Source organism: Pinus tabuliformis, chromosome 7, assembly GCF_031772625.1.
Source record: "Pinus tabuliformis cultivar Carrire ecotype Pingquan chromosome 7, CPIR1, whole genome shotgun sequence".
Taxonomy (NCBI): domain Eukaryota; kingdom Viridiplantae; phylum Streptophyta; class Pinopsida; order Pinales; family Pinaceae; genus Pinus; species Pinus tabuliformis.
This window is the reverse complement of record NC_142293.1, coordinates 1740209011-1740353189: the sequence shown is the minus strand read 5'-3', so window position 1 is coordinate 1740353189 and position 144179 is coordinate 1740209011.

Sequence of the window (144179 nt, the reverse complement as noted above, 5' to 3'; positions counted from 1 at the left end):
AGAATGAACCTCAAGGCTGAGAAGAGGAAATTCTGAGGTAACCACAGACCAAGGTTTTGACCTGGCATCTAGCCCTGCCATACTAGAGAGGGCTCTCTCTTTTCCAACTGAGGGTGGCTGAAATAAATGAATCTTAGGCTAGCTATGAAGAACGAGGATTTGGTTGAAAATTGTAGGTCAAAAACAACAAGAGAAGGGACCATTGGGCTACGGAATCGAGGCTAGTTTCTATTGGAAAACTTGGGGCAAAGTAAGTGCAATGTTCAGCCAGATAAAAGATGTAAATGAGAGAAGGAAAGAGGAGAAAGCTTGTTGCCCTACAAGCATCAACCAAGGGACGGATCTACAGTGGAAACTTTAGAAGAAAAAAAGCACAGGGTTACTCAACAGAGCATCTAACAGAGGATGGATTCTGAAAAGATAACCACTACATTAAACAACATAATCATTGTGAAAGGAGCATCATGAGTGGATGGATTCCTAACAATTCTCTTAGAGAATTCTATAACGAAATTAGTAGGAAAAACAAAGCATGGAAATGAATTTACAAGAAAAACATGTTGCACATTAAACACCATGATGGATCCCAAATCTAAAGGGCTAAAACTGCTCCATTTAAAATAATATTTAGAACAAGCTTTACACAGTCCAAAGAAGCTTTCCTCTGCTGAAACATTCAAACCTTTTACACTACGAAATTCACAAAATATATACAATAATCTCATCCCTGTATTAAGGGAGTTGAGCTCAACCATCTCCCTCAAGATAGAATCAGTTACATTAAATTTCGACCAAATTTCTGAAAATAGGTGTCAAAGATGAACTCCTATCTCTTGAACCATAACACCTGTTACAAAACTGAAAGAAGTTTTTGTAGATAAGATCATTTTGAGAAAAACATCTCTCAAATTTTGGAAATTCGTTTCCAGTTGCTCGAAATTTGTGCCACAAAATAATCTCTAAAACAAGAAATCATTAAATATTTAAATCTGTAAAAATAGGCTGTAAAGATCTAGTCAAATATTCTAATTCACGACACCCGTGAATAAACTGAAAGACGTTTTTTGTTATATGGCTTGTGTTTGACAAAAACCTCCTTGTGTTTCTCAAAATTACTTTCCATCTGTTGTAAAATGGCGCCACACTAAAATGACTAAAACAATAAAACAAGTGCAAAATTCGTTTTGTTTTAATTTAGGCTTCAAATATCACTGTATATATCCTACATAGTAAAACCTGTGCATAAACTGAAGCAGGTTTTTGTTATTTAGTATGTGATTGACAAAAACCTCTTTCATATTTTTAAATTTCATGTCCATTACTTCAGAAGCGTATTTTTTAGTAAACTTGTTCCTTTGTGTAGCAAATGACCTCAAAACATGCATAACCAAGAACCAATCATTCATTTCGATCATATCTTCTGATCCGGGAGCTGGTTTTGGGAGTGTGATATACCGTTGGAAAGATTTTTTTGAGTTTCTTATGATGAACATGCTTAGGATATGGTTTTCACTCAATATCATGTGCAAAAAATCTCTAAAAACCAAACATTGTAAGAGCCCATTTTGATCCCTGGTGACAGGCTGAGAAGACTGGAACTAACACACCTCTACCACCTCGACCTCTTCTATTACATCCTCTACCAATTACTCCACCAATCCTTGGTCTTTCCTCTCTATTGTGTACTTATCCTTCTCCTACCATTTCATATTCTTCAAAGCTAATATAAGGCTCAACAATAGGGTTTCCTTCTTTTCTTCTTTTCGTTCTTCTACTAATGGTATTTCATAAAAATTTTCCTCTTAAACTTCTTCCTCTTCACTATGTACTTCTAATTCCTATCCCCAGAGTTGTTCACCTATTCAAGAAAGAAATATGACTCCTTCAATAAGGGATGTAGTTTCTTCAACTATAACTTCTATAGATGAGGTTGGTGAATTCCTAGGCTGAATTTCAGACCTATGCACTTTAGGGAGTCTATGTCTACCTACTGTGGATGGAATGTGAGTGTTTGTGGATGTTGTGGCACTACGTAGTCCGATATGGCTGGCTGGTGATCTGGGTGTTGAACTACATCCTTTTCCTCTACTTACAAATCCACCCCTAGAATCTCGTTCTCTATACATGCATCCTAAACGATTTTAATATGATCTTAACTATGCATATAGAGAATGAATGAATTTATTATTAAATGTAAATTTATATAAAAACAATGTCTTATATACACTTCCCTGGGAATGGAGCCAAAAATGTTAGGTAATTCAATAAAAGAAGCATTGGCAGTATAAGTATGAAAAACATAAGGTGAAAATTGAAATTTAAAAAGGCGAGGAAAAGGAGTAAGAGGGAATTGACATACTCTTACAAGAAGCACAAATGGAAGCATCTACATCAGTAGGCAGAGGAAAAAGGTCCAAGAGGACCAGGCAAGCATGAGGGCATGCTTCTAGATCAGCGAGGGGGAGTGTTAGCTATCGATTTTGACTTTTTTTGGCACACCTATTATATCACTTATGTCGTCCTTATCATCCATTTAATATCATTTTTATTATGTTTTATACATCCTAATGCATACCAAGGTAGCTAAACTATGTCTTTTCATTATTAAATGTTTAAGTGAAAATTGAGCATTAAAATAAAATTTAGATAAAATCAGAAAAGTTCGTAATGACTCATTTAAAGTCATGTTTGCAAGACACCTGGGTGCAAATGGAAGATATATTTAGAAACTATAAGGACCAAGGATGGTGGAATACTTATTGGCCCACTCCAAATCAATTAAAATAGGCCCAGTCAATGTTGGTCAAACTTTTGCAATCATTCAAGAAATCACCTGATTTAAGGGTAGATTTAGGATTTTTTGGGATTTATCCATATTTTATGCAACTAAATCTTTCTTGCATAATAACATTATTAATTGCTTTTTGTAATTAATAAAATATTTATTAAATAATGTTTATTTTATCATCAATTTAAATTAAATTAAATTAATTTACTTTTATGATTTTTAGTTTTATTGTTGTTTAATAAAAGCTTTCATTGTGTGAAAGTAGCTTCCAACGCATACAGTGAAACAAGTTTTTATATATACCACTAGTTACTTAAATACTTACTTGCATTAAGAAAACAAATTGTACACATTTATAACTAGATTACTTACAAAGACTCATTTACAATTGGCTGTTACAACTTTTATGATTTTTAGGTATATAGTTGTTTAATAAAAGCTTTGATTGCGTGGAAGTAGCTTCGTGCACACAATATAAGCTTTAATATGAGCTTGGTACAAGAAACGCTCTACACAATAAAAAATGTTTTTATATCTAGCACGACTTATTTAAATACTTAATTTATTTAGGAAAAAAAATTGTATAAGTCTAAAACTAAATTACTTACAAACGTTGATTTATAATTGACTATTTCCAAACAAAATATAGAGCTTTTTCGCAATGCTTCGAAAAAATAGAACCCATAGTTTAATGTATTATTATTATTATTATTATGCGAAGATTTTACTCTCGACAAGAAGCCTATTCTGCACAATGAAAATTTTCATTCTTAGCCCACTTAATGGAAACTCCATACAATGAAACACTGATGTGTGCAATTATCACTTTTGTACATGCATTCAAAAATAAATAAAGTTGGGATAAAATGGTCAGTATTTCTGGTTGAGCATCCTTCAACAATAATCAACGTAGTTATAACAACTATAATTGTATTAAGAATCAAATTCTAGTCACAAAAAATGCAATAGATATCTAACAAATAAATCTTTTGCCAAGTGTTCATTTACATTGTAAACGAAATTGGAACAGACTAATAAGCATTTGTGCTTCATAAGCCTTGAACAATAATGAAACACAGTTATAGCAACAACAATTGTATTCAGATTCAAATACTAATCACTGTAGCTATCATTAAAATAAACATCACAAATGCAATAGATATCTCTGAACCAAAACTCCTGCTAAACATTCATTTTCGTTGTCATCAATTTCACACCATTTCATAGAATATAAAAGCTCAAAAGAATAGTCCCATCAACTTATGCTCAATTAATGATATTGAGGAATGCTAAAGAATCCAGAGTAATACATGCTCACATGTAAAATAATATCTAAGAATTATTGATAAAACTAGTACAAATTAGCTAATATATAAAATCTCAAAGCAAACACTCAAAAACATTTGTTCAATTAGTTTTTTATGTGCAATTTTCGAGAACTTCGGTATATACAACATACCATGTGAAACATTATCTCTTTATTGTTTACATAATTGGTAAATACACTGAGAAATAGAAAAGACAGTAATCAAAATTCAAACAAGTTATGATTATAGAGCCATGGTCTAGAAAAGAACCTTTGTTGCATAAGTCATTTATGAAAATGCTAATACTTCAGTTGTAAATCTAAATGAATTCATCCCAATGGGGAATGTGATTTGGATCCTATCGACCGTAATCTCTAAAAGTCAATCTACAACAAATAACATGGAACTTCATTTAATAATTAGGCTATTCCATCATGATGCACAAAAAAAAATTCAATACTTAAATGCTTTGAAAATAAAAATAAAATGTTTCAATGTATTAAAACACTTACAATATGAAAAAACACAACTCGATATTATTTACCTCTCAACTATCTATTGGAATCAAGTTTTTTGCAACAAATTCCTTCACTCTAGGTTGAATGAGTTCTTTCATCGGAGCAATAGTAATGTATTGTTTAGCACATTCATTGAATATATTCTCTTCAATTTCTCTAGCTTATTCTTGCAATTGCAAATCCAAACAAGAGTACTCTTCATTAGGGCTGACAAAAGTAATTAGCCATTTTCTAATTTCCTCTATAGTAAAATCAGTTATATCATTGAACTTTATTTCTTATGATTATATCAGCTTCTCCAAATCAGTCATCAGCTTGTCTTTCACGATTAATCAATATGCATATGTAATGAATGGACCATTTAAATCCCAAACAATCACTACCATATTGAGATATGCATATGCTATTCGATTTTCTATGCCTTCACACCCAAAAATAATGTCCTCCAATTTTATGATTTTGTCAAACCATGCAACGTTGATCTGCCTCATTCAATCATCATCTGGCAACCCTTGTTTATATTTTTCTAACTTGGATAGTAATTGAAGTTTCTAACTAAAAGTTAATAGGTCATTGTCTACAAATTCCATTTCTCCCTTCAGCTAACTTTTGACTAACTCAATAAAAGACTTTGGTATTTACTTTAAATGTTGTAGATCGAAAGAAAATTTCCATGTACATTCAATAATTCATAATATTTCAAATATATTAGTAATGATATATGATTTCACTGCATTAAGAAGATTGATAGTTTCTCAAATTTATGAGATTCATTAGGACTAGAAATTGCCAATGGCAGTCTGCATATTACTATTGGAGCCCTCAACAAAGGACTTGGGCTCAAAATATCTTCTAGCTCTTTTATTTTTTCCTTCAACTTCATATTGTCTACTTCTCATCAACTAGCATAATTCGTAAGTTATTCACGACTAGCTTGACGCAATTTCATTAGCTATGCAGTTGCAACCTGAGATTGTTGGCTTGAGGGGGCCTGACCAAGGTTCAGCATTAATTAGCCAAACAAATCCCTACACTACTGGCCCTTTCGGTATCAGCCCACAGAGCGCGGACTGAAGTCTCACCCGAAGCAGTATGGGGGGATGTTGGAACCAAGTTTTCGCACCCTGAGATGGTTGTGATGTCGTTTGATTCCCTCTATCCTTGCCTTCGTGCAGGTCACTTCGCTCTAGGGCTTGCAAGACGAGCCCTTTATTCTGTCCTTTAATACCTCCACGAAAGGGTATGATCGACCTTCATGCAGCCCTAGCCTATTGCTCAAGTACTTTCGCACTGTTGTGGCAATGTGTCGTGTAGATTCCCCAATTAATCTAAGTGACCTGCTTATCTTATCAAACAATTATAGTTAACACCACGTAAACAAATATTCATAACTCCATTCAATTATTCAATATAATTGCATTCATTCATGCATCACATAAGCATAATAAGGGAAATTCATACATAACATATCAAGACGCATCAATAGAACAAAGACACAGGAATTGCCAAATATTACTCTTTATTGATATATTCCAAGCAACTAGAGACTCTATCCACCCTGCACAAATAGTTGCAGGGGTTCATGCACTCAGTTGCGGACTTCTACCCTAGGCTTGTGCACATTTAGCTGCAGAGCCTCTACTTATGCTACAACCCAAGACTTAGACTTCTTACTTCAGAGCTGCGACTCTCTTACATTGTGTGTCTCTAACTACTTAGAGCTTAGCTCTTTTTATACAATCTCATGGTCTACGGACCATGGGTAGATATCTTATAGCTGACTTTACTTTACAAAACTAAGGACGGACTACCCTTTATGACACATGACACCTTCGGACTCCATGGCCACAAAATGCAGAGAATTTACAATTTTATTACAAAATTTTGCACAAAAATGGGCTTTTAGCCCCAAAACTACCCTTGGGGTATCTCGCTCCCAAAGATTCCCCAAAACAAACATCGTGACTCACCCTCGAGTCACTTGGTAGGCATGAAGATCTTTGCACGAAGCTGGTCCAGCTTGACCCATATGACCACAACCTCAGCCGTGCATTGAGTTGCTGCCTGCTTCATGTCTTCCACTGTCTACTCAATCACTGTCTTGCACTGTCAACATGACATTTTTGTTGCGTCATTTGTAACGTTGCAATATTGCCTTCAATATTTCCTGTGACTGTGTAAGCTTCCTCCAGCCAAGGCTTTAGTCTTGCCTTCAGCACTGCTTGCTTTTGTAGCATTGCATCCACCTATTCCTTCAATTTCTTGGCCTCTTGCAGCTTGGCCAGCCTCTACGTCAACCCAACGGTTCACGCTATGCCCTTAACCTCATCGTATCGCTACTATAGCTCGCGTGCTTCCATCTCTAGCCTTTGTATATTGGGGTCCTCCTGCAAGCTTGTTAGGACCTCAAATGATTTCTCAAACAACTGCGTGTAGTCTGCTACTGCACTATCCACCACCATTACTGCTTCTGTGATAATGGTTGCCCACTGTTCCTTTACTTCTAGCGGTGTTGAAGGTTGGGCCCTCAACTGTAGCTCGGTAATTTGTAGGTTCAACTCCAACTGAACCCGCGACATCTCAATCTCAGTGTCACACTCCCATATGGGAAACATGTAGATGCGTACCTCGACTGGCTCCTCCTTAGGAATGGCCAATTCTATGACCATTCGGCATGCCTCCTCAATGACCTGCATAATCCTCTTGTGCTGATTGGTTGCCTCGGTCTCAGCAGTGATGGCAGCATTTCTCTATAGGTCCATCAGCTCGTTTTTGATCCTCTGTTCACTGATTATCTGGAGGGTGTGGTGCTCATGAGCCCTTAGCTTTGTAATTATTCCATCCTGCAAGTGTTGGAGTGCTTCGTGCAAAATTGCTACCAGGTTCAACCCAATCCCTTGAGGTCGCTGACAATGGACCTGTCAGCCTCATTTTTGGTGATCAATGCTTCATCCAGCAACATTATCGCTCTGGAAGCCTTCATGCATAGTGTATCGACATTCTCTAATGTGTTGATAGCCAAGCTAGTAGACACCGTACCAGCTTGTGACGCGCGGGTCTGCAACTCCTACAACCTGGTCTTGACAGCCCCTAGGATGATCTTCTACTGTTGTTGAAATTGTTGCAAGGCCTCTGCGGTGACATCCTTGACTGTGTCATCGATATCATGTAAGTCGCCCTCTGTCAATGTGATATGGTCCAAATAGGTCTGGGTCACCTTTGATCTCTTCCTGGACCCTCCCTTCTCTAGCTTTCTTGGGACAAAATCCATGGTATGACAGAACAAGTGCACCCATTCAAGTTAAGGCTTTTCTCCATAAGCCTGGGCCCATTTGGCCAAATGTGCACACGGATAATCCTGCCCATCATACTTGTCTATCATTCACATCTTAGGCTTTCCAAATCATGTTCTCATCATCCTCTTACATTCACACCAATCATCAAATCTTCCCTTATGCGTACCCCACCATCTTGCGGGCGTAGCACGTAGTGCCCAGTCCAACGCCTGGAAGTGCTGCTTTTATGGTACCTCCCTTTCAAATGCATCCAAAAAGATATCTACCTCATTCAGGCCATCATAAGTAGGCATATTTCTTACCTCTGAGGACACACAGTGTAGCGATCAAGTCATCATGTTGCAATTTAGCGTAGTCACTTCATGTAACCGATTCTTCCAGCGTTCTAACTCTTCATCGGAGTTCAAAGTGCAGGAACTCGCATGATCCCAGGTAATCTGCCCATCCACTGTGGGATTCACCTAATCCTAATCTCACATCGTTATCTTATAGATACAGTCCAGATTGTCATCACTCTCGTAATCTCGGACTGATTCATTATAGTTTGATCCCTCAGGAAGATCTAGGGGTACTATTATGCGTAGCGATTTCTTCTCAAAGATCATCTTCCGCTTCTTTATATTGATTACCTAGTTCATATCAGTAGCCCAATCAATTCTGAGGAGCACAAGATAGGGATTGTTGTCATCCACTAACTCTATTACTTTAAGGTCACCGAGCGCTCTCGCACCTCAATATCCAAAGTCACCCCCTGCATCCGCCCCATGGGGATGATCTTCTATTGATTGGCCATCCTTAGCTGAATTGGAGACCACTACAGCATGGGTATCCCAATTCATTCCCAAGTATGATTTGGTAGGACGTTCGCATTTGACCCCAGGTTGAAAATAACCTGATCCATTTCATACTCTCCTATCTGCGCAGTCAATCTCATCTCCCATCCCGTTCTTGTTTTATGCTTGCCAATCTTTTGTACTATGCACGACTCACCCGACGTGGTTCTAGTGCATCTATTGATGAGCTCTTGTTAGCCTTTCACAGCCTTAATATCACACAATAACTTCATATAGGTCTCCAAGAAATTTGTGAGCATAGAGGGTTCCATCTCATGCTCAGGTTTATCCTTGCTTCCTGAGGTGGAGGCCTCAGCAAAGCTCTTCTCATCTTCCATGAAGGTTTCACGTGCGTGCTCCAAATCGAATTGAGCCTCCTTCATCGGAGCTTTGTGGACCCATGTACTATCTTTTATCTGATTCCCCTTTTCATCTCCTGTCACGATTCCACTCTTGAGCACAATATTTATGTTTAGATCCTCATCGCACGGCTCAGACCTCATCATCTGCAGGTTCTAATTCAGTGGAGGTGGTAGCACCCCTTTGTCATGTATCCTAGCTATCAGCATAGGACAATCTTCCGTTTCATGATCAAACAACGTGCAATACTTGCATGACAGACGTGTTGGGTTAGTGAAATCGTGGGCATAGTGTCCTAGTCCTCCACAATTGTAGCAGATCAACTATCCTCAACCTCTGCTAGGTCCTCCTCCACCTCGGCCTCGTCCATGCCCCTGAAATCTTGTCCGTGCCATCCCTGCACTCTGGCCAGGGGGTCGCGTTTCTACCTGAACCCTATAGAAGGGATTTCTATCCATCATCAACTCATAACTCCTACAATTATGCTCATCATGCCCTACCGAACTACAAAAGTTGCAGAACAGCTGTTGCGGTGTCTATACAAACTTCTACAGCAAATGACAGTTATCAGTGGCATGTTTTCTTGCTACTTGATAGATAGGTCCTTCTTAAGTTTCTGGCCTTAAACGCATCGGTACTCCTCCTACAATATAGTTCACAACGACTAGGAAATGGTCCTTTTCATGCCCCTAACTCTTGCATTTCAAGCACCATACCTCCTCACGCACCTCTGGTTGAACCGTTTTGTCCTTCTTCAGACTTTGCATCCCAAGCCATAGGTTCTTCAGCTACGCATCGATCTGTTGAACCCCCAGGTTTGGATCTTGCATCAGAGTTTCATGTAGTCTCATGGCAATCTCCAAGGCCTCCGTCTGAGTGGTTATCTTTTGTTGCAACAGCGCAACCCTTAAGTGCGACAGTAGCAAAGCCACAAATGACTCACGATGTTGTCTGTCTGTCAAATTCATGTTGGCTTCGTGGATTGTACACTTCAACCTCTGATCTAGTTCCCAAGGCATCTCGCCTAGTTGCATTACGATTTTTTTGAATCCCACAGTTGAGTATGCCTCAGATTTATGCCTACTGAACTTTGTATTCAATGTTTTCTAGATGTTTACCACTCCAGCATTCGGGTTGTCATTAGAGTAGTTGATATACCGGGTTAGTGCATGGTCTTGCAAAGCACTAACCAATGTCACCTTCTTTATATGATCATTTGTAACAACTTGAGCTTCCCATACAGCTTTCACAACGAACCATAATTGGTCCGGGTCCTAATTTCCCAAGCCTTTGAACAAAGGAAGCTTCACTGAATTTGCCATATTAAACTGCGATGGAGATGGAGGTGGTACGGGTGAAGCCATAGGTGATGATGGTGAAGTTGGAGGTGGTGTGCGCGGAGGTGGTATTTGTGGGAATCCTTGTCTTATTAACTGAATAACACTTTGTGGAGAAACCTTCGCTATCCCTTCCTCGTCACCTCGTAGAGGTTAAATCAATGGACTATACTCCAGACCATTTTTTCCTTCGTTCCTGTAAGCTTTTCTGCTTCGCGTAGTTCCGAACATCAAGGTAGCTACATAACCCGTTTTTCGCACAATAGCATTTTAATCGAGGTATTCAAAGATTTCACGTACTTACCTCGCAATCCTTTGAAAAAGCATCGCTCCACCTCGTTGTAGCTGACTAAGGTGTCAATCGCGAAGTCAATCACAAACCCTCCTATGACGCAACTGAGCCAATGATCGACATCGCGGGCGATCTTGTCCTCATATGCTTCCAATTTCTATACTAGCTTCGGGGTTCAAACAATAGGACCATCAAGTTTCCACCTTCCTTGGTTGTCTGCTAGCTTCGTGATCCACTCATATAGCTCAATTGGGAAGGAGCAGAAAAGGATCTTGTGGATATCTGTATACAGGTATCTATCCAACCACTATTCCTTTGTCAATCATGGGTTTCTATTCTCCTGCGCTGCGAATTCGTGGATCTTCCTATCCAACCAGTCTCTGATCTCCTTCTTAGTTGGATTCTAGCGATACGACATCACACATCTCTTATGCAGATTCTAGTCCTGGCAATGGAACCATTTGTTGGCTTGAGCGGGCCTAACCAAGCTTCAATGTTAATTAGCCAAATAAATCCCTACACTACAGGCCCTTTTGGCATCAGCCCATGGAGTGCAGACCGAAGTCTCACCCGAAGCAGTATGGGGGGATACTGGAACCAAGTTTCCGCACCCTAAGATGGTTGTGATGTCGTTTGATTCCCTCTATCCCTTCCTTCACGCAGGTCACTTTGCTCTAGGGCTTGCAAGATGAGCCCTTTATTTGTGCTTCAATACCTCCACGAAAGGGTATAATCGACCTTCGTGCATCCCTAGCCTGCTACTCAGGTACTTTCGCGCTGCTATGGTAGTGTGTCGTGCAGATTCCCCAATTAATCTAAGTGACTTGCTTACCTTATCAGGCAATTGTAGTTAACACCGCATAAACATATTTTTCGTAACTGCGTTCAATTATTCAATGTAATTGCATTCATTCACGCATCACATAAGCATAATAAATGAAATTCATACATAACATATCAAGATGCATCAATAGAACAAAGATACAGGAATTGCTGAATATTTCTCTTTATTGATATCTTCCAAGTGATTAAGACTCTATCCACCCTACACACGTAGTTGCAGGGGTCGGCGCACTCAGTTGTGGACTTCTACCCTAGGCCTTTATGCACTCAGCTGTAGAGCCTCTACCTACGCTAGAACCTAAGACTTAAACTTCTTACATCAGAGCTATGACTCTCTTACATTGTGTGTCTCTAACTACTTAGAGCTTAGCTCAGCTTAGCTCTTTTTATATAATCCCATGGTCCGCAAACCATGGGTAGATCTCTTACAGTGGACTTTACTTTACAAAACTAAGGACGAACTACCCTTCATGACACATGACACCTTCGCGCTCTGCAACCACAAAATGTAGAGAATTTACAATTTTATTACAAAATTTGACTCAAACATAGGCTTTTAGCCCCAAAACTACTCTTGGGGAATCCCGCTCCCAATAGAGATAGATCAACATTCATTAATTCCCAATCAACATACTTTTTGTTAGAAAGTTGTACCCTTTCAATATTAAATCTCTTACTTCCCTTGTCATAATTTTGATCCTACAATGTGATAGAACAGTCATCGAAAGTAATGTCCTCTTCGATAGTTTCCTCCATTATTTTATGATTGCCTTGCAAACAAGTACTAACCCAATCAAGTAGTATAATGCTATCATTTTTCATGTCCATGGCCTCTTCAATTCTCCTTGTTTCATGCACACTCTTATATCTAGCTAATTCAACCATGTGCACTCTTTGTCAAGTTACCTAGTGAGGAAGCTCTTCGTCATCCCTGCCACTTGATAGCCTATCAACAACCATTTTCTCCCTTGCAGTAGTTCTTTTCCTTTTGTCACTTGCAGATAAAGTTGCATCAGTACTACATGTGTAAGACTGAGATTGTCCTGTAAGGTTTTTGATAGCTTCCTCTTCCTAATGATCTCTTCGACATCTACTTGTGTTTTTCGATATTTTGTTGATACATTGTGACTTTCTTTGATCTATTTTATAGTTCTTGGAAACAAATTCCCATACCTCATAGACTCTAGGTGTTCCATAAAAATTCTCCCTCTATCAAAGCCTTCAATAGCTTTGGCTTCACCTAAACTAAAAGCACTTAAAGAATTTGCAAGAACGTTAGAGTGACTCATATTCTTCATAGTGATTTTTCCAACAGTAAATGGAAAAGAAATAAATTATTTTCTCTTTTACTATTCAAATCTAGCTAGCCAGTGATGATATTTCCTATAGACTTCAGCAACAAATTACTTATCTAGAAAAAATTTGGAAACTACAATGGCTTATGTTCAAAACCATAAGTTCGTATAACCATATTGCTTTCTCTTTCCTCATGTTCACCTTCGCTAAATAGGAAAATCTTAGCCTCTATAATATTAAAGGAGGCTCTTGTCTACTTACCATGCAATACACTTTCCTTACAAACACATCTTTAATTAAACACAAATTTACAAAAAATCCTTGCTTCCACGATATAGGATACTAGAAATGCATTAGTTCCTCGCGAAAACTGAATTTAGGATTACATGGTAAATTGTCAAACACATGCCTGGACATGAGAGTTACTATCAAATATGCCATCATAAAGAATCAATTATTCTTAGATAATTTATGTACGAAATGACATTGGCCCAATAAAAAATATAGTTATTTTTATATGTCTCGTAAAGCACATAGAAAATGCATTTTAGAACATTTGTTGTACTTTCTTGCCCTACTACATGGGAAAAGAGCCAAAAAATATTTCTAAACAGTTTCCTGAAAAAATAAATATCTACAAGAGAAATATCAAAAGGAACGTCAAAAGTTGGAGAAATGAATTCTCACACAATGTCAATCCTGCCTCCTTCTGGCTTCAGGAAACTATTTGCAACAAAAAATTATAAATTCTTCTCCAGATCCAGTAACTTGAGTAACAATATGAACGCATTAGGATTTAGAGGAACCTTTATCGCTCCTAGATTAATTGTCCTCGTTATTTAATCAAAGTCATTTTTGCAAAGATAAACAATTTCTCTGAAATTAAAGACCTCCATAACACATCCAACATTCGCTAATATGGTACTCCAAATCTTGTTGCTTGTTTTCTCTTCAAATCATAGATTCAAATATCACTCATAAATTGTTAACAAGTCAAATCTATAGTCGATATCAGTAACTGATTTAATCGTATCACTGCAAATAGCCTCTTTCCTTGACCTGCTACCAATTTTTTCTTGGTAGAAAAAAATACTCTGACAATAAATAACGTATTCAAAACCCATTTCACTTTACAATTCTTCACTTTCTTCATAAACATTGGTTGTTACTATTACTCGTGTGAAAACCCTTACACACGGTACTCTAAATAAATTGCAACTAAAGATACCAAAGCCAACTTTTACGAAAAGTAATAGGAAAAAATTTAGAAATTCCAAAATCATGTTGTTCATTTACTTCACATTTTTCTTTTCCTTCAAGATCATTGATATACATGTCATAGGAAACATAAAATTACGATATACAATAATAGACGTTGTCTATCGAGGCAACAAATTTTCCCACATGGCAAAAAATCACTACAATCTAATATTTTCTATCTTTTCAATAAAAAAATTGGCAGGACGAGTGTTTGAATCATGATTTTGTAGGAATTGATAGGGTAAGTTCCCCAGACAGAACACCAAAGGACACCACTCACAAACAGATCACAAATCAATACATCAGTATTGTTGATGTGGTTAAAATCTTCAAAGAGGGAAACAGTCCACGGCTTGAGCCAACGCGACCACTTCAGGAAATTTATTAATAAAAGAATGAAAATTTACATAAGCTTCTCTCATGAACAGTTACACTACAAATGACCCTCCATGCTCTTTAAATAGAGATCATGGACCAATCGAGTGTTAAGCCATCGATCAAGTGTCGGTAATACCGAGGAGAGAATGAACCGTCGGATCACTACATATCGCGACTGTCGGATTGTAAGTTACAAAAGTACATAGTAAAGAAGCACACTTTACCTAACTCTACACTAGACTAAGTTATACTTAAATATTTCCTATGTGTCAGAATATCCTAACTAGGAGTGTGATTTATTATGTAATTTGCGCAGTTAATTGCTTCTGCCCAAAAATTAAGACTAAGTCCTTTAGATTGAAGAATAAAATTAGCCATTTCCTTTAAGGTGCAATTCTTCATTTAAGCTACACCATTTTGTTGTGGAGTATATGGAACAATATGTTGCATTTTAATTCCATTCTCAGTGCAAAAGTTGATGAATTTTTTGTTAACATATTCTCCGCCATTATCAAATCTTAGCTTAAGAATTTGATGTCCAGATTGTTTTTCAACAAAGACCTTAAAGGCCAAAAACATGTTAAATACTTCACTCTTGAGTTTTAAGAAGTATAACCAAGTGTGTCTGGAGAAATCATCAATGAAAGTTAAGAAATACTTGTAGCCAAAGAATGAAACAACTGGAAGTGGACCACATAAATCACTATGCACAAGCTGTAAAGGGGCTGAGGCATTCCAAGAGGAACATTTTTCATAACTATCTCGATGATGCTTTCCGTGTACACATCCGGAACAAACACCATCTCTGCAAGATACCATTGGAAGACCTGTGACCATATTTTCTTTACATAGATTCTGAAGGGAGCGATAGTTTAAGTGACCAAATCGCTCATGCCAAAGTTTGCTCACTTCATCATTATGAGCAAAAAATACCGAGGGAAGATTTAATGACCCAAAGTTGTTAAACTTATACAACCTTGTAGAATCATCAGCAATGCCAGTGGCTAAAATCTGTCTAGGATCTCTTACATCCTTAATTACAACATCGTGAGGTGAAAATTCAACGATTTTACCTTCACCTGAATGAATTATCTGATATACAGATAGAAGGTTGCAAGATAAGGTTGGAACACATAATACATCATTAAATTGACCATTGTCTATATGAACAGTTCCAGTTCCTACAACACTGAGAGATCTATCATCACCAAGATATATATTTTTGGTGTTACAATCATTTAAAGTAGAAAACATGGCTTTGTTTTTGGCCATGTAATAAGAAGCTCCAGAATCAATGAGCCACTCATGAGAATTCGAAGAAGAATATAGATTTAATGCATATCCAGACCGAGATGTTTGACAACCACATGCAAAAAGTGTTATTCCTAAAGATGAAGTTGAAGTTGAAGAGTGCTCCAAATGGATGTTATGCTTCTTCATTGCTACTTCCAAGGCTTCCATCTTCTTAAAGCATTTGGATTCTAAGTGGCAATGTCTATCAGTCTTCTTCCCTTTGTTTTTATTTGCCTTATCATTTTTTTGAAATGATTTTTCATTTTGAGGTTGAAATTTCTTAGGACCCTTGTTTGGTTTAGGACCATTCTTTTTAGGATACGACTTCTTAGGATTCTTTAAATTTGGTTGCTGCTGGGTGGCTAAGGCTTTCTTATAAGAGTTTCCAAGATTAAGAAGACCAAGGTGTAAGAGTTTTTCTTGTTCTCTTATTAAAGAATCACAAAAGGAATCAAAGGAAAGGGACTTGTAGGCTTGTCCTTGAGAAATGAAGGCTTCTCTTGTAGAATGGAAGGTGGAAACAAACACAAAGTAGGCTAGTCCTAAATTAGTAAGAATGGAATAGATAAGGTTACCATCTTCTTTCTTAACCTTAACACCTTCCAAGAGAAGTCTAAGGGTTTTGAACTTGGACAGAAAATCTTCAATAGAAGAAAAATTATTGGGGTCCAATGTAAGCAACTCATTTTTGAGTTGATGGGCTCTAAGTTAATTTTTAATTCCAAAAAATTTAGTGATCTGTTTCATTACTTCATCAGGAGTATCAAGTTTTGTGATATGGAATCTAAGGTCTGGAGAAATAGACATCCCTATCAACCCACGTGCTTGATCTTGCCTATTTTCCCATTTGGCTGCCTTATCTTCATCCTTCGGTTTGGTTTCTTGGCCTGAGGCTATTCGGTAAAGACCTTTACTTCTAAGTAAATCCACATTGTAGGACCACCATTGGAAGTAGTTGGTGCTATCAAGAACAACTTGGCATGGACTTTCCATTTTTAATAGAAATTGAAGCTGTATATGCTGAAAATAAGTATTCCAATGGAAAGATCTCGAAAAAATAGGCTGATTAAAAAAAAATGGCTCTAAAAATGGTTTCCGGATGAAGAAGTTATGGCTTTTTGAAGAAAAGTTGTTGAAGATGCCGACAAAGTGCGGGAATGTGTGGGAATGAATGATAATGTTATATTAAAAAAAAATCACCCCCTTTCCAAACTTAATCTAATAAAGTGGCTTTGGACCAAGAAAGACTTGAACTCAAGACCTCTATTCTCATAAAGTAGCTTTGGACCAAGTGAGCTAGATTAAAAGGTTAGTAATTTTTTGAAAAGAGGAAGGGTTTTTTTTTTTTTTCTTCAGTCACTGAAGCTTTGGGTTGCGTGCTTACTTGACAAACCTCTTTTTTTCCCTATAAAACAAAAAACACAAAACCAAACATGGACATACAAAAAAAAACAATCCTTACGGCTTGAAGTTAGCTTTAGCCGGAAACTATATATTTTCCTCAATGTTTCTGATTTTCCAAGATCACACTAAGGCAAAGTGGAAAAGAGCATAAGCATGAGAAAAAGCCTTCCTCTTTGTTTCTAATTTTCCCAGATCACATAGAGTCATGAGGCAAAGAGCATACACAGAAATGAAATGTATAGATCCAGTAATAAAAAACAAAGAGCTAAATAAACCGAAATAAACAAAGAGAAAATAACTAGAAACTGCAAATAAACACTGCATACCTCTAGATCTTAAAAATGACGTAGCTAGGCCTACCAGAAACCTTTTCACGTGAAATGAAAGGGGTTCCTCACTGGAACAGATGCTCCTAACACAATAGAGAAGTCCTCTCGGCCCGAAAGCAGTCAGAAATAGTGGATCTAGGAAACGGCAGTCGGATGCAGTTCTACCGGCTTAAGATTTGGATCACCAATGGATGCGGCCCTGAAGTAGCTCTGATACCATGTAGGAATTGACAGGGTAAGTTCCTCAAATAAAACACCAAAGGACACTTCTCACAAACAGATCACAGATCAATACACCAGTATTGTTAACGTGGTTAAAACCCTCAAAGAGGGAAACAACCCACGACCTGAGCCAACGTGGCCACTTCAGGCAATTTATTAATAAAAGAATGAAAATTTACAAAAGCTTCTCTCATGAACGGTTACACTACAAATGACCCTCCATGCTCTTTAAATAGAGATCATGGACTAATCGGGTGTTAGGCCATGGATCAAGTTTCAGTAATACCAAGGAGAGAATGAACCGTCAGATCACTACATATCATGACCGTCGGATTGTAAGTTACAAAAGTACATAGTAAAGAAACACACTTTACCTAAATCTACACTAGACCAAGTTATACTTAACTATTTCCTATGTGTCGGAATATCCTAACAGATTTTTGATAGTGGAAATGGATTCAGCATCATCAAAAATCCCTTTAGCAATTTTTCCCACATAGATAAAATCACCTTAATCTGGTATTTTTTGTTTTTTCAATACAAATCCAGTTGAATGATTTTTTGAATCATGTCCTTTTATAGTGGAAATGTATTCAACATCATCAAAAACCTTATCAACACCTAAGATCATGAGAGTTGACAATTTTAACCCTGAGTTACAAAAAAAATTGCCATATTTTATTAGGAGCGTGCTAGAATTTCCATTATTTTTCTAGTCAAATTTCAAGTCTCATAAAACTATCTATAATATCTATAAATAGTAAAGTGCACAAGGAAATTCACAAATAAATATAATGTCAACACATATTCAGCTACCTTCTACAATGAATCAAATTCACAGCTAGTCCCCACTACTATGTAAAACTGAACCAAATTTCATTTATGAATGACTTGACACACCTAATTCTCACAAAACTTGACACACAGTTTTGATGCATTGCGAAATTTTTTCCACACAAACGGATTAAATTTTAAACTCTTTGATTTTTGAGGATGTGAAAATAATTAAATTACTAAAAAACTAAAATTTACTTTGTAATGTAACAGTGACAATTGCAAAAGAATTTTGTAAACTAGAAATAACGAATATTTTTTCGACTAAATACTTATTACGATTATGCATATTATATTAAGTGTCTTTTTAAAATATGCCAACAAGTACTTCTTTGTGGGAGAACGTATGTGCAAAAAACAAATGGTAAATGTTGATACCTGGTGTGTAAGGGTATATTGAATAAAGACATGCACATGTACCTAGTCAGTAAATTGAATATTGAAATCACTAAGATTTACCCGTACTAGTGTTTTATGTTAATAAGAGAACAAACATCGGAACAATAAAAAAACTTGATGATAGATTTATCTTCGATAATAATAAAAATATTTTGTAGCATGCTTCAAAAGAAAAACAATAACACGTAGTGATTTTTAGACAAATGAGAAAACAAACATTTGAAATAACTAATATAGTAACGAAAAATTCCATTTAACATTAAGATCCATTTGAAAATAAAAGCCAACGACTTCGAGTCAATTGCACAAGTGAAGGAATGAAACCTAACACTATGATATATTCCTTGCTTTTCACATTGATTCTCCCGCAACTATTACTATTATCGGTATCAAAACTGCTACACGCAACAAACTCAATAATTAAGAATCGAACATACCAAAACTAATCAAAATCATGTGCATTTACTCCACACTTTTCCACTAATTTAATATCATGGTTATGCGTGCCATAAGAATCATAAATTTAACATACAAAATAAGTTTGAACTAATTGTGATCATGATAATTAGCTATGAAAGTACCAAATGCAAATAAGAAACTGAGAAAGATGAATTGGTCTAAAAGCTTGCAGTATTGTAGAGCTTCTATATTTTCACAATACTGCTATCATCCAAGATTTAATAGAAACACCATTGAGATTCCATTGAAGTTGCAATCTCATATTCGAAGATAACAAATTACGTAAGGCAGCAAAAGCTAAGGCAATACCCCAAGCTCTTTAATGAAATTTTCAAAGAGAAAACGTGACCTCATCTGCTATTCGCAATATGTAAGTGATTATAAAAGGCTCCTATCAATATCAAAAACAAAAAAAATTCCTTCCTCCACCAATGATTTCAAAATGCTTGTATACTCATTTCCCTATAAATCACAACCTCTTACATTTTTGCATATGAAATATGTCAAAAAATATTTATATCATAGATAAAGCTAACATCTAAATCTCTCTATCGTTCCAATGTATGTCCCGTCATTATTACTATTGTTATTATTATTATTTCATAAGTGTAACAATTGAAATGAAGTTAGCTATTTTTTGTATAACTACAAATAACAATTTCCCCTAACTATACTAGCTATTTTAAATGCTTGTAGACTCATTTCCCTAGAAATCGCCACCTACTACTATTTTAGGTCTAAAACGTTCTAGAAAGATAAAGTCACCATCTATATTTTCTTATCATCCCGATGTATGTCCTCTGATTAATAGACAACACCACTACATGTAAATACCAGTCCTCTCAACATTTGATTCACCAAATATAAACCTACCCATGTATTAGGGAAATGTACCCATGCATAGGCAAAACAAGAAAATCACAAAAGCATTAAAACATGAAAGCTAGAGACATGATTTTCAAAGCATTAAAATATTGATTATAACGTATACTTTCAACATAGCACAAATGCACATGTGCAAGACTTCAAAGAAAATACATTATGTGGAAAATTTTCTGAAGCTTTGATTATACAAACCTCCACACTTCGCACAATCTATTAATATTAAAATAACCATTGGTCTTGTACTAGAGCATGAGTGAGGTTCTCAAGGTATCAAATATAGAAACATGATTCTCAAAGAATTAAAATATTAATACTAATGTATACTTTCAAAATAACATGAATGCATATGTTCTCTAAAGCTTTCATTATGTGAACGTATGCACTCCAAAAAATGTATTAATAATAAAATAACCAATTTTCTTACGCTAGAGTGTGAACAAAGCTTTCAAGTTTTCATTTTGAACATATACATGCTCCACACAATCTACTAATATCAAATTTCACGTGCACTAACTCCAAAAGAGTTGAAAACACATTACAGTTAAAAGATCCCTCCACACTTCCCTCATTATGCACAAATTCAACACATCCATCATTCCATACATTCATCTATTCTCTGTATTATCTCCACACACGCACAACCACCTTCGCATAAATTCATCTACACAACTACTTTCATACTCAATAATGCCCTTCGGTCAGCCATTGACATTTAAAGTTATTTTTAGTCGACGCGGGTCGTAAATATCATGGGGAGGAAGGATTCGTTATCAAATATGTTCCTAAATAAGAATTAAAAAAATGATTTGTATATCTCTCATTTTAAAAAACTTTGCACAAAGTTTTCATCATAGTGAAAGATATGTGCACATGCATTTGTTCTCAGCACATGCTTCCTTTGAATAGCAAGATCCACACAACCACCTCCGCACACTGATAGATTTGTCTATTTATTATTTTAATAAAACTTCCACAAAGAATTTAGTGCATTTAGGGAACCGAAAACTCAACTAACTCTAAGGAACTTTCATATCGGGGGCGGGCATATTTATTGGTGATATTGTAGAACATGTACCAACCCCTTTCAATGGAAATATTGAATTCAATGAGAATTATGTTTATCCCACTGAGCCACTTCATTTTACTACACACTTCTTCCTCACAAGGATTGAAAACATAGTTTATTTGATATTGCATAATAAGAGTAACTTTTACTGTCCAAATTTTAGGATAATTGTTACAAAAATGACATAAAATCCAACATGCCTACATATAATCCATCAAAAAATTATAATGCATCTAAGGCAAGAATTAACATATAAGATCTGAAATCAATCTGTCTTCCAAACAATGCACATACTTTGTATCCTCTGTATAGTAAAAGTTATGCACATGGAAAGCACTTGCAACCACATCAATTCTGGCATGATTAAGCAGAGCAACAACAAAAGGACCCTCGTTATCCTACACATACTTTGTCCTCTGTATAGAAAAATCTCCACACAAGTAAACAATATTAATTAGAAATTTGTTCAACCCCCACACCCCCAAATCCCATGCAAAGAATCTACAAACCCATCAATTTTCGCATCATTGACCAGAGGAGTGTCAGTGTTAGAGATCCCCCATTTATGCAAAGTACCCCTATTTCTCCCCTACATACTCCATCCTCTGCATAGTAAAAGCTCACACAAGGAAACACAATTATATTAATTGGAGGTTTGTTCAATCTCCACCCCCCTGGGCGTATACAAACAACTAGAAATGACATCAATTCTCGTATCATTGATTAAATTAGTCTAAGTGTCACAACGGTCACTATGCAAAGGACCCCCATTCTCTTGTATATACTCCATCCTTTACACAACAAAAAATACTCACATGGAAACGTAATAATATTAATTGGAGATTTGTTCATCCCTCCCCCCTTAGGGCTTGAACGACATCAATTATCACATCATTGAGCAAAGCACTAACATAACAGTGTCCTATAATCGCATCTTTCTTGCATCATTGAGTGGAGCACTAACATAACAATGTCAATGTCACATCACTCACCAATGCAATGGGCACTCACAAAATTAATTTTATTCTAATTTTAAAATGAATCGTCGAGTGCTAAAAAATCCTGAAAATAAAATGCCCTGCACCAAGGGTATTATGTCCCATCTGAGAGCTTCCTCATCCAATCAAAACTTAGAAACAACAGTCCCTGAAAATTTGAAAATTGTTTTTGAATTTATGCAAAATTAGAAATATTAAGAATTTTGTCGAAACTTAGGTTAAAATTTCAAAAACAAAGCCAAATAATGCACAATAAATGCAACTTGATTGCGATGTGAATGTTATAGTCCCTGGTGAGACAAAGACTAAAAATTTATGCAAAGATCAAACAACAGAACTTTGTGGCTACCCATAAGGTACTTGTTATCTTTAAAAAAAAATGGTGTTAAACAAGCTCAAGAAGTTTAAGAATGAAAACACCATATATGTAAAAACGCCATAATTCACTCTTAGATGAGGGACGAGCAAATAAAGTATCAAATCCATTTGACCATTTTTATATGTGATAATTTATATAAATATTCAATAACCTAAATGTTTTCAAACACTCTTGATACTAATCTCAATTCAATTTACGATGATGAGAAACATAGAGGTGTATCTTGTGATCAAGAAAATATTTCATTTTGCATGTTAAAAAAAGTTTAATCTTTATAAATAATTAAAATTTATATTTATATATTTGGATTTATTTATTTTAAGTTATATTGTAGTTATTTTTTAGTTATATTTTAAAGTACCCTTACTACGATTATATATTTGTTTCGTTTGAAAATTGAAAGAGTTGTGTAAGTTATTCATATTTTTAGATATGTTTTAGAAATTTTGTCTTACTCATAGATAAGGAAATATAACATCACATGAACCTCTTCTTCAATTTCTCTTCTCTTCTTTTATTAAATAAACATATTTTCTCCTCTAAAGTTTGCATTTTTTGTTTCATAAAATTCATCAATATATGATGAGAACATAGCTTGATGACAAGGAGTGAGGGTTTTTGTTGGGCCACTAATTTGTCATTATTATTATCACTTTTTAATGTCTACTTCATCCATTTCTACCATTCTTTATTACGTCATTTATCATAATTTATCATATAATTCCATTTTATAATTATTTATGCTCTTATGGATAAATACTATTTTTCTCCTTTATTTTTAATATATTGAAGATTATTATGCATTATTTTTCCAATGATAGTTTATTAATGAATTTGTTATAATATCACTCACTATTTTAGCTTCCAATATCTCTTCTAGATTGCAAATTTGATTTCCAGCTTATAATCAAATATTCCAACTCAGAAATTTGCTGGGATAAGAAGCGACAGTTTTGCGTTGGATGTCTCATGCAAATGAAGGCGAATCTTGAAAATTTGAGACATGGGTTTTGTGTAGAACAGAAGAACATAGTTTTGTGTTGAGCAGTTTTCCAAAATTCAGCTTGGATTGAGAGAAACATAAGGTTCTCTGAAGGTAATTTTCTTAGATTTGTTGTTGTGGCTGTTTTCCAAATTCTTTCAATTGCAATACCAGATTCGACTTGTTCCTGGTGAATGATGATGGGAAGATCTTTCAAACCTGATCTTGTTTATTGGGATTATGTAATCAATCCAAAATCGTAATGGAAATCATTTTGTAATCAACTTTGTTGTAACTTCCCTTTGCTCTCTGTGTATTTAAATGAAAAAAGAGATCAAAGAACAGATGGATAATTAGGAGATAGGAGATGGACAATTATTAGATAGGATGTAGAAGAAGAGATAAGAGATGAGAGATGGGAGATGAACAATTGTTGAATTTGAGGAAAGCTAAGAACTTCATTATGTTGTAACTATTTCTCTCATATATTTTAATGAATGAAGTTATCCATTGAGTTCTACATTTGTTACTTGTAATCTCATCTGAATTATTTCTCAAGGCAGAACTAAGTCTTGGGCAGTTGGGTCCACCACCTTGGATGAGGTATTGTCTTCAACATGTAAATTAGTGTAGTTATGTGTTTGTTTATTTGAATTTCAATTGTCATTCCTTAAAGTATATTTCCTTTCTTTTAACTAATTTGTTGTTTGCTGCATTTTCCAAATTTGTTATTTCATCGAATTTCTATTTTTCATTTAATTTATTGCTCTAGATTAGCATTTGAATTATGTTGGGTGAAATATATTAAATTTCCAATTCAGCAATGTGTGGTTTAATTTAGAAATGATTCCAGTTGTGTGATTAGCATAATTGTTTTTATTGCCATTTACTTTCTTCTTTTTAATTTTAGTTTTATTATTCAAGTCTTACATTTTATTTCTTGTTGAATGAGCTTGATAGTATAGAACACAATCATATAGAATGAGTGTTAGCTGTTGGTATTTGTTATGCATATATTTTGGTGATTGCCTTGAAATAAAAAGACGCTCCTCGGGTTCATAATTATTGTGCAAGTGATTAGTTGTTTTTATGAAGCAATTAATTTTCCCCAACATTGTCCTCAAGTCACATGATGCCCATGGAAGAAAGAGACCCCAAATTATCCCACTAGCATAAAATATGATTCGTAAACTGCCATGGATATTCCATTGGACAATTCATCACAACAAATCTAAAGATTTTATTTAAATCTCAAATTTCTACACTTACAGTTTTTATTTCTTTTTATATTTTTGGATCTATAAAATATTGTTAATAATGCATACATGTGAATTAAATTATGTAGAAAATAGAGAACAATGAAAACAAAATCTCACACACATTTGACACCAAATAATACCTAAGAAACCCTTTCAAGAGAAAAACCCTATTGGAAGGTGAGCTCGCTCTTCTCTCTTTCTCTGAATGGAAATATGGTTGTGACTACAAAGAAGCATGGCTTGTGGATTGTGGGATACTATAGTGCACAAATACCCTTTGTCTTCTCTCTCCTATCCCTCTCAACTATTGTTGCTTAGGTATGGAACAAATGCACTTGAAAGAATGGAACCCCTTTGTTGAAAAATGTAACTAGGTTTGGTCTTCATAATTATCTTTGTACTTGTATCAATATGTATTGCATGTAAAAGATAAAAGAATAAAAACAAATTCATTATTGTTGCTTTATTTACTAGTCAAAACATTTTCTTCATGCTTGTAGGGTTATTTGAGTCAAAAAAAAAAAATATCATGAGTCAAAAAATATTATTTTGTCCAAGTCCCATTTGGACTATTTTTAATAAAAGAAGATATTTTATTTTGAGCTAAAAGAGTTAATTTTTCACCCACAAGACCAAGTCAGCCCTACCTGGACAAGTCGGCCAAAAAAGGCACCTATTTGACCTCCTGGGTGTGTATATATAGAAAGAAATTCGACCTCATTAGAGCACTCACATGCAACTTCGATTTTTGTGCAAGAGAGAGAAGAAAAACATGTGAGAGTCTAAGGAAGAAGAAGTCAAAGGAGAGAAAGAGAAGGACATAGGATAGAAAAACTTGTGATTTATACCCTAGAATCTACCACTCGTGTAAAATTTAAGACTATTGCAAGGGATGAAAATTCAAAATTTGATCAAATTTGAAGGGAAATACCCAACTTTGACTTTGTTGGATTTGACTTTCTTGAGGGAGGATTAAATAAGGATTGAATTTGGTCTGATGGGAAGTCTTGGTATTGGTTTTTTGGTCTTGGATTTCTTACTTTGATTGAATTCTATAAGAAGAGGAGTTGTTGGGGTTTTTCCCTAGCTTGGAGCCTACATATTTGTGTTGTTTTCCTTTTTTGATATTCATGTCTTATGTTTTGGTAATTATTTGATGAAGATAACATAATTAAAAGAAAAGGAAGCCAACAACTATTCACAAGCAATTATCAAGTAAGAGAAATCAACCATAATTTGCTAGCCTATTGGTTTCTCAACATGGTATTAGAGCTAAAATGAGGAGAAGTCGGCTTGAAGGTCACTTTTTTTGGGTCATTTGAAGGCATATTTATAATAATCATCTTATAAATTTACATCATCCACTTAGGAGGACATAATTTGCAAAGGGCATAAGGAAGAAGACTAAAAACCATCATTCACTCTTAAAGAATATTACTATAGCAATTATATCTCTCTCTCTCTCACACACACATTGAAGGCTCTTTTCCACTCATCATTCATCATTGAAGCAATAATCATAGAAACATAAAGATATTTTTGTACCATCCATCCTAGAAGACCTCTCTACTGTAGCCATCATTCAAGGACAGCTCTGAAGACCCTTGGATGCATCAAAATTCTTGGAAACATCATCATCATTTAAGCACTCCACTACTTTGACAAGAATTTTACTATACTTCATGTCTCAACCTTCAAATCAAATGCCATATTTTTGTAAGGCAACAAATTTGATTGGTCATAAAACTTCAAATCTTGGAAGAAGTGAATTGATTTCATTCTCATAGAAAATGAAGTCATGGATATCATTCTGGATCCAGACAAGGACATGACTAAAGAAGTGGCTAAGTACAATAATGGAGAAATTAGGGCTCAAATAATTCTAATGGATTCCATCAGGGATCATCTTATCCCCTTTGTTTCATATTCTGTCACATCAAAAGAATTATATGAAAAATTGGTAAAATTATATTATGTCAATACTACGCGACATAAAATATCCTTAAGGAATCAACTATACAAAAAGCGGTTGTCAAAAGATAAATACTTAGCCTTATACATTGTGAAAATATCAAAATTGAAATATCAACTTCAAGGGCTTGGAGAAGTCATATCTGATTCCAAATTAACTACTTGCATACTCAATGCTTTACCTCTAGATTGGAGTAGTTTTGTGAACAACATTTATCCAAGAAAATATACTCCAAAATTCAATGAACTATGGGCTTTATGTATTCTAAAAGAAACAACATTGAAAGCAAAGGATGACACCGAACCCAAAAATGAATAGTCTTAAGATTTTGCTACTAGATCAAATTAAAACTTTGGAAGATTTCGAAGAATTGAACCTTGTCAAAAATACAACAATAATAATCAACTACATGGAGAAAGAGATATGTCCAAAGTGCAATGTTTGGTTGCAATGAATATGGACATTATAAAAATATTTTTCCCAAGGATCCTAAGAACAAGAAGAACAATAAGAGGAAAGAAAGAAGTGGAACTCACATTGTAGAAGAAGATGAAGAACCTGAGAACAAATTGAAGACTATAGATCATAAGGACCTTTATTATTGAAGGATTTTACTATTACCATATTTATAAGTATTTTATTTTTCTATTTTATTAGAATATGGCAGTTAGAGTAGCCAATGCAGTTACATTTATAAGAATATTCTTGGGATTTACAAATTATGGAATTATGGAAAGAAGCATAAATAATTGGAAGAATTAAATTCTATATAGTCAGTTCCATATTATCACAAAAGGTTGGAAAGAGTCATCTAATCATCTAGCAAGAAATAATAGAAGGATTTGGACCATTAAGAATTACAATTTTATCATGATGATCTAGAAGCAGTTACTTAGCAGAAAAGGGACTACATGAGTCTACAATAGAAGAAACACCATTAGAAAAATCAAGGTCATTATGCAACATTATAGGATTTTCTACATCGTGATATTTTGCATCAAATCTATGAATTAAAGCAACATCACAAAAGTGAATTCTACTAGTAAAGCTTGGAAGCATATTTAAAGCAATCTAGAAGCATGAAGGTATGGAGATAGTTTAGAAGCAACATTAAAGCAGAATTGAAGCATTTCTCATCATATGGAAGGAACATAATAATTCATGAGCATCATCTTCAAAGAAGGTTAAAGTAGTAGTTCGTTCAAAAAGGAGTCAACTAAATGACATCATGAAAGGTAGAAGTATTATTATCTTAGAAAATGCTCTTCATTAGATATAACAAGATTCATATATTTAGAGAGTATTGAAGGACGAGTAGGATGCATAAATATACTTGGGAGCATAAGCATGGTATTTCTTGGTAAGATAAGAAATTCAAGACTCTTCCATATGGTTGTTTGATACATAGTAACATAATATATGGGCAGAATAAATGTTAATATTAATCATCATCCAATATGGTCTCTTGAAGAATGTCAGGAAGGAAGTTATGTCAAATTCAGAGAGAGATAGAAGCACAAATTGACTTGAAGGATATTATAGCTTGACATTTGGTGTCACAACACTTGTTTTGGCATCTTTGATAATGGGGAATGGTATACTAAAATTTGGGATATAGTATGACTTCGAGGAAGAATATAAAGGTAATAAGTCAAGAGACAGTTTGTTGATCAATTGATGATATGATGGGTTTGATATTGATATAGAAGAAGTTCACTTTCTTGATATGGGAAGAGGGATCTATAATTGGCTCTACATTTATTGGTTTTATGGGTACTATTGTCGATAGAGATATTAATAATGATTAGTGCAAAATGATACAATTTATTGAAAAGGGATCAAGGCAAAACATTGTCACAAAGAAAGAATATGTAAAGGCTTATGTGATCAACGTTGAAATATTTTTGCTCCATAAGTTGTTTAACAAACTACTTGATGACATGTTAGAGCTATGTGAAGTATGGACAAAGATCCAGGAAGGTCAAATATCGATATGATTTGATGCAATATAGGATCCCTACAACTAAAACTAGATCTCCACGAAATAAAAAGTATTTGATGAATGATACAATCTAAGGCTTGTGGTTATGTCCCCCTAGTTGAAAAGGAGTAAGGAACGCCTCCTTGATTGAGAGGGAGTGATGGTGGACATTGTATTCTCCATGTGTCATGCATTATGGCCAGAACGTATAGTCGTAAGCCTATTGAAGGCACTGGTAGGGAGAATAGAGGATTGGATAAGCATCTTGGATTGATACTCCTTGAGGAATGGTATCCAAGATAGGAGTATTCATGAGGACCAATAATCTTTGAGGATTGGGAATCTGTGATAAAAGTAGTCTTAAGGATTGATATACTTTGAGGATGGGGTGATTTCCAAGATAAGAATCCTATAAGGACATACCTAGTGACCATACAGATGGGGTATGTGCCTTGAGAGGTGGTGGTGGTACCCAAATGTATGCCTCCTATCATTATGCTCTAATATGGTGGAGAGTTAGAGCTTGTTAGTCAAGCCCTTGCCATTTTGAAATTGAAAATGGTAGTTATGATGATTCTTACCGATTTGAGCTTGTCTTATGAGAATATTTCAATTTGAAAGTATCCTTGTATCCTATTGTGTAATTATGAATACATCCCTAGTTAAGAGGGAGAGTTGAAAAATGTAAATAGGTTCGGTCTTCATAATTATCTTTTCACTTGTATGAATATGTATTTCATGTAAAAGAAAAAAGAAGAAAAATAAATTTATTATTATTACTTTATTTTCTTGTCAAAGCATGTTATTCATGTTTGTATAGTTATTTGAGTCAAAAGAAAAAGAAAATCATTAATCAAAGAAAGATTATTAAGTCAAAGTCCCATTTGGACTATATGTAAGAAAAGAATATATTTTATTTTGAGTTAAAAGAGCCAATTTCTCACTCACAAGACCAAGTCGACCCTACTTGGGAAAGTAAACCTAGAAAGGTTCCTATTAGACCGACTAGATGTGTATACAAAGAGGGCAGTTCGACCTCCTTGGAGCACTTACACATAACTTTGATTTCTATACAAGATAGAGAAGAAATACCAACGGAAGTCTAAGGAAGAAGAGCAAAATTCAAAGGAGATAGAGCGAAGGTCAAAGCATAGAGAAACTTGTGATTTCTGCAATAGAATCTTCCACGAGTGAAAATTTTCATACTATTTTTGAGGCCAAAATTTTTAGATCTATTGCAGGGGTTGAAAATTCAGAATTTGAACAAATTTGAAGGGCATTGACTAGCTCTGATTTTGTTGGATTTGACTTTCTTGAGGAAGAATTGAAAGAGGGTTGACTAGGGTATTGTGGGAAGTCTTGGTATTGGCTTTTGGTTCTTGTATTTCTCACCTTGATCTGATTCTATAAGAAGAGGAGTTGTTTAGGTTTCCCCCCTTGTGGGGCTTTGCCCTAGCTTCGAGCCCAGATCTTCGTGTTCTTTGTATTTTGTCATATTCATGTTTTATGATTTTCTAATTGTTTGATGAAGAGAACATAATTTTAGAAAAAATAAGAATCCAACAAATATTCACAAGAAATTATCTAGTAAGAGAAATTACCCTAATTTGCTTGTGTATTGGTTCTCAACACCCTTTTCCTCCTAACTGCCCAGTTATAAAACAACCTAGTAGCCTACTAATGGTTAGGTTTGAATACCTCAAATCGTAACCAAAGTTACAATATAGACTCTTCTAGAGTCCTATACATCATCAACACATTTCTAGAACATTTTCCATGAATAATGGGGGCTAACATGGCATCCTCTCAAATTATGGTGGTGAAAACAGGAAAGTGAACTTATGAGTGGCATAACTTTCATATATGGAATCTGATAGGAAAAATAGGTATTGTGCTAAAGAAGAAAAGTTTTAGCCCCAAAAAATGTCACTTCATGCCTCAAAATGCTCCTAGAAGATTTTGGACCCCAATTTTCTAAATTGTGTGCCGCTAGTGAAAATGGTCTTAAAACTCTAGAAACATTAAGATGGATGAAAAACAATATAATTATCCAATTTGTATCATGCATCCCCATTTTGGGAGGATTTTGGCATGGGGGATTCACTCAATGAACCTCCGACAGATTAAGTGTGTTTGTGGTATGCTAAACAATACCCCTAATTTGACTACATTTTGGAAAATACCTTTAAAAATAACATTATTTAAGCCCTTAACAATACAACCCAATACACCTTCCTAACTTAAAAAGCCTCTACTATCACTAGATATTGTAGGTGTCCATTTCTTCATTAACATTTTTTATACCCCTTTATATTTTTCATTAACTTTTAGCTCCACATTTTATACCTGCTAATATAAAAACCCTTTGCCCCGTAATATATGGTCAAAATATTATGTAATTTTTTCATGAATATATATCCCTCAATATGAACTAACGTGGTATGGTATTTGTCAGGCCTCAATTTTGTCTCGTTTATATCACTTTTTGCTCTGAAATATGATCTGAAATTGATTAAGGATCTATAAAAAGCCTAAAAGTCAAAGTTACTGGATTCGAGTGCAAGTAGCGCCATTGTGTAGAGCTTGTAGAAATGATCCCAACGCAACTTGAATGGGCTCATTTTTCCTCTGGATGAATGAGAAACTACTTGTTGAAGTTTGTAACGAACCGGTGCATGTGGTGTTTTTACTGCTCGACACATGGCATTCATAGTCAGTAGGTCCAAAGCTCAGTTTCAGTTACAGGTGCAACATCTCCAGTTTGGTTGCAAGGTGAAATATTGGGTTGAATGGGTTAAAAGATGATTTTTTTATATACATGGTGATGGCTTATATATTAAAATTTCATAGTATTATTAAACACAAAATCCATATATGGCGCATTTTATTATTAAAAACAAAATACATATAAGGGGCATTTGATTTATTGTTTATAAAACCTATGTAAAAACTATGTAGAGGAATGGCGCAAATGTGATATGGGTTATAAACCTATGTTTAAACTATGGCAACAAAATATATTACAAACCATATATTACAAACTATGGCGGAGGTTAATATTACAAAATGTTAAACCATTTGCACAGATGGTTAGTGATACCCCCACGAAGTTGGTATACAGGTCACCGCCACCGAAAACATTGAGAGTTGCTTGATCACATGGTAACACCTCATGCCATGAAAACTGTCGGAGTTAACACTACTTCCATGGAACCGCTACTCCAACACAATACATGTGACTAATCATCACAGTCAGAGTTAGTTTGTTATGCCACGGTTAATTTTTTGGCCGTTGGTCCAATGATATGTTTTGGATATATTAAAACTATATGTTATTATGCACCATATATAGTTATATGGTTATAACAAATACATATGCAATTAAATCCATTGCTATGTTTTCCATTAGGGTTTAGTCACCAACATAATATATATATATATATATATATATATATATATATATATATATATATATATATATATATATATATATATATATATATATATATATATATATATATATATCTATGTGTGTGTAATGTTATGTGATGGGGAGAAGGAGAGGTGAGCTTGGCTCCTTGAGAGGAATTGTAACATTATATGCAGCAGAAGAGTTTTGGCGCCACATTGAAGACTTGGAGGTGAAACTTTGCAGGCTTATTCCAGGAATTGTAGGAGGTATTTTTCTGAGCCGTTAGTTGCATTGGAATTCTGAGGCCGAGCATAACATAGCTAGACCAGTGAGAGATCCTTTTGATGTAAATTTTATGTAATTTTATGGCTTTGAATATTTTATATAAAGGCCTCTTCGTTGAAGACCAGGGCCCGGAGATGTAGGCTTGAAGATAGTTGAACTCCATTAACAATTCTTGTGTCACTTTTCTTTACATGTGTTTCCTATTCTATTTTGTTGCAAAATCTCTATTACTTCTTCATGCTTGTGTGCTTAATGGTGTTTTTAATAATTCATGCATTTACTCTTTCTAAGGTTAAGCAATTCACATTTCAATAAACGATCAGATTTGGGATCATTTGGTACCAGTGCCAGTTATTGATAATTGTGATTTGTAAGTGTGCATGATCACCAAGAGAAAATCAAAGCTTGTTGAAGGAGATCTAGAAGTTGGCTCGAGAAGAAGGACAACTCGAGGAGAAGAGATGGTTGATGAAGGAAGTGGTGATCATATGTTTGGAACTAAGGCAAGCTTTGTGGATGCCTTCATGACTTTGCGAGCCATGGTCGAACAAATGTACCATTAGTTCAAGAAATAAAAATGGGAAGATAAACCTAAAGACAAAGAGGGACACTCATCACAATCTGAAAATTAAGGTGAATGAAATCAGAAAGACCCTATCACTTCTCTCTTGAATCCATCTGAAACTTCAAAACTATTGTTGAATCTTGATGTTAAGTTTGAATTACCCATGTACAATGGAGAATTTGATGCTGATAAGCTTGAAAACTGGGTCAAGAAAATGGAGGTGCATTGTAGCATGAAACAGATCACTGAAGTTGAAGTCAAAATCAGACTAGCATCACTTTGTTTAGAAGGCACAAAATTGATCTGGTGGAAGAGTAAGCTACAAAAATGTACTCAGCGTATCAATAAGATTTTTCCATCATGGTCTAATTTTATTACTGCACTTAGAAAGCAATTCTACCCATTGGCATATAAAGAGAAAGCTTTAATACAATGGCAAGGATTAAAAGTTAGGAAAGGTCATTCAGTGCAGGAATATACAAATGAGTTTCGTAAGAAGGCGTTGATGCTAGATATTCCTTTGTATACTCAAGAAACTCTAATGAAGTTCATAGGAGTATTACCTGAGTATATTCGTAATATTGTATTCATGTTCAGTCCTACTAACCTCAATGAAGTGGCAGTACAAGAAACTTACATTGAAGCAAGTAAGTTAGGAGTTGGGGTATCATCAGAATCGACAGCCAGAATAGAGAACAAGGGAAAAGGGAAAGCGATGAAAGAAAACTTCAGCAAGAGGGGGGTTGAAAATCTCTCTTGTAAACATTGCAAGAAAGAGGGCCATGATGAAGACCACCATTGGCAATTGCATCCTAAAATGAAACCAAAGTGGATCAGAAAAGGGAAGCAAAAGGTTGTGGCAGCAATGAAACCGATGGACCTAGGGTCAGATTCAGGCAACGAGGCACAAATCACATCATTGACTACGACTGGTAAATCTAATGAAGGCAATGATTCTAATATTTTCAGGTGTAAGTTATTTCATATAAGGGTTGTTATGAAACATACAAAGATCGTCACATTACTAGATAGTGGATCTCAAGCTAACATAATTTCATAAAAAGTGGTTATGCAATTGGGATTGAAAACCATACAGAATTGTAAACCTTATACTTTAATTTGGATGAGAGGAAACCAAAAATTGTGAGTGACTAAGCAATGTATGTTACCATTTGCAATAACTTTTCAATTTAAGGATAAGATGATGTGTTACGTGGTAAAACTAGATACATGTGGGATGGTTTTGGGTAGCCTATATTTATATGACAGGAAAGTGATACTTTATAGGGAAAAAAATCAATATCACTTGTTCAAAAAAGGAATTGAATATGTTGTACATTCTCATCACATAAAAGTAGACAAATATCTATTTATAGTTGAAGCAGATTATGCCAGAAAAGTTGTTGTTGTACAATCTAAAGAACCTAAGTAAGAGATCATTAAAATTAATCACAAATAGAAAGACATGCTTAAGGGATCTAAAATTGTACATCAACAAGAATTGCAACATGATAAGTTGAGTTTTGTTTCAGCTATGAAGGGAAAGCAGGGTATGGTTTCAACTATGTCAATACTTTCAATGTTGTTAATGGGTTTATTACTATTTAGGGGTGCCTGGATATTAGCATCAAATATGAATGTAGATGCGGGTGAAAAAGGACTTCACATATTTTGCAGTTTGTGTGTTTTGTTGATGATTGCATGGATGAGTAAAGTGTATAGGTTTAGAACAGGGTGGACAAATACCGACCAAGTGGGAAAATGGAACCCACATTTGTTTTATGGAACTTAAGCCTTTTGCTAGTCCAAAAGGTCTCAATAGGGAGGAAATGATCTGAAATTGATTAAGGATCTATAAAAAACCTAAAATTCAAAGTTACTTGATTCGATTGGAAGCTGTGCCATTGTGTAGAGCTCGGATAAATGATCCCAACGCAACTTAAATGGGCGCATTTTGCCTCCAAATGAATGAGAAACTGCTTTTTGAAGTTTGTAATGAACCGATGCATGTGGCGTTTTTACTACTTGACACATGAAATTCACAATCAACAGGTCCAAATCTTAGTTTCAATTATAGGTGCAACATCTCCAATTTGGCTACAAGGTGAAATATTGGGTTGAATGTGTTAAAAGGTGATTTTATATATATATGGTGATGGATTATATATTAAAATTTCATAGTATTATTAAACACAAAATCCGTATATGGTGCATTTTATTATTAAAAACAGAATCCATATAAGACGCATTTGATTTATTATTTATAAAGCCTACGCAAAAACTATGTAGCGGAATGGCACAAATGTGATATGGGTTATAAAGCTATGTTTAAACCATGGAAACAAAATATATTACAAACCATATGCTACAAACTAAGACAGAGGTTAATATTACAAAGTGTTAAACCATTTGCACAGATGGTTAGCGAAATCACCACGAAGTTGGTATACAGGTCACTGCCACTGAAAAAGTTGAGAGTTGTTTGGTCACATGGTATCATCTCATGACACAAAAATCATCCAAGTTAATGTTATTGCCACAGAACTACCACTCCAACACAATACATGTGACCAATCATCACCACTGGAGTTAGTTTGTTATGCCACCGTTAGTTTGTTAGCCGTTGGTCCAATGCTATGTTTTGGCTATATTAAAACTATATGTTATAATGAACCATATATAGTTATATGGTTATAACAAATACATATGCAATTAAATCCATTGTTATGGTTTCCATTAGGGTTTAGTCACCAACATATATATATATATATGTGTGTGTAATGTTATGCAATGGGAAGAAGGAGAGGTCAACTTGGCTCCTTGAGAGGAATTGTAACATTCTATGTAGCAGAAGAGTTTTGGAGTAGCTTTGAAGACTTGGAGGTGAAACTTTGCAGGCTTATTACGGAAATTGTAGGAGGTATTTTTCTAAGCCATTAGTTTCCTTGGAGTTTTGAGTTCGAGCAAAACACAGTTGAACCATTCAGAGATCCTTTTCATGTAATTTTGATTTAATTTTATGGATTTTAATATTTAATATAAAAGCCTCTTCATTGAAGACTAGGGCCTGGAGATGTAGGCTTGAAGATAGCCAAACTCTGTTAACAATTCTTGTGTCGCTTTTCTTTACATGTGTTTTCTATTCTATTTTGCTGCAAAATATCTATCATTTCTTCATGCTTGTGTGATTAGTGGTGTTTTTAACAATTCATGCATTTACTCTTTCTAACGTTAAGCACTTCACATTTCAATAAATGATCAAATTTACTTAGTTCCTAGGGTTATTGTTGCCATTTTGTGCATTATAAAGTAAATATTCACCATTTAGCACATTTCCCTTTTTTATAAAATATTTAACATTAAAATTGTTATTGATGATCATTTTTGTGCATGAAGGTCTAAAAATGTATGTTCCAACAGTGATTGCTAAGTGCATGGCAGCTGGCCTTGATCCTACACTCATATTCTTGTACCAAGTATGCGAACCACTTCATCATCCAAGATTTCCATGAAGGAAAATGTTAGCTGGAAGTAGAAGCATCTATTCAAGACTATTTTGGAGTGAGTTTATAGTTAAAGGTGCACTTATCATTCACCGATATGATCTTGCACCATGTCATGCAATCAAAAGAAGAGGTCATACACGTGATTAATGGGTATAAAAATCACCATGTGGACTTTTTTATTGGATTAATTGCACACAATCATGTTAGGTCAATTGATCTCAACAACATTGCAACTAGTTCAATTCCTACACAAACTTCTATTTCTAGCCTGTGCCTGCACCAGACTTGTGTGCTTGCACCAATTTGGGGCTTTGATAGATTGCCACACTTTTAGGGAAAACTGAAGATGGTTTTTGTCCAAAATGATTTTTTAACATCTCCAAATGAGTTAGAATTCATCCAGGTGGTAAATATCAATTTTTAGAAAATACTTAATAATTCAGCCCTAAATTAGCACATTTTTCAATCTGCCAACTTTGTCCTCGATTTGTGTGTAGATAAAGAAGAATCTAGGAATTATAAAACATATTTTTTGTTTAAAATATGTCATATTAGGCTTCCTTTGAACCGATTTCCAAAATGTGCCATGGTATGAGAGATACGCAGGGTTCTTCGGGGTCAATTTGTTAAAAATAGCAATGTTTCCGGATTTCAAAAGTAGTACCGGATTTGTAAATAAATGCAAAACCATGCATCAAATTTGTATCTCCTCGGTTAGTTAATGGTTGTAATAGACTTACATCAATGGAAAATTTTTGGGATCTTCATCCATCCTATTTTGTCTTCAATTTGTATTGAAAATACTTATATAAAGAAAGTTATGGCTCTAAGCAAAGCAAAGTGATTCTGATGTAAATTTACATTGTTGTAATCGATCTTGAGATCACTCCCCACGGCTTGATAGATTATGATCTCTCTACATTATGTAAATATTTGATATTGATTAATAAAAATCTTGTGCCACGTTCTAATTTCTATGGTTCTCTTTTATCGTTCATTACTTTGTGATCTGAATCTTTCTTAAGAGGCACGAGTTGGTTGGTTGGGCCCACCAACAAATCGCGATGCCTCTTTCTCCTTTTATTTTATTTTATAGGTTTAGATCTAATTTCATCAATTGGTTTGGTGTTATAATCTTTAATATTGTTCTCAAATCTGAAGTATTGAGGAGCAAAGTATGTTGAATTGGTTTATTTCATGTGCATTTTAGACCTACTATGTTTATATGCCTGTGTAGAATGTATTTAGATCTAGAATTGGCACAATAGATCCCTATCTTAGTCATTTAATGTATGAATGATACATTATTTCAAGCAAATAATCAATTTGTTTAACTTCCAAGATTTCAATCCTTGGTTAAAAGTCGAGAGTGATTTGATTTATTTGAACATGAGTTGTGCATATGCTCCTACATTTACTCTTTCTTGCACATTGGAATAGATCCAATATACATATTTTTTATTAGAGTATTCATATTGGTGATATTTTAATTGCGCTTATTTAAGTTTGTGGATTTGCGCTTGTCAAACATGAATTGGAGTTTAATGTTGTCACATGAAGGGAATAACATGTAGCTTCTTTCAGTAAATCATTAAAGAAATTGTTTATGCTACATGATGTGCTTCTAACTTATTTTCTCATGTCACTTCGTATGAATGGTAACAACATATCATTTCTAGGACTTATAAAGTGAACTTGCTTGCTTGTAAAGGTGTGGACCTTGTGTGAGTGGATTTGGTTGCAGGTTTAAAAAAATATTGGGTATCAAATTCAAATAAGGACCTTGTTGTGATGTTGCATTAAAAATTATCTTCCAAGGTTGAATTTGGAATATATACCTAAGATTTGAATAGAGCATTTCATGTTTTTTTAGATTTATATATGTTGCCTTATCTTATTTTTTTTTCTAAATAAGACTAAATCTGTTAAAGAGACAAAAAATAATGATACATGGAGGCACTGGCCTTTGCAGAACTTGTCTCAGAGTTTACCAAGTATTACCAAACAATAACTGAAAAAGAGACTGCCCTCAAGGGGAAACCGGTCCAAAAATCAAAGTGTGAGCTGCCCATGCAGGGGAACCAGCCTGTAATTCCCATGCATAAGAGTTTTTTGAGCAAAATGAGAAACAAAATTGACCCCAAAAAACAACAATTACAACAAAACTACAAATAAGACCCCTAAGATGGTGACCGGGTGTCTAAAAACCTGAATAAAAAACCGCAGCCTACTAGGTGTCAGCATGTGGCAGAGGCTCGTCCACGATGAGACACCCATAGGCATACACATCTTCGACGTCTTGCTGTTTTCCATTTGTCATGGCTTTTGTGTGCGTCTTGCCACCTAGAATGCACACCGTGGCTTCCATCTTCATATCACTACCTGGAGTGTTGTCCGTCTGGTTCAGAGTGAGCAACGTTTGTCCGGTTCAGAGTGTCACCAGGAGATCTGTGAGTTCTTGAGCTGCTACCGTGAGTGTTCCATTTGCTAGTGCCAGTCTTGTCCTAAATGATGTGAGCCAGGTTGACAGTGCTCTGTGGCTCCCCTCTAAAGGCGACAGAAATGGTGGCGATTATACAAGGGTGCTCCAAAGTTCATCTAAGCTGGAATTGGGTTGAATGACAGGGATTCATCATCGGCACAGAGTCATCAAGGGGGTGTTGGGCTTCTGCCTCACGCCTAAAACCAGTCTGTTGAGTGTGCTGACTGCGGGTGTTTGGATACTGACCCGTGCAGTGAGCATCAGTCGAGGGCGAGGAGGAATCCGCAAGAATTGGGTCAGACAGGAACAACGAGGGAGGGTGGGTTGCTCTGCCTCGACTACTACCTCTTCGGCTTCTCATTCTGTGCCTCAAATGGGGCATATTTTCTTGGTGAATTTCAGTACGCCGAGTGTTTGGAGGAGCAGGAGAAAGGATTGAATTGCTCGTGGAGGTGGGAGAGTAAGGAATTCGGTTACCAGAGGTGGAATTCAGGTCCGGAGCGGCAACTCTATAGCAGCAAAGCAGGTTGTGCGAGTAGAGGGCACCTTCGTTCATCTCAATGCAGTAGAGGATTTGGCACCTTCTCCCAATGGTTGTTTGAGAGCTCGGCTCCGCAACAGCGGGGAGGTAGTTACAGACTAGAGGAGGCAGAACAGGGGGAAGGAAATCCACATTCTCCATCTTAAGGATCAGAATTAGGTAGCCTCAACCCTCACCCATCATTAATGTTTTTCGGCTTTCAGACATCATTAAAATGCCATAAATTATGGTGGTGGGCATCTTGGTTGCAGCATGGATTGCCATGTGGCCAAGCCACTTGCCCACCTGGAAGAGCCGCGCTGTACCAGCACCATTAATCACCCGCATTCGGGAATTCTGCATCTCTCTGCACCAGATTGATGCATTCTTGTAAATGAGAGTTGTCATTTAGAATGTCAACAAGCCAACATTTAGAACTCGATCACTATTCACCCATAGATTTGCCAAGAGATCTACCACTTTATTGCCTTCCCTTTTGGTGTGTTGGAAAGTGATTGCTCTATTGGTTAAGAGCCATTTTTCAATGAGCTTTAAACGTGCCGCTAATCTCCAACTGCTGGCTACCTTATGGGCATGTGTACCTTGGAGAACGCATTTGACTATGGTGATAAGGATTTGTGAGTCTCCTTCAATTATTATAGGAAAAAACCCATGCTTCTGAGCTAAGCATAGTCCCTACCATAGTCCTTCTAATTCCCCTGGGTTGTTTGTATCCCATCCTATTGATCCATAGAAAATCAGGAGAGGTGTGCCTTCATGATTCCTGAAGATTCCACCATATCCTGCCTTACCTGGGTTGCCTTTAGAGATTCCATCAAAATTTAATTGTACCATTCCTTGGGAAGGTGGTGGCCAATGACTTGGAGCGTTGGAATTTTGAGCAATGTTGCTAGAGTGCTTGTGGGTCTGGGAAATACAAAGATACCAATTCTCCCATATGTTCTTCTCCTAAGTAAGGGTAGGTAAGTCCTCTTCATGCCAATTTTGAAGAGTCAAGGTTTCCTGTATATTGTTACAAAAGTTATTCCATAGGATATCCAGAGGAGTATATTGATTCTTAAAAATTTGTCTGTTTCTTTCTTTCCATAAAGTCCATACAAGTAGGCCTGGAATAATTTTCCATAGTGAGTTTAGCAGCCTGCTCTTGTAAGGATCAATTGTCCAGTTTATAATGGTGTTTGTGATATTCTCTACTATTCTACCCCTTTTCTGACATCTGAATTCAATTTTTCCCATAGTTTATTGGCAAGATGGCATGTGTCCATAAGATATTGGATTGTCTCTTCCTACTGGCTACAATTGGGGCATCGAGAGGGCCCATGGAAGCTTTTCTTTCTTAGATTGTCCCAAGTGAGAATCCTTTTTTGACATAGCAGCCATAGAAATGTTGAGATCTTGGGCCAATTAACCAGAGACTGGATTTTCTCTCATATTGGGTCATTTTCATCCTGATAGCCAGTTAAGAGATTGTACGCCTCTTTTGTAGTGAAAGTCCCATGTGGTGCATATCCCTATCGCAGGATATCCTTCTTGTCTTAGAATCAGATTTTCCTATTCATGAGTTCTGTGTCCAGCTCATTATAAATTTTCTCTGTTCCTTGTCAGATTATTTGTGCTGCATTTAACCATTGCCTATATCCTTGATTGATGAGTCCAATGTTGATTGAATTTTTCCTCCTGTTGCGTTTCCCAGTCCTCCGTATGTGGAGGTTGAAATACATTGTTGAGCCAAGGTCTTTGATTCCAAGAGTCCATCCAGAATCGAGTCTTACTGCCATCTCTGATTTCCCAGAAACTGTGTTGTTGTATCATGTTGCTATGTTGTTTTGCTGCATTCCAGATTAGGGATCCCTTTTCAGTGGGAAGAAGTCTGATTAATTCGTCTGGTGGCCTGTTATTTGCATATTTGGTAGTCCATAGTGTTCCCCAAGGTGTGTGTGGCACTGATAGCCATTTCCACCATATCCTTGCTCCCATAACATAATTGCTATGTTGAGGGTCCCGGAGGCCTGCTCCTCCATACTTTTTAGGAAGGCAGACTATCGTCCATTTAACCAATGCCCATTTTCTATTTTGGCCTGAGGATCCCCATAGAAAGTTACGTTGCAAGTTTTTGATTCTTTTAAGAACCCATTTTGGTTCTGCTAACATAAAGAAAAGATAAAGAGGCATCAATTATAAAACGACCTTAACCAGCACCATACGGTTGGCCATATTAAGGACTTTATAAGTCCAAGAAGAAAGGTGGGCTTCTAGCTTTTCGAGGAGCAAATGCCATGAGGCATGTTTAATAGCTGAATCAGTCAATGGGGCACCTAAATACTTGGAAGGAAGAGAGGCTTTAGAGAAACCAAAGATGTGAGAAATAGAGGATTGAGTGGAAGGGGGGGTGTGAAAAAAGAAAATTTGGGATTTTGCTATGTTGATGCTGGCTCCAAAAGCTTCCGAGAATTCATCAAGCAGAGATTTGAATTTAAGAGGTTCTTGGACTGAAGGGTGCCTATATAGCATGTTTTCATCCACAAACTGTTGATGGGTGATGGCTGGGGATTCATGGATAGAGATGCCCTTGATCTGCTGAGAATGAAGAGCATTCTTCAGCCATTAACACAAAAAGAAAGGGAGACAGAGGATCTCCTTGTCGAATGCCTCTTGATGGGTGGAAAGGACAAGAGGGAATACCATTTACTAAAATGGAGAAAAAAGATGAAGATATCATATTCATTACCCATCTGACCCAGGTAGGAGAGAAACCAAAGGTAGTAAGCATTCTTTGCATGTATATCCGGCTTAATTTGTCAAAAGATTTTGAGAGATCAATTTTGAGAAGCATGCCTGTTTTTTGTTGTTCTTTAAAAAATGGATTATCTCATGTGTGAGGATGATGCTGTCAATAATTTGCATCCTTCCACGTATCCCGATTGTTCTGGCGATATTAACAGGGGGAGAAGTGGTTTTAGGCGGGAGGCTATGACTTTGGATATGACTTTGTAGATAACATTGCAAAGATCTATTGGCCTAAATTTTTCCAGATTCATAGAATGCTCTTCTTTGGGTATGAGTGCAATGAAGGTGGCATTTAAAGATGGTAGCATCCAATGCAAAGCTCTAGATTCTTCCACAACCTACCAAACATCCACTTTGATTAGTTCCCAGAATTTGTGAAAGAAGTTGGAGGTAAATCCATCTGGACCAGGAGCTTTCCCCTCTTTGAGTTGATTAATTGTTGTTTCAACTTCCGAAAGAGTAACTGGTCTAAGGAGTAGTTGATTATGTTCTTCCGTGATAATTTTAGGGATATGCTGGAGGATCCTTTCAATTGTTGGATGTCTGTTGATTTGTGGTTCCTGATGAACGCTTTTGAAATGTTGGAGGATTTCTCTTTCAATATACTCATGTTGTTCCATCCTTTCTCCCTACTAATTCTGGATTTGAGAGATGTTGTTGTGCATTCTTCTTTGAATGGTGGTTCGGTGAAAGAATTTTGTGTTCCACTCTCCCTCTTTTAACCACTTTACTCTGGATTTCTACTTCTAGAGGATTTCTTCTTGCTTTCTTCTTTCATCCAGTTGCTTTTATAGGTTTTGTTCTTTTTCGATTAAAGTTTCTGTTCTTCCATTAGTTATAATAGTTTTCCGTATTTCCATCATTTCTTGTGCCAGAGCTCTTTGGGCTTGGAAGATATTTCCAAAGATCATTTGATTCCATTGCTTGATATGTGCTTTGAGATGTTTGATACGTTGTCGAAATTGATACATTTTTTATCCTTCTGGGGGTTTGAAACTTTTCCAAACAGAGGTGATCATATTACTGAAATCCGGGTGGGTAAGCCAAAATGCTTCAAAGCGGAAAGGTCTCCTACTGGAGTTGCCAGGTCTTTGCCATTGCAGAAATATGGGCCAGTGATCTGATCTTGAGGGCGGAAAGATTGAGGCAGTAAAGTCTCCCCCTACATGAATTGCATTGTCAGATAACAAAAAGTGATCAAACCTCGAGGAAATTTGCTACGAGCCTGATCTTTTATTGTTCCAGGTATAAATTATGTTGTTAAAAGGCAAATCGATGAGCCAGTTATTTTGTATAAAGTCCTTGAAGTGGCTGCTTTCCGTATCTAGTCTGACTTGACCTCCACTCTTTTCTTCCAGCTTAGTGATCATATTAAAGTCACCCCCTGCAATCCAGAGAGGATGGACTCTAGTGGAATTGATCCTTGCAATTGTGCTCAACAATGCCAGTTTGTTCGCAGCATCCTGAGGGAAGTAGACATTGGTGAGATGTCCATAAATATTGGTCTCGATAATATGAAAAGTTGCTTGAATAAGATTATGGTTCGCATGAAAGTCAGTGAGCGAAATAGCTTGAGTATCCCATGCTATTGCCAGTCCCCCTGAAGCTCCTGAAGCATCCACTGCCACTGACTGGCTTCTTGGCCAGGCTTTTTCTAGAATGGTGCCTATGGTATTACTATTACATTTTGTTTCTTGCATGAAGAATATTTGATGTTTCTCCTGCTGTATCATGTTTTTATCATTTTATACTTCACAGCGTTGTTTAAACCTCTTAAAGTCCCTAGATGTGAGCTTCATGATTCAAGATTGGGTAACGGCCTGTAGTACTTTGTTAACTTGGAGTATCTTCCTGACTCCACCAACATTTCCCCAATGATGACGGTTCTTTGCAAGTTTGTCTCTCTTCCTCGTTTCTTGGTATCTTTGTGGAGGTTTTTCCTATCCCATTGACTGCCTTGCTGAATCCCTAGAGTTTGTTGTTGATGTGCTCTAGAAAGGATTACCTCCAAACTTTGTAGTTGTTTATCTGGGATTTTATCAAACTCTTTCCTTCTACAAGCTTGCTCAAGACTGAATATGCCCAGATCCCCAATGTCAATACTTTTAGGTTCCTCTTCCATATGTTTGGGCTCGCTGCTTCCCGCTATCAAGTCATTTGAATGAATTGGTTCTTGGTGAGAGGTAACCATTTCCATTCCATTGTACCTCGATTCGGATTCCTTGGTGGGTTTGGATGTTGGGCTTGTCATGGTCTGAGATGGCTTTGGGTCTTTCCGAGAGACGGAGGGCTGAATTACCACAGATGGCTTGAGTAGATCTTCGATATGGGTGGAGGGTTCAGAGTCTTTTGAAGTTGATTGTGCTAAGATATCAAAGTTGTTACTGGTGGAGGGTTTGGTTGAGTTGGCTATGGGTTTTTTGGATCTTGAAGCAGATTTTTTGTGGTGCTTTTTCCAGGTGTTGACTTTTGTAAATCTTGCCTCATGTATTTTTTCTGGGGAGGTACTGGTATTGGGGTTTATGTTTAAAGGGCAGTCACAGAAAAGATGACCATGTGCATGGCATTTTCTACATCGAAAAGGAACATGTTCATATTCTATTGGCTGAATCCATTCAAAATCATCGTGAAAAAGACTTACTGAGTCTGGGAGTGCCTTGTCGAGATGCATGTAAACACAGATGCGAGCATAGGAGGTGTACCTTCTTAGTTTCGTTTCTTCAGCTATCTTTATGAAGTCTCCCAGACCATTTCCAATGTCTTTTAGAGATTCTTCATCCTGGTATTCTAATGGAGGGGAGTACAGGTGGATCCAAACAAGCACCCAACTTAAATACTTTGTCTGGATTGAATCTTTATATCCAGTCTCTGAGATACAAGCCGGTGGAGTTGAAGAAATAGGGACCTCCATCTAGGACTCTATTACGATCTTCTATGCAGTTGAAGATAGCTGTAAAAAAGCCTTTGGGTCCGAGCTGCAGGGTTACATGTCCTTTAGGTTTCCATTTGGCCACAACCCAACCTTGCAAGGCTTTCTCTGTTGGCCAGAAGCCAATAAATTTCCCTATGAGAGCGTGGTCCTTCATAAAATGGATTTGGGAATTAATTCGGTGACCCAATAGTTCTATATTGGGTCTCTCTGCTACAATAGGTTTGCAGGTGGCCAAGGTGGCTTTGGGGATCTCACTGTTTAATGTTGAATTATCTTGGTGTTGAGTCAGAGGCAGTGCCTCCACGTCCTGTGGTGATTTTTGTTTCCCTTGCTCTGCTGAGTCAATTTGTTGTATAGTTTTGATGGGCTCTGCCATGTCAAAATCTTGTTCAGTCTCATTTTGAATCCGTATCGTGTTGCTGCCATTGGGGGGAGGCTCCATGCCCCCCCCCTTAAGGGTTTCCATATCAATGGATCTGAGTACTGGGTTGTGCGGTTTCCAGAGAAGCTAAGGTGTTGCAGGTTTGTTGTTGTTCAGAGATGGTCAGATGCTATATTTCTCATCCGAAACCCTAAGCTCTACCCCCGTTACACTTTTCTATTTTAGAAAGAATACATGTGTATGTTTCCTTATCTTATTATGATTGAAAGCGAAAAGAAATTTTTGTCACCATTTCCAATAAATTATTATACTTTGTTTCTATAGTAGGTTTTAACTAGAATCAATTTCGAAAGTGGAAGTAGAGTGTGATGTTATCAATGTGTTTCCTTATGTCTTGCAAGATTCCACAATGATTTGAGTTACAATCTTATGGTTTAATGGTCGATTATGCAGAGTATTCTTGAATATAGTTTTGTGGATTTGAGGCATCATAGTCATTTTCAAAATCTTGTGTTATTTTACTATATATGAAGGCAATGAGTAGATTTCCTATAGCATATTTTTCATATTTTAATTGAATTTGATTTCTAAACACATGCATAGGTATTGATGAGATATGTTCAACTTCAGATTTAGATACATCTTTCATGGAATAATGAGTGAGAGCCTTTTCTCTCTGCACATTTAATTTTTTCAAAGAGTAATTCTCATAGGATTTGGTTGCTTATGTTCCCAGACCTTTTAATGGTGTGAAGAGCTAGAGTACAGATTGCTAGTAGCTAGGGTTTACAATTCAACTGTCAATAGGTAGGGTTTGTTTTTAATTGATTAATAATTAGGATTTTCTTCCAAATGTTGGTTATTTGCAAGATTAGCATTTGAAATAGTTGAGGTTTGTTTCTAATGAATTTTATTTGCGTGCATGTTTAGAACAAGGATTAACTAGTGCAAAAACTCAAGGTGTGAATGATTCCTAAGCAAATTAGGGTTTTTTTTGCAGGTTGTTGAATTCTTTCTCTGGTATTTCCTGTGTTGTGCCTTGAATTCCATAGACCCTGGATTGATAATTAATGTTGTTCCATTAATATATCCTATACTACACCCAAAAATATTTCTCCCCTAGTGAACCCCTCATGGATTTTGTTCCCTAAAGGCTTCTACTGAAAGGTGTGAGGGTATTTTTCCTCCACCTTCTCTCTGGTATACCATTTATCTTTGCCTTGAAGTTGTCCTTTCAACCAAATTTTCCAAAGTTCATGTTGCCCCTGCCTTGAAGTTCTGGACCTCTTATGGAAAAATATATATTTTGTCAACTCTACCTAAGCATTTGGTACCAAATCCTCCACATAAGGCAGCTCATGTTCCTCTTCCTCATCTAGCATGGAAGGCTCATGGAGTTTCAAATTCACTACATTCACAACTAAGAAAATGTGCATATGTGGTGTTAAAATGAATCAATAAGCATTATCAGCCTGTTATCACTTAGATTTTTCCCTTAGAAGTTATCAAAGAAGGAATAGTCCGAGGTAACCACAAACCTAATCTTTTAGACTGAGGTTCTAGCCAACCTAAGTCCAGAGAGGGCTCTCTCTTTATGATTTATCCTTGTTTTGGGTAGGTTTCAGGCTAGTTATTAGTGCTCAAGGTGTTTTGTTTTGATTGGGTGGTGGAATTAAGGAAACAGATGGGCAGAGCAAGTATTTAGGCCATTAGGCTATGGAGTCAATAAAAAATGGCTTAACTGGATCTGATCTATCACTAAGGTAAGAGTCCATAGGGCAGGCTAGCACAGAAAAATCAAATCTGTGAGTTTAAATGGATGAGGTAGTCCTAACCAGGGCAAAGGGCAATGAAGAATCCTTAACTGGGATTAAGATGAAGAAAGGAAGGATGATCAATAGCAAAGGGCAATGAAGAATCCCTTACTATGGACCAAATTGGGGTAAACTACGGAAGCAAGGGAGAAATTAAGAATTCCGAGACCAAGGCAGTTTAGTAGAAAACATAAAGAAAACAAACAATTAAAACAGAGAGCACTTAAGGTAATACTGAGATATTATTCCTTGTTCACTTTCAGAGTTTATAAGAGACACATATGAATATTAATAACATGAAGAGAAAACAATATTTAAACATGAAAGATGATACTTATTCGTTCCAACTGTGCACAAGAATCCTATGAAATGTCCTTAGCTTTATTTCATATCTAGCAAAACCAATCCAGTCTTGAGTACAATAAGCTCCTTGGCTCAAAAATGAAATGTCTATAGAAATGTATTATAATCCACCTGTTGTGGTCATCAACAACCCCCCTCTTCATTTGATATTAGTAATAACATCAAGCAAAGGGGGACCCTTAGCCAAAAATCCAAAAAAATATTTTTGTTTGAAAAAAAAAATCTTTTGTATCAACTCCCTAAGAGCTATATTGCATCGCAATAAAAAAAAGAGCGCTTGCCCAAAGCGCATAAACACACTGAAAACGAGCGACGCGAGAACCCATCGCATCGCGAGCATTAAAAGCGCTCAAAAGAGGAGAACCTAAAGAAAGGCCGACAGCCGATATGCGACGTCGCACGTCGCAATGTCGCATGAGCAGCACGAAGTGACAAAGCGAAAACCTTGCGATCTTGCGATATTGCGACATGCGATCTGCGACCATGCAAAGCTGCGATCTGCGACCTATGGTTTGCGACGAACGAGACTGTCAATTGCTGCGACGCCACCTATTTACATCGCAATTTTCAAGACTGCGATGCAAATCGCAGAAATCATTCATCGCAGGCATTCCTCAGCATGATCTGTGATCCCAAAATTAGGCGCGCATCTTACGGGAAATTAATGGCCGCATGCTTGAGTATCCAGAAATGATTGCATCGCATTTATCTAAGAGTCAAGTCATGATGAATGTCAGAATTATGCATTCATTACAATTTAATGCTTTCATGTCAATCTTTTCGTCATTTCCCTTCTTCTTTGCGTAAACTGCAAGACATGCTACTGATATAAATCTATATGCAGGAAACATCTAAGGGAAGAGCGCCAATAAGACAACAGAGAGAGGATGCCTCCGCAATTGGATGCCGCATGCATCAGAACCGCGGATTCCAAAATATCGCCCAACAGGCACTGATGAAAATAGATTGTCCAAGACACAGAGTCAAAGGCGCACAAAAGCAGCGTGTTTACAAAAGGTCCTGAAGCTCAGACTTGGTAAAGCAGAGAAAGAAGCGCAAGAGAAGGAAGACGCTCCAGAAAAGCCTGGAACAAAGGACGGAAACAATTCTCGAAACAGGGGATTGTCCATACAGCGCGACTTCTAACTCATTGAGTCATTCGCACGACCGGAAACCGAAATAGCAACAGCAAAATCAGTTCGAGAAGAAACTGGGTTGTACTAAGTGTGCGCATAGCGAATACACCCAGCCAGAGAAAGGTTTTCGAAAATATCTTCTAGCCTGTCAGAAAGAGGTGCCAGCTCTTGTTATTTCTAATTATCAAGCTCGAACAAAAGGAAAGGACAACCAGCCGACTCTTTCAGGGCGAACAGCGCATTGCTTACAGCACTAAAGAACAGATACAGAAACGGTTAGAAATTAGATTTGATTTTTAGAAATAAATTTGCTTTTAGTAAAAGGGCGGTCATTTGAAGCCGTTCCCTTAATTTGTGTAATTAAAATTAGCCGGTTAGTAGTATTTAACCCTTCTCGTTGCATTGGAGAAGGGTCCGGAAATTTGTCAAAAAACTTGTCCTCAGAACATGCACTTTTGCACCCTCGGAGGGGGTTTTTGATGAATGGACGGATCAAGATTTATTTATATTTGCATTTTAATACCTTCTACTGATGTTGCACTTCTGTACTCTTAGTAGGCATTAGAAGTAAGTAGAAATAGATCATTATTGCTTCAGGTCTGTGAGTATAAAGTCAGTCATAAATGGTACTTTTATCTCTTGACAAGTTTCTGCTTGCATTCTTAGAGTAATATATAGCTGACGTTGTTTATATGTTAACGTATGAATGAGTGGACTACCATTTGGCACTTTTGTACGGTGGAGTCATTGATTTGTGCTTAATACATGAATAACTGATTATGCGATATGCTGTTCACAATCGTTCTGCTTAACTTTTTATGCAGGATGGTTCATCTTAATTGATTTATATTCTCATAATAGCTGAATAATCTTCATTACCAGTTATTGTGTGAAACCTTTCTAGATCGCATAATGGAAAAAGTTCTATCCCGGGTTAGCGTAGATTAGATGTGTTATTCTTTGTAGATTAAAGTAGTATAAAATTCACTCTCAGAGTTCAGAACTAGATTAGCTTAGAAATAATTCTATATTTTCATTATCATATTCTACACACACACACACATCACTAAACTCTACACACACGCACCCCCTTAGAATGGGAAGCTGGTCCCGTTATCCCCAGTCGGACCCGCTACACCAAACGGGCACGGAGCCGCCAACCAGGTTCCCGACCGGGTGGGTATCCCCCTTGTTGTTGACCCGATTTCAGGGCCCTCAACATACTTGGCGCTAGAAGGATGGCACAAACTATGAATGGCACCTAAAGAAATATCTAAATACCATTCTGAGAGTAATACACCCTCATCAACTCCCTCGACTTCTCCAACACGGTTAAACCCGGAATTTGAAGTCGCTCGAGTATCTACCACTGCTACATATTCGAATATATCAGACCAATCTATCATTGAACCCCCTGAAATTCGGACTTTGGTTCGTAAACTCCAAGGATTTTCTATTTTTAACCAGAAGTCTGATAAATCTAAAAGCAACGTGACTTCGCAGTATAACCCTGCTCATCCCCTTACCAGATCAAAGAGTGAAAAATTTGGCATACAACCAAGTGAACTCCCTCTCCCTACCAGGAAAAGAGCAAGGAAAACACCACCAGAGTTTGACAGTCGGACTCCTTCATCCACTTCGTCCATATCAACTCCCTCACCCAAAGTCAACCACCCACTCTTTCATTCCAACTCACTCACCCATCTTCTACAAACCTTCCTCTTCAAACATCAAAGATCTTAATATCTTCATCTTCTCAGCATCAGAATTCATCTTCTACACTTCCATTAACTAGCAGCTCAACGATGGCCCAGTCTCCATGGAACAATCGTGGGGCGGTTTTAATGCTTCCACCCCTGAGCCCTATACCGGCCCATCCTGAGAAATGGCTGCCTAAATTCAATCCGGAAGCAGGCATGCTAGCCGAGGAACATATCAATAATTTCATGCTTTCTATTAATCTCAACGGAGTCACTAACGAAGACGTTGTTGTCTGGCTGTTCCCTTATACAATGCAAGGAACAGCCGGGTCATGGTACTTTTCGTTACCTTCCGGATCCATCACTAGCTGGGACATTTTTCAAAGTCAGTTCCTCACCAAGTTTGGTGATGACAGATCCACGGCGACATTGATCAGTGACTTATCTAATCTTAAAACTGAGGCTAGAGAACCCATTAAAGATTTTAACTTACGGTTCAATAAGATCCTCAACAAAATCCCGGCTACCTCACAACCCAGCGAGGAAGTAAGATGTGAATGGTACATCATGGCTTTACCTCCAAACTTGGCTATCTTCTTAGATAGGGCAAACAAGACCACCTTATTCGACAACTTGACAGAAGCATTAGCAGTGGAAAAACGCGTGGTAGTCCTAGAAAAGAAATCTGCTATAGAAGAACGCAAATCTAAGAAGATCTCTTTCAAAGAAGACACCAAGAAGAAGCAAACGAAAGATCCTTTCGATTTGGAAGGATTACAAAAAGTGTTGAAAACCATGTCAAATGAGATGATTGATATTAAGAAACAAGTAGCAGAGACTTCTTCGAAAAAGCCCTTTAGGACTTTTAAAAGAAATCCTCCCATGGAGGTAAGACCACCTAGTGTTGTCTCAAACGTTGAATCTGAAGAAGACGAAGAAGAAGAGAATACCACTGAAGGGCAGACCGACGAGGAAGAGGTCGTAGAACTACAAGGAATGTGGGACTTCATCCTCCCACAAGAAGAGGATCAAGAAGCATTTCCTGTTAGCACGAGAAGCAATCCTCCCATAACTACCCCAAAACAAAAGGGCGCAAGCCCTGCAACAAAGGAAAAGGTCGCAACAAAAAAGACAACTGCTAAAGCGACCCAGATTAGCCCAGTCCAATCTGATCAAACGCCTCCATCAAGAACACTAATAGTGTCGGATGAAATGGAGTATAACATCATTGATGACATGAAGAATACTAGGGCTAATATCACTCTGTATGAATTGAGTAAATTGAAACACCAACAGAAAATAATGATGAAAGAATTACATGCTGTGCCTACTACATCTTTACCTACAGCGGTAGCTTCCCACAATCTGGGAAGGCCTCCAACCAACACGATCAATAAAATTGATCCAAATGACATCGCCTTGATTGGAGGAAGATCAAGATCTCATACTCCTCCTTTTCTTCTCACATATGAAATCTTCAACAAAAACGTGCACAATTGCTTGGTCGATTCTGGTGCTTCAACGAAAATTTTACCCAGGTCAATATGTGCTAAATTGAATGTGCAACCTCAAAAATCCGTAGTACGCATAGTTCAACTTGATCGACCCAAGTCGAAGTGATTGGTGAACTCAATCAGGTGACCATAAGATTGTCTTCAAACCCGAAAGTGTGTCAGGTTATCGACATTCTAGTAGCTGATATCCCTGAGTTCTATGGTTTGATTCTTAGCAGGGATTGGTCGGAAAAACTCCACGGATATTTTTCAACCGATTGGTCGCACATGTGGTTACCATACAATGGTAAACCAAATCAGATAAAGGTTGAACGAGAGTTGCACCAAAAATACATAGTGACAGAACTGGAAGGAGAAAATGAGGCCATAACGTACAATAGCAGCATTGTAGGCAATTACGCAATAGATTCTTTCCTAGGTAATTTCAATGCTCATATTTCACCATACTTAGAGAATTCAGTTTTATCCCAAGTTGAAAATTTCTCACAAACTGATGACTCAAAATGTTTTAGTTTTTTAGATAATTCTGTAAATACATCTTTATTTTGGAAATTATATTTTGACGGATCTAAATCAAATGAGGGAGCAGGAGCAGGATGCGTTCTGATTAACCCAGATGGGAACAAGATTATGCTCACATGCAGACTTGAGTTCGATTGCACGAACAACACGGCGGAGTATGAAGCCTTGGTTCAAGGCCTATACAAAGCAATCGGATTGAACGTTAAGTATCTTCAAGTCTTTGGAGATTCGGAGATAGTTGTAAAACAGGTACGTAACACCATACATTGCCTGTGAAGTCATTTAAAGCATTATCAATCATTAGTTCAAGATCTCACTGCATGTTTCGTAGCATTCAACATCTCGTCAATTCCAAGAATTCAAAACGCGAGCGCAGACCTGTTAGCTAACATAGCCTCTAGACTTATCCCTTCTGAAGATTTTAGTCCTGATAGGTTTTCAATAGAATTGATCTTTAAACCATCCATCCCTGACAATATCACCAATTGGAGAGTGTTCAACGATGATCCTGACATCGTAAATTTCCTTACTTCTGAAGGATCCTACTCAAATCAGATAATCGACGAAGACCATCATGATCATCAAATACAACAAAATTGCTCTGACAATGCTATACCGAAATCGATGGTCAAGCTAGAAGATCTATATGATTTGAAAAGTCGGTTTAAAAGGTCCGCCAATGCTAAACTTTGCAGTTCTACCCTGAACTATGAATTAGTAAACCTAGGGACCGATCAGAAGCCACAGAACTTTAACCTAGGCCAGGGCCTAGCCCCTAAAGAAAAATCAGCATATATCCGTCTTCTGAGACAATACAAAAACGTTTTTGCCTGGAATTACGATGAGCTGAAGACTTACAACACTTCTATCATTCAACATTTTATCCCTATGATTGACAATGAAAACCTTGTCCAGCAGAAGCTCAGAAAAATACACCCTAACCTAGAAAATCAGATAAAAACTAAGCTTAATAAGTTGTTGAGAGCCAGAATAATCTTCCCCGTCAGGCATTCTAAATGGGTATCCAATATGGTGCCCGTTAGGAAGAAAAAAGGAGACATTAGAATCTGTATTGATTTCCGAAATCTCAACAAAGCCTATCAGAAAGATAACTTTCCCCTCCCACCTATGGAGCAAATTCTACAGGCAGTAGCAGGCTCAGAATTAATGTCATTCCTGGATGGATTCTCAGGATACAATCAAGTACTGGTGCATCCCGATGATCAGTTAAAGACTACGTTCCGAACCAAATGGGGCACTTATGCATATCGGAAGATGCCATTTGGTCTGATCAATGCTGGAGCTACCTTTCAGAGAGCCATGGACATCGCGTTTAAAGGGTTAGTCAATAAATCAATAGTGATTTACCTGGATGACATAACAGTGTACTCCAAAAATCGAAACAACCACCTCAAAGATTTGAAGCAAATCTTTCAAAGATGCTTGAGGTATGGGATTTCGCTCAACCCAAAGAAATCTTTCTTTGCGTTAAGCGAAGGGAAATTGCTCGGATTCATAGTGTCGAAATCCGGTATTCACATAGAACCCGACAGAATCAAGGAAATTTCCGAAATATCCATACCTCATAACAAGAAAGCCATGCAATCCTTCCTTGGTCAGATCAATTTTGTCAAAAGATTTGTCCCGGATTTTTCACGTATTATTTCTCCCTTACAAAATATGATAAAAAAGAATTCAACTTTCAAATGGGGTCTAGATGAGCACGAAGCATTTAACTTAATCAAACAAGCTATCATCAATGCTCCATCTTTGGCCACCCCAAATTTTTCAGAATCTTTCATCTTATACACTTTTGCCTCAGAGAAATCCTATGCCGCGATTTTGACCCAAGCAAATCAAGAGAAAGCGGAAGCTCCAATTGCATTCTTTAGCTCGAACTTACAAGGTGCTGAAATTAATTACTCAGACGTAGAGAAACAAGCATATGCTGTTTTCAAAGCAATCAAATATTTCAGACCTTTCTTGCTTAAAGCCCACACCAAAGTCGTAGTGCTGTTTCCAGCGGTAAGAAACCTTTTGGTGCAGAAAGACGTGGGCGAGAAGAGAGCTAATTGGATTACCGCTTTACAAGAATATGATCTTGAGATCAAACCAGCAAACATCGTAAGAGGTCAAGGCTTCTACAAGATGTTAGCCGGAGCATCGCAAATCCTAGAGAACTCATCTGAAGAGGTACAAGCATATGAGGTAAGCCTAAACGATGCAGAATCATTATATGCTGACACCATTTATTTTCTTAAGAACGAGTATGCTCCATCACATCTGGATCATACCAAGAAAAGAGCTCTGAGATTAAAAGCTAAACAATACCAGCTCATAAATGATGTCCTGTTTAAAAAGAATTACGATTCTGTACTCCTTAGGTGTCTTGAGAAAACTGAAGCCGAAAAGGTTTTGCAGGAACTTCACGATGGACCAGCAGGTGGACACTATGCCGGAGATGCGACTGCACACAAAATCTTGCGTGCAGGATATTATTGGCCCACGCTGTTCAAAGACTCATACAATCACGTAAGGAAATGCCAAGTCTGCCAGACTGCTGCAGGAAAACAAAGGAAACCATCCATGCCGCTGCAACCGGTCAACATCGACCAACCATTCAGTCAATGGGGCTTGGACATAATAGGTGAGATCGTTCCTCACTCTTCTAAGCAGCATAAGTATATCCTTACGGCAACTGATTATTTTACCAAATGGGTAGAAGCAGTTCCTCTCAAGACAGTTCATTCTGAAAACATTATTGAGTTCATTGACCAATTTATCATAACTAGGTTTGGATTGCCAACGGCCTTAATGTTTGATAACGCTTCATATTTTTCTGGAAATGCTATGACTGAGTTTGCGCTTAAAAGAGGGTTCAAACTGAAATATTCTACCAACTACTATCTGCAAGGTAATGGATTGGCTGAATCAACAAACAAGAACCTAATCAGAATTATCAAAAGAACAGTTGACCAAAACCAAAGGAATTGGCACAAAGCGCTGGTAAATGCTTTATGGGCTGATAGAATCACAAAGAAAGCTTCAATTGGCACTTCTCTCTTTAATTTAGTTTATGGGAGGGAAGTGGTTCTTCCGACTCACTTAGTCATTCCCTCTTTGTCTTTAGTGCAATACATCGATGAAGTACCTACTTCCTCATTACAATTAAGACAAATGGAAATAATCAAACTAGAAGAACAAAGAGAACAAGCTAGGAAAACCCATGCTCATCACCAAGCGCTAATAAAATCTTCTTTTGACTCAAGCATCATAACCAGAAAAAACTTTCAGATGGGTGATTTAGTTTTGAAATGGGATAAGGCTCATGAAGAAAAGGGCAGACATACGAAATTTCAGAAGCTGTGGCTTGGCCCTTTTCAGATTGTGGAAGTCGTAGGCCCATCTACATTCGTATTGCAGGATCTGGCAGGAAGGAGAGATTCTTTACCTGTCAATGGACTGATTCTTAAATTATATTTTCCATAGAAGAGAAATCTTCTAATTTTTGTAGGATAGATTTAGTTTTTATTTTTTGTTTTGCTTGTCTCTTTTGAATAAAACCCGTTGTAGATGATCATTTAAAAAGGATTCATGAAAGAGCACGCCAATTCTCTATCAGATTTTGATTTCGCTTGTACAAATAGAAATTTTTTTGAAAAATCTGAATTTTATTATTGACAAATAGAGTTAACTTCACTTTGATTATGATACTCCTTTCAACCTCTAAAAAACTATTGACAAAAGCAACCTCTGGTAAAAGAATTGTTTTGTATCAGCACCATGAAGGGTATCATCAATAATAAAATAAGCATTCTCTGCAAAGCTGTTGTTTTCAAAAACTCTATTATTGTCGTCCAGAGCTTTCTTAAGGAAAAACAATGACTTCCTCCCTGCAAAAAGGAAACTACAGCATCCAGAGAAACAATCCAAGCAAAACACTATATCTCAAAGAATAAGAGGTCTCATCACGAGCCGGCTTATCATGATCACAGATATTATAACTTGCTGACTTTGCCAATACTGTCCACCAAAACAGGGAAACGACTTAAGATTGTTGCAATCAAAAGACAAGAGGTCTCATCACGAGCTGGCTTGTTCAGCAAAAGTGTAAATCGAGTGAATGACTGTGTCATAATTTGGCCACCAAACCAAGACATTGTTCTTTAGAGAATTAAAAAAGGAAAAGTGTGTCAAAAAGGATTTTTCTCTGGAATGTTGCGAGTAACCTCAAGCAGGAAAAAGGATCATTTCTGGATAATATGGTAACCATGTCGAGGCTATGGATGCTTGCGGGCAGCAGAGGCTCTACCTACGACAAATGAGCATACTTTTAAGCCAGTACGCAGAGAAGACCTTATTTTATCTTTTATCAAGACCAAGTAATGTCTGATGCAAGTGCAAGAAGAAACCTGAGGAAGCAAGAAATTGAGATATAGAACAGGTTGAGACAAAATATCGTCGACAAGGTGAGGGGTAATCTACTCTATCTGTCCATAACAAAATTTAGACATATAAAAAATTTTGCTGTTTCGGAAGTGAACGGTCAATAGAAATACAGAGATAACTGGTTCTTCACAGTGAATCGCCATTGTTGTGGTCATCAACAACCCCCCTCTTCATTTGATATTAGTAATAAAATCAAGCAAAGGGGGACCCTTAGCCAAAAATCCAAAAAAATATTTTTGTTTGAAAAAAAAAATCTTTTGTATCAACTCCCTAAGAGCTATATCGCATCGCAATAAAAAAAAGAGCGCTTGCCCAAAGCGCATAAACGCACTGAAAACGAGTGATGCGAGAACCCATCGCATCGCGAGCATTAAAAGCGCTCAAAAGAGGAGAACCTAAAGAAAGGCCGATGGCCGATATGCGACGTCGCACGTCGCAATGTCGCATGAGCAGCACGAAGTGACAAAGCGAAAACCTTGCGATCTTGTGATATTGCGACATGCGATCTGCGACCATGCAAAGCTGCGATCTGCGACCTATGGTTTGCGACGAACGAGACTGTCAATTGCTGCGACGCCACCTATTTACATCGCAATTTTCAAGACTGTGATGAAAATCGCAGAAATCATTCATCGCAGGCATTCCTCAGCATGATCTGTGAGCCCAAAATTAGGCGCGCATCTTACGGGAAATTAATGGCCGCATGCTTGAGTATCCAGAAATGATTGCATCACATTTATCGAAGAGTCAAGTCATGATGAATGTCAGAATTACGCATTCATTAGAATTTAATGCTTTCATGTCAATCTTTTCGTCATTTCCCTTCTTCTTTGCGTAAACTGCAAGACATGCTACTGATATAAATCTATATGCAGGAAACATCTAAGGGAAGAGCGCCAATAAGAAAACAGAGAGAAGATGCCTCCGCAATTGGATGCCGCATGCAGCAAAACCGTGGATTCCAAAATATCGCCCAACAGGCACTGATGAAAATAGACTGTCCAAGACTCAGAGTCAAAGGCGCACAAAAGCAACGTGTTTACAAAAGATCCTGAAGCTCAGACTTGGTAAAGTAGAGAAAGAAGCGCAAGAGAAGGAAGACGCTCCAGAAAAGCCTAGAACAAAGGATGGAAACAATTCTCGAAACAGGGGATTGTCCATATAGCGCGACTTCTAACTCATTGAGTCATTCGCACGACCGGAAACCGAAATAGCAACAGCAAAATCAGTTCGAGAAGAAACTAGGTTGTACTAAGTGTGCGCACAGCGAATACACCCAGCCAGAGAAAGGTTTTCGAAAATATTTTCTAGCCTGTCAGAAAGAGGTTCCAGCTCTTGTTATTTCTAATTATCAAGCTCGAACAAAAGGAAAGGACAACCAGCCGACTCTTTCAGGGCGAACAACGCATTGCTTACAGCACTAAAGAACAGATACAAAAACGGTTAGAAATTAGATTTGATTTTTAGAAATAAATTTGCTTTTAGTAAAAGGGCGGTCATTTGAAGCCGTTCCCTCAATTTGTGTAATTAAAATTAGCCGGTTAGTAGTATTTAACCCTTCTCGTTGCATTGGAGAAGGGTCCGGAAATTTGTCAAAAAACTTGTCCTCAGAACATGCACTTTTGCACCCTCGGAGGGGGTTTTTGATGAATGGACGGATCAAGATTTATTTATATTTGCATTTTAATACCTGCTACTGATGTTTCACTTCTGTACTCTTAGTAGGCATTAGAAGTAAGTAGAAATAGATCATTATTGCTTCAGGTCTGTGAGTATAAAGTCAGTCATAAATGGTACTTTTATCTCTTGACGAGTTTCTGCTTGCATTCTTAGAGTAATATACAGCTGATGTTGTTTATATGTTAACGTATGAATGAGTGGACTACCATTTGGCACTTTTGTACGGTGGAGTCATTGATTGGTGCTTAATACATGAATAACTGATTATGCGATATGCTGTTCACAATCGTTCTGCTTAACTTTTTATGCAGTATGGTTCATCTTAATTGATTTATATTCTCATAATAGCTGAATAATCTTCATTACCAGTTATTGTGTGAAACCTTTCTAGATCGCATAATGGAAAAATTTCTATCCCGGGTTAGCGTAGATTAGATGTGTTATTCTTTGTAGATTAAAGTAGTATAAAATTCACTCTCAGAGTTCAGAACTAGATTAGCTTAGAAATAATTCTATATTTTCATTATCATATTCTACACACACACACACATCACTAAAATCTACACACACGCACCCCCTTAGAACGGGAAGCTGGTCTCGTTATCCCCAGTCGGACCCGCTACACCAAACGGGCACGAAGCCGCCACCAAGTTCCCGACCGGGTGGGTATCCCCCTTGTTGTTGACCCGATTTCAGGGCCCTCAACACCACCCTAATTACTTCGTTTTGTGAAGTATTTATACAAAAATATCTCATAACTACATGAGAATTATTCGAGGGAATGAGAAGATCTTTAGCAAGAAGATAAAGATAGATGGAGAATTGTCTTCTTGTTGTCCCTTTTATTGTGACTCTGTTGGTTGTTGCAACTCAGATTTGGCTTTTTCAGTTGCTTTATAGTTATGTGCTGGAACCACCTTCTATATTCTACCTACTAATACTCTTTACCTGTTCTGCTTTGACCTTGTATTACATGTTTTACCTAGCAGTTATGTTTTACCATATAGATTTACTACAGTAACTTATAGTAAATCAGTCAAATTTGTCCACCATTCACTATCAGGTAATTTCATCCTTATCATTTTCCTGTAAATTTCATTAGCTTCTATGTACTTGGAAAAATTTGGTTTGCTTGTGAACAAGTGCTTGACTTCATGTTCTATGTAGAACAGATTTTCAAGGCCATCATAAAGCACTTTTCCAGTGGGTAAAGATTTCACCCATGAAGTACTAGCTTGGCTTTGGGCCAGCTTGTTTAACTTTTCAATGTTGTTTATTACCATAGGACTGGGAAGTCCTTCTCTTATTATGCCATACTTCAACATAAAGTTGTCAATGTCTACTTGAATGCTCTGACATCTTTTCTCCGGATTGATCATTAGGTTCCTTTTGGTGAGAACCTTTTTTATTTCTATGATTGTTGCTATTCTGTCTTCTATCTCTAGTTCATCAAGTTGATATCTATTTTTGCTATTCAAAAAGGTGATCAACTGATTGGCTTCTTTAGGTTTGTTTTCGAATTCTTCCATTTTCTTGTGGATTGCCTCTGTAGCCATTTTGACTAATTCTGTTTGTTCAAAAATAATCTGAATAGAAGGCCAAACATCATTGATGGAATCAATGATGTTGGCCCAAAGAATTTCTTTCATATCTCCAAATGGCTCTTGTAGTGTTAAGTCCTTCTCAAGGGATTTTATCCTTTCTGCCATCCTTAGGTTCCTCTAAGTTTCTTCTTTGTGTTGTATTTGTACAAGTATTCTAATGGTTTCTAAACTTGACACTTGTTCTCTAAGCTTCCTAAGCTCAGTGGCCTAGATACTCATTTCTTCCATGGCCTTGATCAATTATACAGTTTTCTCCATTGGATTCTCTATTCTGGTTGATGTACATGTACCTGCTGAAGCACCTACAACTGGCAATGCTATAACTGGTGGAAGTATAGGTGCCAAGGTAGATGCCAAGGTGGAGGGCACTGTTGTGGAAACTGTAGGTATTACAGTCTGAGGAGAAGTGGCCAGCTCACTCTACTTGGACTATATAAAATTATCCAATTCCTTTTTAGTTTCTTTCAATTGGTCATTCAACTTAAGGACTAGGTCCATAAGCTCTTCCTCCTTCTTTGTTTCCAACACTTCAGCTGTTTGAGGATGATGAAGAGGAGGAATCTTGAGCTACTTCTTCAGTGCAACTATATCATCATTTTTCTTTTTGATGAGTTTCTCTGCAGCTTTTACATCTTTGGATCATGTCCCAGCTCTATGACCAAGTCCTCCAAGGACTTTATTCTGGTGTCTTTGGCCTGTGAGGAGGCCTTCTCCAATTGAAACTGTGCTGATATGTTGTTTAATGAATTTTGGAGCTGGTGGGTTGTGATTGCTTTGTTGGTCAATGTTGAATAAACCATTTCACCAGTCTGTTTATGAAGCTCTATTTGGTCAATAGGATGAATTTATTTGGCCAAAACTTCAAAATCTGTTTTCAAATAATCTACCATTGATTTAGGTTGTTGTATGGTTGGCTTCAAAAAACTCATCTGCATTTTACCTTCTTTAATGTCAAAGGCTGACATTAGCCTTGTTTGGTTTGTTGGAGCCATCTTTAGATAATGTGCATAACTTTGCACCTTTAGCCTTTCATTCCTTGCTTTGATTTCCTTGTATTTTTCCTTGATATCTAGGCTCTGTCCAGAAGGAGCCCTGAAGGAGGATACTTCCACACTCTGTTGCCTTTCCAACATTTGAGCTTGTGAGGTGGAAGGTTCTTGTGTCCCTCCTGAAGGAGTGGTATGCATGCTTTCTGTCCTTTCTGCTTCTGAAGTTCCTGTTGTTTCCTCAGTGTATTCCTGCTCTGAAAATGGGTTCAGCCTTTTCCTCTTAGCATAAGTTTGGGAAACAGTCCTACTGGAAGGGGTGGCCTCCTCTCTATCTCTTTTTAGATTCCTCTCCTCATTTAGAGGAGTCTTCAAGACTGGAGGATTGCTCATGATTTTCTCAGGTGGAGCAAGTTTTTCTGAAATTTTAGGCTGTTCAAATTCCTCTGGCTGCTTTGTCCTCTCTAAATGTTTTGATGATTCTGGTTGCTTTGAAGGTTGCTGCTCTGATGGACCTATTTTCTCAGAGGGGCCTGGTTGCTCTGTTGTGTGTTCACTGTGTATTTGTGGTTGACTTGCTTCTAGCACCTGTACAAATGAACCCTCATCAATCCTTCTGTCTAAATCTATCAACACATTATCAATAGCAACCTCTCTACTATCCTGGTCTACCAAAGTATTTTCCCTCCATTCAAACTGATTTGAATATTGTTCAATTTCAGGGATTCTATGATGGATGTAAGGGGACCATTTATTTTTCTCTCTCCTATTACAAATGAAATCACAGGGTTCATATATCCAAATGAAGCTTTGTTTTAATCTCAATCTTTGGAGAATCTCTTCTGCTACTTTTCCTGCTTCCTTATTATTACGAATGAATGGGCCAAGTTGATCCTTTATTCTAAGTTGTGCTTTCTTCTTGGCTTTGACAAAGTGCACCTCATCTGAGTTGATCATTTGTCTGTAGTACTCCAGAGCAAATAATCTCATAGGGAGGTATCTGGGCAATTTGTAAGGAGCCAGCTCACATCCATAGATTCTTATCTCAGTGTGGTTTTGGTACAAGTACCAATCCCCCACTCTATACTGTTTTGATAACTGAAGGACCCTCCTGATGTCTGCACTGATTCTGGGTGGAGGGCTTCCTAGCAACATAGTTGCTACTAGATGTACAAAGAGGTCTATGAAGTCATTATAAGAGTACTGAGAGTCAAACTGGTGGAACAACACAGTCCAGAAGAGCACTGACCTAGGGTTGCCTTTGGTATCAAGATTTTGGAGGGAAATTGGAAATCTATCAGCTTGATAATACAAGAATAAATGATACAGAACTGAGGAATACTTAAACACTCTTTCATTTTCTAATCTCATGAATTGATCATGCATTTTGTCAGCAATGAACTTGGCATAATCAAATATGATGGCTGGTGGTTGCCTAGGAGAGTAGATGGACATGAAGGATATAATGATTTCATCAACAAATTCACTTGTGGTATAACCTAACACATTGGAAATCATGTCTATGATGTCTCAGCCAAGGTCAGAGAATATGGTCCATAGATAAGGGGGAGAGTCCTTTGGGGTGTACTGTTCTTCTCTGATAAAGGTCTGGAATAACTGAGCCAATTTGATTGATGTGAGGGTAGGGTATCTATTCAACATATCTCCAATGGAAAGAGGAGTCAGGCTTTGGCTTGGTTGTAATTGTAACATTTCATTAATAGATTCGGCAGTAATGGTAAATAGAACAGATTGGTCAGGGGTTCTTACTGCCCTTTGGATAGGATCATAATTCATGTGACAGTAATGTACAATCTCTGGAAATACATGAACCCTGGGGAACTGGTACTTGGGTAAACTTGATTCCCAAAGCCCTATGTGGTCTACATGGTTGAGGAATTGGTCCCGGTACTTGCAATAGAGTTTCAAAGGGGATTCAGAGACAGAGGTGTCTTTAATCTGGAAATCTTTGTCTACAAGTGGGAGATGGTCTAAATCTCTATGAGGAGTCGTAATGGGCATGATATTCAAGGAAATTGGAGCTTCCATCCTTGGTTCTTGTGGATTCAAGGATGGAGGCAAAGGGTTTCAGGGAAATTGGGAAAAATTGGTCTATTATAGAGTATTTCACGACTACCAGGTAGCTTAATTTACTAAATTACTTAGTATTTAAAGCAATTTAGTTTAGGTTCGGCAAGAAAACAAGGTTTCTCAGTGGAAATGGGGTAAATGCTTGGTTTCGACTGTTTGAACAGGGTAATGGTGCTGTGCACTGTTTGTAGGAAGCGCACGGGTCTGCAAGGTAGTTTGGAGTTCAGCGGCTTTGGAAAGTTGACGATTGGCAGCAGGTTGACAGTTGAACGTACTCTGTGCTTTGCATGGAAGTCAAAATGTTCTTTTCACAATAAAAAATGAAAAAACAATGAGTTTTTTGGTTTTATGTGTAAAGTCAATGATATTGGCAGGTACATTGGAAAATGACAGTTGGTGCCAATTGGGGGATGTGACATTTTGGTGTTTAGTGGAAGTGGTAAGCGGAGGCGGTAAGCAAACTCCATCGCACCGCTTTTCTGGATAAGTGTTCTTGGGGGAAGGCCACCTGATGCCATTCATCAGGCGCCACTTACCAGTGGGGTGAATAATGAAACCGCTCACATCGGGCGGGTAAAGGCCGGCCTTCGGAGGCCGCCTGATATGAGTATAGACCGTTGGATCTTAAGGGGTCAAATCGCATGGTGGTCGGGGGTGTGACTTGATCGAGGAGTTAATGGAGGGGCCCAACGGGATATTAACCGTGGTTTAGGGAGGCTTAATGACGTCAGGGACAATTTGATTGGTGGAATAGGTTATTAATTAATCATTGTTTGATTAATTAACTCTTTTTCATTTGGCGGAGGGTTATGGCTCTTAATTAGTCACTGATCATCTAATTAATCCATTTAATTAATTTAATAATAAGGTTTATATTTCAAACCATTAGGGTGGGATATTAACATATGGGATTCTAATAAAACATATGGGAAAGGGAGTTTTCTTTGGGAGTTAATTAATAAAATTAAAGGTTAATATGGAATGAAAGAGAAAAAGTGGGTTTTTGTGCTAAGTATAATGTGTTGAACTTTTATTTACATATTCGCACCTACACATTATTACTTCGGCTAAATGCTTTTTGTGGGTTTTTTGTGGAAAAAAGGGGTTTTATGTAGGGTTAATTACTTTCCCTAGGTAAATGGTGATTTCACCTTAGGAAAAGGGATTTTTAGATGAAATGAATGTACTATGGAGGGAGTGAATGTTGGTAAGGGTGTTTTAGTACTTAGACCCTATAACTTATTAGGCTAAGGGTCTGGTCCCTCGAGAAGTCAGAGAAATGCTCTGAGCCCCTTTAACTTAAGGTTTTAGGTACTTTTTCTTTTACTTATGGGAAATTAGTAAAATTAAGGGTGAAATGAATGGGGAAATTAACCAATTGACTTTTTGTAACTGATCAATTATCATCCATGCTTTAGTAACTTGATGATGAAAGCAAATGATATGATCTTAACTAATCATTCATCATAATTCTGCAACCATTCAACTACTTACCCATGTAGGTTTTAACCCTGTACAGAAATTACCTGCATACGAATTCTTAAACAAAGAAAATAAACAATGCGAGAGCATAACCCATAAAACACATATGCACAGAGATTTTTCCCTGGATCCCAAAACCGGGACTACCAGCTTGATTTTTCATTATGTTCCTTTCAATGTTACAATACATATTTATACATGCCAAAGCATCCAATACCATGGATCGAATACCATGGACCGAAAACCATCGCGTCCAAAAAACATGTGTGAAAATCATGCACAAAACCATAGGTGGGTCTGCCCAACCTAAGTGGGGTTACGGGTGCCCTTCAAACCCCCTATTAACTATGTGGAAAGAATATAACACAACCCAACAATATCCCACTTGTTGTTTTCTTTCCACAGGGGGCCACAGGAGAGCTTAGTCTTTTTTTCAGCCCTGAGATTCCCATTGCTTCTCTACACCAAGAGAAATTCTCAGAGCTCACAGATTTTGTCAATGCATCTGCAGTATTCTTCAAAGTGTCCACCTTTACCAACAACACCTTTCTGTCTTCTATCATATCCCTCACAAAGTGATACTGAACATCAATGTGCTTTGTCTTTGAATGATAAGCAGGGTTCTTTGCCAAGAAAATTGCACTTTGGCTGTCACAGTCTATTCTTATAGCTCCCTGTACTAACCCCATACTTGAACACAATCTCTACAACCAAACTGCTTCCTTGCTTGCATGAGTGGCTGCCATGTATTCTACCTCTGTAGTTGATAGTGCCACTACAGATTGTTTCTTACTCATCCAACTGACTGCACCTCCAAATAGGTTAAACACATACCCACTTGTAGATCTTCTCTGATCCAGATCTCCAGCCTAGTCTGCATCAACAAAGTCATGAATATCCAACACTCTGTCCAATCCTGGTCTTCCTTGGTAGCACAAACCATAATCACTAGTGCCACGCAAATACCTGAAAACCCGCTTCACTGTTGTCCAGTGCTCCTTCCTAGGTTTTGACATAAACATGCTCAATACTCCCACTGCATGTGCAATGTCTGGTCTAGTACAGACCATTGCATACATCAGGCTACCCACTGCACTTGCATATGGAACACGGGACATGTCCTCTTCCTCTTCTTGTGTCTTGGGACACTTTTCAGCAGATAACCTCACACCTACAGGAATAGGAACCTTCACCGGTTTACTATCCTGCATATTAAACCTCTGGAGTATTGTCTCGACATACTTCCTCTAGTTTAACCAGAGCTTCCTCTTTGACCGATCTCTTTTAATTTCCATGCCCAAAATATAGTTTGCAGCACCAAGATCTTTCATGTCGAATTTGGAGGACAATTGGGTCTTCAAATCCTGGATAATTTCTTTGTCATTTCCAACCAGCAACATATCATCCACATACAAGACCAGATAAATAATACGGTCACCAATTAATTTAAAATACACACAATGATCTGCTTTTCTTCTGGTGAAGCCAAGTCCCCGTATAAATGTATCAAATTTCTGATACCACATCCTTGGTGACTGTTTTAACCCATACAGAGACTTCTTTAACTTGCATACCAGTTCTTTCTTACCCTTCACCGCAAAGCCTTCAGGTTGCTTCATGTAGATTTCCTCTTCCAAATCCCCGTGAAGAAATGTTGTCTTCACATCCATCTGTTCTACCTCAAAATCAAAAGCAACAGCGACAGATAAAAGTAATCTAATAGAAGTTACCTTGGCAACAGGAGAAAAAATATCACCAAAATCAATTCCCGGCACCTGGGAATAACCTTTTGCTACCAACCGAGCTTTGTATTTATCCACCTTTCCTTCTGCATTTGTCTTCTTCTTGAACACCCATTTGCTGCCAATGGGTTTCCTTCTAGCCGGAAACTCCACCAGATCCCAAGCCTCATTTTTGTGCAAAGATGCCATTTCATCGACCATGGCCTCTTTCCAGAGTTTTCCATCCTCTGAATCCACTGCTTCCTTCACAGTTCTGGGATCATTATCAGTAACAGACAAAGCAAAATTTGAACTGAAAGAAGATGGACTATACCTTTCTGGCTGCCTTCTTTCTCGAACTGATCTTCTCACAGGCGGAGTTTGTGGCTCTTCATCTTCTGATTCCTCCTCTGCTGCAGAGTCTGATTCTTCCCCCTTTGACTCAAACTCTATCTTCTCAGGTTCCTTTGGTTGGACTTCATGTTGAATAACATCTTTTACCTCTCTGAAAAACACATCTCGGTTGTACACAACCTTCCGTGTGACTGGGTTCCAAAGCTTATAACCCTTTAAACCATCCTTATACCCAATAAAGATGCACTTTTTAGATTTACTATCCAACTTGGTTCGTTTCTCCTTTGGAACATGTACATATGCATCACATCCAAATACCCTTAGATGTGAAAGAGAGGGTTTCTTACCAGTCCATACTTCTTGTGGAGTCTTATCCTCCAACGCTGATGAAGGTGATCTGTTGATCAGGTAACATGCAGTATCCACCGCCTCTGCCCAGAATTCATGTCCTAACCCGGCACCACTGAGCATGCTTCTTGCCCTTTCCATCAACGTCTTGTTCATTCTTTCTGCGACTCCATTTTGCTGAGGTGTATATGGAGTAGTCTTCTGCCATGCTATACCACACTTCTTACAAAATTCTTCAAATTCCTTGCTGCAAAATTCTCCACCATTATCTGTCCTCAGCACCTTTATCTTCTTCTCTGTCTGATTTTCCACCAGAGCCTTAAATTCTTTAAACCTGTCAAAGACTTCAGATTTCTTCTTAAGGAAATATATCCATGTATTCCTTGAGAAGGCATCTATGAATGATACATAGTACACAGACTTACCCAGTGATGGAACCTTCACAGGTCCAAACACATCACTGTGCACAAGCTCTAATATCTGTTTCGTCCTCTTACCACCAGAGGGGAAACTCACCCGATTTTGCTTCCCATATACACAATTTTCACAGAAATCAAAATCCAGAGAGCTATTATTCATACCTTCTACCATACCTTTACCATGAAGTATTCGAAGGCCCTTCTCTCCAATATGTCCAAGCCTTTGATGCCACAACATGGTCTTCTCTCCAGAGACCACTAGATTCTCTACTCCATTTTCAGGAACCATAGAACTATTGCACCCATCAACAACAGTGCTACCTTGCAGCTTGTACAGAGTTCCAATCCGAACTCCTCGCATTAATATCAGTGCTCCTCGAACCATCTTGCAGGTATCTTTCTCGAACACCGTCTTTACACCTGCATCATCCAACTTGCTTACAGAAATCAGATTTCTGGCCAATGCAGGAATATGTAGAACACCCGGAAGTGTTCTAACCCTTCCACCTTGCAACTTCAACTTTACTTTTCTCGGACCAATGATTCTAGCCTTCCTATCATCTCCTAAGAAGACATCACCACCATCGTATTTCTCATACTCGCAGAACCACTCTCTATGGGGAGTGAAGTGAAAGGATGCACCTGAGTCAATCAACCATGCCTCATGATCTACATGTGTACTTGAAGAAGCCAGGTACACATCCCCACCTTCATCTGAGGTGGTTTTCGCCTCTGCAGAAGGAGCATCATCAGATCCCTTTCCTTTCTCAGGAGCTTTAGATTTACAATCCCTTCTGAAGTGCCCTTCCTTTCCGCATTTCCAGCACACCACCTTTGTAAGTTTTCCTGGAGATTTAGATCTCCCTCTAGATTTAGATCTCCCACTCGATGACTTATTTTTGTTTCTGTTCTGGGACCGTCCTCGTACAGACAAGGCATCACCATTCTGGTTGTCCATATTTTTCTGTCTCATCTCCTCCGTCAGCAAGGCTGAGACTATTTCATCAAACTGCAAAGCAGTTGCATTGCTACCTATTGCAATAACCAGACTATCCCACGAATCTGGTAGAGATCACAACAGACTGATGCACTTATCTTCATCTGAAATTTTAATATCAACAGCTAATAACTGACTTACCACAGTATTAAACGCATTCAGATGCTCTGTCACCGAGTCTCCATCTTTCATCCTCAGTTTATACAGCTTTTTCCGCAAGAACAGTTTATTCACCAGAGACTTAGATTAGTACAAAGTCCCTAACTTGACCCAAAAAGCCTTTGCCGTAGCTTCCCCTGATACATTCAGCAATACTGAATCCGAGACACACAATCGTATTGTGCTCTTTGCTTTCCGATCCAACTTCTTCCATTCTTCATCGGTCACTCCTGATGGTTTAGTACCCGGATCTACCGCAATCCACTGATCTTTATCCACCAACAGATCCTCCATCTTGAGTTTCCACAACTCAAAATTCTGACCATTGAACTTCTCAACCTCTATCTTTCCACTGCTCGACATCTTCTTTCACCACCAGAATCGATCTCGCAGATCTCCCACTAAACAGGGTCTACCACAGGCCCGAGCGAAACCCCTCAGCAACAAAGGCGTCCCCTTGAAGCCAAAACTTGGCTCTGATACCAAATGTAGGTTTTAACCCTGTACAGAAATTACCTGCATACGAATTCTTAAACAAAGAAAATAAACAATGCGAGAGCATAACCCATAAAACACATATGCACAGAGATTTTTCCTTGGATCCCAAAACCAGGACTACCAGCTTGATTTTTCATTATGTTCCTTTCAATGTTACAATACATATTTATACATGCCGAAGCATCCAATACCATGGACCGAAAACCATCGCGTCCAATACCATGGACCGAAAACCATCCGTCCAAAAAACATGTGCGAAAATCATGCACAAAACCATAGGTGGGTCCGCCCAACCTAACATATGGTCCAAAACCAAAATTTTCCAGGCCGCTGCCCCAGACCCCATAAAGTGGGGTTACGGGTGCCCTTCAAACCCCCTATTAACTACGTGGAAAGAATATAACACAACCCAACAACCCATCTACTCATCCTACCATTTTTCTACTCTTTATTAGGGTGCACTTAAGCTAGCAAACCCTTATCAAAACTTTTTCTTTTCTTTTACAATGGAAATCTATCTAAGTCTATCCTTATTACATCCAAGGGCTCAGATTAAACTGTTGAGCTCCGTTTATTCACTTTACCTATCTACTTATCTGCCAAGGTTACACTGTTTGGTCATATTTCATTCTCTATCTCTAAGCATGAAATTCAAAGCATGGAATAACCAAGATTAAACTGTTTGATTACCATGGATTGTGGCATGAATAACATGTTTCACACAATCATTATTATGCATAAAAGTAATGTTGGGTGTAGAGCCTGATTATCTTCTATATTCAAAGGTTTCAACTAGATGTATACCCCAGGAAGACTGTACACCCATCCACGCGGGGGGGACTTGTCCCCCCTGGCTGGGGGGGTTTGAGGGCCAGCGGTCCCCCGGTGGGGGTTCGGGGGCAATGCCCCCGAAGCTAAAAATAGATGTAAAATTGCCTAGTAAAAGTCTAGTAATTTCTAGTCAATCTGGGCTGTTCATTAGGCGGATGATCTGACGGTAGAAGTTATGTTTAATTTAGGGGTTTTTTTCCCTAGAACGCAACCCCTCACTATATATGAGGTAATTGTATTGTGTCTATGTATATTAGTATTCTGAGTGAGGAAGAGAGAGGAGATTGAGAGTGAAGAGGGTGTTACAACGGATCTTCTATAGGTTGTATCTCTTCAGTTTGCTGGATAATATAAAAGGAAGAACTTGTTGTTTCTCTGTGGATGTAACCCAAACTGGGTGAACCACGTATATCTGTGTCTCTCTTGTTTTATGTGTTTATATTTCTGCAATATTTTGTGTTCCATTGCTTCATAATATATAATTTAATAACAAGTAAATGGTAGTGGCATTTGGACTTGCACACTTTCATGGTCTTTTTCTTTTTCCTTGGGGTTCATTTTTCATTTTTTTGACCTTTTTCATTCTTTTTGTCCTTTGATATTTCTTTTAGGACACACCCTCTTTACATTTTTTTTTATTATTATTATTTGAATATGGAAATAATTTGAGAAAGTAAAGGTATGTACATATTACAGGTTTAATCTCAGTCATTCATAAATTATGACTCCTATTGGTATAGGAACCTAACACAACCAACTTTTCTAGTACCTTGAAAGGACCATAACTTAGAGCCTTTATTTTCTCACCAAGCCCCTAGATCCTATCATTGTTCAATTGTACCCATACATTGTATACCACCTTGAATGATTTCTCTATTCTATGTTGATCATTCCTAGCCTTATATTTCTCCTATGACTTCTATAGTGTTTGTGTTGACATATGGCAACAAGAATATTCCAATTTAATTTGTCCTTGAATTAAATTGTGAAATAAAATCGAATTTAGTCTTAACAGCTACTTGGAAATAATTAATTAATTTATATTAAATTAATTAGTTGGAGAAATTCAAGTTAGAAGTCTTTCTGAAGTCATGCAAGAGTTATCCCTTAAATTAAGGATATAAGATTGAGTTATATTTGAGTTGTAATTAGTTAACTAAGTTTACTGAGTTAAGTCCAGTTAAATTAGTTCCAAACTGTTTGAGGAACTAATAGTGAGTTAACAGTGAGTTGATGCATTAATGCACTCAACTAGTGCTACTCCAGTTAACTAAAGATTCCCTCATCAGAAACTCATGCATGTCTATTCTAAGAAAGACCTAGTTGAGATTAATGTTCAAGGACAATGTATTATCAATTGCATGTGTCTTCTCATGGAGAAAACTCATGCATGCAGTCAAGGATTCATCCTTGAGGATTGCGCAGTTTTGAAGGCTAGATTTTCCACTTGGTAATAGGCTAATCATCCACAAGGAACAACGCAAGGAAATAGGAGCTTGGAGGGCAAAGAGGAAGGCTAGAGAGAAGCCAAGATTGCCTGTGAGCATCTGTGAGGATTGCATTGAGAGCTAAGGCTTTGTATAATTCCTATTTATTTCCACCTTGTATGATAATACAATAGTTTGGGGTTTTTAGCTAATGCTTTCCCCAAAGTATTTTCATGTGTATTATGCCATTGATTCTTCTTCTTCTGGTTATATTGTTCAGCTTGATCTTTAAGCTTCCACAAATTGATAGTAGAAGTAGGTTATAGTATTTTGCTTTGATTTATATTGCATTATCAGGTTAACCTATCACAGATTTTCTACATGGTATCGGAGGAGTGAACAATATACTGAGAAGAGAATTCAAAGTTTGAAGTTTGGGGTTATAGGTGCAAATCGAATTCATATCATACTTCAAGGTTGGCTAATGGCATTCTATGGCTTGAGACTCAAGTATGCCTTGGAAGGTAGCTCAAATTACATAGCATGGAAAGATAGAATTGAGTCTGTATTAGAAGACAATGGCTTGAAGGAATTCATTGATCAAGAAATCCCAAAGCCAACTTCAACTAATGCACAAGAGTTGGCTGAGTGGTAGAAGTATGTGGCGAAGGCAAGACAAATCATCCTTGAGGGAATTCGAGACCATATTTGTCTCAAGTCTCCATGGGAAGGATACTCCATTTTCAATGTAGAAGACATTGAAGGACCTGTTATCTCAAAATCAAGCCCTGAAAGGCTGCAACCCAGGAAGACTTCAAGTAACTATTTCACACCAATCTTTTGACTAAGGCTTAGCCTCCTTAGCCTGAGAGGGCTCTCTCAAAGGATTATTGATTTTGACTATCAGTAAGATGGCTAACTCTTGTGAATAACATTGACAAATAATGAAGGCTGGACAAACATTACATAAGTTTCCATTGGGCATATGGAGTCAAACATACTACAGCAAACAATGATGATGCCTTACATAGAAGTCATGGCACTTAGCATTTGGATGTTCAGAAAACCACTTACATAAAACCACAGTTTACAAAGGCATACAGGAAGTCAGAGCATGATCAATGAATTCTGAGTGATTATGCATTTGTACAACTGTAAAAGAACACTAAAGAAAATATACCATCACACATTCTGAACAAGTAAATCCCTTATGAATCCTGAGAAGTAAAACAGTCATTTATATTACTGAAATCTGTTTTTACATAAGCCAAAACAGTCCTCTGTTTGTAAAATATCCAACCCTTTGTACATCAGCTCTTCTGCTATATATAGAGCTCTTTACACAACTTAGATTCCTCTTCTAGGATGAGGAAAATTCGAATTCTACCTGACCTGACACCTAATGACACCCAAAACTAACTATTAAATGCAAATGACACCTAACTAGCAGTCCTAGAGACCTAATACAACTAGGAGTGTAACTCCTTATTATGATTACAACAAACTTATCTAAACATTTAAAACACTCTTTGACACCTAACAATTCATGAAGTCGAATTTGATGAAACCTCCCACGTGGTCATCTGACTGCTGAAGACAAACCCTAGAAATTAGGGAACATGTTTCCTTGTTTTTAGGTTTAGAATCCTTGAAAATGGCACGTGGGACAGAGCCTTTATCTCCTCATCCATGACACATTTTACGAAACGGAAGGACGTTTTTGTAACCCATGTTGTCTAGAACAAAAACCTCTCCTGGTTTTTTAAAACATTCCTCCAGCTGTTTAGAATCTGTCCTTGAAAAACACGTGTCAAACAAGAAACTGTCCCTTGCTCTGTTCTGGCTGAAAAATAGGTCTTGGGACAGAGGTCATAACTTCTCGTAAAATATGTATTTGGAAAAACTGAAGGACTTTTTTGTGAAACAGTCCATGCTGAACAAAAACCTCTTTTTTTTTTTGAAACACTACTCCAGCTACCCAGAATAAGTCTTTGAAAAACAGTTGTCAAACAGGAGATGAAAAACTGCACCTACAACAGTTTCGTAGCGCAACTTTGGTCACCCTTTTCTCCAAGATCATAATGGAATTGAAGAAAATGAAAGGGGTTTTTGTAATTCAACATGTTAGGAAGAAAAGCCTCTTTCAGTTTGCAAAATTGAGTTCTCAGCTGCTCTGGAAAGCTTCTGGAAGTTACCTAGTAAAACAGTTTTTTCTGTTGAAACAGGCTGCTACAGGGGTTTCGCAGCGCGCTGCGAAAGCACTGATTTCGTAGCGCAAAACATGATTTTTACACTGTCTGCGCTACGTGGATTCGTAGCTAGTTTCAAAATTTCTCCGAAATTATGTAAGATATGTCTTCTAAACACATGGTGAGGCTTCTAGGACATGGAATGAGGCTATCAAACTTTATTTGAAGATGGACATGAGACTCTAACCCTATGACTTTAGACTTTAAAACATAAAAATGACTTGACCATGACTTGACCATGACTGATACAAGAATCAAGAAACCATGTAAGTTGTCCAAACTTTTTTAAGGAAGTTTTACAGTGATAACAGTGGCTCCACTAGGGATAGTGTGCCCTTGTGGTACATTAAGAACCTGTAGCTCCAGTGCCGCTATCCATCCTTTAGAAGAAAACTTTGAACTTCTGCCCAATTTGCTCCTCAAGCCTTTAATTATTTTTGAATGAAGAATTCCAACTGCACCTACTGAAACAGATGCTCAGTCAACCTACCCTGAGCTTATTTGAACATTCCTACCTACCCTATCAGCTGCAAGCTCCACTTGTAGCTCAAGCAACATGATATTTCCAATAAAGCCAATCAATTGTCCTTTCTGATATGGGAGGCTCTTGATTGCATTCAACCTCAAAATAACCATGATAGTGAGATGACCAAATCAACTTATAATGTATATGATCTTCATAATGCAAATGAAAATGAAATACTGATGTGCAAAACTTTGCCATGTATTCATTTATAGGGTCAAAGAAAACATGGTTATTTTGATAATCATCATAACATTCTATCTCTTCAGACAACTGATCCTCAGCCACACAAAATTCCTTTGATGTGCTATCCAACTGCCTTTCTGCATGATTCTCATAGACAATGTAATTTTCCTCACTATTGTGATCATTATTTGAAGTAAGCTGCTGCAAGGAATTACAAATTTGAACAACCTTTTCCTCTGCCTGAGGGCTATAAAAGCTATTTTCCAGTACTTCTTCTTGCTGTTTGCAATCAATTTCATACTCATAATGATCTGAAGCCTGAAAAATTTGCTGCATCTCTACATCAATCTCAGAGGATGTAATATGATTTTCATAAGTAAACCCCTGCTGATCTTCATGCTACGTTTCATGAGATATTATACCTTCTTCTTGGTGCTGGAATGCATTGTTATGAAGAGCCTCTAAAATTTCTTCATCCATAAATTCATCATCATCATAACAATCCTCCAAGTATTGAATAAGATTTAAATAATGTCTACAGCAATCTTTGAGCAACAATAAGGAAGGATGACATTCTTTATACATGTCATAGAACACATCATGGAAATCAGCAAGAGAATATAATGAACCATTTTCCAAACTTTTATACCAAGACCATGCTTTTCCTTCTAAAGTGGTCATAAACATCTTCAAGAGACAATCCTTAGGAAAGTGAACCTTAAGGCTGCGTACATGCATATGAAACCTAACCAAATGAAGAGCAGCATTGTCTTTCTTTTCATCTTTGAATATTGGAAGATCCTCTAACCAATCAACCTTTGGCATAGGATTTGGAAAACCAGGGATATGAGACCGATTCATAGGAGCATACCTCGCATTCATTCTTACAGTGGAACTCATCTTGAAACTTCATCAAACTACTGATCTTCTAGCAGTGGAGTCACCTTCCAATTTCTTATTCGATGTGTGGAGTCGCCAAGGTAGTTTTCCAGCCTCAAAAAGATGTCTGAGCTCCTGCTACCTTCAGAAGATCAGCTTCTTGATTTCGGGAATGAATAGACTTCAGGCTCCCGGCAGACGCACCAAAATGTTATCTCAAAATCAAGCCCTGGAAGGCTGCAACCCAGGAAGACTTCAAGTAACTATTTCACACCAATCTTTTGACTAAGGCTTAGCCTCCTTAACCTGAGAGGGCTCTCTCAAAGGATTATTGATTTTGACTATCAGTAAGATGGCTAACTCTTGTTAATAACATTGACAAATAATGAAGGTTGGACAAACATTACATAAGTTTCCATTGGGCCTATGGAGTCAAACATACTACAGCAAACAATGATGATGCCTTACATAGAAGTCAGGGCACTTAGCATTTGGATGTTCAGAAAACCACTTACATAAAATCACAGTTTACAAAGGCATACAGGAAGTCAGAGCATGATCAATTAATTCTGAGTGATTATGCATTTGTACAACTGTAAAAGAACACTAAATAAAATATACCATCACACATTCTGAACAAGTAAATCCCTTATGAATCCTGAGAAGTAAAACAGTCATTTATATTACTGAAATCTGTTTTTACATAAGCCAAAACAGTCCTCTGTTTGTAAAATATCCAACCCTTTGTACATCAACTCTTCTGCTATATATAGAGCTCTTTACAAAACTTAGATTCCTCTTCTAGGATGAGGAAAATTCGAATTCTACCTGACCTGACACCTAATGACACTCAAAACTAACTATTAAATGCAAATGACACCTAACTAGCAGTCCTAGAGACCTAATACAACTAGGAGTGTAACTCCTTATTATGATTACAACAAACTTATCTAAACATTTAAAACATTCTTTGACACCTAACACTCCATGAAGTCGAATTTGATGAAGCCTCCCACGTGGTCATCTGACTGCTGAAGACAAACCCTAGAAATTAGGGAACATGTTTCCTTGTTTTTAGGTTTAGAATCCCTGAAAATGGCACGTGGGACAGAGCCTTTATCTCCTCATCCATGACACATTTTACGAAACTGAAGGAGGTTTTTGTAGCCCATGTTGTCTAGAACAAAAAATCTCCTGGTTTTTTAAAAAATTCCTCCAGCTGTTCAGAATCTGTCCTTGAAAAACACGTGTCAAACAGGAAACTGTCCCTTGCTCTGTTCTGGCTGAAAACTAGGTCTTGGGACAGAGGTCATAACTTCTCGTAAAAGATGTATTTGGAAACACTGAAGGGGGTTTTTGTGAAACAATCCATTCTGAACAAAAACCTCTTTTTTTTTTTTGAAACACTACTCCAGCTGCCCATAATAAGTCTTTGAAAAACAGTTGTCAAACAGGAGATGAAAAACTGCACCTACAGCAGTTTCGTAGCGCAACTTTGGTCACCCTTTTCTCCCAGCTCATAATGGAATTGAAGAAACTGAAAGAGGTTTTTGTAATTCAACACGTTAGAAAGTAAAACCTCTTTCATTTTTCAAAATTGAGTTCTCAGCTGCTCTGGAAAGCTTCTGGAAGTTACCTAGTAAAACAGTTTTTTCTGCTGAAACAGGCTGCTACAGGGGTTTCGCAGCGCGCTGCGAAAACACTGATTTCGTAGCGCAAAACAAGATTTTTACACTGTCTGCGCTACGAAAACGTGAATTCATAGCTAGTTTCAAAATTTCTCCGAAATTATGTAAGATATGTCTTCTAAACACATGGTGAGGCTTCTAGGACATGGAATGAGGCTATCAAACTTTATTTGAAGATGGACATGAGACTCTAACCCTATGACTTTAGACTTTAAAACATAAAAATGACTTGACCATGACTTGACCATGACTGATACAAGAATTGAGAAACCATGTAAGTTGTCCAAACTTTTTTAAGGAAGTTTTACAGTGATAACAGGACCTCTACCAAAACAGTAGCAACCAAAGGAAATTGGCACTCAAGGATAAGATTTGAATAATCAAGATGGAGAAGGGTCATACTATTTCCACATATCTAAACAAGCTCACCACCTACAGAGATGAGCTTGGTAGTGTGGGAATAACTAGTGCCGATGATGATATGGTGAGCCTTGCTCTCCTTGGCCTTCCAAAGAGTTGGAATAGCTACCAGGACTCTGTGAATGGAAGGGAGAAACTACTGGATTGGGAACAACTGTGGTCGGATCTTATGTAGGAGGAGATCAGGAGGAGCACATGAGATGGTTTTTCATCCAAGAAAGATGATGAAGAAAATATGGCCTTAGCAAGTAAGGCAAGGAAAGGGAAGGGGAAGGCTTCCCATTTCAAATCAAATTCTTCTCATGAAAGGAAGAAGGGTGACATGTCTAAAGTAAGGTGCTTTAATTGTCACAATATGGGACATTATGAGACTAATTTCCCATCGAAGAAGTCCAAGAAGGGATCCTCGGAAGGATCGGAAGGTGAGGTATTAGCCTCTCAGTTCGAAATGGACTTTACCCTCATGACATGCATGGTGTCATCGATGATGGGTTATGTCTAGTATCTTGATAGTGGAGCGTCATTCCACATGACCGGTGATAAAAATTTATTCAATGTCTTGGAGGAGAAAGACCTCAAGATGCACATAGAGATGGGTGATGATGGAAGGTATAATGTTTTAGGAGTGGGCACGGTTTCTTTTAAGAGGGAGCATGGAGCTCCTCTCACCTTGACATATGTGATGTATGTACTTGGACTAAAGATGAACTTGGTATCAGTCTCGATGTTGGAGGACAAAGGCTACGATGTTGTCTTCAGTAAAGGAAAGGCGTTCCTAAGACACATAGCCACGAGTCAAACCAAGAGGATAGAGATTCAGGTGAAGACTTTCTATAAACTAGAGGTAGATGATTGTGCATCATTGAGCACGAAAGCAGAATTGGTACAACGCCAAGACATTGGCAAGTTGTGGCACATGCTTTTAGGTCATTTGCATCATGGGGCTTTGAAGATAATGCAACAAATATCTACAGGACTTCCCAAAGGTAAACTTGAGCAAGTTGACACATGTAAGGTTGTACCTTGGGAAAGTACACCAAGTCTTCCTTTCATGATCAAGATAGTCGAGCAGAGGTTATCTTAGAGCGAGTTCATACTGATTTGTGTGGACCATTCTTGACGGCATCCACAACGAAGCAAAGGTATTATGTGATTTTCATTGATGACTATTCTCGTAAATGCTGGATTTATTTCATGCAGAAGAAGGACCAAAATTTCACAAAGTTTTGTGAGTTCTAAGCTTTGGTCGAGAAAGAGTCATGGAAGAAGATCAAGGCCTTGAGAAGTGACAATGGTGGAGAATATGTCTCTCAATATTTTAAGGATTTCTATGCAGTGGAAGGAATTAAACGAGAGTTGATGACACCTCATAACCACAGCAGAATGGGGTGGCCAAGAGGAATAACAGAACTATTGTAGGGGCAGCACGGGCAATGCTGCATGACCAAGGCCTACCACTTCACTTGTGGGCTGAGGCATGCAACACAACAGTCTATTTTCAGAATAGAAGCCCACATCACATACTTGGGATGAAGACACGAGAGGAAGATTTCTCCAATAAGAGACCAGATGTGGGTCACTTTAGGATCTTTGGCTCATCGGTATATTGCCATATGACAAAGGATGCACGAAAGAAGTTTGAGCTGACATTAGAGTTGGGGATATTTGTGGGGTACACTGATGCACCTCACAACTATCAGGTGTACTTGCCTACCAATCGGAGGATAGTAATTCACAGAGATCTCAAGTTTGATGAGTAGAAGGCCATGCGAGTTTCCCTTGAGAGGGAGATCCAACTACAAGTTGTGGAGGAACTGTTGGTTCCTAAGGAGGAGGAGGCTCATATTGATGTGGAGCAGCCACATGTAGAGGTTCCAAGAGTGGAAACATCCACTCAAGTAGATTCTTCCAGAGATGGACGGAAGCACACAAAACAAGCTGACAGATTGTTGGAGGATGCAAGAGAGAATGTGGGAACACCATCTTCTCAGCACAGATAGAGGAGGTTACCTGAGAAGTACACTAGATACATGGCCCTTGCTGGGGAATGTGTTGAGACTGAACCATCTTCCTTTGAGGAAGCAATGTAGCAGCCATTTTGGGTTGATGATATGGTTGAGGAGTATGACTCCATAGTTCGTAATAGTGTTTGGGATATGGTTCTGAGACCGGAGAACAAGTCAGTTGTGAGTTCCCGTTGGCTTTACATGGTAAAGCAAGCTGCTGATGGTAGTGTGGAGAAGCACAAGGCAAGATTTGTTTCTCAGGATTTTCACAGGTTGAGGGAATTGACTATGATGAGACTTTTTCTCCTATCACAAGGTACTCATATATCAGATCTATTTTGGCACTATCAACACATATGGTTGGAAGATCCATCAGATGGATGTGAAGACTGCATTCCTCAATGGCCAGATTGAGGAAGAGGTGTACATAGAGTAGCCAAAAGGTTTTGAGACCTTCGATCATGAGTCGCATGTGTGCCAACTCAAGAGAGCATTGTACGGGATGAAGCAAGCACCTCGTGCTTGGTACACTAGGATAGACAACTACTTCACCGGGTTGGGCTTCACAAAGAGTGAAGTGGATGTGAACCTATACCACATCGTGGTGAAAGGTAAGTTGTTGATCATCGTACTTTATGTTGATGATATCATATTGACTGGTGATGATCAGTTGATCATGTCTTGCAAGGAGGACCTTGCAAGAGAATTCGAGATGAAAGACATGGGTCTCATGGATTACTTCCTTGGCATGGAAGTGTGGCAGAACGATGGGGAGTTGTTTGTGTCTCAGGGAAAGTATGCCAATGAGATACTCAGGAGATTCCACATGAAGAAGTCAAAGCCCATGCAAACTCCTCTAGCAGGTAACTGGAGGAAGGAGGTTGCTACTTCAAGAGAAGTGGTAGAGGCTACTGTGTATAGGCAGGTTGTGGGTTCATTGATGTACCTAGTAAACAGACGACCAGATTTGTGTTATGCGGTGAACCAGATAAGTCAAGCTATGGTTCAACCTACCAAGATGTTTTTGAAGGCAGTAAAGCATGTATTGAGATACTTCAGAGGTGCATCTCAGTATGGATTATGGTACAGACAGACAGAGGGAGTGAATCTACAGGGCTTCACTGATGCAGATTGGGCAGGGAGTCCATCAGACCGAAAGAGCACATCAGGAGGGATTTTCAACCTTGGGCCAGTGGAAGTTTCTTGGTACAACAGGAAACAGAGGTCGGTTGCACTCAACTCGGTAGAGGCAAAATACATGGCTGCAGGTCAGGCAGCATGTGAGGCCATCTGGATGTGGAAAGTCCTAGTTGGTTTGTTTTATCAAAGGATGGATCCAACTGTGATCTATTGTGATAATCAAAGTTGTATCAAACTCTCTGAGAATCCAATATTTCATGATAGGTCCAAGCACATCGACATCCGGTATCATCATCTCAGACACTGTCTAGTGAGGAGGATCAATGTTCTGCAGTATATTTCGATAGAGGAGCAAGATGCTGACATTTTGACAAAGGCATTGTCAAAGTGTAAATTCGAGTTCCATAGAGACAGGATCAGGGTGGCAGATAATCCTTTTCTTGTTGAGAGGGAGTGTTGAAATATGGTAACAAGAATATTCCAATTTATTTTTTCCTTGAATTAAATTGTGAATTAAAATTGAATATAGTCTTAACAGCTACATGGAAATAATTAATTAATTTATTTTAAGTTAATTAGTTGGAGAAATTCAAGTTAGAAGTATTTCTGAAGTCATGCAAGAGTTATCCCTTAAATTAAGGAGATAAGATTGAGTTATATTTGAGTTGCAATTAGTTAACTCAGTTTACTGAGTTAAGTCTAGTTGAATTAGTTCCAAACTCTTTGAGGAACTAATAGTGAGTTAACAGTGAGTTGATGCATTAATGCACTCAACTAGTGCTACTCCAATTAACTAAAGATTCCCTCATCAGAAACTCATGCATGTCTATTTTTAGAAAGACTCAATTGAGATTAATGTTCAAGGACAGTGTACTATCAGTTACATGTGTTTTCTCATGGAGAAAACTCATGCATGCAGTCAAGGATTCATCCTTGAGGATTGCGCAGTTTTGAAGGCTGGTTTTTCCACATAGTAATAGGCTAATGATCCACAAGGAACAACGCAAGGAAATAGGAGCTTGGAGGGAAGAGAGGAAGTCTGGAGAGAAGCCAATATTTCTTGTGAGCATTTGTGAGGATTGTACTGAGAGTTGGCTAGCTATGAGAGCTAAGGCTTTGTATAATTCCTATGTATTTCCACCATGTATGATAATACAATAGTGTGGGGTTTCTAGCGAAGGCTTTCCCCAAATTATTTTCATGTGTATTGTTCCATTGATTCTTCTTCTTCTGGTTATATTTTTTAGCTCGATCTTTAAGCTTCTGCAAATTGATAGTAGAAGTAGGTTATAGTATTCTGCTTTGATTTATATTGCATTATCAGGTTAACCTATCACAAATTTTATATAGTTTGTTGTACCTCTGTATGGACTTGCTTTATCATTTATATAAATAATTTATCCCTCAAGGAATCTCCTATAGGATCTTCCCTCACCCCTCCTTGATACCCATATGTAATTTCCAAAGTTGAAGGTGGAAAATATCCAAAATAAGTTTCAAATGGGAAATTTCTTGTAGATGTGTGAACTCCTCTATTGCCAGAATGTTATATATATACCATATTTTCATCCCATTTCTTTCGATTCTTTTGGTTGTATCCCCTCAGAATTTGCACCAAAGTATTGTTGACTACTTTTGTCTTCCCATCTGTTTGTGGATGGAATGTTGTAGATCTCTTCAAATTCATGTCCATTTTCTCCCATAATGTAGTCGAAAATTCACTGAGAAATATTGTATCCCTATCTAAAATTATGCTCCTTGCTATACCAAATTACACCTAGACATTTCCAAAGAACAATTTTGTTGCTTATTTCCCACTAATCGTCTTCCTACAGTCCATCAAAACAAAAATCTTGTTGAACTTCTCAACTACGATGAACATGAAGTCATGTTCCTTCCTCATTGTTGGTAAACCTCCCATAAAGTCCATGGAAATTTTTTCCCAAGGATGATTGGGTACATTTAAGGGATGGTATAGTCCCTATTTCATGTTGCTACGATTTCTGTTACAACAAAGAATGCATCCCTTATGAACCTAGCTACTAGTTCTTGCATCTTGGGCCAATACAAATACCTCGACAAGTTGGCCACAATTTTCCCTTCACTAAAGTTCCCTATAACATTGGATGTGTGAGCCACTTTAATTATTTTCAATCACTCACCTTTAGAAACACATAACCTATCTAGCATATAGAGTAACCCACCCTAGCAATAATAGTCAATGGTTTTGTTTACATCGTGCACGTGACTCTGATTCTACAACTGTTGAGTCAACTCCTTGAAGTGATCATCCTCTAAATATGCCTTTGTATGTGCATCATGGATAAATGGCTCCATGTGCATAAGAGTCCACAAAGCTATGATATTTTATTTGGGTAGGCTTAAAATCATATCGACCAACATTTTTGTGTTTCCTTTCATGTAGTTAACCACTAAATGAAACTGTTGTAGAAACCCCATCCACCTATAATGCCTGGTTTTTTGTAGCTTACTTCAGGATTGAAGGTACTATAGTGGTTGGGGATCTATGTGTATTACTATCTCCTTTCCCATCATATAGTGATTCCACTTCTTCACAACTTGCACCAATGCATATACCTCCTTGTCATAGGTAGGGTAGTTAAGAATTTCCTCATGAAATACTTCAAAGTGGTAGCATAAAAGCCTTCCTCCCCGCATAAATATTGCTCCCATATCATACCCAATTAAATTTGTCTCCACTTCAAAGGGCTTCTATAAGTTTTGTAATTACAGAACTAGTGCTTGATTGATCTTCTTCTTTATCTCCTCAAAAGCCCTCTACTAACCCTTTCCCCACTAGAAACTCTTGCCACTTGTTGTTATGGCATGGAATGGTGTTGCTACTGCTAAAAATGAAGCTATGAATTTTCTCAGGTACTATGTTTCCCTAATGAAAATCCTGACCCTAAAAACATTAGTAGGAACTAACCATTTCATTATGGAATCTATCTTGGCAGGATCTATAATCATCTTTCCTCCAACTATCACTTACCCCAGATACACCAAAGGCTATTGTGACAACTCACATTTCCTGAGATTTTCTAGCAAGTAGTGCTTTTTTAATGTATCTAACACATACATCAATATGTTCTCCTCTAAGGTAGCATTGTATACCATTATATCATCCAAATAGAAAATGGCAAATGAATCTATAAAGGGCACAATACATCATTCATTATATCATAAACATAGTTGGTGCATTACATAGTTCAAATGGCATGACTAACAACTCATATAAAACTTTCCTAGTTTTGAAGGTGGTCTTCCAAGTATCTTCTTCTCTAACTTGAAGCTGGTGATATCTAAATTTTAAGTCCAACTTGGTGAATTATTTTTCTTGTTGCAACTAATCTAATAGATCATCTATCCTAGGTAGGGGCTACTTTTTCTTGAGCGTGATTTTTTTAATGCCTTGTAATCTATACACATCCACTAGGACCCATCATTCATCTATACACATCCGCTAGGACCCATCATTCTTTGGCATAATGATGATGGGTGACCCACATGACGACGTACTTGATCAAATTAAACCATGTTCCAAAAACTATTGAAATTGTTTCTTCACCTCACTTTCTTCTATAATAGATTGTGTGTACCACCCAATCTTTGGTAATGGGGAGTTCGATTATAATTGGATCTTGTGCTCCACTTCCCTCTTATGTGGTAACTGTTTAGGCTCTCAAAACACATCCTTGTAGGCCTATATCAACTCTTTGAGATGTTGTTTATTTTTTTTAGTACACCCCTCTAGGGATGCCTTGCCTCTTACTAACAATTTTATACACTACTTTTCTCTTAAAAATAGTAAAACGTACTTCTTATTGGAACTAATCATTTTCTTGGTTTGGTTGGCACTTACCAGCAAAATTGTCAACTTGCCTCTATGCACAGTGATAGTGAAACATTTTCCATCCTTGATGAGTTGGTACTAGTAGGCTCTCCGCATGAATATTGCATCTCACATCTACATGTAGGAAATCCCAAACATGACTCCACATACATCAAGGGGAACCACATCTAGTTCTACTTCATCAATAAAATCAACACTGATGAAAAACCTAATTTTGCACTATTTTGTTACCTTTAACTCTGCATCCTTATTTACCCATCCCCATGGATATGATCTTGAATGATCATAACTTCTAGCCCCAACTTCTTGACCAACTCTGTTGAAATGATATTTTCCTAAGATCTTGAGTCAAACAAAGAATCAATCTTTGTCTTCTTGACTTGTATCATTATATGGAAGAGTTTGGTCATTTCTTTCTCTTCCTATTGTTGAAGGCTACTTATATTTACCTCCTTTTGCACTAATTTATAGACAATCTTCTCATCCATGTTTAAGATTATTTCAACTTGGTTTATAAATGTATAAAATCCTTGAAACATTGCAACAACTAATGAGATCAAATTGATAACAAAAGACACAATATTTCTCTACTAAAATTCTGCAAAAATAAAATAATGAATAGAAACAAAATCACACATATAATAGAATAATATATCTTTGGAACCCAACTAGGAAAAACCCATCTTTCTTTTATTAATGAACTGATCAATTTGATCTATTACAAATAATTTTATTCAAGCTTGAATCCCCTACAATACTGGTCAACTCTACCCAAGACTTTCCCAACACTTGGGAAAATAAGGCTTACTAGGAAGCTCCTATTTCCTAGCACAATTTTTCCCTTAAAAAATAGGAAATCATCATATTTCCTTCCGCAATTCCAAAGACAAATTTCTCTCCTTGATCATCAAGCCTCTTGCTCTGCTTTCTTCTCAAGCTCCCAAACAAAAACCTGTGTACCATGAATAAAGAGATCCGTTGCTTCATCTAGTATCAATAGGAAATTCAAATTGCATGACCTATTATGGCTGAATTTGGTAACTATAATTAGTTAACTAAGATTCATTTGAGTTAACAACAGTTAAACTACTCAAATAAACTCAAGAATTCAAGTTTATCTCTATTCTAGAACTAGAGATCAGTTAACTGACGTACACTAGAGTTTAACTCCACTAGATAGCTAAATTATAGCTATCAACTAGTGGACAACTCACTGGAATCCATCTAAAATGAATTAACTAAAAATAACTCAGTGATAGGCCACATCACACATATTAACTGACTGCTAACAAAAGCAACTATCGGGTTGAATTAAAATTGGCATCTTTGACCAATGCACATGTCAAAGAAGCCTTTCCTTGCTACATTTTAAACACTCCCTCCTAGTGAGGAAGGCCTGCTTGCTATAAGCTCATCCACCTAGATCATTCTTCAGCTCTACCAAGTTCTTTGTTATTGCAGCTACTCCATCTGAACTAGAAAGAGCCATGTACCTTGCGTATCTGGGTGTCTGCTTCTTAGTGCTGGGAGACTCTCATCTATCTTATGAGTTACCTTAACCAAATCCTCTCCCCACTTGGCTTGAAATTTCCCTAAACTAGAAGTCTTTGACTGAATGGATCCTTCCACTCACCCTAGGCTATGGTCCTCATCATCATCCCATTGGTCATTCCAACCTCTAAATAACTTAGACTGAAGTGAGATAACAGTTGAGGCTCCACCTTGAGAGCTATATCCTACCCTTGCTCAACCACCACATCTCTGCTCTGAGAACTCTTTGCCTTGTTTCTCAATGCTTCACATGCATTAACCTCCAATTTGTAGAGGCTCCTGATCCTGACTCGAGTATGCTTGACTTGTCTTGAAGAAAAATGCTTGAGGTAGGCCTTCCTTTTGTTGAATGCAACATCATACCCTTTATTTTCAATGGTTTCTATTGAGACAAGGTATTTCTTCAAATCGGTAGCATACATCACATTCTTAAGATGGAGAATAGATCTAGTCTCCCTCTTAAAAAAAAAATTACCAAATCCTTTGTCAAGTGTCTGCCATAATATCCAAGCTCAATATGGAATTGCATTTATTTCTCCTCCAAACTACTGAAGAGATATTTTCTCCCTGTCATGTAAAATTAAGCCCCTAAGTCAATGTACCACACATTACCTCGTATTCAGATTTCCATGCAAGTTATCAATGAGAAATCCAATTTTAATTGAGAAGAGAGTGCTTCTCATGTTGTTTCTCATGCAACATGATTACTATATTTCTATGAAATGTCCAAACTCATGACAATGAAAATTTTTTGATCTTGCTAAGATCCTTCTTTTCCTTCCCTCCATTCTGACTAGATTCAGTTTTTCATTGGGCCTTCTCGGCCTTGGCTTTCTTCCCTTTTCCACCTAATTAAAAGTTCTCCTCATCTTTTTTCCCATATGAGACTTCATCCCTTGTGTTCCTCCTTATCTCTTCTTGCACAAGATATGACTACAGTCTCTCCCAATCAGAGACCTTATCTCTGCCATTCACTACATCTTGGAAACTATGCCAAGATTTTTGAAGCCTAAGAAGAGAAAGGCTCACAAGATCTGCTGGTGGAACTGTCTCTCCAACACCTCCAAGTTCATCCCTCACTTGAGAAAACGTAGATAGATATGTAACAATGGGCTTATCCTTGCCCATTTGAATGTTCCTCAACTTGTCCTTCAAAATGTCAAGTATTCTCGCATCACTACTACTTTCAAACAGATTCGTAATGGCCTTACACATCTAAAATGGAGTTTCCTTCCCATGAAAATTTGGAACAATATGGTCTCTAACTCCTTCTAGGATCGTCCTCCTAGATTTTGTAGTATCCTTCTTCCATTGGGTCATATGTTGTGCATTTGATGCAGGAGGTTTAGGTATATCAGTCTTGATATATTCCAAAACCACATTATCATCTATCATAACATCCATTCTATCCTTCTATGCATAGAAATTGAAAGTCCCTTACAGTGCATGCTCTTTCCTCAAACCATAGGATGACATGATTCCTACACTTGTAGAATTTCTTCACTAACTGATCTTCTCTCCAATGTACTTTGAATCTAATCAAGGAACTTGGTCTCTATCTTGTATTCTCCTCTGATACCATGTATAAAATCCTTGAAACCATACAACTGATAATGAGATCAAACTGATAACAAAAGACACAATATTTCTCTACCGAAATTTTGAAGAAAGAAAACAATGAATAGAAACACAATCACACATAGAACACTATAATATATTTGGGGAACCCATTTGGGAAAAACACCTCTTTATTTTATTAATAAATTGAGAAAACTAATCTATTACAAAGAATATGATTCAAGCCTAAAGCCCCAACAATACTAATCAACTCTATACAAGACTTGCCCAACATTTAGGAAAATAAGGCCTACTAGGAAGCTCCCATTTCCTAGCACAGTTTTTCCCCTAAAAAAATATGAAATCCTCTTATTTCCTTACAAAATTCCCAAGAGAAATTTCCCTGCTTGATCCTCAAGACTCTTACTCTTCTTGCTTCTCAAGTTTTGCTTTCTTTTCAACGTCCGACACAAAAAACTGTGTACCATGAATAAATAGATTTCTTGCTTGATCTCGTCTCAATAGAAAACTCGAACTGCATGGCCTACTAGGGATAAATTTAGTAGCTACTCAATCAAGTTAACAACAGTTAAACTACTCAACTAAACTCAAGAATTCAAGTGTATCTCTATTCTAGAACTAGATATTAGTTAGTTGAAAACACTAGAGTTTAACTCCACTATATAGCTAAATTTTAGTTATCAACTAGTACACAACTCACTGGAAGGAATCTTACTCGAATTAACTCACAATAACTCAGTGACAGGCCACAAAACACATGTTATCTGACCGCTAACTCAAGAAACTATGAGATTAAATTCGAATTGGCATATTTGACTAAGGCACAAGTCAAATAAGCCATTCCTTGGGACATTTTTAACACTTGAATCAGTGTCCATGGAATTCTTCTTCTTATTGTCTTTCCTTTTGTTATTCAAATTAAACATTGGATGTGACTTCCAACACTTTTCCTTTATGTTCTTATCAATGTTACCGTGTTTGATAGGATCTTTTCATTAGTGTGCTTTGGCTATTATCTTTTTATCTTTTCCCCCTTTATGCTTCTTCTTCCCCTCCATAGAAGTGCCATGTTTCTCCTTCTCCTTAGATCCACATGATTGAGATTTCTTTAGGCCTATGTTCTCTAGGTATGGTGCCTCTACACAAGCCTCCTCCACTATTTTTTTCTTAAACAACATGACTTTCTCTTGCAGATGGAAGTGTAGACCCCCAAAATACTTGAGGATTAAATATGGGTTCTTCGGGGAGATACCCAACATTATGGCCATTTTTTTTCTTTGTGATGTACTCTTGCATGCTTTTACCTAGATTTTTCTTATAGTTCCACCAAATCCACTCGTCCTCTACATACCTAATATGGAAAATTGTGACTTATTGAGGGTTTTGATGTCCTCACACGTAGACGCTGGAGGCTCTCCCTCCAACCTCAAGGTCTCCATGTGGCTTTCCCATCACGTTAGGGCATCTCCTCTAATTTCATCCACACAAATGAAATATTTTGTTCTTCTCAATTTTATGGATATTGAAATACATTTCCAATTGCTACAACCAATGATTTACTCAAAAAAAGTGGTTGTTTGATGCCTTAAAATTCTCTTAGAAGTTTTTAGAGCCCAGTTTTTCAAACTGGGCCCCACCAGTAAAAATGGTCCTGAGAGGTGGTTCCTCCATCTTTTTCACTCTAAAAGCATTCAAATGGATGATGAAAAATATAATGATCTAATCTAGATCAAAAGATGAGGTTCACTTTTACAAGAGAGCCCCAACCTTCTATGAGGTTATTTAGGCATTTAATAATAGTATCAGTGTGTTAGTTGGATAGTTAGTTAGAAGCATCACTTTCCAACCATAAGTTGCATGCATGAAGGTATAATATTATTTTTTCCTAGTTTTGAGTGATTTGTACCCTTACAATAGCATTTTAAGTAGTTAACAAATAAATTTATTTGTACCTATGTAAAACTATTAAGAGGGAATTTTCATCATTAATGAAACTAATCCATCAATTTTAGTGTACTTTAATTTATATCTTCATTGTCTATCTTGTATTTTCATCAAATTAGCTCCAAGTCTCCAAGGTTTCTTCTGTTTTTCTCTAGTATGTTTCTCGAGAAACCTATGCAATATCAATTGATATGAAAGTAGTAATATCTTGGCCTAATCCTTTTTCTCTAAAGAATTTGGTCCTCTAGGAATTCCCTTCCCACCCCACATGCCATATGTTACAAGCCATTTTGTCACATTCAACAAAATGACCCTTAACCCAGATCAATCATCATCCATTCACAACCTGCAATAATCCCCTAAAACGACAAAAGAATCTTCTTCCCAGAAGTTTCAAAAATTGTGCATTAAATTGGATAAAAACCCTAATTTATGTCCCCATCGCACTTTCCTAGTTCAGACAATGTGTTGTTGCATGTTTCATCAAAGGGAAAAGAACTTGTCAATATAGTTTGCTTTCACTATAAGTGTGATGACCCTTGAGATGAGGAAAAAATAAAAATAATTTTGAATAATCCACTTCTAGAGACATATATCTTGTAAGTTTACATTCTCTCTTAAGGATGTCCTCGAATTCCTACAAATGAGATATTATCTCTTATCTTGTGAATTGTATCCCCTTCTAAAGTGGATCATACCCTAGTTTAATGGATCTACAACCTCGTCATTTCACCTATAAATACATTACTGTTATTAGGACTAGGTTGCCTTTTGGAGACTCTTAGATATGCCCTCATGCTACTCATTTAGGTCTGGAGGTCCATAATCCATCCACGTTCTTGAGGAATGATTGAAGGCTTGTTTTTGTGGCAAAGGAAGGACAAGATAGTTGGGAGAGATCTACAAGGCCAAGGCATTCGAGGGTTGTAATCTCCTCCTACTTTTATTTAAACAAGAATTCCTTGTTTTCCTATACGTTATGTCTCATTTATGCATATGTAGAACAATGAATCCTTGGCTTATTGTTTAGAGATATTTGTATATGCTATTTGTATGTTTTTGTTCTCTTACTTCTTTTATATATTTTCCAAGCTCCACTTATAACATATGGAGTTGGAGCTAAATCTTGAAAGCGAGAAGAAGAAGATAGTTTACATTCATTTCCAAGTAATTCTTTGCTCCATATTACAAATTTATCTAAGGAAAGCATAGCATATTTGTCTCAGATGTTTCTAGAACAAGCCACTAGGTCGGAGATTGCTTCTGTTCACAAAAGGAATCTATCCATTAAACAACTTGGAAACTCCACTGAGGAACAATATGTTCTTTAGTGGTTTCCTTGGTCTAGTCTTTTAAGACCTCTGAAAACAACTCTTTTTTACTTGTTCAAATAGTTATTAGACCTAGGAAACAATAATTTTGAGCTTGGTTAGGGTTATTTTGTGTGTTTTAAGAAAAATTGGCCCAACTCACTTTCTGTTCTGAAACAAAGCAACCAAACGTGCTTCTCTTTATATGTAAGTGTGATTACTTGCATTGCTTTATATATATCACTTGCAATGATCCCTATAAGTGCAAAAATTTTGCATTTTCTTTCCTTGCTTCGAGTTATATTTTCTTGCAACATCTCCCCGAGTCTCTGAACTATGCAAGGTCTCTGTAAAGCCAGCAGTTTGTTTGGAATTAGGTGTGATTACCTTTTTTATGAGAGTTTGTTTATTTTTGTTTCTTCTTGTCAATTAGGGTTTCTAGTCATTTGGCTTGGTTATTGATTCTTGTCAATTAGGGTTTCTAGTCATTTGGCTTGGTTATCGATTTGTTAAAATACTTTCATGTTATAGTTCTGACCTGTGTGAATATTTTTTATTCAATAATATAGTCATATTTTATTTTTCATTACATTAAAAATTTGAAAAGGAAAAGGAAATAAAATTTCATTTTCTTATGCATTAGGGCTTTGAATTTTTAAATTTGAGTAGTAGAGTTTGAAAATCTTGTTTGCTGCATAATTTGTTTGAAACTCCTTCCCTTATCTATTTAGATCTTCATGGAATAAAAATAGTTCATTTTCGCATGTTATTTTCATTCTAGGAGTTTAGGTGAATTCATTTCAAGGCCTGAAACAAAAACCTTAATCAAGATCAACCTTAAAATTTATCAATTAACCTAAGGAAAATTTGGAACATTAACGACAAATTTAGTGGTCTAGGCTAGAAGATGTGTTCCAGCATCACTAAACGTAGGCGTTGTCATTACTTGTGAACATTACATCTAGGGGATGGTTGGTTTTCCATATACATCGAAGTATATCATAACATTCTTCCATGTACCTTTGGGTATATAGGATGGCGCTCCACATATGATGAGTATATCAGAACGCCCACACTATACGGTTATGCATTGGAAAACACTACTATGGATTATGCTTTCACGTACCTCCGAGTATATTTTGGAAGTTCCCACTAGGTTGCAATCCTACTAGGTAACCGAGCCAGATGCCATGTTTATTTTGATACATGAAACACATCATTCAGGGAGATTTCCTACACATACTTAACAATGACTTTGTTAACCTTTTTGCCTAGTTACCCCTCTTTGTTTTTATCTTTGTTTTTAATTTCTATAATGAATTAATTAACCATGGAAGAACACCCTCATTGTTTGTGTACAAATTAAAAGATTTCCTCCTTTACCTCTAGAGGAAACACTTGAATGTCGTAAAAATAAGAAAACGTAAACTATTGAACTTGGTACCTCAAAGGCTATCCCATCTGGAACAATATCCAAAGTTAATCAACCATAATCATCACTTCCTATTAGTATTGAACCTGAATTTAAATCCTTGGAAATGGGTGAGTTGGAGATAGTTGAAACCTCTCAACCAGAAGTTGTTGAGAGATTAGAACCTAAAATTATAGAACCCGAAATTAAAGATTTAGAAAGATTACAACTTGTGGAACCACAAATCACTTCAAGAGCTAGGAGACAAATATGGTTATGCAAAATCCATCCTCCTCTTCCCAAGTATTGATTTTAGAAACTACCCGAAATAAGGAAGATTCCTTGATGGCTACACGAAATAAATACTATGGTAACCCAAATACTTCAAATGGAAAGGCTATTGATCAACCTTCCAGTTCTACTCCACCTACCTCTGGTCCTCTGCAAATTGAGAAACCAACTGTTGAAATGACAATTAAACCTCCTCCTAAGGGAACTATTCATAAATAATTGTTTAACCCTCATACGAGGGTTGTGAAAAATTATAACATAGTTAAGGATTTGGCTCAGGCTCCTTCAAATATATCGGTTCTTAAAGTTTTGCAGAATTTTCATGAACAAAGAAAATTATTATTAGAAATAATTGGAGGAGTGGATCCTTTGGATTCAGACCTTTTTGTGTTTAAGCATGAAAACCATACACCTAAACTTCCACCTCAACTTGAATTCATGATTCAATTTGTTGTTAGAAATAAAATTTTCTTATGCAATATAATGGATGAAGGTGCCTCTAATTGTATTATGTCACTATCATGTTTGAAATATTTAGGTTCTCCACTTCTTAGCAAGTGACCAACAACCCTTAATGCCTTTGACATAAGAGGCTTCAAACATTATGGGATTTGTTAACGGTGTTGGACCTGCTAACATTCAGGGGATCTCCCTGATATGAAGTCCCAATAAGACCTCACAGCATTTGGTGTAGGATTCCCATCTTATATAAAGGCCTAGTTGCCAAATCCTTAAATATTTTCCTTGGCTCTGTCTGTCAACACAAGAGAGTGATGCAATGGTATCTGTTAACACCCAGGTTGTTCCCTATGACTCCCAAGGGAATACGGCCGGGGTAACCACTAACCAAGCTTTGGATTATAGGTCCTAGCCTACCTGTAATCAGAGAGGGCTCTCTCTTTAAGTTTTAGCTTTGTTTTGTAAAGATTTTGGGCTAGTTATGGGTTTAGTTTTTTGTTTAAAGTTTTGGTTGTGAACTGTTGTTGTGAGAAGGGCATGAAATGTTTGGGAGATGTTAGTCCATTGGGCATATGGAGTCAGAAATTTGGAACAGTCCTAGTGCCTGTAATGGAGAAATTTTTACTGCAAGGCTAGATAACTATTCTTGATATAAATTCTGATTGGTGAGTGAAATAGTGGGAGATGGAATTACAGACAGTGTGATAACAAATTGAACAACAATTTCTACTTAGTAGCATACATGAATTACTAAATAGAAACTGTGAAAGATTCAGGGTTTATCGGAGCAGTTAAGAATTCCAATTAAACAACTGAGCCTATAGAAAAAATTTATAGCAAAGACAGATTGAAATCAGGGTGTCTCCATGGACAAATCCTGAGCTATTCTTTTTCTTTCTTCCTAAGTTTAGATTTAACATATGAAAGATATGAGTTAAACTGATAATAAACATGAAAAGAGATAGAGAAAACTTATTATATCAAGACACAGCACTAGAATCCTACAGCATTCAGTAGTTCCAAGACAGCAAGCATCAGTAAGACCAATTTCTGCAAACCCCAAAGCCTTTCTGTATTATTTCTCCAGAGATTATAGCCAAGTTCTCTTTCTTCAACAATAGAAGTAAACAACAACAACCCCTAAATGAACTGCGTAGGGGAGATTTTATACAAAAATATCAAGTAAAATATCTTAGGATGATAGTTATTGAGCAATAACTATCTCTACCAACTTTGTTCAGTGAAGTTATTACAAAATTTAAAGCCTGTAGTAAAGGTACATAACAACTATTTGCTGTTAGTCAGTTGGTGACGACTTTTGGGCCCAAGGGCCGGCTGCGTTAATTCTTGGACGGCTTCTACAGATGATGGCTGCTGTAGATGACACGTTGCGGCTCTGATGCCTTTGGGATGCTGACCTGTAATCTTTGACCTGTGGTTACTGATCTGTGACTTCTTTATTGATTCTTTGCTTGCTGTAAAATGCATTTGATTAAATAATTTTATCAAATCACATCAAAGTCTTTATCATATATGTCCACCATTGATCAGTGGGCATCTAATGCCTTTGCATCTTGTGGAGTGTCTCATCTGCATCTGTATATTTGTAGTAATTAGGGGGGACTTCAAACAGATGATTGATTTCATGTTCTATATAAAACAGATTTTCTAGTTTATCATACAGCTCTTGTCCTGTGAGCGGCCCAGTTCCTTCCGAAGTGCTAGATGAGGTAGTCAACTGATTAGTGATGTAGTTGTTGACTCTTTTTGCATATTGCTCATGAGAAGATAGCCTTCCTGCGCTGTTTAGTAAAATGGGGAGTCCCCTGTCATATAATGCTGTGATCTTGGCCCCAAAAGTATTCACCTCTGCTTGAATATCCTGACATTTTCTTTCTAGTGCCTGTACATAGTTTCTGAGGGTGAGTACCCTTTTGATCAGCAAAATTGTATCAGTTCTATCTCTGATACCCATGTTTGCTAACTGTATGCCAGTTTTGTTGTTCAACACATTGATCATTCTGGTAGCTACATCTGGCATACTTCCTAGAGAAGCTCTTGCTTTTTGACTTTCTGCATAAGCCTTGCCCAGAAAATCCATTTGCTCATGGATGGTCTCTATATATTGCCATTGGTCTGTGATTGATTTACCAATCTTTAACTAAATGATTTTCTTGAGCTCCGTTATTGCTTTGCCCATGGCCATCTCTTTCTCTAGCTCTTTGATTTTTCTTTCCAAGGTCCTTACTTCCCTTGTCTTTTCTGCCACCTGTTGCTTAGATTTATCATGTTTCTCATTAAGTGTGGCCAATTTCTCCTTGGCTTCATTCAGCTCTGCCATTTGGGCTTCTAGAACTTGAATCTCATTCATCAACTTCTGCATGTCCAGGCTTGGAGCCTGCTCTGATGTTGGTGCTGGTGTTGATGTTGATGGAGCTGTCTCAACTGTCTGTACTGTAGGAGGAATGACAACTTGAGGGGGTTCCTCAAGGTTGATTACTTGCTGAGGGGGCTGAGATGTTTGGCCTCCTTCTTTCTGTTGTAGGGCTGCCTGCAGTGCAGCCTCTGTTTCTACCAATTTTCCCTCTGTCTGGACAAGTTGTTTATGGAGTGATACCAGCATGGCTACTACATCTTGGTCCTGCCTTCGCTAGGCAACCTCTTCTGTTTGAGGGTGAAGGGTTGCTGAGATCTTTATCGTCTTTCTTAAGGCTGCAATGTCTGAATCCCTTATCTTCAGCAGCTCCTTTATAGCTTTAGGGTCCTTTGGATCATGCCCAAGCTCTATGATTATATCCTCCAAAGACCTTATCTTGTTGTCTTTAGCCTGGGAGGATGCCTTTTCTAACTCCAATTGTGCAATGGTATTATTCAAAGAATTCTGCAATCTATAATTTATCAATGTTGTATCTGCTAGAGTAGCATACACCATCTCACCTGTCTGTTTATGCAATTCAATTTGGTCCATTGGGTGGATGTCCTTGGACAAGATTTCCAAGTTTGTTCTTATATAATCAGCTACATACTGTGGCTGCAGCGCTGTGGGCATGAAATGGCTCATTATCATTTTGCCCTCTTGCACATCATATGCAGACATCAACCTTTGCTGGTTTGTGGGAGCCATTTTCAACAAGAGATTGTACAGCTGTAACCTCATTGGATCATTTCTGGTCTTGATGTCTATGAATTGTTTCTTTATGCTAGACTCACCCTTTCTTTGTTGCTCTGAGGAGATGACCTCTCCTCCAAGTATTCTTTGCTGCTCTTGCTGTAATGAGCTAGTTGATACCTCTGTGCTGGGGGGACCCATCTGTGTTTGACCAAAAGGCATCTCCTCCTCTGAAAAATATTTGAGCCTTTGTCTCTTTTCCCCTTGCTGTGATGTTGCGGTACTAAGGGGAGTCTGTTCCTCTCTATCTCTCTTCTTACCCCTCTCTTCATTGATAGGGGTTTGGAGCACCGAAGTCTCCACTGTAACATTCTGTACTGGGGCCTCCTTTTCTTGCATTTGCTCATCATTAGGACCAGGAGCCTCTGCCATTTCTTCCTGCTGTTCAGGATGATTTTCAGGCTGTTCTTCTTGGGCTGATTGCTGCTCTTCAGGGGCCTTTTGCTGTTCTGTTTCCATGCCTTTATCCTTGGCTGAAGTCTTTGCTGTAATTGGGGCTTGGACTGCCTTTTGTGGAGCTGTGGATGATGAGGCAGCTGCTCCCACTTGAGTGCGTGGAAGAGAAAATACCTGTGAACAAAGCTCTAAGTCAGCCAACTTTTGGAGATTTCTTATTCCTCTTTGATCTAATTCTTCTTGTGTAGTAGCCTCTTCTAAGGTGCCTTCTAATTTGATCTAATTCTTCTTGTGTAGAGGCAACCTTATTTGATCATAACTGGCCAGCCTATATCTGACCCTTCTTAAGCTTATGAAATGATTGGGGTCGTATGGTGCCCAAAGGAAGCTGGTCTGTAAGCCAAGGCCATTTAGCATTCTATCCGCCTCTTGCCAAGCTTCTTCCCTTTTATTGTAGATGAAGGGGCCTAATTGGTTTCTGACTTTAAGTTGTGCTTTCTTGCCCTTGCTTGAAAAATGGAGTACATCAGCATTCCCAAATTGCCGGAAATACTCAAGGGCAAACAATCTCATAGGCACATATCTGGGCAATCTGTATGGGGCCAACTCACACCCATATATTCTGATAACTGTGTGGTTTTGGTAAAAATATCAATCCCCAATGCTGTATACCTTGGAAAATTGAAGAATTCTCTGCATCTCATCAGTTAGTCTTAGAGGAGGTGAGCTCAGAAGCAGAGACATGGCTGGGTGGATGAAGAGGTCTATAAACTCACAATAAGTGTAAGGGGAATAAGACCTACGGTGGAAAATAGAGGACCAATAGACCACTGACCTTGGATTGCCTTGTGCATCCATTCTTTTCACAGGAAAAGGAAATTTCTCATGCTGATAGTATAGGATTAAATGATAGATATAGGAGGTGTATCTGAACACCCTTTATCTTTCCAAGTCTATCAATTGCTCATGTATTTTATTGGAGATGTAAGTGGCATAGTCATAATAGATTGGGGGCTTGCCAGGGGAAAACATGGCCATCATCACCAGCACGGTTTCATCAACAATTTCTATTGAATTATAGCCCAATATGGGACTAATCATGTCTGCAAGGTTTGTGCCAAATTGATTTAGGTATATATAATGGATGGGAGGGTACTTCATGGTCTCAGAGGTAGAATTGACGAACATTTGATTTATCTTGGTGATTTGAGCATCTGTCAGTTTAACTCCTTGTTTTATCAGATCCATCATTGATAAAGGAACTAATTTCTTAGCAGTTTCGAAGTTCAGCATCTCTCTAATGGCTGCAGGGGTGACATAAAAAACAACTGAGCCTGAAGGGTCAAGCACAGCCCTTTGAGTGGGGTCATAGCAGGCAGCACACCAATGGATTAGGTCAGCAAACACATTGACCTGAGGGAGCTTGAAGATGGGGAGGAAAGAGTCCCAAATGCCCATTATATCAGTTCCACTATTATGATTAGTTCTCAATTCATTTAGCAAGTGAATGTGATACTTGCTATGCATTAGCATTTCCTCTGATATTTGGTAATCTTTATCTGCTAATGGTTTCCACTCCAACTCTCTTTGAGGGGCATTCAATGGAGCAATATTCAGGGCAACAGGTGCTACTGGTGTATCCATGTTTTACAATCGAATTTGGGTTAAATTTCGACTATTTTTGGGAGAAATATCGTCCTGCGCGGTAGGTTGAGTAATTTGCTGAATTACAGCCCGTTTCAGAGCAACAGGGGTGTAATTGGGCACAATTGGCCGGTTAAAAACTGATGGAATTGGTTTTAAGGCGTAGCAGGCCTATTTCTTCAGGGAAAATGGTCAACTTTAATGGTTTTTTAACAATGCAGGACGAAACAGAGCGCGCAGTTGGGGAATTGACAAATACCTGGTTTAATGGCGGTATTTGAGCTAGGTTGCAGTCGAATTCTGGGCGGCAGCAGCTCTGAACAGTCTTGGCAAGGTGCGGCAGCAAAGGACGTGAAAATACATGCAGGAGGCAGAGTAGAATAACACAGAAAAACACGCAAAAATGGCAAAATTCGGCCAAATATGGACTTTTTGGGGTTGGCGCGAAAATTTGGGTGACGTCAGCATGATGTCATCAGGTGGGGTCAGGGTCGGGTGACGTCAGCATGACGTCATCGGGTGACGTGGCGGCCTGTGAGTGGTCCACGGGGACTGCATAGGCGGTGTGACAGCTCGGAGCGATGGCGGGCGGGGGCGCTGATGCGGCGGTGAGGTGGCGTGATGTTGGCATGACCGGTCAGCGGAAAACTGGGAGTGGTAAGTAGTTTCATATCGCACCGCTATTCATACGGAAGCAGGATTTTCAGAGGCTGGCCCGACCCGGTAATATGGCGACGCGTGCCCCCGTGTGTACGTCAGCGGATGTCATTTTTCGGAAGCTAACGGCAGTACATCGGGGCCGCTCCAAAATTGATGAGGGCCGTCAGATGGGAAAGCCCAGATCCGATGGCTGGCGGGAGGGCAAGTTGTCAGGGCGATACGGTCAGGTGGGGCAAAATAAAATATTATTATTTGTTGAAATATGCGCCCAGCGGAACATTAGAAAAAGTGGGTTTTGCGGGTTTTTAACAGTGTTACGGGTTAAAGAGGGGCTTTGCACAGGTTTATTTACAAAGAGGGTTTAGGTTATTAATCGAAGCAGATCTCAGATTAATCCCAAGATTAATTTTTCAACGCTCTTTGGGTCGCGCTCAATGTTTTAGCGCTTGAAAACATTCAAAATGATACATAGAGCTATAATGCTCGAGGAAAGGGATATGTAGATTTTTTGGGTTTTTTGTAGAATTTACATAGTAATAGGGGGAATAGGGGGTATAGGGAGTTAAATAGTGATAGATTAGCAGTTAGTATGAGTGGAAAAGGTGGATGAGGGGGGAAAAACACTAAGTTTTATATGAAATCAACTTAGTTTAGGAAGTAGATCAAAATGAAAAGAATTTTTACACAAGAAATGTGGCTTTTAAAGACACAAGAACCAACAAAAGACTTTGACTTCTTCCATGAGCATAGGTAGTATTGGGATGTTAGTAATGAGTGTAATGGGGGTAATCAGGGGGTTAGACATGCTTCATTGTATTGCTGCAAAACTGTTGAATGAGAGACCTGCACTGGCGCCATGTTTTTCCTTTGCTTGGGCCAGTGACAAAAAGGAAATCATGCTTCTGCAACCCCATCTACCTACCCATCTATTTGCCTAGCATTTTTTGTTTCTTCATAGAGGGTGCACTTGGACTAGCAAACCCTCAATTGTTCTTTTCTTTTCTTTTTTCTTTTTTCTTTGCTTTTCTATCTACAACTAACCTTATTACCTCCAAGACCCCAGATTAAATAGTTGGGAACCTTAATTTTCTACCTAACTACTGGGTTGCCAAGATTAAGCAGTTTGGACAGGCTTCTTTCTCTATTCTTATGACAAGAAATTGAAACATGGCATGATCTAGATTAGGCTGTTGGACCATCCATCCAGAATTCAGTCAACATCAAGCTATGTACACATATTGCATTCTCTTGGAAATATGGGATCTTTGTATCACCAAAGCAGAGCATATTTGGAACTTTCTTTGCCAATCATGAAATATGAAACCTATTGGTATAGGTATCTAACAGTATCTTCGAAAAGCAAGGTGAGTTTGTCGGTGAGTGTAGAGTACAACTGTGTCTAGGTAATCTTACTACAAAAGGGGGAGAAAAGTGAGCCTCTAAGTGAGAGTTAATAGTACCACCGAGGAAGAGACACACATGAACTAGAAGGACTTGTCTAACATCCAGCGGAATAGTCCACAACGGATGTGACAGTCGTTACAACCAAGAAACGAGGGAAGCTCCATCTAACATCTAGTAGAATAGTCCACAGTGGATGTGACAGTCGTTATAACCGATAAGCAAGGAAAGATTTTTCTAGTATCTCGTGGAATATTACACAACGATGAGACAAAAATAACAACCATCACAACAAATTCTCAACAAGATAAGGACTAAAATAACCAAAATAGTTTAACAATATTAGTACATGTGAAAGCAAACATGAAATACAAATGTACACAGTATAGTCTTGCAAGTATTCATGAGTCATGCATGAAGAACGTGATGGCCTTAAAAGGCTTCTGTTATTAAGAAAAAATTCCAAGACATATATTTACATTGCACATCACTAGCCCCAATAGTTCAAGATCCAAAAAACTGCTAAAAATAGTAAATTGTGTTACAATTATGGAAACTGAAAAAAATGAAAGACATAGTTGTGGGGGTTCAAATGGGATAGGTGGGTGGCCACCAACATCCACTTGGATCATTCCTCCCCCCTTAGGAAGCAATGGTCCCCATTGCATTGAGTTCCTCCATCTGTTGAACTTGTACTATAATCTATGATGTGTCCAGTAATGGTGGGAAGCATGGTCGACAATGGTCCACATTGAACACTTGGTGCAGGTGAAGGAATGGAGGAATGCTATACTCCAAAGCATTGTTCCCCACAACCTTGGTACTGCTGTAAGGACCATGTCAGAGTGGTCTGAGCTTCTGATGGGCTCTTGTAAGGCATTCTTTCAGTAGATGCAACCAGACTTTGTTGCCCGCTTGAAGCTTGTGTGGTACCCCTGTGGGTGAGGAGAAGTTGTTCCTGTGTTCTATCATGACTGTATTCCTTTGTTGTTGCTGCTGCGTGGAGGAACCCTTCACGGGGGTCATGGATGTAGCAACAATCTTCCCCTTACTTTGGGAGTGAATCAAATAGAAAATGAATTTCCTAGTCTGGGAGATGATCTTGCTACCTTTCTTAGTAGTGATCAAAGAGGTGGCAGTAGGTGGGGCTACCTCCGATATCCTATAGAATGAATTACATAAAGAAATAATGACAGCACGAGGCCTTGACTCATACACAGCATGTCACCTCCACAAGTATGGCTAGCCTAATAGTACATCACAAACATCTAGAGGTGTAACATCACACAATACCTCATCTGTGAAGGGTTTGATGCTGTAGGGAAGGCGGCATTGCTAGCGAATTTTGAGATCTCGTCCTTCATGAAGCCATCCGATATTGTACGGCTGCGGGTGTGGTGTAGTCGGTAAGCCCAACAGCTACACAACCTCTACTGAAATGAGATTCTTTTGGCTGCCACTGTCGACAATGAATTGTAGCGGCAAACCCTTCATCCACATCTGTGAGTGGAAAAGGCATTCCCCCTCCTCTGGATCTTCGGGCTCATTTTTCTGGATCTTGGCAGTGGCAACAATGGTGCTGGGATTTGCATCAATGGTATTCTTCCCTTTGCCATTCCCCTTGTCGAGTTCTGGCTCAAGGTCAGAACATGCATCTGATTCAGAAGCCTTCAACTCGGACACCAGCGACTGCTTGGTCCGAAACTCACTTGTGTTGTGAGTGGGGCTCTTGTGGAACTCACACCACTTTCTTGTGCCCTTCTTCGACTTCGTGGTGTTTTTATTTTCTTGCGGCTTCGACGGGTTGTCTTGGGTCACCCCGCCTTGGCTTTGTCCTTTGATCTTCGGATTCACGGATCCAAAGTCTCGCTTCTTCTGTTTGAAATTTTGCTCGATTTTGACAGCGTATCGGTATGTCATGCCGAGCGAGGAGATGTTCAGGAACTCCATCTCTTCCTGGATGTATCTGTGTAGGTAGTCGTTGTATTTGAGTACCAGATGCAGATCAGAATCTTTGATACCCAACTGTGTGCGAAGGGTATGAAAAAAATTTGTGAACTCTGGCACATCTTGGTCCCTTCCCTGTTGTAGTGTGGTCCATTTGATGTATTTGTCCTCATAGCTTTTGATAGGGTAGTACTGCTCCTTGACGGCATCTCGAAATGAATCCCAAGTGGGTGTGGCTGAAAATAGTGAGCCCATACTTTCATTCTTCTGCTCGCAGCAAGTTTCCCACCAGTCCTTGACGTGGGGGGCTACTTTGAGAAGAGCGAATACAATATTTTCCCGACTCGAAAATTCATGAACAGAAAAATAACCTTCTAGCAGATTTAACCATTTATCTACGGCATATGCGTCTATCTAATCCTCAAATATTGGGATTTCATAGAGGGTGTGGCATTTCCAGAGTAGCTGCTGGAAGCCGATGTGTCGCCTCTGGGTAGCCATTGAAGGATCTGGGCGAATTTGTCCATCATCGCGTTCCTTTGTCGCTCGAGGGCTTCTTCGAGCAAGATTTTGATAAGATCTCCTACCCCCTCGTCTTTCTTTTCATCCGCCATGGGAGGCCGTCGGGATTTGCGAGGCTGATCTTGCAAAGGTTCAACCAGTTCAAGCCCCAACTCCTTATATCCCAACCTCGTTGGGGACATGTAAAGAAAAACAAAGAAAAAGCAGACCGCTCTGATACCACTAACCCGGATTTAAACAGGAATGCAAAAAATTACAGAGATAACCATAAACATAGAGATGCAGTGGAAATAATACTTCATTTCATTAATGTAAAATACTGAAATATGCTTATAAATAGAATTGGAAATAAACCAGCTAAGGCTATGGTAGCTTATCTCTAAGAAGAGATGTGGCAGCTACATGCCTCTGAACTGTGTTACAATGAGGCTTGAAGGCCTATTTATTGTTGAGAAACAATGGAAAACCCTTCACATCCCAAAACCTAACCCTAGAAGATGAAACACCAAATTGTGGGCCCCGTTTGGGTAAATTGGTACATCAATTTCCCAGGGTCGTAACTTTGGCACCCGATCTCTGTTTGACGCATACAATAGCTCGTTAGAAAGATATATCCGAGAAATATAACTTTGGGAAGAGCAACATAGGCCAATGGACCCATGTTGCTCCCAGATTTCCCAAAAAACATTGTTTAGGGCCTCAAAATGGCTCCAGAAGTTCAGGACCCAAAAAACTGCTAAAAATAGTAAATTGTGTTACAATTATGGAAACTGAAAAAACTGAAAGAGATAGTTGAGGGGGTCCAAATGGGATAGGTGGGTGGCCACCAAAATCCACCTGGATCATTCATCTTTGGGAACCTAATTCATTGGAGAAGGCATTCAGGTTGGCAAGAAAAGTGGAAAGAAAATTATGGAAACAAGGAAGTCTACCCCTCACAGCTATAAATATGGAAGTGTTGTTTCTCCTAGCCTTCCACAACCTACAAGGTTGACACCACAACAATTAAAAGGAAAAAGAGAAAAAGGGCGTTGTTACAATTGCGATAGCAAATGCACTAAAGGTCATAAGTGTGCTGAGAAGAAATTATTTTACATAGATTATGAAGAGGAGGAAGAAAAAGATTAAGAAACATCAAATGAAGAGGATATACATCAGGAACCAACCCTAGAGAAAGAAGAAATGAATCCGACCATATCTTGTAAAGCATTGGCAAGAATTACCACTCCTCAAACTCTCAAGATATAATGACATATCAAGAAGAAAAAGGTTCAAGAAGTGAAAGATCATATCTAGAAAGAAGAAATGAATCCGACCATATCTTGTAATGCATTGGCTAGAATTACAACTCCTCAAACTATCAATATAGAAGGACATATCAAGAATAAAAATGTTCAAGAAGTGAAAGATCACATCGAGCATCAAGAAATGAATCCGACCATATCTTGTAATGCATTGGCTGGAATTACAACTCCTCAAACTATCAATATAGAAGGACATATCAAGAATAAAAATGTTCAAGACGTGAAAGATCACATCGAGCATCAAGAAATGAATCCGACCATATCTTGTAATGCATTGGAAGAAATTACCACTCCTAAAACTATAAAGATAGAAGGATACATCAAGAAGAAAAAGGTAATAGTGTTGATTGATTCGGGTAGTACCCATAATTTTATTCATTGTAAGATAGCTAAGGAATTGAATTTCTTCCTATATCCAGCACCAGAGTGTTAGGTGATAGTTGTAAGTGGAGGAACCCTAAATTTCTCTGGAAAGTGCCATAATATCAAGCTATCCATGGGAGAATATGTATTGAATAGCCCTGTTAGCACTCCAGGAAACTCTCCTAGGTTGTAAATCGGAGATGCCTGGTAACATATAATCTTCAATATTGTTCTCTGAACTATTGGAATAAATGATGGTTTGGATCAAGTTGGATAACAATTTCAGCTCTATTCTCACTCAAGACATGCATGAACACCCCCAATAACACAAGACTTTAGACTGCAAATGCTCAATAGTTTGTAGATTTAATGGATAGATGGAGAATACTGATAATACCAGCAGGTTGCATACATGAACATATATGAATGGCTAGCTATAGGCAACAAATGAACTTACTAACTATACTGGAAGATGCATATATAATAACACATATAAATGGCTAGCTATAGGCAGCAAAGAAGCTTGCAAATCTAATATATCAAAGTAGAGATAAGATGGTAGTTATCTGGCCTTTAAACACAAAGAAAACCTTAACAAATTGTTTAGGTGCAAGCATGGAACAAAAGAGAAATGGACATTGAACATATAACGGCAAAAGAAGCTTGTATTACTAAAGAATGCAGATGAGAAGCTTGAAGAAACAAAGGAGGAATAATCTCCAAAAGTTGAACCCTTGTTACATCTAGTTTTCTACCTTTTATAGGCCATTTACAATGGTCTTGAGCCTTTTGAGGCTTCAGGTGTCTTAATTTATCCCTCTGTCTTGTTTAACCGTTTGATTCCCTCAATAGGCCACATGACTCGGTGGTTTTCCTCTTCTGACAGAGGAATAACCATATTCAGATATTTTGGGTAGCCTACTGTAATGCCTGGGAGCTCTCTCATGCCAGAGATGCCCATAATGTTTGTTAAGATGGTTGTTGCACTGGCAGAACCGTCAATGCTCCATGATCTCGTTTGATTCAGGTTGCAGCGTGTTGTAGCCCCTCTCTTTCCCTTTTCGAGATCTTTCCGTTGGCACTGTATCCCGACCGAATCCCTCTTCTGGCATGTAAAAATTTCTGCACAACGCTTCTAAGGGTGGTTGGCCCCCTGATCTTGCAAATGGAGTGGCTACCGGCCTATGAAATCCCTGCAACAGTCCCTTCCAAATGATAACCATGAATGTTTTCTATTTCATACATAAAATGCCGCAACTGTGTAAATCCCGCCCTTCTCTGTTCTTTTCGGACCTCAAAATTCCTTAAACATGGCCTATTCTCTTCATTGGTTCTGCCCTTGGGTCGCTGTCGTCTATCGCAACCGGCCTAGTCCCTTTGTACCCCTTGTATTTTGAAAAAAACACAGGAAATACATGAAAATTGGCCTCCCTCCGGACTTCAAATCTTATGGATTTCATTCCCAAACCCTTTCGTATCCGGGACTCATCGTGATCAGCGTTACCACCTGTATAGAGGCCCTGCTCCTTTGCAATATTCCAATGTGATATGATCACAATCACATATCGCTCCAGCCAACAGTCTTCATATAACACATCGTATGTTCGTACCGATTGCGACGTGGGCCCCCCGTCCCTTGGTAATGTTCCGTTGTGATGTAACGATGTGATCTGATCGCACTCGCTGATCGCTCAATGCCAGGGCTTTATAGATTATGCTTTCCACCGCCGCAACTGCCGATGTGACTCATTGATTAACTGTCCCTTCAGCTTGGACGATTGCGATTTAGTCGGTTAGATCTGGGCCATTGATCAGCCGGATCTAACGGCGGTTGTGCATTGCTCTGTTTGCGCCTGTAATACTCTGTTTTTAACTTTTTTTCACTGTTTTGGAGTACTTTAGCCTCCCGATAGCGTATTTCAACCCTTCTAAGTGCTTTTGGCATATGATTGTTTCGGTCTTGGGAGGATCTTAATCCACCCTTGAAGACTTCAGGAGTGTTTTGGGTCTGTTTTTTTGGGCCAAATGCCAACAAGGCTAACACTAGCTCCTTCTGGGGATGAAATCGCCCCTATGAGGTTTCGAGAATCTCAGAGCAATGCCTTTCCTGTAAAACAAAATTAAATCTTCCCCCTAGTGTTCCATTGGGCATGGAGTCTTTTTAGCATAAACATAAAAACTGAAAGAAAAACATATGTACAATATTAATGTTTTAAGGCCTTAAATGAAATAGAGTTTCAAGAACCGCTCGTTTACCGGGCTACCAAAAGTGTCTCCTCCTTCTAGTTTGTGCAGGATGAATGTATTGCTGTGCTAAACTTGAGCGATGACAAAAGGACCTGTCCATAAGGAGTCGAACTTGCCTTGGTTACCTTTCTTTTCCTTCAATGCATCCCATTTGAGCACCCAATCACCAACTTGGAAATTGTCCGCTTTTTCCTTCCTGTCAAAGGTTTCTTTGATTTTCTTCTCATGGACTTGTGACTTCTCAACCAATTGCTCTCTGATATGTTGTAATTCAACTAGGTTATTCGTTCTTCTTACCATGTCATTTTCTTCATCTTGTTCTTCTTGCAAGAACTTAGCCACAGGGAGGATCAGCTGGATAGGGAAAACAACATCAACGCCATAGACCAGTTTAAATGGAGAGTTCCCTATGGACTTTTTGATGGAAACTCTGTCAGCCCATAGTGCAAACTTCAACTTGGAATCCCAACTCTTTTTGTTGTCTTCTAATAGTTTTTTGATTATCCTTACCAAACTCTTGTTAGATGATTCTGCCAGGCCATTGCCTTGAGGATAATATGAGGTAGAATGCACCACTTGAATGCCCATGGATTCAGCCATGTCCATCAATTCTTTTGCCTTAAAAGCTACTACATTATCAATGACTAGTTTGGTTGGGCAACCAAATCTAGTGAAAATATTCTCATTCAAGAACTTTATGACAACTTGATGATTGGAATTCTTAGTAGGTATAGCCTAAATCCACTTGGTGAAATAATCAGTGGCTACTAAGATCCATTTGCGTTGGCCACTGGAATGTGGGTTAATCTTGCCTATAAATTCCAAGCCCCACTGTTGGAAGGGACCATTGACCTGTATTGGCTTCAAAGGTAGAGATTTTAGCTATTTTTTTCCTGCAAACCTCTGGCACTTGTCACAAGATTTTACAAAGGAAAACACATCAGAGAACAACGTAGGCCAATAATACCCAACCCTCAAGATTTTGTGAGCTGTGGTTTTCCAATAATGATGCCCACCACAGATGCTAGAATGGAACTGGTGTATGACCTCTACAGATTGTTCTTTATCTAAACACCTCAAGAGAATTCCTGATGGGTCTTTCCAGTAGAGCAGATTTTTGTCAATGTAGAATTTGGCCGATCTGAGTCTAGTGGTACGAGTTTGACTTGGACTAAGCCCTGGAGGAACTTCCAGCTTCTGCAAGAAATGAACTATGCTGGAATACCATTCGCATGTGGCTAGATTTTCAGCCAAGGGTTGATTCTGCTTTTGCTCTTCTGATGCTCCTTTTGCTTGCTCATCATCTGAATTTAGACCCATGCAATTTATGTCTAACAAGCTGCAATTTTCTTCGGCCATGAGCTTAGCCAAGCCCTGGCCTTTGACAAGCTTAGTGGGTTTCACGTCTATGTCGAATTCTATGAATTTTGCAATCCATTTCGCCCTCTTTCCATCAATATCTAGCTGAGTTAAGACATCTTTCACTGAGGCTGAGGGCACATATGCAATTACTTTGGAATGCAGAATATAAATCCTGAATGCTTTCAAGGATTTTATGAGAGCATAAGCCTGATTCTTAATAAGGTCATACCTTAGTTCAACATCCCTTAGAGTTTTTCTGAAAAAGGCCACGGGGTGCTCTATGCCTTCATCATTTTTATGCAACAAGACTATTTCCAGTGTATCATAAGAGGCAAAAGAGAAGATATAAAACTCCTTAGTGTAATCTGGGCTGATTAGAATGGGATCTTCCATGATAGCTTTCTTGATGGCTTCAAAAGAGCTTCTTGAAGCGGCTATCCTTTTTATCTCCAATCCTTTCTTTAGCATGGAAGTGATGTGCTTTACTAACTCTGCAAAGTTTGGAATGAACCTCCTTACAAAGTTAATCTTACCCAAGAAGGATTGGATGCCCCTTTTCGACCTTGGGATGGACAATGTCTGAATGGCTTGAACCCTTGCTAGATCAATCTTCACACCTTCTGCAGAAACAATATGTCCCATAAGTTTGCCTTCTTCTAGAGCAAACTGTGACTTCTTTGGGTTTTCTGAGATTCCGAACTGTCGACACTTTAGGAAGACCTTCTTCAAATGTTGTAAATGGTCTTTGTGGCTATTGGAGAAGAATGTTATGTCATCAAGATAAATAAGGACAAACTTGTCCTTCTCTCCCACGAAGGCTATGTCCATGGCCCTCTGAAATGTGGCCCCAGCATTCATCAGTCCAAAAGGCATCTTGGAGTACATGAAAGTGCCCCAAGGAGTAGTGAAGGCGGTCTTTTCCTGATCTTCAGGATGTACAACAATCTGATTGTAACCTGAAAATCCATCTAAGAAAGACATGACTCTAGCCCCTAAAACCTTTTGCAGCAAGTGTTCCATCTTGGGCAGGGGATAGTTATCTTTTTTAGAGCACTTATTCAGATTTCTGAAGTCGACGCAAAGCCTAATTTCTCCATTTTTCTTCCTTACCACCACAAGGTTGGAAATCCACTTTGAATACCTTAGGGGAATTATTATTTTGGCATCCAACAGCTTCTTGATTTCTTTCTCGATCAAAGGTAGTAAGAGAGGGCTAACAGGTCTTAATTTCTTCTTAAAAGGGGTCATGTTCTTTTCCAGTGGGATTCTATGTTGGATAATGTCTAGGTCATCGGTTTTAAGATCGTTATATTCCCAGGCAAAAATATCAGTGAATTGCTTCATGAGGGTGCAATACTTGGAATTTTGGGTAGAAGACAAATGAGTGGACAGATTGATGAATTTCGGATGGGCTAGGCTCCCTATATTATGTTTACGGACAGCAGATTCATTCTCTGTTTTGGTCGACTTGTAGGGCACGTCATTATGATCGAAAAGCTTCTCTAGAGGCACCAATCCCTTTGGTATGTGATTACTGGGCAGCTGGACGATGCTTTCTCGGCCGATTTCACTTTTTAGCTTGGACTGGCCGAATTCTTCTATGTTTTGATTTTCTTGGTCGATGTGTGTTTCAACAAATTCCTCAACGACTTGTAAGAACCTGTTAATTTCCTTGTCTTCAAAAACTCTCCAATATTTGACATTGTCTAGCAGGGACGGTCTATATTTTACCTGAACTTCATATGTCAATTTAGGAGGCAAAGGAGGAACAAACGTGCTAGCAGAGATAGCAAGGGAATCAGCAAGCTGGTTCTTCATTCTTGGAATATAAGAAATGTTGAAATCTTTGAAAGAATCTTTGAGCCTCCATACCTCATCCCTGTATGCTTTCAGCCTTGGATGCTTTGCTTGGAACATTCTATTTACCTACTGAATGATTAGGTTTGCATCTCCAAACACTTGCAGGCCTTTGATACCCATTTCTTTAGCAGCGCTTAAGCCCAAAATCAAAGCTTCACACTCTGCTATGTTGTTTGTGACCTGAAATGTTAATTTGAAAGACAGATGAATGTATTCCTGTGTTGGGGACACAAGGACTACACTTGCCCCTGTAGCTTCTTTGGAACAAGCCCCATCAAAGAACATATCCCAATTATGTGGGCTTCCATCCTCTGCGATCTGGAAAACTGGTTTCTTGAGCTGCGATGCTCCAAAATCAATATCCACAGCATAGATGGGATGATTCTTAGGGTTCTTCTCATCACTGATGATATAAGCCAATTGCGCCTCTCTGTATAATCTCTTACTTTCACCTCCAAAAACTAGGATAGTAGCATAGGACAGATCATTCTATAATGATCCACCTAGTCTCTTAATCCACCCTCTGGAAAGTAACATGCCAAACTTAAGTGGTACATATGCTACCACAATATCCATCATCATGCTTTTCATGGGGAACTGAGACAAAGTGATGGCTAGGTCCTTGATTAATCCTAGACATTTCACTTTTCTAGAGTCAAAAGAGAACAGGTCATGATAAGGCTTGGTAATGTCTAAATGCAACTCATCCATAAAAGCCTTGGGCATTAGGTTATGGCTGGCTCCAGTGTCCAAAAGGCAGTTGTGAAGGATTTATCATGAATAGTCAGAGAGACATAGAATGATGGGGAGCTATCTTCACAGTTTTCAATCATTGGGTTGAGGATAATAGTTGGCTTGTCATCTTGCAGATTTACAAAATCATTAGAGGCTTGGATGGCTTTAGGCTCAAGGGCTTCGAGGATGGATCTTTTGAAGCACTCACTTTTCACTAGTTCAACCAGAGGCATAGGTAATCTTAGCTTTTGAATTTCTGATTGAAAACTGAAAGGAGAAGGGGGCTTGTCAAGGCCTCTTACCTCATGAGATGGAGCTTTGAGGATGATAGGATCAACTGTTGGTTGTTTTTTCTTATTAGCTTGCTGCACTGCAGGGTCAGCAGCTCTTTGAACAGGAGTTTCCTTGGCATTATTCATCTTCGACCGCAGATTATATCTGCACTGATCTTCAGCTTGCAGAACAGCTTCACCACCCCATTCTTGGTTAGTCTGGTCATTGCATAATGAATTTTCATAGGCAGCTGCGGTCAAAAAGGAAGCATTTCCTTTGTCTTCAAGGCAATGGATCTCATCATCTTCTTCAAACTGATCTTCCTCCATGACTACATTCTAGAAAGGGGTCTTCACCCTTTGGTCTTCATTGGCATCTTTGCTTCTTTGCAATATCTGCAACTGTTCATTAGCTCTTCTATATGGATTTAGGTTTCTAGGAGCAAAGGTATTGGGAACTCTCCCTTTCACAGGGTGTTGTTCAACCTTTAATTTGGAAATTTCAAAGGCTAATGACTCGATCGTTTTGGTCATTTTATCTATCTTAGGATCAGAGGATGATGAAGACTCGCCCCTCTGTCTTCTTCTATCAACATTTCCCTTGAGTTTCTCTGCAGCCATGATGTTGGATTCCACTTCCAAGGTTGCATCCTGCATGTCAGCGAAAGTAGCACATTGCCTCTCTCTCAACAGTAGGCAGAAGTCAGAATCAAAAGCATTAGCATAGGTGAGTTTAGCAGAGGTAGTAGTGGGTTTTACTTCAGATGGAATCTTGTTGTACATATGGTTAAACCTTTTATTGAAATCAGACAGCAACTCACCATTTTCTCTCTTTAAGTTGCCAAACTCAATGTGGTAGTAGAGGAGGTCCTTTTTATCCCCCCAATGTTTTAGGAATGCATCATCTAAAGCTTCGATATCTGCTATAGATCTTGGGGCTTGTTCTCTAAACCATTTTCTAGCCTCCCCATCTAGGCTTTGGACAAAGACTCTCATCCACACATCATCTTCACTAATGTCCAGATTATCAGCATAGCTATAAAATGATTTGAGGTGTTCTTCAGCAGTAACACCTTCAGTCCCAGTGAACTTAGGCATATACTTCTGATATTCTCCAGTGGGCATAGCATTCAAAGGAGTGGGCAGTATTAAAGGTCCATACCTAGCAGCTATGATTCTTTCCATTCTGGTGGGTGCTTGTGGACCTGCCATAGCTGTGGTGACTAAAAGAGTACTAAAAGTCTGAATGACAGAAGATTGAGGAGTGACTGATGAGACCAAAGGAGTATGAGGGATAGGAGGTGAGGTTCCCTTTGGGCTGACAACAACAGGAGAAACTAAAGAATAAGGATATTTATGAATTTCTGGGAGTTTTTCTTCACTGCTAGTATTTGAATCTATACTATCAACATGTATTTGTTATATTACAAGATTTTCTTGAAGAGATATAGAACATTGTTTAGGTTTACTTGAACCTGATGCTCCTTTTTGCAATGTCTTTCATACTTTGAAGGTCCTTCCAAGGTTAGGAATTGGATCAGCTTGTGATTTCTGAGGATTTCTCTAAGTGTTCCTCACAAACTGAGCCAGAATTAAGTAGTGGAGTCGCCAAGAGGTTCGGCCTCCAGTAGAGCCGCGAGATAGATGATTACAACCAAAAATCTGCCCAGACTTTGTCTATCATCAAAGATGGGTCTGTGTCATTTCCCAGGGAAGTTGAGCTTCAGTTTCCTCTCCCCGGCAATGGCGCCAATTTATGTTAGCACTCCAGGAAACTCTCCTAGGTTGTAAATTGGAGATGCCTGGTAACATGTAATCTTCAATATTGTTCTCTAAACTATTGGAATAAATGATGGTTCAGATCAAGTTGGATAACCATTTCAGCTCTATTCTCACTCAAGACATGCATGAACACCCCCAATAACACAAGGCTTTAGACTGCAAATGCTCAATAGTTTGTAGATTTAATGGATAGATGGAGAATACTGATAATACCAGCAGGTTGCATACATGAACATATATGAATGGCTAGCTATAGGCAACAAATGAACTTACTGACTATATTGGTAGATGCATATATAATAACACATATAAATGGCTAGCTACAGGCAGCAAAGAAGTTTGCAAATCTAATATATCAAAGCAGAGATAAGATGGCAGTTATCTGCCCTTTAAACACAAAGAAAACCTTAACAAATTGTTTAGGTGCAAGAATGGAACAAAAGATAAATGGACATTGAACATATAATGGCAAAAGAAGCTTGTATTACTAAAGAATGCAGATGAGAAGCTTGAAGAAATAGAGGAGGAATAATCTCCAAAAGTTGAACCCTTATTACATCTGGTTTTCTGCCTTTTATATATGTTGTTTACAATGGTTTTGAGCCTTTTGAGGCTTCAGGTGTCTTAATTTATCCCTCTGTCTTGTTTAACCGTTTGATTCCCTCAATAGGCTGCATGACTCGGTGGTTTTCCTCTTCTGATAGAGGAATAACCATGTTCAGATATTTTGGGCAGCCTGCTGTAATGCCTGGGAACTCTCTCGTGCCAGAGATGCCCATACTGTTTGTTAAGATGGTTGTTGCGCTGGCAGGACCGTCGATGCTCCATGATCTCGTTTGATTCGGGTTGCAGCGTGTTGTAGCCCCTCTCTTTCCCTTTCCGAGATCTGTCCATCGGCCACTGTATCTAGGTCGAATCCCTCTTCTGGCATGTAAAAAATTTTGCACAACACTTCTAAGGGTGGTTGGCCCCCTGATCTTGCAAATGGAGTGGCTACCGAGCCTATGAAATCCCTGCAATAGTCCCTTTCAAATGATAACCATGAATGTTTTCTATTTCATACATAAAACGCTGCAGCTGTGTAAATCCAGCCCTTCTCTGTTCTTTTCGGACCTCAAAATTCCTTAAACATGGCCTATTCTCTTCATTGGTTCCGCCCTTGGGTCGCTATCGTCTATCGTAGCTGACCTAGTCCCTTTGTACCCCCTATATTTTGAAATACTTAAAAACATAGGAAATACATGAAAATTGGCCTCCCTACGGACTTCAAATCTTATGGATTTCATTCCCGAACCCTTTCAGGTCCGGGACTCATTGCGATTGGTGTTACCACCTGTATAGAGGCCGTGCTCCTTCGCAATATTCCGATGCGATCTTGCGATGTGATCTGATCACAATCACATATCGCTCCAGCCAACGGTCTTCATATAACATAGCGTATGTTCCTGCTGATTGTGAACTTGCGATGCAACGTGGGCCCCCCGTCCCTTGGTAATGTTCCGTTGTGATGTAACGATGCGATCCAATCGCACTCACTGATCGCTCAACACCGGGGCTTTATAGATTATGCTTTCCACTGCCGCGATTGCCGATGTGACTCGCCGATTAACTGTCCCTTCAACTTGGCCAATTGTGATATAGTCGGTTAGATCTGGGCCACTGATCAGCCGGATCTAACGGCGGTTGTGCGTTGCTCTATTCGTGCCTGTAATACTCTGTTTTTTCACTGTTTTGGAGTATTTTAGCCTCCCAATAGCGTATTTCCACCCTTCTAAGCGCTTTTGGCGTATGATTGTTTCGGTCTTGGGAGGATCTTAATCCACTCTTGAAGACTTCAAGAGTGTTTTTGGTCCGTTTTTTGGGGCCAAATTCCAACAAGGCTAACAAGCCCAATGCTTTCCATTCCAATGGGTGGTGCTGATGTTGTACTAGGAGTCCAATGGCTACAATCCTTGGATACAATAGCCTTTAATTTTCAAGAACTTTTCATGAAATTTTCTTCGGAAGGAAAGGAAGTTGAATTAAGGGGTATCACAGGGAAACCAGGAAAAATAATTATCTCTAACAGAATGACGAAGCTTCTAAAGAAAGAACAACAAGGCGTAATTGCACAATTATGTTTGCTAATGGTTCCCACGTCAAAATCATATATTTCTCTACATCTCCAAAAAGTCTTAGACAATCATTCAAAGGTATTTGAGACTCCCAAAGGTATCTAACATATTGGTGATCATGACCATGCTATTCATTTGATTCCAGGAAGTGTTCCTCCAAACATCAGGCCTTATAGATATCCATATGCCCAAACGAGTGAAATAGAACATATGGTTGCGGAAATGGTAGAGGTTGGTATAATTATCCAACCAAATTTGATAAACAAAGCAAGGGATGAATGGAAGAATGGCGAAGCAGGGTGGGAACTCTTTCAAAAAGTTGCCGAAGATCTGAGTTCCGCCAATATTGTGAGAACTTGACAAGGAAGGAAAAATCATGTTGGAACCTGAAGCATTCACAGAACCGAGAAGTCGATAGCTACGAAATCAATCAATTTCAGAGTATCTCATCAAGTGAAAGAACTTACCTGTTGAAGATTCCCCATGGAAGGATGATAATTTTATACAAAAGCATCCAGAACTACTCAAGCGTTGAGGACAACACTTTTTTAAGGAGAGGGGCATGTTCGGTCTCTATACTACTAGTGTAACCCCTTATTATTATTAGTACAACCCCCTTATTATATTGTTGTGCCCATGTAGTCCCCATATTGTTATTATTGTGCCCCATAGAAACCCACTATTGTTATTATTATGCCCTTACATTATTATTGTTATGTCAGCTCTAATTATATTATGACCACTTAGACTCCTATATATAAAAAGGAGGTCTTGTCATTTGTATCATCCAAGAATTGTTCATTTGTGTAATGCAAAGGAGGTTTCCCCCTCGAAGACCCTGATTTATAAAGTGTTCATCTATCTTTTCTATCTTTTTGTGAGTTGGTTTCATAACACATAAAAATGATTTATATTATAATTTTAAATTATACTATATAATAAGAATTTTTTTTTTTTTTTAATTGTTATTAGATATTGATATATTCATATTATTAATATAATAGTATCTACCATCCATTCATTTATTTATTTATTATTAAAAACTATTAAACATAATTATCATATATTATTATAATTAATGGTTGTATGTATATATTTTTATATATTATTATAATTAATGATTGTATGTATATATTTTAATATATTATTATGATTAAAGACCAAGAAGATAAGTTTTAAATGATCCTTAGCACTTTTAAGAAGACAAAGATTTTAATTTTATAGGTTAATAATAATAAAGATAGAATCAAAATTAATTTTCAAATAATAAGATAAAAATTAAAAATTAAAAATAAAAATAAAAAAGTCTAACAATTTATAATCTTATTTAAATAAAATTTAAAAATGGTATTATAATTTATATATTAATATTATTAATATAATAGTAATTAACATTGGATTAGCTTTTCCTAGCATTTAGGGGTTGAGATAGAGAGACAAATAAGGAGAGATGGAGGGAGGTATAAATATAGATAGCAGGGGGAGAGAGGAAAGAAGAGAAAGATAGAGAAACTCAGGGAGAGGCAGATAGAATACTTGAATTTTCATCATAAATAAAATGTTTGCTTACCCCAAATGTTTGATTCTTGAGACTATAAACTATTTATAATTGGGTACATTCTTATTATTCCCATTTTCCATCATTCAACATTGTTAATTACTTTGCTTTCAAACGCGGTAATAGAAAATAACTACCATTGAAAATTATTTGGGGTTTAACACCCCATAGGTCATAATGATTGAATTTTGAGAAAATCACTATAGAGACAAGGTATGTTGTTTACTACATTAGCTCGAGTTAAATATTTGAATGGTGTATGATTCCAACTACTCTTTTCATATGATCGATATGAGAAGATGGAAAAACTAATTGGTGTGACAATAGGAATAGTAGAAGAAAATAATTTCAGATTGATTGCAATGATGATTGTTTGTAATTGACTATATTCTTAGTATTCCCATTTTCTATCTATCAAAATTGTTACATTGACACTTTGCACTCAAAATTTGTATTTCATCATTTTTCATCATTCAAGTTACTAATACTCTCTCTCATCTCAACAAACTGAGGTAACTAAGCAAATTTTAAATTAAATTGACCAAATTAATCTTAGACCTATTTATCATATTTAAAATGATAGATATTCAACAAATTTTATATGACCACACATGACTGAAACTAGCCTGATCCATCTTAACACCGGATCTACCAAGTGCCGAGAGGGATCAAATCTCTCGATGTGCAAACCTTTCCTCAAGTTTTGCACTCAAAAAATAGGTTTGCACCTTGAGAGATTTGATCACTCTCGGTGATTAATAGATCCCATGTTAAGATGGATCTAGGCGGGTTTACTTTTTACTGTTGTCACTTGTCACTTAACGTGACATTAAAAAGTATTAAAAAAATATGTAACCTTACATTAAAAAATATTAAAAGAAAATGTGTAAAAAAAAAATTAAATAAAAAATTTGGTTTAACAAACTCAATTTTGAAAACAATATTTATACAATTTGGGGTGTGACCTGAAATATTAGGTAAAATTTAATAATATTCACCCCTAGCCACTATTTATTAAGTGGGGGTGGTTATAATAATTGGGTAACATATAATATTGTAATATTATATTTTATGTAATCAATATATTTGTAACAATTAATATAGATGTGTTCCATCTATAAATTTAATTAATAAGTGGATAAAAACTTAATATTTACAATATGACAAGATTTTTAATCATGAATATTTACCATGGATATTATTAGCTTCTAAGTAGGTTTCTTTACAATACCATGGGCCAATACCCACAAGAAAAAGATAGAGAGGGAGAGGAGGGAAGAAAATCATAATACCATGGGCTACTACCATGGTTTATCAATACCATGGACCATCTAGACTTTGAATTATTATGTTATGAATCTAGGTTTTTAATTGCTACAATACCATGGACCAATACCATGGCCTATCAATACCACATGCCCAAAAACAATAGCCTATTTCAAAATAAAAATATTTTACAAATATTTTATTTTAATTTAATTTTATAATATTTTTTAATTAAATCTAAGAGAAAAAATATTATAATTACTTGTGAGGTATATCTAAACCCTCCATCCTCACGACTACTAACAATATTTTCATAGAGATTAAATGGAGGTTTTAATAAATTAAAAAATGAAAATACTTTTATATATACATATTTGAAATTTATATAATATAAATAATATTATAAAGAACTAGGATAGATGCATTTTAGCCAAGGATCCAAGCCATGAGAAAGAAAAATAATTAACAATGATAGAAGAAAGATTTTGGGCGATTCTTTTAATTTTTTTATTATTGTATTTTCTTTAACATGATTGATCCAAAATATAGGTTTAATATTTTACAACCAATTATGTTTTTTATTAATTTACATATTTTTTTAAATACAAGACAATGGGATCATATTTAAGAAAGAGAGTGAGATGGAAGGGGGAATATAGTGTGGGAGAGAGACAAAGGTGAGAGACAAAGTGAGAGAGAGAGAGGAGGGGGAGAGAGGGAGGGAGGAAGAGGGATAGATGGGAGATAATGATAAAGATGGAGAGAGAGAGAGAGCGTGACATATTTATAGGGGGTTGAGATAGAGAGACAAATAAGGAGAGATGGAGGGAGGTATAAATATAGATATCAGGGGGAGAGAGGAAAGAAGAGAAAGATAGAGAAACTTAGGGAGAGGCACATAGAATGAGACGGGGGAGAGAGGGAGGGGAAGAGAGAGAAGGAGAGGGGGAGAGAGATAGACACAGAATGGAAGGTGGAGAAAGAGGGAAGAAGAAAGAGTCTCACAAGGACAAATATAGACATAGAATTTAGATCTAGAAAGTCATGAATATTTTAGATTTTCAAGGTGGTTGTTGATTTCTAATCCTATTTGATCACGGAGTTGGAAGGTGGAGAGAGAGGGAAGAAGAAAGAGTCCCACAAGGACAAATATAGACATAGAAGTTAGATCTAGAAAGTCATGAATATTTTAGATTTTCAATGTGGTTGTTGATTTCTAATCCTATTTGATCATGGAGTTGTCTAACGAGACGGAGGAATTTCCCGAACGGCTAAAAGTGGCCGGAATCCAGACAAAAAAATTTCAAAGAATCTTGTAGAGGTAGTGTTTGAATCATGTTTTTGATGGTGAAAATGGACTCAACACCATCAAAAACTTCTAGGACACCTAAAATTTTAAGGTTTAACAACTATAACTTGGATTTACAAAAATCCTTGCCGGATTTTCTCTAAATATGACCAGAATTTCCATAACTTTTCGGGCAACTCCTCCGCCTCGTTAAACTACCCGTTTGATCACATGCACTATATGCATTGATTTCAGTGTAGATGTTGATTTATAATTATATTTAATACCTTACACTAGATGCATTGATTTTAGTGTCGATATTGATTTCTACTCCTATTTGATTTCTTGCATAGGATGCATTGGTTTTAGTGTAGATATTGATTTCTAATCCTATTTGATCGCTTGCACTATATGCATTGATTTCAGTTTAGATGTTGATTTGTACTCATATTTGATACCTTACACTAGATGCATTGATTTCAGTGTAGATGTTGATTTCTACTGATATTTGATTGCTTGCATTAGATGCATTGGTTTCAATGTAGATATTGATTTCTAATCCTATTTGATTGCTTGCACTAGATGCACTAATTTCAGTATAAATGTTGATTTCTAATCCTATTTGATCGTCTGGACTAAATGCATTAGTTTTAGTGTAGATGTTGATTTCTAAGTTGATGCAAAAAGATGTATGATGTACATTAATTTCAAAGTAATTAGATTAATAGTGTGCATTGATTTCAATGTAAGCACATCTCTACCTCCTCCATCTATATCTCTGTCTTCCATTGTCTCTCCTTCTTTATCTCTCTCTCTATATCAACCCCTAAACATACACACTCTCTATCCATATCTGTCTATCTCTCTCTCCTTACCTCCCTTTCCCCTTCCCCTCTCTCTTCCCCTTCTCTCTCTCTAACATTTCTCTCTCCATATCGATATCTCTTCCTCCCTCCCTTTCTTTGCCTCTCTATTACTCCCTCTTCCCCATCTATATTTCTATCTCCCTTTGTCTCTTCTTTTCACCCTAAAATATACACACTCTCTCAGTGTAAACACTTAAAAGTTATTCACCCTCATCCTCTTTATAAACAGAAGTGATTGATAATCTGGTTAACAGGGTAGCGAAGTGTTCACCTGATTGTCTTTATTCCCATACAAATGTTCTCGTTATTCCATATGTTATTAATTTATTACTTCTCTTTCCATTCCCAGCAATTATTCTTCGCGAATATTAGGATGTTGTAAAACTTCTCAATTTACTCCACTCTTATATTATGTCCCAAGTACAACATTTCACATTCACGGTTCTTTTCTGCTTCTTCGTTTTCCATAACTTAGAAAAAGATTTAGAATGGATCTTAAGCTGATTTACTTTCAATTAGATTTTATGATATATTTGATATAATTTTTTTATTTAATATGGATATTAAAACATTTAATTATTATTAATATCTTCTAAAGTGTGAGAGGTCAACTCTTTATTTAATAAGGAAAAAATTACACCTCTTTTTCAACTTGGATTGTAAAATGCCCTTCTCAATATAATTATTTTCTTTCTTTCTTTTACCTTTTAATTGTTTTTTACTTATATTGGTTTATCTTTAAAATATTTTAATATAACTGAATTTTGCAATAACTTTTTGTTATCAATTTTTGTTTTACTTAATTCCATATAATTCTATGTCAAATATTGAATAATTATTTATTTTTCATGATAAGATATATCAAAATATGAAAAAGTAAAACATATCAAAATAATTTTGAAAGTAATAATATTTGTTTAGTTTTAATTATATAATTTTAAGATATAAAATTAATATAAAAATATATTATTATTATTATTATTATAATAAAAGAGAAAGAATTACATATTTCTCATATTGAAATATTTTATTTATAATTCATATTTTATTTTAATTTTTTTATTAGTAGTATTTTTTTAATATAATTTTTTATTTATAATTATTATATTATAATATTATGTATATATTCCTAAAACATTATAATACAAATTTATGATATTCCATATGTATTATAAGAGTTTAAAAGTAATAATATTTGTTTACTTTTAATTATATAATTTTAAGATATAAAATTAATATAAAAATATTTCATATAATATATATATATATATGAGAAAAAATTACATATTTCTTATATTGAAATATTTTATTTATAGTTCATATTTTATTTTAATTTTTTTATTAATAGTATTTTTTAATATAATTTTTTATTTATAATTATTATATTATAATATTATATATATATTCGTAAAACATTATAATACAAATTTAAGATATTTCATATGTATTATAAGAGCTAAAAGTTCCTTTCGAGTTGAGCGCTGCCACTATAAGGTTATACAAGAATGTAATTGCCAATTTAAAGAGCAATGAGGGGTGGTCGAAAGATATTAAGTGTAATATTGAAGTTAAACAAGGTTGCCTTGCTCCCCTACCTTATTTGGCATTTACATCGACAAGCTAGAAGGTTGTTTAGAGGAAGCGGGATGTGCTGACACGATCTTAGCTCAGATAGTCATCATCTCTCTTCTCTACACTGACGATATTGTTCTTCTCACAAGGTGCCCATCTCATCTCGATAAGCAACTTATACTTCTTAAGGATTTCTTCTCTATCATGGGTATGATTATTAACACTGACAAAACAGAAGTTATTATTATCAAATGCAAGAAGGAAACTTACGCTAATTTTATGTATGATAATAATAACTTGGAAGAAGTGTCTTCCTACAAGTCCCTAGGAATTGATATTCATCACAAGCTCAACTAGAACTATAGAATTGAGAAAAGGATTAATGGGGGATGGAAAGATTATTTTGGTCTTGAAAATCACTGTAAAATGGTAAACCTCGTAATGTGGGATAAAAAGAAGTTCCTCTTTGAAACTTTAGTCACTCTGGTTATCTTGTATGGATGCAAGGTTTGGGGTTGTAGCATCTCTAGAGAATCCTGGAGAAAGATTGAGCAAATCCAGAAGCGTTTTATAACGTATAACCTCAAAATTAAAAGCAACACACCCTATCCTATTCTCCTTATAGAAGTGGGTCTTTCCCCTATCGAGAGCCTAGCTATGACTAGGCTTCTGTTATGCACAAACTCAATAACATAGGAGACCATATGTTATATACCTAGGGGGGATAATATGGGGTACCAAGGGAGGTACCCCAGGGTAATAATGTAATAATGGGATGGGCCATAGTAATAAATAAGGTGGTTAACCCATGTCATGTAAGGGACCACAAGTAGTTAATAATAATGTAATGGGCCCATGGTATTAGTTGATGGTATGAGGAAACCATGGTAATGATGCATGATATTGTATGTATGAGGCCTATATAAAGGCTAGAGACTCCACATATGAAGAGGAAGATGAGGAGAAGTATTCTTGTATGAACATGCATATGGCTTGTGGAGTGTTCTCCTTCCTTAAGGAGTGAATGTATGGTGTTGCCCTACCTTAAGGGTTTTGAGATCAATAAAGAGAATCATCTCTATCTATTTCAATCTTATTATTCTTGGGTTTATTCCTATTCTCATATATCTTTGGATTGGATTGGATGATACCACTTGTTGTATATCTAACCCAAAAGATATATGAGAATAGAGGTAACCCAAGAATATTCTGTATTCTTTGGGTTTATTCACTTATTGGCGAAAATGTGTAATTGTCACAGTTTCGTCAATATTGCTCAGAATCCTTATTATGACCTGTTTTTAGAACTGGAGCAATCATTCTGCATCTGCCCATGTGATAGAAATCCTGATCCAGGCACTAGAATTTCAGATCTATGCTGCTACTCTCCCGGCGTCACCCAAAATTTCTGCAAAAAGAGCTGATTTTAAATCAGCGATATCTCCCTCATCCGGACTCCGATTCGACTGGTTTTTTTTTTTTAAGTTGGGTATTTTTTCCCAAAGAATCTAGATCTACAATTAGATTTTGTAGATCTTGTTTCAGGACGTCTAGATCTGCGCCGAAAAATCGCTGCCTTGAAAATTGTCTACAACCCCACTGATTTTTAGATCAGTGATATCTCCTTCATCCGGACTCCGATTCGACCGATTTTCTTTTTGAAATCAGGTGTTTTTTCCCAAAGAATACAGATCTGCAATTAGATTCTGCAGATCTGGCACCAAAATGTACAGATCTGATCTGCAAAGTCGCCGCCCCCGAAACCCTGCCAAAATAATAAAAAAAAATCTCCACTTTTGTGCCCAAGAAAGTGCTCTGATACCACTTGTTGTAGCTCTGATACCACTTGTTGTAGCTCTGATACCGATCTGCAAAATCTAATTGCAGATCTGTATTCTTTGGGAAAAAACACCTGATTTCAAAAAAAAAATCGATCGAATCGGAGTCCGGATGAAGGAGATATCACTGATCTAAAAATCAGTGGGGTTGTAGACAATTTTCAGGGCAGCGATTTTGCGGCGCAGATCTAGACGTCCTGGAACAAGATCTGCAAAATCTAATTGTAGATCTAGATTCTTTGGGAAAAAATACCCAACTTCAAAAAAAACATCAGTCGAATCGGAGTCCGGATGAGGGATATATCGCTGATTTAAAATCAGCTCTTTTTGTAGAAATTTTGGGTGACGGCGGGAGAGTAGTAGCGCAGATCTGGAATTCTAGTGCCTGGATCAGGATTTCTATGACATGGGCAGATGCAGAATGATTGCTCCAGTTCTAAAAACAGGTCATAATAAGGATTCTGAGCAATATTGACGAAACTGTGACAATTACACATTTTTGCCAAGTAAGTGAATTTTTTCCAAACCATTCATGGCTTCTAGCAAGTATCTTTATTTTACAGGAAAAGATAATGGTCCTACTATTGAAGAATACATAAAACAAAAGAAGTGGGTATGGACAAACAATTGGAAATTGTGGGCAGTGCAGGATTTTAGAGATGAGGCGGCCACATGGTGGGGATTACTTAACCAAAAGAAGTGTTCCAACCTGCCCGATGAAGAATTTGAAAAATTACTTTTAGACAGATGGTCTCATGCTAGAAAACAAGATAAGGAGAAACATGTGGCGTTATTTCCTACTGGTATATCCTTATTTCAGGTTCATGGATTGATTCAGAAGGAGAAAATCATTGTGTCTATAAATCCGGGTTCCCAGCAAAATCTCATAAATGTCAACTTGGCAAAAAAATTGCAAGTCCCAGCAAAACATTTTGAAAATACACAGGTTGACGATAAGGATGTTCAAATTTATAAGGATTTGAAACTTTCTATGGATAAGTATGTGTTTCATGGTGATTTTTATGCTTCAAAGATGGATAATATCGATGTTGTTTTGGGATATCCTTGGATGGAATCTGTGGGTACTATCAATATTAATGTGCATAAAAAATTCCTGAAGCTATGGTATAAAAAGAAGAAAATTACATTACAGGATATTTCCATCCATAAACAGGTAGAGCACAGGGAGGCGGAAGCAGATGATGTTCAAGGGACTGACATATCAGATGATGAGCCTTTGATGATCGACAATCAAACACAAATAGAGGCTGTAGAAGAAAAGGTTACAGGTGATGATACATCAGAGGAGGGCTCAGTGGTTGAAGTCATACTGAAAAAGAAGACACCACAACAGGCACCACAGCAGGGTGAAGTCAAGCAAAAGCCATCGTGGGTTAAAACTTCAACATATCATCACCCACATCACCCAGCGAGACAACCATCAAGATGGAAACCAAGTCGTCACATGATGGATCGCGAGGAGAGAAGATCCACCCACTGCACATCAACACAGAAGAGCTGCCACGGTCAACTTCCATCTCAAGCGAGCGAGGCACCAGCGAGATCGAGGGTTCACCTTTCTCTTGGATGGCTAGATGCACGTGCATGGTATCAGTGGACTACTCTTTTGAGTAGATCTTATTATTTATGTTCTTCCCATGTTTCGGGGACGAAACATGTTTAGGGGGGTGGAATGCTATGTACCTAGGGGGGATAATATGGGGTACCAAGGGAGGTACCCAAGGTAATAATGTAATAATGGGATGGGCCATAGTAATAAATAAGGTGGTTAACCCATGTCATGTAACGGACCACAAGTAGTTAATAATAATGTAATGGGCCCATGGTATTAGTTGATGGTATGAGGAAACCATGGTAATGATGCATGGTATTATATGTATGAGGCCTATATAAAGGCTAGAGACTCCACATATGAATAGGAAGTGAAGAATTATTGTATGAACAGGCATATGGCTTGTGGAGTGTTCTCCTTCCTTAAGGAGTGAATGTATGGTGTTGCCCTACCTTAAGGGTTTGATTAATAAAGAAGCATTTTATATCTATTTCTATCTTGTTATTCTTGGGTTATCTAATCCAATTGTTGTAGATCTAATCCAAAGATATATGAGAATAGGAATAAACCCAAGGATAATAAGATTGAAATAGATAGAGATGATTCTCTTTATTGATCTCAAAACCCTTAAGGTAGGGCAACACCATACATTCACTCCTTAAGGAAGGAGAACACTCCACAAGCCATATGCCTGTTCATACAAGAATACTTCTCCTCATCTTCCTCTTCATATGTGGAGTCTCTAGCCTTTATATAGGCCTCATACATACAATACCATGCATCATTACCATGGTTTCCTCATACCATCAACTAATACCATGGGCCCATTACATTATTATTAACTACTTGTGGTCCCTTACATGACATGGGTTAACCACCTTATTTATTACTATGGCCCATCCCATTATTACATTATTACCTTGGGTACCTCCCTTGGTACCCCATATTATCCCCCCTAGGTATATAACATTCCACCCCCCTAAGCATGTTTCGTCCCCGAAACATGGGAAGAACACAAATAGTAAGATCTACTCAAAAGAGTAGTCCACTGATGCACGTGCATCTAGCCATCCAAGAGAAAGGTGAACCCTGGATCTCGCTGGGGCCTCGCTCGCTTGAGATGGAAGTTGACCGTGGCAGCTCTTCTGTGTTGATGTGCAGTAGGTGGATCGTCTCTCCTTTCTATCCATCATGTGACTACTTGGTTTCCATGATGGTTGTCGTGCGGGGTGATGTGGGTGATGATATGTTGAAGTTTTAACCCACGATGGCTTTTGCTTGACTTCATCTTGTTGTGGTGCCTGTTGTGGTGTCTTCTTTTTCAATATGACTTCAACCACTGAGCCCTCCTCTGATGTATCATCACCTGTAACCTTTTCTTCTGCAGCCTCTGTTTGTGTTTGATTGTCGATCATCAAAGGCTCATCATCTGATATGTCAGTCCCTTGAACATCATCTACTTCCGCCTCCATGTGCTCTACCTGTTTATGGATGGAAATATCATGTAATGTAATTTTCTTCTTTTTATACCATAGCTTCAGGAATTTTTTCTGCACATTAATATTGATAGTACCCACAGATTCCATCCAAGGATATCCCAAAACAACATCGATATTATCCATCTCTGAAGCATAAAAATCACCATGAAACACATACTTATCCATAGAAAGTTTCAAATCCTTATAAATTTGAACATCCTTATCGTCAACCTGTGTATTTTCAAAATGTTTTGCTGGGACTTGCAATTTTTTTGCCAAGTTGACATTTATGAGATTTTGCTGGGAACTCGGATTTATAGACACAATGATTTTCTCCTTCTGAATCAATCCATGAACCTGAAATAAGGATATACCAGTAGGAAATAACCCCACATGTTTCTCCTTATCTTGTTTTCTAGCATGAGACCATCTGTCTAAAAGTAATTTTTCAAATTCTTCATCGGGCAGGTTGGAACACTTCTTTTGGTTAAGTAATCCCCACCATGTGGCCGCCTCATCTCTAAAATCCTGCACTGCCCACAATTTCCAATTGTTTGTCCATACCCACTTCTTTTGTTTTATGTATTCTTCAATAGTAGGACCATTATCTTTTCCTGTAAAATAAAGATACTTGCTAGAAGCCATGAATGGTTTGGAAAAAATTCACTTACTTGGCGAAAATGTGTAATTGTCACAGTTTCGTCAATATTGTTCAGAATCCTTATTATGACCTGTTTTTAGAACTGGAGCAATCATTCTGCATCTGCCCATGTGATAGAAATCCTGATCCAGGCACTAGAATTCCAGATCTGCGCTGCTACTCTCCCGCCGTCACCCAAAATTTCTGCAAAAAGAGCTGATTTTAAATCAGCGATATCTCCCTCATCCGGACTCCGATTCGACTGATTTTTTTTTTGAAGTTGGGTAGTTTTTCCCAAAGAATCTAGATCTACAATTAGATTTTGCAGATCTTGTTCCAGGACGTCTAGATCTGCGCCGCAAAATCGTTGCCCTGAAAATTGTCTACAACCCCACTGATTTTTAGATCAGTGATATCTCCTTCATCCGGACTCCGATTCGACCGATTTTTTTTTTTGAAATCAGGTGTTTTTTCTCAAAGAATACAGATCTGCAATTAGATTCTGCAGATCTGGCACCAAAATGTACAGATCTGATCTGCAAAGTCACTGCTCCCGAAACCCTGCCAAAATAATAAAAAAAAAATCTCCACTTTTGTGCCCAAGAAAGTGCTCTGATACCACTTGTTGTAGATCTGATCCAAATTGTTGTAGCTCTGATACCAATTGTTGTAGATCTAATCCAAAGATATATGAGAATAGGAATAAACCCAAGAATAATAAGATTGAAATAGATAGAGATGATTCTCTTTATTGATCTCAAAACCCTTAAGGTAGGGCAACACCATACATTCACTCCTTAAGGAAGGAGAACACTCCACAAGCCATATGCCTGTTCATACAAGAATACTTCTCCTCATCTTCCTCTTCATATGTGGAGTCTCTAGCCTTTATATAGGCCTCATACATACAATACCATGCATCATTACCATGGTTTCCTCATACCATCAACTAATACCATGGGCCCATTACATTATTATTAACTACTTGTGGTCCCTTACATGACATGGGTTAACCACTTTATTTATTACTATGGCCCATCCCATTATTACATTATTACCTTGGGTACCTCCATTGGTACCCCATATTATTCCCCCTAGGTACATATGGTCTCCTATTCTCCTTATAGAAGTGGGTCTTTCCCCTATCGAGAGCCTAGCTATGACTAGGCTTCTGTTATGCACAAACTCAATAACATAGGAGACCATAGACTTCCCAAGCTAGCTTTAAATTCCAGCCAAAACCACCTAAGGCTCAGATGAGGTTGGTATAAAGACACCAAGCCCTGGTTAAACCATTAGGAGATCGACGAGAATGTTGCATTACAAAACATTAATAACATTAAAAATATTGTTACTTCTAAGTTGAAAGAAAAAATGTGGTGTGAGAAAGATTTAACAACTAAAAGAAAATTAAGATAGTATAAGGAGGTCATCAACCCCACCCTAGAAGATCAAAAGTATCTCTCTGCTTTAACTAGCTCAAAGAATAAAATTAAACTCTCATGAGCTCCATAGTGAAACGGGTCGTTGGGCAGTTCCTAAAACACCATGGATGGAATGATTCTGCGATCTTTGTGAGAATACGAACATCGAGGATGAAAATCACTTCCTCTTAGAGTGCCCCACGTACAACCGCATTAGACCTCAGTTTCAAAATCTTTGTTGCAATACTGACCTTCCTAACCTTTTATGCTGTCAAAATTACAGTGATCTTGGGAGGCTTCTCTCCAAGCTTTTTGAGCATAGGAATAAAATCTTAAATCAAACTAAATTATTCGTTTCTTTAGGTCCAATAGACCAAAGTTTGGTCTCAGTGGACGTTAACCATCATCATCATCATCATCATCATCATCATCATCATCATCACATATATATATATATATATATATATATATATATATATAGTCTATCGAAATGTTTGGTCTCAGTGGACATTAACCATCATCGTCGTCATCATCATCTATATATATAGTCAGGCGAAATGAAATCTTTAGGTGGGATTAATAATGGTAGTTATAGATTTAAACTGTTGAACATTGGAATAGTCATTCACGACCCCTAAGATGTAGAAAAGTTAATGGTAGTGAATAAAAGGAGGGGTGAATACATTAGAAGTAGCAGTGATTTAGCATGGTTTGATTAAAGTTTGTGGTTCTTTATTTATATGTTTAAATTTGATTGCTCACTGACAAGATGTTAATTGATTTAATAGAGATTAGATGCCAATGGCCATATTGGTATGAGTAGTATATCTTTTAGATTTTTGTATTGTGGTTTAGTTGAGATGTTTATTATACAGTTTAGTATGATGTGTAAGGATGTCTGTAAGTTATTAAAGTTGAAATTTTGTTAATTTTAGCTAAAATAAAAATTAAAAAAAATGCACGTGAAGAAATTGAATCACTCTATGCTCATATTAGATTTGTATTTAAAATGGATCTATACTGGTTAATAAAACAAAAACAACCCAAAAAATAATTGTTCCATCCTTTGAATGAAACAGATCTTTAGTAAAGGTAAAGAAAAATGGATAAACTTAACTAGATTGTTCATTAGTTTATTTTGGAATATGGAATATTAAATAAAAGTAAGATTAATTTTTTTAATACAATTTTATTGGTTAAATTCTAAAATATCAGCATCTACAACCAAAATGAAAATACAATTCATAACATTAATAACAATGCTATTATTAATAAGAATATTCGCATAAGCATCAATTGATGCGATGGAAGGTCCAAAAGACGGCGACATTGTAGAATATTCGCATAAGCATCAATTGATGCGATGGAATATCCGATAGAAATTCTGATTAGATGCGTCTCGAATTAAATTTTTCTTTTTAAATGTACTGTGTTTTTCGTGGCGTTGTCCACAAACATGGGTGACCTCTAGGGTTTCGAAGTTACCCAGAGCTTTAAATCAAGTGGTGGATGTTGTTGTCTGAGATTCCAAATATGATCTCAATATATGATGGGTTATCATGGGTTTTAAGTAGTTTTTGGGATATTATTATAAATTTGAGTATAAATTAAGAAAATTTTGACCATTATATTAATAAATGTAATTGATATATTTATATAAATTTATAAATCAATAACAAAATTTAAAATTATTTCATTAAATAAATAAACTAAAAACTATTATAATAATATAATCTTTATAAACCTAAAAATACTTATTAATTTTTTATTTTTTATATTTTTTCTAATTCTGTCCTAAAAACTTATATTTTTAAGTTGCAGTTGTGTGTGAACTATATTGTATTAAAGTTTCATCTAAATAACTTTTTTAAGATAATGAATTTTTAGACAATTACTCAATTTTATATGTAAATCCTAGGAGATAGAGGGTTAAAATCACACTCATACATCTTATTATCAGATGAAACATATTTCTTTAGCTTTCAATCTCGTCCATTGATTGATTGATTTTATATATATATATATATATATATAACAAGCTTATATCCACCCTAAGTTGCAATAGATACCATAATGAAATATTGAGATTTTAAGAAAACATATTAAATAAGAAAAAAATTAAAAAATAAATGAAATAAAATTTCTTAAAAAATAAATGTTTATTTTTAATTTATAAAATATATCATTTTATTATTTTATATGATTATGTAATAAAATAACTTATCTAAAATTTATTTTTTAAAAATATATTATTTTATTATTTTATATAATTATGTAATAAAATAATTTATCTAAAATTTATTTTTAAATTTTTATTATTAGAATGATGATTAGGATTATGATTTATAAATACAAAAGATTTCGGGTAAGGAATTATTTGGAGTTTTTTTAGAATTTTATTTATTTGGAGTTTTTTTAGAATTTTATTTCTTTTTCAGAAAAGCATTAAAACAAGTTTTTTAAAATTTCCATATTTTGACTGAATTAAAAATGTTTGACATAATCATTCAGGATTTTTGTTTTACACATAAAATAGTAAATAACTAAAAAAAATGTGAAGGGACCTTTGGAATATGAAATTAAGGATCATGTTGTTGTACATAGTTGATTGAACATTAAGGAAATTGCATCACTTGGAGTGACATGAACGGTCATCCCATTGTATGTAGTTGATTGAACATTGGGGAAATTGTATCACTTAGAGTTATCATGAGCTTGATATGGTATTAGAGCAAGTTTAGGTGCCTCTATCATGCTTAGTGTAACTCTTTCTCTGTATGTCATCTCTAACATTTTATGTCTTCCATTTTTATTGATATTTTGCATCCCTTCTAGGTAGAAATTCTTTATCTATGCCCGTCACATGTATAGTTCTAAAAAGAGGTTCTCTTTGCCCATTCTAACCAAATATGTGTATTTTTTGGCACTTAAACTCATGTAGTTCCACCTCTTTTTACTCCCTCGATTCCCTAAGTTTCACCACCCTTAGCTCCATCTTCCAGTGAATGATTTTAGGGTGTCCATGGGAGCATGCTCATCCCAATATCATTCAAAATAGTGCCCTCCATTACTATAGAGTATCACCCTTTGAGTACTTTCAAGCTATTCTTGTGGTTATTTGACCTCACAATATTACATGTGGAAATTTGCTCTAAAATCTAAGTGTTTTTTCGTGCAAGTTTGGGTCTTTATGTTTCCACCTTGCAACATCAATAACATAGAACCATTTTCTTGTTCTTGTCTTTGGAGATGGTGACATTCAAAACTTGGTAAACATTAGTTGCCATACTTGCATGACCATTGTTAAGGAACTATGTGTGGCTTGTAATAAGAAATCCTGGTAAACCATCCCATCATATGCAGTGAAAGTGGGAGAGCATTGTTTTCTCATCACTCCCATTTGGTGTTCATTGTTCTATCTTTCTCTTGAAGGATGTGGCATTACAAGAGGAAGTGGAAAATGAATTTTAGAGGTAGGTGGGGTAAACACCATCAAGGAAAAATATCTCTTCTTCACTACATTCATTGTGACAGAGATGGACATGATGCATACACATGAAAAATCCACTAAGAGAATATCAAAGACAAACAAAATTAGTAAAAAGACGAAGGCAAAGCGCCAAATCCAACAAATAGTAAAACACCTAAATTTGCTCATTATATTGTTTTCCATTGTAATATTGGAGTAATTGAAGATTTGTTTCATACTTCATTTGCTTCTTACAGAGATGCATCATTGGTTGATGCAAGTGCAATATATCATATGACCTTTTGGAGAGACTTATTTGAAGACTTCAATGGCAATGTAGATGGAACAATTTATTTTGCAAGTAAATTAAGTCTTGATCGCTCAAAAAATTGCACCATCACACTTGAATTGCTAACTTCCTAATTTTATTCTATATGATATACTCTAACTTCCAGAGCTATGAAGGAATATGTTGTCTCTTGTTAACATTTTCCAACCAGGCCACTCTATTAATACCTTTGATGAAAAAGTATAAATAATAAAGGCATCTGACAACATGGTTATGATGTCTCGATTGGATGATGAAATACTATTGAAGATTAAAGGACAAATACTCATACACAAAAATATATACACATATCTCATCGTGATGAAAGTACATTTCCATCTGAACTCGGGTTTTAAATACGAGGGGAGAGGTCTACAACTTGAACGTGAATCGAAGTTGTCATTAGGGTTTTGCATTAGGGTTCCAAGGCAGGATGCGCAGGGGGGAGCGCCGCTCCCTCCTACAGTCAGGTAGTCACAGAAGGAGGCAAGGAAGCAGGAGGGAAGCATTTCAAAAAACCGTCCATTTCTTGAAAGTATCAAATACATCAGATTTATTTTGAATACAATAAATCCAGGTTTTTCTGGTTGCATCATCAATAAAAGTAACATAATAATGAGAGCCACCAAGAGATGATACCTGAGCAGGTCCCCATACATCTGTATGCACAAGCTCTAATTTTTTACTCTTCTTTTCTTTCCCAACTCTAAGGAATCTGACTCTCTTCTGTTTTCCATAAACACAATTCTCACAGAATTTTAAATCAACATGCTTCAAACATGGCAACAAATTTCTTGAGTGAAGAATCTACATCCCCTTCTCACTCATGTGCCTGAGCCTATGATGCCACAATGCCGTATCTTCTCCTGTAGACGTTAAAGCATTAACAGAATTAGAAATACCATCGCATAAATACAATGTACCAACCTTTTCTCCTTTCGCTATTACCAAGGATCCTTTAGTGACCTTCCAGGTTTTATCTGTGAAAGTACTTACGCAACCTTCACCTCCCAACTGCCCTGTTGAAATCAGAGTTTTCTTTAGATCTGGAACATGCCTTACCTTCTTCAATATCCATTGATTTCCATTTTTCCGTTTTATGAAAACTGTACCCATTCCAACGATTTTACAAGGTTTATCATCACCCAATCGAACCTGTCCAAAATCTCCTTGAACATAATCATGAAAATGTTTCTTATTAGGTGTGGCATGGAATGAGACCCCTGAATCTACCACCCAGGCATCAATAATATTTTCTAAAGAAAGAATGAAAGCATCTTGTAACACATCACTTGTTACATTCGCTTCATGATTAGTTTCTTGTTGCGTGTCTCCTTCTTTTCCCTTCCAAGACTTGCAGTCTTTCTTCAGGTGTCCTTTCTTCCCGCATTTCCAGCACACTATCCCCGATCTGGACTTGGATCTGCCTTTTCTTGACTTACTGTGATATCCAAAGCTCTTTCCTCCCATTTTTCTTCCCCTAGTCTCTGCAGTCAAAAAATTACCTGTTGTCTCATCGAAGCTTTTCCGTCGCATTTCCTCGCTAAGGATTGCACCGACAACATCATCAAACTTTAAAGTACTAGATCCAGAGACAGAGTTACTAATGGCCATAACTAAACCATTCCAACTTTCTGGCAATGAGCACAGAAATAACAGAGCCCTAACTTTATCATCAAAATTTATCCCTACAGAACTTTACTGACTTGTAATTGTATTAAAATCATTTAAATGGTCTACAACAGATCCACCTTCTGACATCTTCATATTAAATAAACGCTTCATAAGAAATACCTTATTTTAGACTGAGGGTTTTTCATATAGTTTGGCTAGTGCCGACATTAAACCCTCTGTTGTCGTTTCCTTTGAAATATTAAATTATACCAACACCGCTAGGCACAGCCGTATTTTTCCAAGTGCCTTTCTGTCAAGAATATCCCATTCTGTGTCTATCATACTCGTCAGCTTATTTTTCTTTCCGCTCAATGGTAGGTGCATACCTCTCTGATACAGATAATCTTCCATCTGCATCTTCCACAGCTGGTAGTTTTGGCCATTAAATTTTTCAACCCTAAACCTACCATCTTTCGCCATTGCTCCCACTCGAACCAGGAACCCTTCTCTCCTGCAAGTTTATCAGCCAAATAGACCTTCGGCTCCGATACCAGTTGTTAGAAAATTATATATTACAGAGAAATGGAACACATAAAATATTGCAGAAATATAAACACAGAAAACACATAAAACAAGAGAGACACAGATATATGTGGTTCACCCAGTTTGGGCTACGTCCACGGAGAAATAGCCAGTCCTTCTTTTATTATATTATCCAGCAAACTGAAGAGATACAACCTACATCAGATCTGTTGTAACTCCCTCTTCTCTCTCAATCTCCTCTCTCTTCCTCACTCAGAATACAGATATACATAGACGCAATACAATTCCCTCATATATAGTGAGGGGTTGCCTTCTAGGGAAAAAAACCCTAAATTAAACATAACTTCTACCATCAGATCATCCGCCTAATGAACGACCCAGATTGACTAGAAATTACTAGACTTTTACAAGGCAATTTTACATCTATTTTTAGCTTCGGGGGCGCTGCCCCCAAACCCCCTCTGAGGGACTGCTAGCCCTTGGATTCCCCAGCCGGGGGGGATTATCCCCCCCAGACCTCCGCGTGGATGGGTGTACAGTCTTCTTGGGATATACATCCGACTGAAGCCTTTGAATACAGAAGATAATCAGGCTCCTGACACAACAGTTAATAAATGGGGTGGTTGTTGACAAGCACAATAGGTGGAAAGGAGAATCCAATGCTTCAAGAATTTTTGAATTCTCAGTTTTCCTTAGTGAGATATGAATTTTTGAAGTTGTGGAGTGGATTTGCACCAAATGTGCTAAGGTAGGTTTGAGTTTAGTAAGCCTTTTGACAATTGGACAAGCCCCATCATGGAAATTTTGAGGAGCCCTTGTATGTGTATTAATACAAGGTGAATTAGAGTCATTTTATACATCCAAAAATGCAACAAATCACAAGTGATAGCTCTTGCAGGAGGAAAGGAGATCCATGTCTTAGCCGCAGCAAAAGGAGCTGACCTGCGTAGGGAAGAATGGTTGTTTTAGGGTCTCTTTGGTGACCTATTTATTGTGCTAGAGAGACGAGGTACATGGATAGACGTTATGGATGGTTTGAGGGTAATTTAAGGTTGGGCAGACCCTAAACAAGGTTTTCGCAGGCTAGTAATGCCTTGATGTAGCATGCCACAGGAGATTGAACATGGTTTGAGGTATGGTTGAGTGCTAGGAAAACCCATATTTGGAGTAGTCCTCCTTGACCCCTCAAGGAAGGGAAGTCACATCAATTAAGTGAAATTCTAGGCAGAATTCAAGGCTAGAAAAGGAATTTTTTTTGTGCCCTAACCAGACTTAGATTTCTATGTTGGAGAAGACCTCAAACAGTGAACTTAAGGTATGTATTTCAGTGCATTCTTGTAGATTTTGGATCCAAGTGTTGGATTGGTCTTGGATTGATTTGAAGAGCAACTTGTGGGAGCCAAGTTGAAGGCTTGATTTGGTGATTGGGAGCCTTTATAGGAGCAGATCCTACAGTGAAGTGTTGGGTTCCATTAGTTTGGTGGAGGGAAGTGTGTTGGCTACCAATGTAGCCCTAGACAATTAATATTGAAGTGACGAATATTGCTGAAGGTTGGGTGAAGTTTGGTGCCTAATGTGCAACACTTTGATGGAAAAAAGTGACTATTAGATTGGCATATTGAAGCTCAAGGATTGGCCAGCCTAGGAGAGCAGATTGGATCAGCTTGTGTACACATAAAAAAAGTGACTTGCAGCAGTGTTATGTGGAAGCCCTCTTGGAGTCTCTATGTGATTTCCTTTGAATGACTAAGGGGAAAATAGAGAGCAGTATAGATACGAAGGACTGGCAGGACAAGATACAACATAGAAGTTGTAGCTAAGATTGTCATTGTATCTTGTATTCCATATATTGTTGTATTATTTAGATTGGTTTAATATAATGAAGATTGAGTTATACATTATTGTACAATATTTGTTAGAAATTGTGTATACTTCTGCATATGTGATTTACTGTTTTGTATTTTCCGCTATGAAAATTATTTCTTATTGAGATTCTTGGTTTGGTAGCATCATAGATTTTAAGATTCTAACCTAGAACCAAGATCGTGGAGAGTCAACATGGTGTCAGAGTGTGTCTAAGCTACTTTGAAATTCAGTGAATCAAAGTTGTGAGCAACGAAGTACAAATTAAGAGGGAGTTGGTCACATTGTAGGTGACAATGTTGAAGGTGCAGGTTGGTCTTCAGTATGAGGATAGGTTGGAGGGGTTGTATAGCTATAGTCCATGGAAAGAAAGGATCAAGTTGGTCTTGCATGTCAACAGGATCTAGGAGTTCTCCAAGAAAGCCATAAAGAAGCCAACTGACCCAAAGGAGTTGGAAGTGTACAAGGATTTGGATATGAGGGTGAGATTGATCATCCTTGATGGTGTGAAGGATCCTCTAATACCTCATTTGTCCAGGAATAACATTGCATATGAGATGTGGATGGCTCTTCAAAATTTGTTCCAGAATAAGAAAGAGAACTGAGTATTGGTATTGGAGGATAAGTTGAAGTACACTAAGATGATACAGGGTGAAGGAGTGACTTCGTATCTGACGAGATTGTCTTAAGTCAGAGATGTGATTTCTATCATCGTTGTGACTATTTTAGATTCTAGTATGGTGAGGATTGCTTTGAAAGGGTTCACCGAGGAATGGAAGCCCTTCATCAAAGGGATTGTTTCCAGACTGGAATAGGCTGTGGGAAGATTTCATTCAGGAAGAATTGCGAGATGAGGATCTTCATCTGAAGAAGAGGGCTTCAGAGGATGACATGGCACTTGCAACATAAATGAAGGGTAAGTAGAAGAAGGACTTGAGTAAATTCAAGTGTTTCAACTGTGGCGAAATGGGTCATTTTTCATCGAGATGCCGAGAAGAAGAAAGGAAAGTCGGTTTCTGGTGTTGCCACTTCTGGTGAGATAGATGCTCTCACTAGGAGGTTGGAGGAAGAGGAATTTCCTATGATCTCTCATTTCTTAGAGGGTACTAACGATGGGGATGGATGGTACATGCAAAGTTGTGTAACCAAACATATGATAGGGTCACAGGAGGTTTTTAAGACTCTAGTTGAATGGGACTCGAAGTTGCACATGGTGTTGGGCGATAAGAGTTAGAAGGAGATCTGAAGATCAACATTTGTTCCATTTAGAATGGAGACAGGACAAGCGATATAGTTCCAGGATGTACTATTTGCATTAGGACTCAAATATAGCATGTTTTGAGGTCTTATTCCAAGATGGGAAGGCAAGACTCAGACCTAAAGGCTCTAGGTCTGAGGGATTGTGCTTGGAGTTAGAGTGCATGGTCTATACAGGCTTATGGAAAAGCCTATGGATCATGGGAAGAAGCAGGTGGAGAAATTACAGGTTCTAGAGAAGTAGGTACAGGTGCAAGATTCGTAGGAGCAAGTACAAGTTCCTGATAAGAAGGTCCGAATTCCAGAGTCTCAAAGGGAGTCGAGTTCTAGCGGGAGCTTGCAGATTCAGAGGGAGACTTTGCAGCCTAAGAAGAGCATGAGGTCAATGGGGAGCAAGGGTGCTCCTATAGCTTCCAAGAAGGAATCATGGAGAGAGTGGAAGGAATTACAAGAGAAGAAGAAGAAGTAGGATTCTTTTAGAGATAGTGACACTTTCGAGAGAAGCATAGTTCATGCTACATGGATCGCTGCAGTGTGAGTGCGAAGAGTTGGGCAAGTATTATGAGTAGTGATGATGATGATGAGTTACTTCCTAGTCTTAGAAGTACCTCCCTCGCTAAGAGGGACTATTGTTTTTTTAGTATATTGGGAGGTACTCCAAGCCCTTGGGTTTAGTGTTTGGAGGGAAAAGTGCCACAAGAGTCACTTGTGGGCTTGGAACCCAAGCTTGGGGTTTTTAACCCATCGTGACTTGGGCCAAAACCATGGAGTACTTTGGACATGTGATGGGATGAGATGATAGAGGAAGGAAAGGAGAATCCAATGCTTCAAGAATTGTTGAATTCTGAGTTGTCCTTAGTGAGATATGAATTTTTGAAGTTGTGGGGTGGGTTTGCACCAAATATGTTAAGGTTGGATTGAGTTTAGTAAGCCTCTTGACTATTGGTGTTGGGAGCAAGATCCCCCAAGGGCCGTTTTGGGGCTTGTTGTGGCCAGCAACACCCCCCCTTGTTCATTTAAGTGTTGTCCAAAATACTAAATGAATGGGGACCCTTAGTTAAATTTAAAAAAAAAGAAGCAAGAGTTTCCTTTCTTCAAAATAAGGTTACCATCGTAAGCTTAGAAAGGTCTTTTGAATATTTTTAACCTAAGTCTATGATAAGGGAAATATCTTTAAAGCCGCGTTGCAAAAAAGATATGAAATGCCTCCATTTCTCTATAATATCAGTATGCGCAAGACTCTCGTGTTAAGCATAATATCGCATCGCAATAAAGTAGTACTCTTAAGGAAAAAACTTCAAGATTTACCGATCTGCGATAACACCGATCGCAAGATCGCATATCGCAGAAATGAGCTGACAAAATTCAGCAAACATTAAACTTCTGCGACCTGCGATGTTGCGATCGCTGCGATACTATATTCGTATGTTTGCGCGATCTGCGATGGTGCGATCTGCGATGGCCCGATCTGCGATGTTACGTTAGCAAATCATAAATCACTTCATCACGAATCCTTCGGGCACGCTATTCAAAGAAAAGCCACTTACCATAATCTGACTCAAGATCATGCACTTTTAATGATAGTAAAGGAATTAGTTGTCAGCTATTAAATGAAATGAAGACGCGTGCTTTTGTAAAGAATTACTTCACGTAGGGTGGCATATTTGATATATCTGTTGCATTTAAAACTCTCCCATCACCTTTCTTGATCAGTCATTTCCATTTCACTCGTAAGCTGCAGGAACGAAGAGCTAAAGATGATTCAAAGCCAAACGCAGGGATATCGACATGGGAAAGCATGTACAGACTGCTTGAAGAAGAGAATCCCATAATAATGGGGGTTGTTGCGGTCGCGGGCTCACAATGCTCTTCCGAGGCGTCCTTAGAGGAGCTAGCATGTTCATTTCTTCATCGGATAGCAGCAAGGCCCAAAATTCTACCATATACGGATATGATCAAGTGGATACTTGACAATGCAGAGATGAACAACATACAATTCAAGATTCAAGGACATGGGCTCATCGGATCATTCGCTGCACAAGATTTAAAGCTTATGTATCATCTTCCTGAACCGCAGGCGACTTACAATGCACAATTCGCTAAGAAATTTGTGGCAGAGAACCCAAACCTAGCAGAGACCACCAAAGATTGGTCCAGAAAAGAGGAGCCGCTCAAAAAAGACAAAAATGGTATGTACAGAACTGGTTCCCTCACCTCTCCATATTGTTTTGCTGCAGCCATGCTTTGTAGATTATTTGGGATGCCGGATATCAATAAGTTTTCATCTGAATGGCTACCATTAATAGATGCTGCCACAAATTCTGATATTATGGATTGGGCCAAGATCTTTTCTGATAATCTATATATGGCTATTATCAATTACCGGTCTAAAAGATCCTTATCTCAAAGGATCTATCCTCCTTTTTATCTATCCACATATGTTATGGATTCTATTTGTTATGTGTCTAAATTTCCCACTATGGGTTGGAAATGGACTATCAGGACCCATTACCTATCCATGCTTATCATAAGGTGTTATGGGATTCTCAGTTCGTCCTGCACTTCTACCAGATTTGTCACGGGCTTATCTTACCCTTGTATAAAATGATGTATGATGAAGACCCCCCGAGGTGCTCACCCGAGGCACAGATAGATATCATCCCCATCGCAAGATGGTTCGGGGAAGAATGGTTCACCTATATTAGAATGTTTGGAAGCACTGTACCTCCTCATGTCCTGCCTCTGTATATCCCCGATAAACGTTTGGCTCGGGAAATTGCATATCAAACCTGTTCAGAAGGCGGCCTGACCAAAGACCTAAAAGACAAAAAGAAGGCCATATGGCCTCAGTTTCCTGTAGCTTGTGGGGCCTTTTCATTGTTCGATGTAGGACACGCTTTCACCGAAGTGGAGAATGTGACGTGTCTACAATTATTTAAATTCCCAGCAAGGCCATTTGACCCAAATGAAGTTGCCCAAGATTTCACAACGAATGTCAAAATAAAAGTATTCGTTGGAAAGAAAGATTTGTTCGATGATTTATTTCAGAGTAAAAGCTCACTCCAGGAAATTTTGCGGGAAGCTCAGTCAAAGTTGTCTCCAGATGATCTCCAAAGATTCATGTTATACAGGGAAAGAGACTGTGTAAATGAGAATTTACATAGGATCAATTTAATCGAAGAGACCACCCCGGGGTACCTACCAAATAAACTACAACCGGAAACAAAATGGAAGCAGAAGGCGCAGGAAAAGGGAAAGGCGATCCAAGAATTAAACAGGTTAAATTGGGAGTGTTACTGGGCATACTTGGTCAAGCCGCATAGTCAATGGATGACTGTGAAATGCACCATAAACGCGGCCGAAAAAGTAGTGCCAGCTCTCATAGATTCTGTTTCCGCAGCCCAGCTCAGTGCAGAAGTCAGCTAGCCGACTCTCCTCAAGCCCATGATGAACACTTGCAGCTTTAAAGACCAAATTCAGAAGTAGCCTTATTTTAGAATGTTGTTTTTTCTTTAAAATTAGATTAGAAAAAGGACGGTCATTTGAAAACCGCATCCTAAATTTTGTAAATACACTATTATTAGAATTAGGAAGTAGTATTTTAACCCTTCTCATGCATTTAGAGAAGGGTCCATAAATTTGTCAAAAACGTGTCCTCGGAACATGCACTTCTGCACCCTCAGAGGAGGTTTTGATGAATGGATGGATCGAGATTTATTAATGTTTGCATTTGATGTCTGCTACTGATGTTGCACTTTTGTACTCTTAGTAGACGTTAGAACAAGTAGAGATAAATCTTTTTTGCTTGAAGCTTATGAGTAGGATTAGTCATAAATGGTACTTTTATCTCTTGGCCATTTCTGCTTATATTCTTAAAGTGATATACAGTTTTCAGTTGTTTATATGTTACTGCATAAATGTATGAGTTACCATTTGGCACTTCTATACGGTGGAGCCATTTATTTATGTCTGATATATGAATAACTTATTATGCGATATGTTTTTCACAACTGTTTTGCCTAACTTTTTATGCAAAGTGGTTTATCTTAATTGATTTCTATTCTTATGGTAGCTGAATGATCTTTATTACCAGTTATTGTTTGAAATCTCTTTAGATCGCATAATAGAAGAAATACACCCCGGGTTAGCGTAGATTAGATGTGTTGTTTCTCATTAGATTACAATAGCATAGAGTTAGTTTAAAAGTTTGAATTAAATTAGCTTTAAGTATTCTTAGATCAGCAACATCCAACTCTGCACACACACACATACACCCTTAGATTGGGAAACTGGTCCCATTATCCCTAGTCGGACCCGCTATACCAAACGGATAAGGAGCTGCCAACCAAGGTCCAGACCGGGTGGGTATCCCCCTTGTTGTCGACCCGATTTTCGGGGCTTCAACAAGGCTAAAATCCCATGTTAAGTCAATTTTTGTAATATAATTATAAAGACTCCACATTTTGTGGTCGCGGTGCGTGAAGGTGTTATGTGTCAAAAAGGGTAGTCCGCCCTTAGTTTTGTAAAGTAAAGTTGGTTGTAAGAGACCTACCCATGGTCCATAGACCATGGGATTGTATAAAAAGAGCTAAGATCTAAGTAGTTTAGGCATCAATCAATCGATCAGTAGAATGGCAGATCATGTAATAGAGTGAAAACTCTGAAGAAGAAGTCTAAGTCGTGGGTTGTAGTGTAGATAGAGGCTCTGCAGCTAAGTGCGCAGAGGCCTAGGGTAGAAGTTTGGAGCTGAGTGTGTGGACCCTTGCAGTTGTGTGCGTAGGGTGGTGTTGAGGCCTCGAAAATCGCTGCCACAACAAAGGGGAAACCACCCGGTCCGGACCTTGAAAGCAGCTCCTTTTCCGTTTGGAATAGTGGCTCCGACTGGGGATAATGGGACCAGTTTCCCAATAATAGATAAAAGTGGGATGGATGAGTAGCTTATGAAGTAGGATAGTGATAAGCGAATAACTAAAACTATCAACAAAATATATAATCTAATAATCTAATCCCGGGACTTATCAATCTTAGAAAGCGTAGCGTTTGATAATCTGTGCTTTAAGGCAGGCATATAGATGACTCTAACACTAAAGCATAGATGTTTAAACCATTTAAGATTGCTCTGCATAATTAGTTATGCAGAGCGATAATAGCGAATTACTACACATTGTCATTCATATCATTGCTACATGCATGATTAAAAGAAAGGCATATCACAAAACATCCAATAGTGGAATGAAATGAAGATTTTCTGTTACAGCGCATACATGTATTCAACAATAGCAAAAGATAATAACACAGCAATTCATATGAAAAGAAAGAGGACAGATGCAGATAATAGTACCATGTAAGCTGCTCAACAATCCATTATATAAATCGCTATGTCGCAGTCCTTCCTTCAAACCAGAAAGCATACCAAACAAGAGACAATAGTGCACAAATGCATAAAACAACCTTCTCGTCAAATAAAGGACTATCGGTCGAGTTTCACAAAAGAATATAGGCTGAAGCACAGTAGTGCAAACTTCAGCCTTTAAGTCTATTACAAAATTTTACGACCCTTTCCAAAACAATGAAAGGGTCTATAAATACTAATCTAATCTAAATATCTAAGAAAAACTGAAAAACTATGAAATTGGCATCAATAAATATTTCTCCATCTTTCTTGGCAATCTGGCAGTCGGCAGCAATGCTTCATTCGGTGGGCTCTTTGCCTTTAAACCTCAACTGACATATCGCAAGCATGGGCTGTACTTCCGGTGGAGTGTTGAGACGCGACGTGAGCTGGGCATCATATGTGGCATCCTGAAAGTCGGGGATCAGGCACTTGAGAGCATCTGTTAAACACTTAAGAGCCGACCTTTGAGTGTGCGGCTTGATTAGAAAGTGCCAATATGCGTCGGAGGTTAAAGTATTTACTCCAGCGATTAACTTTCTCTTTTCCTCCAGTCCATGATAACTTGTTTGTTCAATCATGTTCGCCGTGGTTATGCTTCCAGGTGTACACTGAGAGATCATGTTGGCCCAATAGAGTGTATTGTTGACCAAATCAATCATATTGTTGGCAATCATTTTACACCTTGAAGCTGCCCTTTCCGCTTTCATCATCTGAGTGTTCCATTCCGTGAAGAGTATGTCTTTGAATGGCTCATAGATCCTAGGCAATTTTGCTTCTTTCCCCACATCAGTGTCTTGCCAATCAAGATATGAAGTTATGGTTTCTTCGGTCTGATCTAGCTCATTTCTGACTTTTTCAATTTGTTGACATACTGCTGTAGATACTTCACATAATGGCTCAGCCTCAGCTAGCTGTTGGCACAAGAGTCTAACCTGAGAGATTAATGCATTATTTATTTGAGCT